The 144179-nt window shown below is 46.3% G+C and overlaps 1 long non-coding RNA gene across 1 annotated transcript; it reads left to right on the top strand.

Annotated features, from left to right (window-relative positions):
• Positions 1 to 35315: 35315 nt before the first annotated feature.
• LOC138515615 (uncharacterized) lies at positions 35316 to 140533 on the top strand. Its single transcript, XR_011282108.1, has 3 exons — positions 35316 to 35774; positions 86664 to 86720; positions 140382 to 140533. It is a non-coding gene; the product is annotated as an uncharacterized lncRNA (long non-coding RNA).
• The last annotated feature ends 3646 nt before the right edge of the window (positions 140534 to 144179 follow it).

Here is a 144179-nt window from a genome sequence, read left to right as displayed (position 1 = left end):
TCACTCATTTCATCAGATTCCATGTCAGGTGTAATTGTCTAGTGCCTGTTTACATTTCTCACGTGGCACATCATGACAATTATGTCATGTGTTGTGCATTTGGTTAGCTGTTTTGCCATTGCATGCCATGGCGTGGTGTGGCGGACGGGGGTCATAGGGTTTGGGAGGGTTTATGTGACATAGCAATATTTTAATGCCCTGTTTTGCAGGGCGGGTGGTGGGATATGCACCTAGCATGTGTTCCTTTTGGTCACACGGGATTGGTTATGTTTAAGTAGCTAGGGATGCACACAATGTAGCACTTCCCTGGACACATTCTCAGGGTGGTAAGATTGTGACAGTTGACTGTCCCTTTGTCATCATCGATTGTCACCTGGTGTGTGCCAGGCCTGTGTGCACTGCATTGGGGTGGGAGTTTAGGTGAAGAATGTGGCCACAAGCTTGGTACGGGCTGCCTCCCCATGTGCCCTTTCCCCTTCCATGCGCAGCGCCTCTGCGTGTGGTTGGGGATGTGGTGGCAACACCATGTCCACTGGTACACCCCGCCGTGTTGCAAAGTTGTGCAGGACACATGCTGCCACAATGATCCTGCACACTACTGGGGGTGCATATAGTAGCTGTACGCCAGAGCGGTCAAGGGAGTGGAAGCGTGACTTGAGCACTCCGAATGTGCACTCCACTATGGCCCTTGTTGCAATATGGGCTGCATTGTATCTTACATGGGGTGGTGTGGTGGGTTCCGCATTGGTGTCATCATGTAGGTGCTCAGAGGGTAGGCACTGTCCCCTGGGGAGGTGATCATTGTTGTCATTAGTTGGGCTCGTGTATTTGTCTGTGTGTGACATGCATGCATGTGCACAGGCATTTGTATTCACCAATGAGCCATGTGTTGCCATGCTTCCCAGCGTCCCTGGATAGTTTGCGTAGACAGAGGTGATGATTCCCTTGGCATTGCATACAACCTGCACGTTTAGGGAATGCCAGTGCTTGCGGTTGCGGGAGATGTTCTCAGTGGCCCTAGGTGGACGTAGGGCCACATGGGTGCAATCTATGGCATCAAGCACTTCTGGGAAGTGTGCCACCCTATAGAAGTCCTGGACCAGGGCCTGCCTTTCTGGGGGTGTTCTGGGCATGTATGTGCCTGCGGACTGAGGGGCGTGCCGTCATGATTGCAAACACCTGGTGTAGGCAGCTTGACTGCGTTGGTTGTGAGATGCCCCCGACTATGGCAGTTATCCACTGAAATGAGCCAGTGGCCAAGAAATGCATGACATTGAGCACCTTTTCCAAGGTGTTCAGTGCTTCCGATCACAAGGTGGGTGATGTGAGGTCATACTCCCACTCAGTGACCAGGTCTAGGATGATATGAGGTGGAAACCTATACCTGCCATAGACCTGGTAATCAGGCATCCCAAAAAGGCTGGTCCTGGGGAAAAAATGCGGGGCCTGGCTATCCTCCCCCTCTTGCGGTGTCCGACGATCACTGCTGCTTGAAATGGGACATTCATCGTAGCTGTAGCTGTTTGTTGTTTGCGCACACTTTTATACTGCACAGGGGCGCTTCAGCCTGCTTTCGTGTGGCGGACGTATTTACGCGTGTGTGTGTCTTTTGACCTGCGCGGGTTTTCCCTATTCAATTCTATGAATACTTGTTGTTCGCCAGCGTGTGTGCGTTTCGTGTATTTCCCAGCGGTTCTTCCCCTGTTACGCTTACATTTTGACGTGTTGTTCCCCATTCTGCGTGTTCCGCCCCCTTTTTAGGTGTGTGCGCTAGGAGTTGTGCACTTTCGATGTGCGTGTCGAGCACAGCATTTGGATAGTCGCAGTGACGTGTAGGGTAAGTGTGGATTAGGCGCAGCTCCCGGGAAAGCCACGCGCAGAGCCTTCCATGAATCGCTGGCGTGCGATTTGCACGCGTGCGCTGGCTTTTTCACACTTGCGCCATACATTTCGGCGCACAATTATTCCATGATTCGCCCTCTTAATGTGATATGTATACCTACATAATACTATCTAATAACGTAATAAATAATATCTTAATGCAATATAAATTATATCTTAACATAGAAAGAAACAAGTCAATGACTTTATGAAGAAATAAACTATACACAGTATCCAAAGTTGTGACATAAATATCACACATCTATTAAAGGCCTAGCTTTACAAGCCACAACAATCTAAGCAAGCCACATACAAATGACACACCAATTGCCAGGGCTTTCTCGTAATGACAATAAACCTCTCAATTTTCACCTTCTGTATAAAATGACATGTTGGTAACAGATGATACAATTAATATTTATATTAAACCATTTACTGTTCAAAACTGTATCAGAGAATGCTCAACAACTATTGAAAACATAAATTGAAGAGTTTGAAATTGAGTACTAAGGAAACTATCAATTAAGAAAACAGCAGGTCATATAGGCTACTGGATTCGTGAAGAATTGGCCCACAGAGTAAAAACATTATTAATAAAGAATAAAGTACAGCAAACACCTGACAACAACTATTACAGTTTTTTAAGCAGGTGAAAGGTCCAAATGAACTTTGTCCATTTGTTTATTTCCACTTTTAAATAATGCTCTTAAGAACCTGGTGAACATGCCCTCTCTGAGAAAGTAATTGGTAAAGAACAGCTCTCGTCTATACCATGACATAACCTATAAATGTACACTCATAGTGCCACTGAAAAGGAAACAATCAAAACTGACTAGATACCTTCAGAGATGATGAGTCTGGTCACCAAAAAGGCATTCAATAGAGTGTAACGGGGAATTTATTGGCCATATCAGAGTCAACACTATTGATAAGTATATTCACAATATATAATCAAAATACTCAATGATTGAAACTTTATAAAAACTGGATTCCTTATAACTGCTCCATTAGCTTTTATTCTAATATGTCTTTCTTGTTTCGTATGGTGAGTCTAGTTTTCGGAACTATTTACTTAAATCTTTTTGTGGAATGTTGAATTATTATATGAAATGGGTATATATCTACTGCATCACCTGTCATTGTAGACAAAATATAGTCCACCACCATAGAAAACACTCTAGCTCACAAAATCACCTCACTACAAGTGATAATCAGCACCATAAAACAACCTATCCTCCAAAACACTTATCATTACTGCACTCAACTCCCTCCCCAAGGACCATACTGCCAGCGTTGCCCCATTCAAATTCAAAACAGTCACTCAAGAGAAAGTGCTTATAGCTATCCTCGCACTAAAACAATTCCACTGCAAAGGGGATGCTTGCCCAGCACACATAGTCAAACTCTGCGCACCCACTTTGTCCCCTTTAATCACACCAATGAAGTTCCACCCAATATCAAGTCAGCATGCATCACCCCACTACTTAAAAAACCTACTCTGGATCCCTCCATCCCAACCAACTATCGGCCAATCACCACAGTTGCCTTTCTCCTCATTATACTGCACTGCATGGCCTACATCCAAGTACAGCAGTTACTAGAGCTTAACCACTTGCTTGGAAGGTGGTAATCAGTCTTCTGTCCAAAGCATAATACAGAAACGGCCTTACTAGATCTGAAAAACCAAATGGACCTCATCAGGGATTCAGGACACCTAAGCATACTCCTACTACTGGACTGCTGCATTTGACCTAGTGGACCACGGCACACTCTGTCAGCATTTTAGCCAGCATTTCCACTTCTCGCCCGTTGCTACTGACTGGATACACTCTTTCTTCAGTGACCGAACCACAAGAGTATTCATTGGTGAAGTTGCTGCTAACCCCATCCTGGCACCACTAGGGGTACCCAAGGGCTCCTGACTCTCACCCACGCTCCACAATACATACACCAAACCCCTCTTTGACGCATTGGATTCATTCTGTGTCATCTACACCAACTTTGCTGATGACACCCAAATACTCATCCCCATTTCAGGCAACTTCTCCCAAGACACCAACACAATAAACTCAGTCTATAGTATCATTCAAAACTGGATGGCCACACAAACCTTTGTTTGAATGAAGAGGAAACTAAGCTACTCATTATTGGCTCTCCCTTTTGCCTAAAGAACTGAGATCCATCATTCTCCTCCATCTGCATAGATGGCACCACCATCCCCGTCCGGAAACAGGTAAAAATCTTGGGAGTACACCTTGAGGCAGATCTACCGATGACAAAACTCATAAACACTCTATCGTCTTTCAGGCCTAACCCTCGCGACTCATCTCACTAAGTAGACAATTCCTGATTCCCATTAATTGCCTCACTCTCGCACGCGCTCTCATCCTATCTAAATTGGATTACTGCAACATGCTACTCAAAGGCACCTCTGGTGCCAACCTAGCCAAACTGCTCTGGGGCTCAAACGTTCTGATCATATCTCTACGATCAGATGAGAGGTACATTGACTGCCAGTAAAAGCAGGCATCAGTTTAAAACTCTATCCCTGGCACACAAATGTATCCACAAAAAATCTCCCACTTACATCAATGACATACTCACACAGAAACCTGCAGGTAGAGTCCTCAGATCCAATGGCAGTATCTCCCTGGTCATCCCAAGCTTCCTGAGTAAAAAATCTAGAGGTTGTAGCTTTTGGGTTACAGCACCCTACCGATGAACATTGGAAATAAGCAATGATACACTGTATTAAAAAAACTTGACAAAACATGGCTATTCAATAAGTACGAATAACAACTAATGCCATATGTGAAACCAATGCTATACCTCTAACAAACACTGTGATACTTGTGTAACCAATGCTATAACTGTAACAAATGCTGTGATACCCAAGGGTTTGGGTGTTATATAAATGCCATGAATAAATAAATAACCAATAAAATAGGTGCTTGTAGCCGTCTATTATTCATGTTTATCGCAGTCAATCAATGTATTGCTCCGGTTGCTATTGTGAAAATGGCATATTGGCTTTCGAAGGGAGTGCATATCTGAACACTAACCAAATTGTTGGCTCCAACATTTTGGGCATCTTTCTTCTTATAATTATTATGGTATTTATTGAGCGAGGACCTAGCTTCGAGAAGCAAAAGAGTGCAGATTCACAACAGAGCGCTTTACAACGGTATCAACAGAACAGATATTCAGCAGGGTAGAATACAGAGGGGCACATAGGAGGAGTACAGCTGTATAGGGTGGCAGGGAGGAGAGGGGCAGACAGCGTCTAGCGAGTCAGGTGACACAAGTGGTGGCGTGATGGCCTAGGTCTTGAGAAGGAAAGACCCCTTTTATTTATTTATTTATATTTATTTATATGTTTATATTGCGCCAAATCTTGCAGGCATCAGGGTGCGACAAACAAAAACATAAAAACATCAAATACAACTAAAATACAAATACAACGTAAATACACTACAATAATAGAAGAACAAAATGGGCAGAAAAGAAAAAATTCAATTGAAAATTCGAAAAGACACACCCTTTTAGTGGGCAAAGTCTACTACCAATTTCCGGTCCGAAGATATTTGAAGAGGTTGGTCTTGGGTTCTTTTCTGAATTGTAGGAGCTTGGGGGCAAGTCTGATGCTGACAGGGAGGAGGTTTCATAGTCTTGAGGTGTAGATAGAGAAAGGCTTGGTTTCTGGTCCTTTCCTGTTATCAGCAGCGGATTTCAAGTCTGCGTGTGTCCTGGCTTCTGGTAGTGCGCTGTCCACCAGAGATACTGAGTTTCTCTTCTAGGTAGCTGGGTGACTTGAGGGTCTTATAGATGATGCAGCAAGACTTGAAGGTGTTTTGTGCATTCATTAGGAGCCAGTGACGGGCGATGAGGACTGGGGTGATGTGGTCATATCTGCGTAGACCCTTGATGAAGCATTCAGCTGCATGTAGGGCAATTCTCATGGGCACAAGGAAGGATGACGGGAGGCCTTCGAGGACATCATTGCTCCATCTATGTGGGATAGGACCAGAGATTGAACAGTGGAAGGGCTTGACTTTCCACAGGAGGGAGAGCTGATACCAAGCTGAGTTTTCTTAGCTATGTGTGTCTTGAAGGAGAGGTGTTTGTCGATGTGGAACCCGAGGGACGTGCCGCAGGAGGTGAGCTCTGGTGTGAACCCATCAGGGTTCATGGTTGATAGTCATGTCTGTATTTCTGGGTGTTCAGTGTTGTTGGTGAGGAGTAGGAATTCGGTCTTGGGGGTTGAACTACAAGCATGCACTGAACATCCAAGACTGGATCAGCTAGAGGCAGCCTTTGAGCCTGTGGATGTCCTTGATGGAGCCGATCTTGAGGTATAGCTGTGTGTCATCAGTGTATTGGTGGATGCGGATGTTGTGTGCGGCTAGGAGGGCTCCCAGCGGCTCCATGTATACATTGAAGATCACTCGTGAGAGGATGAATCCCTGTGGGATTCCACAGGTGACAGGTAGCATTGGCCATTTAGAGGAGTCTATCTGAACAAACTGCTGACGGTTGGCAAGATAGGACTTGAACCAGTGTAGGACAAGATCCTGATTCCCATGCGCCAATGTGGGTTGCCCATGAGTGCGTGGTGGTGTACTGAAAGTGTCCGAGAGGTTGAGTAGAACCTGGAGACAGGAGTGGCTGCGTCAAGGATGTTGAGGGTGGTCATTGACCACCTGTATGGTTGCTGTCACCATGCGACATCTGAGTCTGAACCCAGATTGGTAGGTTTGGAGGAGATTGTTGGTGTCGATGTGTTTCTGCAGTTGTGCGGCTATCGATTTTTTGATGATCTTACGTAGGAAGGGGAAAAGGCTGATGGGGAGATAGTTACCGAGGTTGTGGGGATCGAAAGAGGGTTTCTTTAGTAGAGGGAGGATTTGTCCTGTCTTTACAGTCAATGGGACAGTGCCTTGAGTTGGGGAATTGTTGATGATCACCAGATAGGGAAGGAGAGCGTCTGAGGGGAGGGTCTTGAGGATGCATGCTGGGAGGATATCATCTGTATAAAATGTGGCTTTGAGGGTAGGCAGGGTTTATACCAGGTCCTCTGTTGCGAGTGTCTTGAATGTTGTCCAGGGTGTGGAGATTTTGTGAAGAGGGATGGGAGGTTGATCTGTGGATGCAGAGCCAGTGTCTATGTGCTGGCAAATCTTGCTGAATTTGTTGATGAAAAAGGTTTTGATGGCCGTGGATTTTTCAATTGAGTGTGGTATGGCAGTGCCGGGTAGCGGGTTGACGCAGTGCTTGACTGCTTTGAAGAGGGCTTTGCTTTTGTTGTCAGTTTTTGCTATGGTGTTCTGATAGTAGGAGGCTTTGGCTATGTTGATTAGTTGTCAGCGGGTTGCTTGGAATTCCTTGAGCGCTAGGTCAGATGTGGTCCTGGAGCGTTGCCAGGTTTTCTCTTGTTTCCTGATAATGCTCTTGCTTAGACCAGGTTACTGATAGTTCCGGTTTGCAGGTTCATTGTTTCAGATGCATGTGATGGTCCATGGAGGCTGAGAGGCTCACTTTGATTGCCTCCAGTAGAGAGACACAGTTCGGATGGGGGTGTTTGGTCCATGTGAGGTGGATATTGGCAAGGTCTTCCGTGAGAACTTCCATCGGGACGTTGAAGGTTTGCCTGATGGATTTCTACTGGGAGTGCTTGACTGGGGTGGTGTGCAGGATGTTGAAAGGCATAGCCAGGTGGTCAGACCAGTCAAGCGGGAGAGGCAAGCTGTAGAGGAGGGAAGGCAATGCAGTGATGATTAGATTGATGATGTTACCTTTCTCATGAATTGGGTCTTTTGTGAGCAATGTGAGGTTGTCAAGAAGGCAGGAGAAAGCTTCCTTCATCGGTGTGGTGGCCTTTTTGCCTGGGAGGTTGGATTCGCACTGGGAAAATGATGTTGGCATGCGTGAGGGACATGGTAGTGACCAGGATGCTGAAGTTTCCTATGAAGGTGGTGTTGGGTGGTCTGTAGATGAGATGGAAGTCTTGTTCAGCCAGCCTCTGTGTTGATGCTCTAGCCATCGGGGACAAGGACGTCTAGGATGTGGGTGGAGGTGGATATCATTCAGGTCTCGGTGATGAAGATGGCATCAAGGTTGTGTGTAGTGATGAGGTTGGTGATGTCTGCTGCATGGGTGATAGTTGAACGGATGTTGAAGAGCATCATCTTCTGTGTTGTGGACGGTGAGTGTGTGCGATGGGCTTGAGGCTGATGTCGGTGAGGTTGCTCCATTGTGTACTAGAGGAGGGGAAATGTCATTGATGGTGGCATTGCCTGTTGATGGTGGGGATGGCCTGTAGGGATGGAGGGAGAAAACACATATCAGCGCATGTTTACCTTTTGTCTGAGCAGGGGTTTGGGCATTAGGTCCTCCTGTTCCAAACAGGTTCAAACAGGTATTGCCCTTTTCTTCGTCTGCCCTTCACTTTGGACGCCCGGGCGAGAGACACCCTTGATCTAAGAGTTAAGAGCAGAAAGGAAGAGGCATGGCTAGGAAGGTGGGTGAGGCGTATGCCACGTGACCTCGATCCACTTGCACCTGCTCACCAACTGCAAAGGATAAGAGGCAGGAGGGCTGCTTACATAGGGGAAAAGGGCAGCAAAACACTGTACATTCGTTTTTTCTGAAAATACTGTGTTTACACTCAGACAGCTAATGAGATATTTCTTTGCCTTTTTTTTCTAAAATGTGATAATGTTAACATGTGTATAAGTTTTCAAAATGCATTTTGGGGAAATTATATAATGTTACCACAATACTAGACTTGACTGAAGATTTATATCTATTGAATGTTTACTTTTCAGGCCAGCTGTGAAGGAAATTACATTGACGATACAAGATATGCAGAGGTGAAACGTCAATTTGCGCAGGCATTGTCTGAATTTGAGAATCTGAAAAGAATTGTGGGCGATGCAGTGCTTAAACACCAAGATTCGATGGTAAGAATAAACTTTCTTCTGGGAAATGCAGGCCTCTCCGAAGGTATCGTGCATAAGGCGCAGCCAATGTTTCATGGTATTTTCCACTGCCGTCTACACCACATTAGTAGATTAACAACAACATTGTAATGATATTGGAGTAATATTTCATATTAGCACAGGAGATTTATTTATTTATTTATTTATTTATGTACAGGAGGAACAATGCTCTTTTGATCATAAAAGAGTATACAATAGATAAGAAATCAGATTTGGGAAACACTGAGCTTCTTACAATGGGGTGAGTTTGAGGGAAATTCTGACCAGGTTGTGGAGGTGAGGAAATGGAACAGTCACCGGGGACAATACATAAGTGGACATACATAGATTAAGGAAAACCAACATTGGACATTTTTAAGTGCAGGTAGGCCGTATGGTCAGCTGTGCTCAGGATGTGACCATGATGGGCGAACTGCTAGAGTGGAGGCAGAGGAAGTGTGGGACAGGCAGAGCCATGTTAGAGACAAGGGAAACATTTTATCTAGCAGGCAGATGAGAGTTAGGTTAAGAGGGTAACTCGGAGGCAAGGAGTGAAGCTTTTAGTTTGGTTTTGAACAAATCCATGTGGACTGTTTCTTGGATGTCCGAGAGAATTTCAAGCAAGTGGAGCAAGAAGAGAGAAAGTGCAGAAGCGAGAGGTAGGTGTGGGCAGGCAATGAGTGTGTGTGTGGCAGTGTGTGTGGAGGTCAAGTTGTGTGGTGAATGTGTGTCTGTGGGCAGTTGGTAGCAAGCCGTACATGTGAAGGGGATGTGTGTGGAGGAAGTGGAAGTATGTCTTTGGGAGTGGCAGTGTCTGTGGGGGAGTGGCCATGTGTGTGGGGCAAGTGGTAGTGTGTTGGGACAGATATTGTGCATGTGTGTGAGCAGGCATTGTGTTTATGGGGAAAGTGTGTGTGTGTGTTTGTGGTGGTTCTTTGTAGGCAGTGTGTGTTGGGGAAGGTGTGTGTGGTGGTACTGTGTAGGCATTGTGCCTTGGGGAAATGTGTGAGTGGCAGTGCATGTGGGTGCAGTTCGTGTGTGACAGTGTGTGTTCTTTTGTGCTTGGTGGTTGTTTACAGTGTGTGCACATGTGTGTGTGTGTGTGCAATGTATGTGGGGCAAGTGTGAGACAGTCTGTATTTGTGGGCAGCTGAGTGATTGTGGCAGTGTGTGGTTGAGGGAATTGTGTGTGGGAGGCTGCTTCGTTGGGCAGTGTGTGGGGGCAATACATGTGTGGGTGTATGGGAGCAATGGTTACGTGTGTGAAAGGGTCAGTGTTTGGAGGGCAGTGAATGTGAGGGGCTGTGTGCATGTGGGGGTAGTGTGTTTGAGTGGGTAGAGTGCTTAGAGCAGTGTGTTTTAGGGCAGTGGGAGTGAGTGGCCATTGTGTGTGGCCAGTGTGTGTGGAAAGCATGCGCAGGCAGTGTGTGTGTGTGTGTGTGTGTGTGGAGTGCAGTGCATATGTGGGGAATTGCATTGTGTCTGGCATGCAGTATTGTTGTGTGCATAGGGTAGTGTGTGTGTGCAGTATTTTGGGGCAGTCAGTGTGGATGGGGTTCATGGTTTGAGAAGAGAGTGTGTGTGCGGTGGCAGGGGCTGTGTGGAAGGGGCAGTGTGTGTGTTTGTGTGTATGTGTGATAGAAATCATATCTGCTCATCACTCCTTTATAAATGAGTGCCATCTGGCATAGGTGGAAAAGCCCTAACTGTTTTGATTTTTATTAATAATACAATGATGCGTGTAAGCCATCTCAGAAAGGGTGGTTTGCTAAACATAATGCACCCTTTGCCCTGCTGCATCAGTATCCTGATCTGCATTGCATGCTCTCCAGTGGCACAAAGCAGGTTCAGAGGTCACCGTTGTCCTGACGACAGCGGGGTTAACTGCAATGTCACTTTGGTACAGAGGCAGCATTTACAATATGCACCTACGTAAATATACATATTTAGAATGAACTACCATTGCGGTGGCAGTTTCATCTATAAAAATGAGCCAGATGGGGTATTGTGGCTGGTAATTAACATATTTATTGAAGCCACATCTGATTTGTATCATACATATGCCAAAACTATAAGCTCAGACCAGCCATGGACAGTCAGTGCGTAGTCTCCCCAAACTAGCTGTCTCTGCTGCAAACTGCAGGACAATAGCCAGTGATAGATGGCCCTCTTTTCAGCCTTTGTGAAGTAGGGTAACAACTCTCTCCAGGAGGACAGCCCTTTGCAGGACATGTCCTGATAAACTGGACTTTAAAGGGCACATTCTAAAGAAAAGGACTTGCATCACACCAGGTTGTTTGCTTACTAAAGACTCTTTGATGCTATGGATATGAGAAGGTGGCGTAGTTAGTGTAGTCAGAGGGAGCTCAGCACAGTTGTGAAAGGATTTCATCATCTTGTTTTTCTCTGTACCTCTCCTTCCTTCCTTTACCATTAAGTGCTTTGGGTATGATGCAACAGGGCAAAGACTACTTGCCGCAAGGACAGGGATTATAACTCCTAAAGCAGGCTTGTTTGCATCCAATCGCTTTGAGTCTTTTGCCTATAAAAGAGAGGGGATCCACCTCTCCGTTCATTCACTTCTGGACCATCCAGGACTTCATAAAGAATTAATTTTGACCTCTTTTGGGAGAGTTGATCTGTCTAATGCCCTCAGACATTGAGGTGCAAAAGAGTGCTCCAAGGAAGAAGAAAGCTCTGCTCCCTCCCCATCCAAGGGCACATTGCTGAAGACCAAGTCCTGACACTCTGATGAACAACATTTGAGTAATAATTATTGCATTTGAAACAGAAGGATCCTCCGGTGCTGCCATTGAACTCACGCGAATGCTGAACTGCTGCTGCTGCACCTTCGAAGCGCCTTGCTGCTGCATTGTACCAGGTTGTAAGTGATTTCAACCCGGCACTTCACCTAAGTCAATGCCTAGCATGGGATGCACAATTGAAACCCTTAATTATTTATTTATGTCTATAAATTCTTTTATTTCTGAATGATGTACCCTTATATCAAGCCCCTCTCTTTGAATCCCCCCCGGTCACACTGAACAAGGAAGCAGGTTGTTTTGCAAAGTTAAAAATATTTGTTTTATGTAATACACAATATATATCACACTATTTTAATGGTTATACAATAACCACCAATGGGGTGATGTCACAATAAGTCTCTTTAATCACACGGAGTAATGATAGGAAAAATAATGCAGCATAGAATAATACTTTGGTGTGGGTTCAATCAAAATGCAATATGATTACTCTTTCCCCCTGCACGCTACTCCCCCCAATATGCAATATAAAGAGATGGAAGGAGAGAAAACAGGTTTCAGGAATACAGAATTCAACACAGGAGTATCAATCCCAATTCCCCCCAGCAAACACGGAGAAAAACAGGAATGATTGCAAACTTGTCAAAAATGGTTTAAAGTTGGCTTTGCATGAATGGTAAAAACACTGAAAATGGATTTAATTCACTAAAATGGTTTCAATACTAGTGGGAGCTGCTTTGTATAGTTTCAGACAAATATTAGCAATGATTATTGAGTAACTATCAAGTTGAACACTTAATTCTGAGGTCGGATGCAATGAACAGCTATTTCACACGTGATAGATTTAAGCCCAAACGAAAAATTTGCGGCAAACTTTTCCGTGCACGGTAAGCGCGATTGCAGAAAAACGTTTCTAGCATAAACGGTAAAGAAGCTATGAAGGTTTTTGTGGAGGTTGTTTTTTTCAGAAAGAGTTAACATAGCAAAACAAGAATGCGCTTTTTTAAAATTAATAAACAAGGTTTCTTTACACTAGGGGAGACTATGAAGATGCAAACTACACGACAGCGCAGCCACCAGCCCAGGATATCACGGGTTGGTTTGGCCGGCCATGACGCTCGCCTTTCTTCAGAAAATATATCAGCGCAAAGATGATTTTAACACTACTATTACAAAGGACTATAGGGTAAGAGAAAGAGTTCAGGCAAGACAAAATATTCTAACAATGCAGTTCTGGATGTAAGAGAATGGGTTTGGATAGGGATGACTTATGGATAATACATATGCTAGTGACAATCCTATGCTATGGATACTCACTACCAATGTTTGGAATGGACCCATCAGGGATCTAGTCAGGGATCTTTCTGGACAGGAATTCTGCTAGCACACCGGACTGGACTCAAGGCGCTCTGGTTCTGCAATCAGCAAGGAACTATGGACACCGCACGGTGGGACTGGACTGGATCTAATGGGTTCTGGTTCGCAGCTATCTGGTCACAGCTCGGCTCTAATGGGTTGGATCTTTGGATTCTGGCAAGAATTCTTAGTTAGAAAGCAGCACAGCACAGCCAGGCTGTTCCTTTGTTCCCCTTAGAGGTCTGGGGTAAAATCTGGTTTCTGGGTTTTTAAAGGCCAAGCTGAGAATGGTTCAGCTTTGGAAATGGGCCTTTCTGCTTTCAAAGTTCTGGAGTCTGGAGTATGGATTTCTCTTGCAAAGTGCTCTGCCAGCAATCGGTTGGTGGGTGAATGAGTGTGTATTTCTAGGTCCTAAGATTTCCCTATTTATGTATTTCCTAAAGGGGTGGGTATGCTGAATTGTACTAGGCACACCCCCAGGTATTCTATTGGTTAGGGTCTTTCCTCTCTCTTGATTTGAGAAGAAAACAGAGTGTCATCATGACGATGTGTTTTATGATCTAGGGAAAACCTCCCCTCCGTTTGTGCACATGAAATCTACTTTTCATACAAGACATATTTACAATTTTACAAACTTGATAGCAATAGCATATCTCTATCAATTTTTTGTGGAGCAAGTATTCATCCGAGCCCCGTCGCGCTGAGAGCTTCGGTCTAGATTTGGCAATTTTTCACACTTTTGGTCTGATACCCAATGTCAGATTTGTCCACAATTTTACACATATGCGCGCATGATATCTGGCTATAATCATATGAAGTTCCATGTTTCTGGCATCAATACAATTGCTACAACACCACAATTTCTGCAGTCATGTCCCTGAAAATAGCACAGAGTTCTGATTATTTTTAAAAACATACTTTTCTGTGCTTTAAGAATACACAAAACTGTCTGTTCCTGCCCCCAAAGTTTCTGGTGGCTCAGGAGCAATCCCCGCCTCTTTCCTCTGGCAGGGGCTTCTGTTGACACTTGCATCTGCATATCTTTTCAATCAAGGAAGTCCTTTGTCTCTCCCAGGAGCAGCAGCTCAAATACCCTCCCCTCTTCATTAACACCTGAATGTGAGTTCCTGGGTCAGAGAGCAGAAAGTAGTTGCCTTTTGTTGGGGCAAGCTGTGGAATTTGCTTTGTAGTTCTTTGGCTTGCATTAGGTTACTTTAAAAATCACTTTGTTTAAATTTTTCTTTGATGAAATAAACTTACATTTTCAAAACAGGCAAACAGAACTCTAATTCCAGTCTTTTAAAACATAGAGGTTAAATAGTTGCAACCTATATTATTTTTGATGGCAAGTCACTTAATTCCAACCATTTGATTTTAACTGCACAAGTTTAAGGTTCCAATGTAATTAAATGATAGCTGTCATACAGGCGGCCGGTGGTACGGCGCCCATATTTTGACAGATTTTCACAGACAAGCACACTTTTTAATGTGGATATTCTTATGATGGATTCTGCTTCTCCTGACCTTTTGTGCTTATGTGGATTCCTTAATAAGGTGACGGGTAACACCCAGCAAGGACGTTTGATATTGTCTGATGTTTTGAATCATTATTTTGTAATTTCAGCGACCAAGGCAAAAAGGATTTCAGAGGACTTCTGGGTTTCCTTGCAATAAAACACTGCCTTTCATGTAGTTTCCATTTTCACTCTGTGGGCAGCCCAGTGACAGGTTTCAGCAGTGTGGTCTCCTGTTCCACCACTGACACAGGCAAAGTAGATTGGCAGCCATCTTTTCTGGATTCACTGCGCAATTTCCATAGGTATAGGGCGCGTAGGGCTTTTTGCAGCCATTTTGCTGATTCTGGTGCCACCAGCACACAGTGATGTCGTAGGGCAGAGACTAGTGGGTCAGTACATCGGACAAGGTAGAGCACGTAACCTGTTTGGCTTGAAAAATCATCTTGCCACTGCGGATGACTTCAAACTGCTGCCGCTCAAACATCCCATCGGAATATCAGGGTCACTGCTTTGAACCACCAGATAATGACAAATTGCTGGGGCATTACGTCACTTGTAGGCACAAACCAAGGGTTACCTAGGTTTAACTCTACTCAACCTTAGAACTGATCCCAGTGAGCCATCCAAACTGCATCGCTTAACCACCAATTTAGAACCCCCAACGAGCTACTGCTTCAAACCATCTTGATGCTAGCTCACCTGCTGGACAAACATGACTCACCAAATTCAGACCTGGTTCGACCTGCACCTGCAGCACCCCAGAGACTTGGTCACCACTGTGGACCTGCCTAAACTTAGAATTAGGTACTTTGAAGGTCCCTGTCTCGCTGGCACACTGTGTGGCTCCCTGGAGACTGGCTACGTTCCTTTTGCACCATTTTCCTACAAGACCTATCCTCTTGTCTGTTATGTTCTCTCTGCTAATTATCCAGTGTGCTGCATCATTACATTCTTATTCTTCAGTTCTCTGTCTTCATTTACAGGGGTGGGATTTGTAATGCTTTTGATAGTGAAGTGTACAATTGATTTTTGTATATATGTGAATAAAGTATTTATGGTTGGTCATTCATTTATTTTGCAAGTTTGGTACTATTGCTGTTTGGGTGGCTACTGGCTCAGCCCTTTTGAGAGTACAGCCTTGCTTTAGCCCACAATACCACAAAAGGCAAAGGAAGTATATCTCTTAGTTACCCCTGTTTTACCTTTACAATTGGGATCACTGGTGGTATGCAGGAGTGTGTTTGCTCATCCTTGTACCCATGCAGACCAGAAGTAGTTTCGTCACATCCCATTGACCTTCCACACAGTCCCCAGACATGCTAAAGAAAAAAGCCAAAAAACAAAATGTTTGCACATGACTTCATCTGCCAGTGCAAGCTTCCTGGGATGGGAGGTGATGTACAGGGACCTCACAGAGGAGGTCAATGATTGATCCCTCGTGAGGGCATGCTCCAGTTTCCTGTTTCCCCGAATGTAAATCAGCAGCACCCCACAGGCTTTCAGATAAGCCTGTGAGATGTGAAGCTGATTAACACCATGATAAAATGTGCCTGGCTTGGGCAGAGAGGGGAACGGGTGGGGAGGGAAGCCACATAGGCCTTAGTATGGCCCTGGGCGTTGACTGGGAAGACAAATAACCGAAAAACATCTGCAGGCTGTGTGTCCCTCCTCACATAGGGTCTAGCCCTATGGCAATAGTGCTGGCTTTATATGTGGTTGGCGCCACCTATTGGCCAAAACTGAAGGAATGCATGCCCCATCTCTCTCTAACTCTGTCCCTTTCTGTCTCTTTACCCAGTTCTCTGTATTTTGAATTTCTGTGCCTGTTTTACTGTGGCCGTGTTTCATATTGCATCCCTCGCGCTTTCTATTTCTTTCTTTCTGTTCTTTTTCACACAGAATTTGTGTACCCCTAAATTATCTTTATTTGCAACATCTCTCTGTGCACTCACCTCTCACCTTTTACGCAACTAGTAAAGACAGTTGATCTGTGGGCTGGAGGAGGGAAGATGCTAGAAATGAAGTACTGGCTGGGAGGCGCCAAAGGAATACTTTTTAGTAGCCCAGGCCCAGTACTTGTACAGCCATGGCTCAGCCCCTCAAGAAATTATGTTTGAAGGAGATCGTTTTACTGGGCTTAGTAAACATATTTAACGCATCGCCATCACAAAGGTGAAATCCTTTCCTTTTAAGACAGAAACTTTCTTGAAATCGGGAATGACCCACTCTGGGGGATTTCCTACTTAGTAAACCATGCTGATTTTAAATCTAAGGATATTTGGTCATTATGGGAACATGGTTGTAGGTGATTTTCCCCATGAAATGTATAGAGGATTAACTGCAGCCTGCAGCCTGTGCTACTGGGGCCCAGCTTGGTTCAGACATTTCATGTGTCCGTTTCCTGCAACTTCATGGTGCCTGGCAACTGTAGTGCTTTGCTGGTGGCGAAGCACCAGCAATATGTTGCCAGCAGTGAATTCACTGGATGACAGAAAACAAATATGACTGCCATGTTTGCATCCTCCTCAGAGCAAACGTGATGTGGTATGGCCTTACAGATATTTCTTCGGGAGGTGGCTACAGGAACTGAGGGCTGCGATATACAATACTCCACACTACCCTTGCTTTGTCTCTGCCAGAACTGTGTGCTAGACCATTAGAAAAATGTATCACTCCCATGACTGCTCCTGCTCTCTGAGAGCATGGGCAAAAAATCCCTGAGAGGGGCGCGCAGGGTGGGGGCGGTGTGGCGTGTGGACTACTCCGGTGTGAGGTGAGCGAAGATGGCCAGTGTCTAATTATTTTGCTAATATATTCGAATGGATGCGATGACGGACTCCTTGAAGAATGTGACGCAGGTTTGCGGGCCAGTAGGCACGCTGCACGTGAGCCCTGATCAATGGAAACTAGGTTGGAAAAACAGCGGCCATTTTGAAACATATTTAAATTGAATTGCGAATGGCAGATCTCAGGAAGGATCCGAAAGTGGCTGTCCACCGGGCACTGCTTGAACATTTATATTAGTGGCAGGGGAAAGTGGCAGGATCGTTTATTTTATTGGGCATGCCATTTAAATGACACATCTCCTTCATCCCTCTCCTTATCTTCTACAGAGCTGACAGGGCATGGATGCGTTGCGAGATGAAGTGGGTGTAGAGATATCGCGAGAGTCCCCTACTCTCGCGAGATCTCACGTTGGAGGCTAGGACCGCCCCCGCGCGCTTCGCGCGCATTACGGGAGCACCAGAGGACGCGGCAAGACGCGTCCTGCCGGCTCCTCCGAGATTAGGGCCTAGGGCCAGTATTAGTATTGGACATTTCGTTCTCTCAGTCCAGAAGCAGTCATTAGGCAAGCCTGTCCAGCCTGCAGACCTTGCACTACTTACATGTCGATGGCAGTTTGTGATTTGTGAAATAAAAGCCATCCAGCCTGTCATCACGCCTCCTGTCATCTGTGCAAGAATATACAACATAATTTGGCGACGAGGATCACCACTACAACCCACGTGGGAACATGCAAGGAGCGACGCCGCCACCCCCCTTCCTGCAAACTCCAGGTAAACCTGCCATCCCGTGGCCGCAATGGCAACCCCTGTTCACGACGTATGTAGAGGCACTAGGAGGGGCAGGATTTTCAGCGGCACGGCGCAGGGCTATGTTACTTAATGCCCTGGGAGTGGAAGGACAGCGGGTGTTTGAGAGTCTTACCCCGATCCCGGTGGCAGGCGACAATGATGACGTCTTTAAGGAGGCGGTTAGGAGAATAGTGAAGAGATTTGCCAGTAAAGAGAACACGGTGTTGCATAGAATACGCTTTTACACTCGCAGACAAGAAATATCCGAACCGGTCGACGATTACGTCACCAAGCTGCGAGAACTGGCAGCGCTGTGCAGTTTCGGCAACAATGCTGAGAGCCTCATCTGCGACATGTTGACAGTCCACACCAACAGCAGAAAAGTTCAAGATAAATTCATCATGGAGAAAGAATTACAACTGGAGAAGGCGATCGAAATTGCCAGGGCGGTTGAAGAAACCGCAGGAAGACGAAAAGAACTCACGGGAACCCAGAGTTCTGCTGAAATCCAAGCAGTCACATTTCACTCAAAGAAAGAAAGACATACACCGGACACAAGAGAGGGGAGAGGAGGTAGGAAAGAACCTCTGAAATGCCACAGGTGCACCAGCACGAAACACCTGGCATTCGATAGGGAGTGCCCAGCTAGAGATAAGGAGTGCTCAATCTGCAAACGCATTGGCCATTATTCGTTGGTGTGTCGGTGGAGAAACAAGAAAGTCACCAGTGTAAACACCGATCACAACAGGGAGCAAGAATCGTCCTCAGAAGATGAGGGGAGACCCACAGTCATCATGGTAAACAGCACAAGGGCGAGAAGAGAAAAGCCCCATTGCACAATCAAAATTGACGGGTGCGAAACAAGAGTTATGGCGGACTCTGGATCGGACCTCACCATAATACCTCTACGGACATACAAGGAAATGGTCGGAAAAGAAAAGGTCCAAGTTCTCACCACACGTCACAAACCCACAGTATTTGGAGGGGCGTCAGTTGAACTACTGGGATATATCAAAGGGAAGGTGGAGTTTAAAGGAAGAGAAACCACCACCAGAGTTTATTTCAGCCACGAAGGCCCAGCAGTACTGGGATGGGACGACCAAGACAAGCTCAAAATCAAATTGGACCCCAGCACAGAAGACCAGGTACTGTCTGTCTGCGCGAGGGATGGGCCCATAGTCAAGAGTGACTACCCAAAACTTTTCTCGGAGGAGCCGGGTCACATAAAGGGCTTTGTCCATAGAATAATGCTAAAGAAAAATGCTGTCCCGGTCAAACATCGTGTGCGGCCAGTGCCAGCAACCGCGAGAGACACTCTCAGGGATCAGTTGGACAAAATGAGAGCGGACGGGGTCATTGAAGAAGTTGAAGCGTCAGAGTGGCTGAGCCCAGTAGTGCTGATAAAGAAACCGAACTCGCAAGAGTTAAGGGTGTGTATAGACCTTCGCAGCTTAAACTTAGAAGTCATCACCGACAACTACCCGCTACCGAGCATAAATGAACTCATGTTGTTGATGAAGGAAGCCAAGATTTTCTCAAAACTAGATATGAGAAACGCATACCACCAAATACAATTGCATGAAGAGTCAAAACCCCTCACAGCATTCATAACACCATTTGGCACCTATCAGTTCACCAAGATGCCATTCGGGCTATCGTCGGCAGCATCAGCGTTTCAACGCATGATGGATGTTTTGTTACGAAAGGTCAAAAATGTCGCATATTTCCAGGACGACATCCTTGTGTATGCAGGGGATGAACAAACGCATGACGCCACATTGAAAACGGTCCTGACCAAGTTGCAAGAAGCAGGGGTGAGACTACGCCATGAAAAATGCGCATTTAAAGTGAAAGAGGTCGAATACTTGGGGTACAAAATCTCAGAAAAAGGGATAAGTCCGAAACAAAATCTGATGCATGCAATCATAGAAGCTCCAGAACTGACCAGCAAAGATGAAGTAAGATCATTTTTGGGACTGGCAGAGTATTACGCTAAATTTATTCCCTTGTTCTCTGAAACCTCAGCACCACTCCGTGACATACTCAAAAAGGGTTCGGTATTCTCGTGGCAAGAACCCCAGAAGAAGGCGGTTGAAAGTATAAAACGGCACATCATGGAAGCGCCGTGTTTACAGCCATTTAACCCGGAGTGGGATACAGTCATCACCACGGATGCCAGTGCATACGGACTAGGAGCAGTTCTTACGCAGAAAAAGGGGGACACGGAGCATGTGGTAGCCTTTGCCTCGAAGGCCTTGTCCTCGGCGGAACAAAACTACTCCACCATAGAAAAGGAAATGTTGGCGTGCGCATGGGCAGTGGAACATTTTAGAACATATGTGTGGGGCACGAAATTCAAGTTGGTGACGGACCACAAACCCCTCATCCACATGCTCAGCCCAGGAGGTACCAAAGTGTCCACACCCAGATTGGCACGCATTGCAGCAAAACTGCAGGAGTACACGTTTGAAGTGCAGCACATATCAGGGTGGAAGAATTTGCAGGCTGACTGCATGTCTAGATTGCCAGAAGGTAAAGACAAGGCCACCACGTTTCTAAGAGGAGAATGCATAGTAGCATCGATCACTGACATAAAAGCACCTGAGTATATGGAACTCAGCGAGAAACATTGGCTGGAAGAGGACAAGAAAGACCCGGCCATGGTGAAAATCCGCCAGTGGATCAAGGAAGGGTGGCCAGGGGAAAAAATGGTGCCAGAAGGTATGAGACCCTATTGGAAGGTGGCCGAAGAGATATCGGAAACGGACGGAATAATAATGAAGACGGACCAGATAATCCCACCTATAGGCATGAGGAGCACCATCCTATGCAGAGCCCACGCTGGTCACCTGGGAAACACGATGACCCGGCGCAGAGTCCGGGAGGCCTACTGGTGGCCGTCCATGGTCCAAGAGATTCGCACCATGATAGAGCGTTGTCATGAGTGCCTCAATAGTGACAAAAGACTGAAACTCAGACAGGCACCCCTAATTCCCACAGAAATACCAGAAGCGGTGTGGTCAAAAGTGGGCATAGACTTTATAGGACCTCTGGAAGCGATGGCACCAGAACATCGGTACGGCATAGTGCTGGTGGATTACCTATCCAAGTGGGTCGAGGCAGAGTTCGTCCCGAACATTACCACAGCGACGGTAATTGAAGTCCTCACAGAAATTTTTCAAAGAGAAGGCCTCCCCAAGGAAGTGGGGTACACATAATTGTGCCCATTCGAACCTGTAATCAAACTTTGTACGTTGGGGTCACACTATAGACAACCCAAAGTGAAAGTTATCTACCGTCAACAGGTAATGTTCATTCGAGGAAACGGACTGTGGTAAAAAATCAGTATACTTAAGTATAAATGGTCAAAAGGTCAGTCTAAGTACGCTGCAACCTACAGCACTGCTCTCGCACCACTCCAGACCCACTCCATGTAGCTGTTGCATACGAGTACGTTTGCTCTAATGTGCTGCGTTTACAGAAAATCCTATTATTGGAGAAACGATGTAATGTGCTAATGTGCAATGGCTGCACCACGTGCCGTAAAGGGGCTGACGCCACAGCTCTGAATTGCCACTGCACCGCAGCCTGATCTGAAATTATCACACGTGAGAATGGTCTATAATTATGAAACTGGCGCATGGCACAAGAAGGAGGCCACAAGAACTTTACGTCTTGGCAGACATGTTCTACCAGCATCCATTGCTGGACACAGTTTTATTGCTTGCGACCTCTGCGAGGCAGGCATGTTTATGATTGTGTAACAGTATTCAGCATTGTGGCATAGTTTGTCAGACTGTATACAGCGCTGCCAAAAAGACATCATAACGAGTCCGGCGGTAACCGAGGCGGTAAAACCGTCTGGTCACCGCCGGACTTTTATTACCATTCCGCCTCCGTGACTCCCGGAATTACCAGGGCATTACAGCCACGGTGTCCCGGGAGTCACGAAGGGGGAATGGTGTAAATCCCAATCCCATTGAGTCCCATAGGACTCAATGGGAATGGGAAAGTGGAAACACCGGCACCATCTCGTGATGGTGCTGGTGTTTCCACGTCCACATGCAGGCGGGCGGTGTTCAACACCGCCCGCCTGCAGGAGTCGGGATCGGGCGGTCCGGAATTAACAGTGGCGGCGGGTTTACCGTCACTGTTAATTACGGAACGCCCAACCCGTAATGAGGCCCATGGTTGCCCATTCAGCAATAAATGGCTTGCTTTTTTTGCTTCTTGGGTCTGTCTCTGGCTGCTGCCTTGATTTGTTATTTATATAATGCTTTCACAAAAATGCCGTACATAGCAGTGGCAGCATTTTTTGAGTTGGTGGGACGGAAACTTTCGCCACAAATATGCATGAGTGACCGTGCATAGTGAGAGAGCCTGATTCATCCAAGGGAGTATTGAGGGGCCGGGGGGTGTAGAGGGGGTGCTTCAGGGGATGCCCAACGAGAAATTATTTTAAATGGGTTGAAATGGTGCACTGTACAGCACACTTTCTGTGAAAAATTGGGTAAAAATCCAGATAGTTTGCAATCTGTTTTGTAGGGTAACTCATAAAACATCCAATAGATGCAAGTTACCAACAGTGCACGAAGCATTTCCCAACGCATTTTCCAGATGCCTTTCTCTGCAATAGATGCTAGCATAAAAATATGTTCATGCTGGCTGTGCTCATACATTTCCATGCTGGCTGCTAGGATATATATATTTGCCAGTATTCTCATATGAGAAAATACTCATGTTTGCTTTGCGCATAGTGTCAATAATGATACTTTAAGTAAACACGTCCAAGCTTGCGCTGTCAATATATGCCAGTATCCACATGTAACACCATAAACCTGTTGGTTTTTCCACTAACAATGCAGTGCCTCAATAAGAAAGCATGTTACAACTGACTGCAGCAATGTAGACCTGTCTAGACACGTAATAACAGTTATCATATTTGCTTTATCAGAGATGCCCAGTAAGAACTGCCAGGAGACAGTAAGAAATGGCTAGACTGACTGCACCAAAATTCCATTTTATAACACTTATCATAGATGCCCAGTAAAAAATGTCATGCCACAGTAAGAAAAGGCTAAACTGGCTGTAACACAATTACATTGCCACTGTACATGTTGCACCAACAAGTCTCTTTGGGGCCCACTAGCCATGGGACTTCATCAGTGATAGCATCAATGATGCAGTATGCATGAGGTGAGCCTGCTGTGAAATTAATCATTAATTTGCAAGCAAGCGGGGAAAAAAGAAAGAAAAAAATGCCCTTTCCAGAATATCTTTATTATTTAATGTGTAAGCTGCATATTCTTGCATGCAACACCAAGTGTCAGGAATGCCCCTACTCGCTGCATCACCAAAATATCTTTATTGTGCTTGGAATCTTAATTTGCTCATGGGCACTTCGAGGCCCCCCAAAAATGACTACAGCCTGCCCTTTTCACTTGCAATCTACTACCTGAAGCACTGTGAGCTGCCTCCTAGATGCGGATTGGCAAGGGCTGCTCCCATATACCCATTCAGGGATCTGGCAGGCTTCAGCCAGCCCCCACTCAAAGGCCCACACCGAGGCCCCTCGACCTGCCACAGAGTTCTTCTTTCTGCTACCTTGGCACATGCAGCAGACACAGCCAACCTTTTTCTCTATTATTCTGGCATCTTCAATTAATTCCTGGCTTCTCCTATGTCAGCGGGCATAGTGAGCCTACAGCAGCATGTGGGGAGCCTGCTGTGAAATGACCCATTAATTTGTAAGCAAGCAAGGAAAAAAGAAAGAAAAAAACCTCTTTTTTGGAACGTCTTTATTATTTCATGTGCAGGCTGCATTTTCTTACATGCGACAACCGACGTCGGGTTTCTCCCAGTGAGTGCCCCTTGCTTCCCGCATTACCAAAATATCTTTATTGAGCTTTGAATCATAAATTGCTCATGGGCACCTTGAGGCCCTCCAAACATGGCCACCGCCTGCCCGCTTCACTTGAAATCTACTCCCTGAATCACTGCAAACTGCCTCCTGGATGCAGATTGGCTAGGGGTGCTCCCAAATACCCAATCAGGGCACCGGTAGGATTCAGCCGGCCCCACTCAAAGGCCCACATCTAAGGCCCTGTCTGCACCTGTTCTATCCCAGCCGGGCTTTGGGGGCCGCTCTACTTTTCCACAACCATCAATTTGCATCTTGAGGCTGGGTACCTCATCTAGGCGGCCAGGGGCTATGGGATCTCCCTCTCAGCTATCAGGTGAGTGTGGATGGCTGCTCTATTGCTTGCAGCATCTTCCAGACTCTGCCTGTGCCACTCCTGACAATCTCTCTAATCTATCTCGGAAGACACGTTTTTCTCCAAGCCCCATCCCATAACACTTTTTTTCTTTCCTGGGCTTAAACTTCAACTGCATACACCCCTGTACTGTTGTGCTGCTATGCCTGGTGACCAAAAAAGAAAATCGAATTTAAATGTGCACACATTCTGCATTGGTGTTGCTGCTGTTTCTAAAATCGTTTTTAGGTGTGTTCACATCTTAAAAATCGAATTTAGCTGTGTTCACATCCTGCATTGATTTTGCTGCTCTTTCTAAAATCGAATTTAGCTGTGCTCACATCCTGCATGTTTTTTCTGCTGTTTCTTAAATCGCATTTAGCTGTGCTCACATCATGCATGTTTTAGCTGCTGTTTCTAACATCGCATTTAGTTGTGCTCACATCCTGCATTGGTGTGCTGCTGTTTCTAAAAATCGAATTTAGCTTTGCTCACATCATGCATGTTTTTGCTGCTGTTTCTAAAATCGATTTTAAGGTGTGTTCACATCCTGCATGTTTTTGCTGCTGTTTCTAAAATCGAATTTAGCTGTGCTCACATCCTGCTTGTTTTTCCTGCTGTTTCTAAAATCGCAGTTAGCTGTGCTCACATCCTGCATTGGCGTGCTGCTGTTTCATAAAAATCGAATTTAGCTGTGCTCACATCTTGCATGTTTTTGATGCTTCTCAAAAAATTGAATTAGCTGTGTTCAAATCCTGCATGTTTTTGCTGTTGTTTATAAAATTCTTTTTATGTGTGTTCACACCCTAGAAATTGCATTTAGCTGTGTTCACATCCTGCATCTTTTTGCTGTTGTTTCTGAAATCGTTTTTAAGTGTGTTGACGTCCTAAAAATCGAATTTAGCTGTGTTTACATCCTAAATTGATTTTCTGCTGTTTCTAAAATCGAATTTAACAGTGCACACATCCTGCAGGTTTTTTCTGCTGTTTCTAAAATCACATTTAGCTGTGCTCACATCCTGCATTAGTGTGCTGCTGTTTCTAAAAATCGAATTTAGCTGTGCTCACATCATGCATGTTTTTGATGCGTGTCTAAAAATCGAATATAGCTGTGTGCACATCCTGCATTGGTGTTGCTGCTGTTTCTAAATTCGTTTTTAGGTGTGTTCACATCCTTCATCTCATGGAAATGTGCTGACTGGCTACCTCCTCTGCCCTCTGTTCTGGTCTGTTATCTGTAACCTCACCCTCTTAATTTCCCATTGTTTCTTCCCTATCCTGTTTGTGTCTGCTTGTGCACTTGCTCCCCCCCCTTGACTACCTCCCCCAAAGTACCTCAACTGTGCGCTTTACTATGGTGTATTCTATCTCCCCCATCTTCTCTAACTGCTTCTCCATTTGATATTCTTCACCTCTGACTAGGTTTGGCAGGAAGAAACTGAAGAAGGACATACTGGCCTCTAACCCCTGCCTTCCTATCGCTGACACCTACGTCAAAGCTTCCGCCAGAGAGACTCTCACTGACATCCTCTTTATTGTTCCTTCTTCAGACATATGGACTCTCCATATGGCCGCTCTTCCTCAAACATAAATGGTAGCATCCGCTGGGAGGCCCTTCTGGCCTCCTCTTCCACCTCCAAGACCATCATAAATGTCTATTGAAATGATATCATCCTGGTACAAGAGCCTCAATCTAACCTCTACTTGTTGATAGGCTCCTTCCTCACCTTATCAACTTTCCACTTTCCTCCTCACAGGCTCCCTAGCCACCTACGTCTACGGCTGCCCTGGCTCCCTTGCCAACTATGCTCACCTTTGCTACCTTGCCTCCTACCAACCTCACCACTTCCCTCACAACTCCTCCCTTGTCACTTTCAACTGTACAGGTTCCACTGCTTACTCACACTACACTGACAACCTCATCAGCCTCTTCCATCCTGCTGCCCTGGCCACCCACTGCCACTGCATCTGGAGCTCCCTTGCCTCCTGCGGCCCCTCCCACACTGGCTCCCTTGCCATCTTCCACTATCTGGGATCCCATGCCTGCACACTCCTAACTGATACCATTGTCATCCTTGCCTCCTCTGCCTCCTCTTACCTCTTTCTCTCAGGCACTCTTGCAGCTTACGGGGGGACCTCTGTCCCCTGAACCCTCCCCCCTTAAGTCCTTAAAAAGTGGCAGCCTGCTCCATGTTGCCACACTACACTCTCGCTCTTATATCAAGCACTCCTCCGCCATCTGCCCCCTCTTTGAACTCCTGGACCTTGATGTTCTTGCTCTTACTGAGAAATGCTTTAATGACAGCTCTGTTATGAGTTTTGACACACTTCTCCCTGAAGTCTACAAGATCCTCTGCATGCCCAGGCCCAACAGGCCAGGAGGTGGAGTAGCCTTGATCTTTCCTGAGTGGATCCCTGTTTCTATTATTCCCACTCAAGTCTACCCCTCCTTTGAATGCCTGGTCTGGAGGCTCTCTCTCTCGCCTGTCACCTCACTTACTCTAACCATCTTCTATCGACCGCCTGGCCAGTCCACCCTCTTCCTCTCAGAATGGGCTGACGTGGCCTCTTCTCTCCTCTCCTCCTCTTCCCAACTCCTCCTTCTGGGTGGTCTTAACATCCATCTTGACTCTCTGGACTCTTCAGAACCTTTCCACAATCTGTGTGACTCCCTTTTTCTTTCCATTCTACCCTCTGGTCCAACTCACACTCTGGCCACACCTTGAATGCTCTCATCGCCACAGACATCCCACTCTCTATTCCTCTCACTACCCCACTCTCATGGACTGATCATTCTCTTCTCTCTTCTCACTTGAATCTCCTTTAGCAATGGCACACCCTACACCACCTCCTGCCTTCAAGGTCATCCGACCCATGAAAAGAGTGTCAGTGCTGCCTTTGCCTCCACCTACTCTCCTCGTGTACTCCCGTGACTGACTCCCACCCTAATACAACCCTCTCTAACTTTCACAATTCCATCTCCAACACTCTTGACATTCTTACCCCTGCCACGAGGGTGCGACTGAAGCCTGCCAAAAAGTGCAACTCTTAGTACGACTCCGATCTGTCTGCCCTTAAATGCAAGTGCAGAGCACCGGAACGGAAATGGGGATCTTCAGGTGCACCCTCTGACAAACTGGAATGCCGCCTTCTTCAAAGGCAATACAAACTCTGCATCCCCTGCAAGAAAAGAGTCTACATTCAACCCTGCATCTCCGCAGCATCTAACAAAACAGCCAAACTTTTAAAAGTCGGCAAGGAACTGGCCAACCCTACTGCAGCCGCATCCTCTACTGCACCCACCCAGACACTTTGCTCTGCCCTGGGCGCACATTTAACCACCAAAACACAGGACAATCCTGTCCTCTCTCTCTTCTGCTTCCCCTCCTGCGCCAACATCCCTTGGGCTCCTTTCGGTCCCACTCACTCCTCTGTCTACTCTCTCCTCCCTCACCCCTTTCACACCTGATGAGGTCTCTAAAACAAGTCTGGTCTATGAAAGCCTCTTCCAAACAGGTGCACCTGTGCCCCTCCAAAACCATCAAGGACATTGTGTACCCTCTTCTCAAAAATCCCTCAGCTAAACCTTCTATTCTTCATCACCCCTTTCCTGGGAAAACTCCCTCCACACTGAATCTGTTGGTTGTCTCCATGAAAATCAGTCTGGCTTTAGAGCATCCAGAGGCATGGAAACTGCTCTTCTGAACACCTGTGAAGACCTGCTCTCATATCTTGACTCTAACTCTCCCTCTGTCATCATTCTTCTTGACCTCTCTTCTGCTTTCGATATAGTAAACCACAACCTCCTGATCGCCCATCTCTGTGATACCCTGGGCATCACAGAACAGGCCCTGGTGTGGCTCGCCTTATGTCTCTCTGAACAGCCCTCTCAGATTGAACATGGGTCCTTTCTCTCCCCTTATCACTCTCTCTACTTGTGGTGTCCCCCAGAGACCTAACCGACACACTGTTTCCTCAATATCTACATGGCTCCCTTGGTCCACAGGATCTCTACATTTACCTCTTACTTTCAGTGTTATGTGGATGACACGCAGTTCTCTTTCAGGCTACCCTCAGCCTCCTCCTCCTCCTCACTCATCCCTGACTGTCTATATGCAATTTAGCCTTGATGTGCTGCTAACGATCTCTGCCTGAATGCCAGTAAGACAGAGATCATCCTCATGGGGACCCCTGCTCTTGCTTTCCCACTTTCACACTGGCTGGCCTCCCTTGGCCCTGTGCCCTCACCTACCAATGAGGCAAGACATCTAGTGGTTATCTTCAACTGTACTCTATACGTCTCTTCTCAAATCTCAGACATCACCGAAAAGTCCCAACTGCACCTACTCAGAGGTATTCTACCTTTTCTCACTTTCCCACAGAGGCTCTCCACCTCGAGAGCTCTGGTTCTCTCTAGGCTGGACTACTGAAACAGCCTCTTTCTCAATCTTCCTACGTCTAATCTCCGTCCTCTACAACTCATCCAGAACAGAACCGCAAGACTTATGCTTGGCCTCAAGCCAGGGACCGTATCACTCTCGGGTGCTGAAATCCCTCCACTGGCTTCCAAGTGGCTGCAAGGATCAAGTTCAAAACTCTCTGCATAATTCACAAGGCTTTCTGGGGCAGGGGCCCCCACTATCTACAACGCTCTCTTCCTAAATACTCTCCCTCTAGAGTCCTCCGCTCATCCTCCTCCAACCCTCTGCAGGTGAGCCGCTTTCACAAACAGAGATTTGGGGTAGATCTTTATCCTCTGCAGATGCCTCTCTCTGGATCAGCCTCCCTGCCTCTCTCCGTCTTGAGTCGGAGCACCTTAATTTGTGGAAACTCCTCAAGACCTTCCTCTTCTCTTCCTCCTTCTCCCTCCCTCTCCACTGCTAACCTCTATTTATTTTTATCTTCACCCTTCCTTCTCTCCACTTCTCCCTAACTCTGTTCAATTTTTGCAGTCTGGTTGCCTGGTTCACCTTCAGAGCCTTACAGGTCCCAGGCTCCCCCGCCAGTCTCTTTGACATGCCTCTGGGCCAATGCACTTTGTTCAGCATTACTGCGCTTTCAGTTTATGCTCCATGAGAGGGCCAACCTCTCCGCACTTAAACACAGGAGTTGCTGCTGCACCCTTATGGGACTAGTAGGTACCTAGACCCTACTACCACGTACAATGAGGAAAAAGTAAATCCACATAGGAGAAGCGCTGCTAGTGTAGGAGTTTAAGGGGAAGACTAAGATTAAACCATGTGTAGACAAGGACCAAATTACAGGAGTAGCATCCAAGCAAGAAGTGGAAAACAAGGAAGATTTGAATGTATTGTATCAATTCTGCCAACAAGTGTTTCGACCCTCACCAGGTCTTTCTCAAGGCAAAACTGCATAAATGATATCCAAACAACATATAACATGCACTTCAGGGGAGCAAGAAAACCATAAATAGTTCCACCAAAGTTAAAAGACATGTTGAGAGATATTGGTGACACGAGTAACGGGAATTGTGGCAGGGAGCCCAAATCAAATGGATTAAATACAGATACAGTTATAAAAAGAAAAGAAAACCGTTTTTTTTTAAACAATCAGAAAGGGAGAAACAGGGGTAAAGGACCAGGCAGAAAAAGGGAAACACAATAAGTCAAAATGTTACATGAATGTCACATTCATTGCCGATGTTCATGGATAATATCATGGTGCCCGGAACAGGTTGTTGGGGAATAAGAAATCCAAAAAGAAAGAGTTGCTGATTAGCAATCTGGGGCAACAATTGAAAAAAAAAAACTCAAATGCTGGGACACTACTATAGCGATAACCTTATAGTGCTCACAGAAAACTGTTCTTGGGTTGATAGCTACCGAATATGGTGAAGAGAACCCCTTTATCCCTGATCCGTGTCATACCCGTGAGCAGTGATTCAAACAGTACTTAATGGCAAACTGGACCCAAAAATGTTACAATTTGTTTCTCACAATTTTAATTTTCTTTTGTAATGCGAGTCTTGCACTATTTAACGGAATGTTATTGTCTGTGAACTGATCACACTTTGACATCATGTGATGGCAGTAACCTAAATATCAATTTGCTCCCTGTAGCCACCGTATATATGGTACGCCCAAATATATTGTGTTATATATTTGGCATAATCATGGATCACAGATCACCATATCATACCATACCATGCATCAATACGTTTCTTTGGATACCTCTAGCCGTGGCTGCAGCATCCATATGAAGCTTTAAGGTCACTCTGAGCACAGCAAACAAAGAGAAGAAAACATATGCTGGAGTGGGATCTGTAACAAAATTGAGAAGTCAACAAAAGGAAAACATACTAATTAAGTACTAAGATGATGTTGCAAGACACCCACTAATAGATAAATGTCTTCTTAGTAATACAACAATGACATCGACTCAGATATACATTTTCTCAATGACCTTCCTTTGGGAATGATCCTGTCCCTGATGAAGGCGATTTAACTTTAGCAAGTCACTGAAAACGGTCGACGTGATAAAATAGGGACATCACACTAAGTTCTGAGATGCTCTAAAAGCTAACCTCTTTTTTATTTTAAATAATTCGAAGAGAGATAAAATAACATATTTTCTTTTACTATTCCAGGCTTTTGTACAAATAGGAAGGATGAATACAATGAATACAATAATGAATCAAGGTTTGATTTCAACACTATTGTAGACTAGGGTTAAGGTAATTCTCTCTTCCTATCCACTTTTAAAGGTAAGTGGCTCATAACCGCTTTACTAAGAGTAGTTACCCACATAAAGGGCCAGTTTAGTCTTTGTAGGGGCAGTTTATTTAGGGATGTAACAGAAGAGATTCTTTCATTTGTGTTATTGTGAGGAATTCGACCATCCGTACGGCAAGTGTGCACTCGCCTGGGTTTTTTTTGATATTTTTAAAGAAATGGAATGATGGGAGATCAACCTCAGAAAATGTGCAGGGCTAATCCGCATACATTTTCCTCTGCTCACCGCACGACAAACCCATAGACCTATGTACTCTGGGGGGACACAGCCTACAGACCCAGTCCTCCCTGTCACATTTAGTTGGAATGTGACAGTCGGGAGTATATGAAGGCATCTCAAGAGGAGGAGGGCAACACCTTCCTCTGGCCATGGCCAGCCTTATTAACTATCAAATGCTCCATGAATCTGTCCTGCCCATTGTCAATCTGATGGTGGCAGTGCATACTGATGAGAGTTAATTGAAGCAAGCCTGCGAGAGGGATGGCCTTCGAGCTGACAAAGGGGACAGGAAACCCAACACCTTTTTGATGTACATCTGTGTCAACCTGAAGTCAGCTACCACCCCTTAGTATGAAGGGCAGGGAATGTCATGTCTGGGGCAACTATTTACAGTATGCAACCGCTGCAGGGGGACCTGCTTTCAAAGGGAAGAATTATGTGATTTGATGGAGACAGAAAGTCTGTTCTCACCAACACTTCAAGGGAGACCTGTGCTCTGATTAGGGACCATAGAGAGCTCGATAAACCAGAGAGACCCTTTGATCCACAACAGATAGGAATATGGGGTGGTCTTAGTAGTACACGTTTTGACCCCTTTACCTTTCCCTGTTGTAAAGTACTCTGGTTATGACCTCACGCATAACAGAAGATTGTTTGTGGGCACCCAGGAATGGTTCATTAAGGTAGGCTTAGCCCGCACCAATCACTGGGACCCATTTGACTTTGAAAGAGGGCTGAGCCTCTCTCTTAGAGATCATCTGAAGACTTTGCAAGGAGTAAGACGAAGGACTAATTTGGACCGTGGTTGAAGGTACAGTAAAGGAAAACCAGGATTTCCAAGAGGAAAGCAAGATCCATCCACTGAACAACTACCAGGGAACAGAGGGAGATACAGAATCCAGAGGACCCTCCAGAAGCTCCAGAACTGGTACCCAGCCAGTACACAGCGTGCCCTACTAGGCTCTGCAAGCAAGCTAGGTGGGAAGTGCCAGAGAGTCTCTGAACCAAAAGAAGGACAAGGCTGTTCCCTGCTACACTGTCCTCAGCGTTGGCCGTCCGCCTTAAAGGATGACACAAGCCCAGTGAAGAAGCTGGGAGGAATGGCGCCTCTACCAGTTATTCAGACCTACCAACCAACACTGGGGCAATGATTCCTGACCCTGAGCCACTGTGTAAGCCAGCCTGCAGCTGTCTGTCCAGCCTTGCTCGCCAAACTGCCTGCCCCTTGATTCCCGCAGCTGTCTCCCATCTTGAATTCTGTCGCAGAAGAAGCTGCAAAGCGCCCTGAAACCGACTCAACATTGTCAACCACCAAGAACTTCTACAAGCACAAGGTACATTGTGGTTCTATCCCCCTGGTCCTTCTCTGAAGGCCCCTACTGACATTTTATGACCTATTGTTCCCTTTGTGCTTAAATCAAGTATCCTTGAACTATTGAGATTAGTTACTTTACCAACTACCCTCCTGTCAGATCCAGAGTGCATCCCCTTTCCTTCTTGAAACTGCCTGTCCTCTGCATTCCTTTATAAGGTGGGTTGTATTTTATAGTGTGTTAGGACTGTCTGTTGGGATAATAAAAAGTAGATATTTGTATACAGCCTTGACTGGACAGTCCCTTTTATCACTGGGTAATAATTGTATTTTCGCTGTGTTTCAACTAACCAGCAATCCTTGACCATCCAAAGATAAGCCTGCCGTTCCGTCCACGTTACCAATATTGGACAAGGAGGTTTATAATTTACTTGTTTTTCCAATCTTTTCGGATCCCTTGTGGTGTACTAGAGTTATGGGGCTGATTGACGGTTTAGAAACCGATATTCATCCCTGGACCACTGGTGCCCTGGAATTTGATTCATCACAGTGATACCATTTGCAGGGGAATTAAAAGAATCAACACAATACCCCATTGGCAGATTTTGTGTCATTGTTATTCAGTGGCACAGAGATACTTTACCCCCTATCTAGTAGATAGGATCACTTTAGGTGTAAAAAGTCCTCATTTTTACTTTCTCCTGATTCCCACAGGATTCCCCTGATAATAGCAACAAACTACACATACAGTGGCAATGAACTACCCATGCATGCAGTATTCCCCTGGTATTCTCCCGATAATGCACGAAAAACAAAAACTCTTTCCAGTTCTCACAGGTACTCAACAAGTGTCCCCTCCTCTTTGCATGGCCCCACAACTCCCCTCAGCTGCTTTTTCCTTCCCAGGCCCTCTCAGATTACCCCCTTTCATTATTTGGTTTGTGTGAAACATTTTCTTTTCAGAGCGTGTCTTGAGTTATTGCCGCACATATCTCACTAGATTCCCCTTGTATTTCCACGATAATCTGAACATTTGAGAACTATAACTGGCTTCCAAGACCATCTACAACTTTCCAACTCCACGTGGTATCCTCTTTCCCCCTCCCCACCTCAGCCTGATGCAATAACATCCTCATTCTTCCTCCAAACGGCTTTTTGAGCACTTTTTTTAAGCATTCCCCTGGTATTACTCCAATAATCACCCCCATTGAGCACAAAAATAATGGCAACTTTTCATTTCTGAAAAGGCTCTCTGCTACAAAGCACATTGGAGGATATAGCAATTTCTTTTGGGAGCAGGGGGCACCCCCTCCCCGTCAAATATTTAGAAAATACTGGAGAGATTTATCCAAACCTGTCCCAGAAATATTGTCAGTGCTTCGTGCCCATGTTGTTTCCTATTTGGTATACACTACCAGGCCTCCAGTCATGGCCTTCAGCTGTGTCCACTGTACATGCTCCCCCAATATGTTTCTTTTGGACCCACAAGGTGGCCACGCCTATCCATGTCTTTCAGGCCCACTAACCGGGACTTCGGCCACACCACTAGGTTTGCTTTGGGTACACTAGACATGGCCTTTGGCCTTGACCAGTGGCCACGGCCTTCAGCCATGTCCACTTTCCATAATGCGCCCCTTGACATGTTGGGGCCCACTATCCATGGCCTTCGGCCGTGTCCACTTTCTTTATTGAGCATACGGTTCCTTAAAATAACCCAGTATCCATATCCTTTGGGTACCCTGACTACCCTCCCACCTCACTGTAGCTGTAAAGTTCAACTTTATTTTTAATGAATCTCATTTTTGTGATTCTCGCCTTTTTATAAAATGTTTCTCGCATAACCCAGTTATGGGACCAGTTATATTAGCAATGCACTACAAATGACCCCAGTTATCTGTAAAACGCCTGCAAATAACCTTTCCCAATCCCGTTTTCTACTATAATTATTTATTTATTAAAATGTTTGTTATGCACTACACACCCATGGGCCTTAGAGCGTAAAAACAGGGGAGTAGGAGGGACAGATTCAGAAAGGAAGAGTTAGACCAAATTAAAAAGGAGGGTTTTCACTGATTGCTTAAAGATCATGATAGAATAAGATGCTCTAATATACATCGGGAGTGAGTTCCATTCCCTCGATGCCTGAATTTCAAAAGTTGTACCGGCAAACCTCCAGGGACGTCATTTGGGGGTCGCCAGAGGTCGCAACTGCGACCTCAGGTGATTCCCTTGCGACCTCTGTGATCTTTTTGCGACCTCTGATTAAGGCCTTGCAGCATAATTATTTTTAAAATAATCAACGGTCGCGAAAAGATTGCAGAGGTCATGGAGCTTGCCTTGCGGGTTACCATGCTCCCGAGTCAACCTGCCAGTGCCTTCAACCTCTGATTATTTAAAAAAGAATTAGGAGTCAAGTCACTGGTGGGCTGAATCGCGTGCGCAGTGACTTGCAGGGCAGGCTCCATGATGCCTGCCTGGGGCGGGCGCGGCTCCACTAGGTCTGGAGGCTGGCACTCGAGGTCATGGTTGCCTGGCAACCATGAACTTTGTCCGACCTCGCCTACAAAAAAGCGCTGTGTATGTTAAAACTGTGTGCCCTGTCTGCGAGAGAAATATTTTTCCTTAAAAATGCGCATACACAACGCAACATGTCTTGTTTATTTATTTCCGGGTTCCGGTCCCTACATGTCACTAAACATATTACTAGAAGAGCCGGATTTTGTCCAGAACCGAATTCTTGTGTTGAAAATCGGCCGCGGGAGTTCAGCTCATTAAAGCCGTGGGAGACCTCTTCTCCATGGAGATAACCTTTGTTTCACTTTCATGGCGAGGGCAGCGTGTCAGCTTTCACAGCGAGAAGAGTTGCACTCCGGCACAAGAGGAGTTTATAGCCCTAGTAAAATATCAGCTGAGCTGCAACAAAGGGAACAACTGTGCAAATGGCACAAACGGATGAACATGCCCTGATCAAGCTATACGAGAGCCGGGAGAGCTAGCGCACGGTCCAGGCGCACAGTAAGCAGTTCTGGCTCAGGGCCCAGAGGAGGCATTTCCCGCAGAAGACTCCCACTGTCCTCGCTCAGCCTTCACCCTATGCCACGGAAAGCCGGCTTTCAAGGGCTACAATGCACCCGCCCGCAAGGGAGAAGAGGCATTTTGCAAACCAGGGTAAGACTATTTATATTTGCAATTTCAGCTTGTATTTCGAGTCATAAAAGCATATAGGCGTACAAGAGGGAGTTTGATAAAACATCTGTTAATGTCCATTTATCACATATTCATTCCTATAAGTAATACATGTGTAAATAATTCTACTTTTTAACATAATTGCATTGGAATAAGTTGAAAACTTCAATATATGTTGACACATCATTATCATTTGGTCATGGACGTCTGCTTGCATTCACAGTAATTTGGTAATATGGGCCTATACACACTGATCTTAACGATCCATATGGCGATCCATTCTTCTATGAAATGTACATTACATTATAGTGATATCGTAACCATATTTTTCGTAGTGTACAATGCTATGTGATGCCACTTCCTGTTTTGTCAATGGGTGAAAGGTCGTGTTCCATCGCTTTCCGTGACATCACTTTGGGGGGTGGGGTCAAATGACATCACTTCCTGTGATGTCATCAGGTGTCAAGGGTCGTGTGATGTCACTTCCGCTACCCCTGGCATTTTGGTGAAATGACGTCCCTGCAAACCTCTCCCAACGGTAGCGCAGTTGGTTTCAATGAGAAAGTATAATTGGATCATAATGACCTGATGGGTTGTTAAGCGCATATCCTGTCCAGGAGATATTGGGGGGGGACACTCTATGTATGCATTTGTATGTCAAAGATAAGATCTTGTGTCTAATTCTCTGTTTTGCAAGGAGCAAATGTAGAGTTTTCCTGAATGAGGAGATGTGTCTGTGTTTAGTGATGCATACATAGCCCTCATGGTGCCATTTTGAGAGATCGGCAAGCGCTGCAGTTTGGTCTCAGAAATGCCGGCAAGCAGGCTGTTGAAGTAGTCGAGGTGGGAAATGACTAGCGCTGTTGTCAGCAGTGATCAATTTTCGAAGGAAAGATAGGGGCGAGTGTGATGGATGAGTTTGCTCACATGGACACATGAGGAGCGAACCTGTGAGACATGCTGCTTCATAGAGAGCTTGTAATCCAGGACAACAACCAGTGCTTTATGGACTTACTGACAGGGATTTGAATACCAGATAAAACAAAATGGTCATAGAGGTCATCAAGTTTTTTTATGCGTTGGCTGGAAGCTATGATCAGAAGCTCGTTTTTTCACTATTTAGCGCAAGGGAGTTCTGTGCCATCTTAGATTGAACCTCCCGATAAACTTCCTAAGGGTATCTGGGCGCTTATTCTTAAGAATTGAGTGTATCCCAATGAGTTTAAAAAGTTCCTGGGTGTCATCTGCATAGTTCACGTAATTTACACACAGTCTGCCCAGCAGGTCAAGAAGGGCCCATTGAAGATATTGAAAATAATTGAAGATAAGCAGGAGCCCTGGGGAACTCCACACATGGACAGAATTCACAATGCCTAGGTGTTCTCTACTGCTACTGTAGACGTTCTTCGACCCAAAAAAGATTTGATCCCATGACAAGCCCCATCTGAGCATTTGCCAACGGTTTTAAGCATTTCCTGCAGTAGAATGTGATCAATAAGATCAAAGGCAACAGAGAGGTCCAATAATATTAGAAGGGCTGGATAACCTTACTCTAGAGTCCCTGCAATGTTGGATTTCAGATCATATAAGGCCATCTCAGTTCCATGCTGGGCTCTGAAGCCTGATTGATGGATATTCATTATGTTATTTTCCTCAATTAATTTATTCAGTTGTAGGTACGCTACTCGGTCTATGATCTTCAGTAAGTAGGGGACATCAGTAATAGGTCTGTAGTACTTGGCATTGGCTGGATCGAGTGTAGTTTTCTTTAGGAGGGGGGTAATCCAGACATCCTTCAATGATGCTGGCACATACCCTTTCCTGAAGGATGTGTTGACCATTCTTGTGATTCAAGGAAATAGGAGCTCTAAGGAACCCGTTAGAATTTCAGCAGGGCAGACGCCTTCAAGACAGGAAGTGGATTTGAGTTTTTCGACTATGATGAGGAATTCTTGTTCTGAACAGCTTTGAAATTCAAATCTAGAGGTGTTGATGTCTTTATTATTTATTTATTTATAGTGTTCACAGGGACTTGGGTAGTTTTGGACTAGTTTGCTGTTTAGCAATGGCCATTCTATGACCAGACGTTTTGTATTAAAATTTATTCTGAATGGATTGACACCACGTTGAATCTTTTATCATAGGTGGAAAGGGGAAGTATGATTCTCAAATTCTTTGAGAATTTTGAATAGTTTGTTAGAATTCGACTTGGCACCACTGATCCGGACATTATAGTTTTCCGATTTGGTCTTAACACTGCTTTTCTTGAAGGCGTGAGCGGCTTCCTTATATTTGGCTTATGAAGGTAGACAGGGATTCTTTCTCCACTCATGTTCACCTGCTCTTTTTGTCTTAATAGCTTTAAGCTTTGATTGTCGTGGTTTTTTCGGGTGCAAGTATATCTGAAATTACTTTAATAGCTGAGGAGAGGAGTGTCACTAGGTCAGTAGTCTCCTCAAAATGTTCAGTATTGTTTTGTTTACTGTCTAATAGAGTGGAAAATGTGAAAGGTGAGACATTTTTGAAATTTCTACATTTCCTTTATATCCTAAGGTTAGTATTGAGTTTGTGCGGGACTGCTGGTAGTGCTATAGTGATATTCATCAGGAAATGGTCTGACCATGGATAGGGTGTAATGGTGACTGTCTTACATTCAAGATTGTGTGTCATTATCCAATCTAAGGTGTGAACACCTTGGTGGGTAGGGTTGTTTATAATTTGGGCTCAGCCACTAGTTCTTATGGAGGATAATAATGAGTTCACTTTGTTGTCAGATGAGTCTTCTGCCCATGAGTTGAAGTCACCCAAAATGATGACAAAGGAGTTGGGTTTTGTGATGTTGTTCAGTAAGGTGATGAGCTGTTCTTCAAAAAGGTGTAGGTTCTGGGGAGGTTTACAGAGTGTGAGTATGAATAGTGAGATGTTCGGGTTGATCTTCATTTTCACTAAAGGTTTTCTCATCCCTCCAAGTTGGGTTGATTTATAACATGGCAGTCAAAGGAATCCATAGTGATAGGTGCGCCCCCACCCCCTCATTGTTCAGGTCGATCTGTCCTGTACATTTTGTAACCTAAGGGGACTGATTGATCAACCGCTTGTTGGGCAGCAGCAGGTAACCAGGTTTCTGTAATTGCAAACAGGTCATGCTTATGCATGGCAATGTGGTCAGCGACCTCCATACCATGTAGTACCAGGGACCAAGTATTCAGTAGAGCAATGGAGAGTAGGTTATCCTGTTGAAGATTCAGGTCGTTGTTACTGGGGGTAACTTTGATGAGTGTGGTGGATTTTTTTTTACCTCATTCTCCACATTCATCGGGTCACTGTTAGTTATATTGTTATTTATCGGTATGTTGGGCAGCATTTTGTTCCTATTTCACACAGTCGCATAAAGTGAGGGAGGTTGTTCTGTTGTCTCCACTATTTTTGTTGAATCTATACTGGGCAGCAGTGCAAGAGAGTTATGTCTGGCCATAAGATTCACCATTCTACATTGATGGTAGGTCCTTGGTCCAGGGTGTGTACCATTTGAGTCCATAGTCAATAAATGACAGGACTTACTTTGCACTATGCACAGGGTTTGGTAGCAGTAGTTTGGCAAGTGGGTATGTGGTGAGGAGACTGGATGAGCACCACCTTGAACAAACCGGCACTAACCGGCCTGACAAACGCATCAGCACTAACACCGCACAGATGTTGTTTTAAGGCCGGCTTGTGCTGGGAGGTGTAGTTTTAAATTCCAGAACAGCTGATCAGCTGTAGTTCTGGACTCTGCCTACAGTGCGCGTGGCGTTCACCAAGCACTTGGTCTGCAGAGTCAACTCTAAAGAATACTGCCTGTGCAGGTTTCGAATCTAGATGTTAGCAAAAGGTGGGTTTGCTAATGTGAGGTGAGATCAAATAAGGCTAATGGCTAGCACGATCAACACGACTTGCAGAGCTAATCTAACAGGCTACACTGCAGCTACTTAGCAAAAGCGCAAGGCGCAGAAGGTTGGAATCAAATATTAATGCTAAGTGTGCAAAATGTACACATTTTACAAAGTGAGGGCGTACAGGTCAGAATAGCGTGGATACAAACAATAATCAAGCTTCACACTGCGGTTACCCCCAGTATAACCCTAGTTATGCAAAAACGTTTTGAGCTCTGAATGTAGTCCCCCGCGTCCCCACAACTCCACAATTGCTCATGGTGTCCTCTTCCCCCTCCCCACCTCTAGCCTGATGCAATTTCCTCTTTTTTCTTCTCCTAATTGAATTTTATATTATATTTATAATTTTCGGCTAATACTGGTTATACCCGATATAACCCTGGTTATGTCTTGCATCGAACATAAAAAACAAGGCAGCTTTTTCATTTCTGAAAATGTCTCTGTGCTGCAAAGCACCATAGGCGATATAGCTGTAATTCTGGGAGAAGTGGTCATCCCTTTCTCCATCAAATATTTTAACAACTACTGGATGGATTAACCCCAGACCCCTCCTGAAAATTGAGTCAATGCTTTGTACCCAATTTGTTTTGTATATTTGGCCCAATTCCGTGCAGCGGTTTTTGCTGTACACTGTGCTGAAATTGTGTCTATTTTGCTACAGGGAAATTACAGGAATTAGGCTGAAAAGAGTGTTTTTTTCCTTTCTTAGTAAAAAAAAATTTTAATCAAAAATTTGGGGGAGAAACGTGACACACCTCTTGTTTGCAAAAGTATCAGCCAAATATGTCATGTGAGTCAAAACTTATTAACAATAACATTTTCGTGTTTCCTATAGAACTTGATACTCAACAACTATAGTTCGGCGACCAATGCACTATAATATATATATCCATGGAAGAACAATGCTCTTTTGATCACAATCACAAACATACAATACATAAGAAATCCGATTTGACGAGAAGCCGTGAGCTTCTTGCAATGGGGTGAGTTTGAGTGTCAATCTGACCATTGTAGAGGGGAGTAAATGGAACAGCCACCAGGGACAATACATAAGTGGACATACACAGATTGTAACGCTCACCTGATTCTCGCAGAGGGGCCGGTCTTGACTGGGCGACTAGCGTATCTTCAAAGGTGATGTGTAGCACCCGGTTGGCTCTTTGGGCTGGACCTCTGTGCACTGTATGCCTGACTTCAAGAGTAAGATGTCTGCAGACAGAAAATATGGGATTAATGAACTGGGGTTATTGGGGTGTCCCTATCTCTTCCCTTTTTTGCTCTCCTGTAGACCCCCAAAGGTTAACGCTCTCACCTTAGGTAAGTGAATGCCGAGCTCTCCATCTGCCTCGGGGCAGGGTGCTGTAACCAGATTCTTCACTGGATCGGTAGCGCAGGCCTCTTGACTTCAGAGGACTGCTGTCCGTCGTTTACTGCACGAACGGTAAGTTTCAAGTAATTCTATTGTCTTTAAAGTCTTTAGCAATGATGTCTCTTGTTTTGCAGGTTCCGGCGATGGCGGATGACGGGCTGAAGTGAGTTGAAGATGGAGTCCGTATGATGAATAGAAGCGCTTGGAAGCACGTAAGTAAGCGCTTGTTGCCTGCTTCACGATGCGCTCTAACTGTCTTTTATTTTGCAGGTACGAGTTCGGAGCGGCTGCAGGGTGCCGGAATACCCACTGGGGTTGATGTGGAAAGGAGTAATGGCACGTGAGTATCAAAGTTCCCCAATGTCTTTAAACGCACCTTGTTTTGTCTTTCAGATGCAGGATGCAGCGGCGAAGGCCTCCGGAGCGTGCGAAGAGTCGGTAAGCTTTTGTCTTTCAGATGCCGGAATACAGTGTGAAGACCTCCGGAGCGCACAAAGAGTAGGTAAGCCTTTGTCTTTCGATGCCGGAATGCTAACCTGTTCTTTCTTGTCTTTATAGGTGTTGCTGAAGACTGGATTCAGGATGGTAAGCCTTTTTCCTTAGGCCCAGGATCCGATGCAGAAGACACGATGAGCGTTCTGCTGCAGAGGATGCAGAATAACGCAAAGCAAGATTCATCCACCGGGTGTGGTTTAAATAGCCTCCTGTAGTGCTTAGGTGTCTCCTTCCACAGCCACGCCTAGGTAAGAAAAGAGTTCCTGCTTTCCAGAAGAGTTCCAGTGTTCTGAATCTAGGGAGTGGCTCCTGCCCCACCCAACAGGAAAAGTAGTTCCAAACAGAAGAGGATCAGAGGCTCAGCTGGCAGGCAAGTAAGCAGCATGGTCTGCTGCAGGTAAGTCCACCCAAGCATCATGAGCCCGGCGCTTCCAGCGCTGGGACTGGGCACATTTATGAGCCTGGTGCCACTGGCGCCAGGACTGGGTCCAAAAGGTCCCAATTGGGACTGGTTGGCCCTCGGAACCTGGGTTATGGATCTGCTTCCAAGGGAGTTTGGAAAACCCTGACCTTTTGGAAGCAGAGATCATGACAGTACCTCCCCTCAAGGCCCCTCCCAAACCGGGCTTCTCCGGGGGTTTTGGCTTGTCAGGAAATGTTCGGTGAAATCTTTTGATTAGGCGAGGAGCGTGGACATATTCAGCAGGTTCCCAGGATCTCTCTTGGGGGCCGTAGCCTTTCCAGTCAATTAGGTAAAATAGTTTAGATTTGGAGATCTTGGAGTCCAGAATGCTTTTGACTTCAAACTCGAGTTCTCCATCAACTAAGATGGGTTTTGGAGATTTAGTTAGTCGGGTTTGAGGTTGCACGGGTTTTAATAGAGAGACGTGGAAGACCGGATGTATCTTCATGTGAGGGGGCAAGTCCAACTTGACCGCTACTGGGTTTATTATGGTAGTGATGGAATAGGGACCAAGGTATCTTGGGTTGAATGTGCGTGGCCCTTTTAGAGGTAGATATTTGGTGGATAACCAGACTTGGTCCCCTACTTGATATTGAGGGGCTTCCTTCCGATGTTGATCTGCTCCTTTCTTGTATTGTTCTTTAGCCCTTTGAAGGTGAGAAACAGCTTCCTTAAAGGCTTGGGTGATTGTAGAATGCAGGTAGTCTACTGCTGGTGTTTCAAGATCTTGGAGGGGATCCAACTCCGAGGTTCGAGGGTGACTGCCGTACAAAAGAAAAAAATGGTGTTTTCCCAGTTCCCGAATGGACAGAGTTATTGTAGGCATATTCGGCTATCCAAAGGATGTCTTTCCAAGTTTTTTCAGTTTGTTGCAGCATGCAGCGTAAATACTGTTCCAGAGTTTGATTGGTCCTCTCGGTTTGTCCGTCGGTCTGAGGGTGGTGACTGGTCGATAGTCTCACATCAATTTGAGCCGACCGACAGCAACTTCGCCAAAAATGAGAAATAAATTGACTACCTCGATCCGAAATTAGAACCGAAGGAAAACCGTGTAGTCGGACGATGTTTTCGAGAAATTCTCGGGCCAGAGTTGCTGCTGTTGGCAAGCCTTTGAGCGGAATGAAATGCGCCATCTTGGAGAATAAGTCCACGATTACTAGAATCGTATTGTATCCGGAGCATGGAGGTAGATCGGTGATGAAGTCCATAGAAAGCGTATGCCAAGGGTGAGGTGGGATGTCAATAGGGCGTAAGAGGCCTGCTGGTCTTTCCTTTTGACTCTTGTTTTGGGCGCATACTCCACAAGACATTATAAAGTCTCTAATATCTTTTTTCCAAGACGGCCACCAGAAGTAGCGCTTGATCTTTTCTGAGGTCTTGGCCATACCGGGATGACCTTCCATTAAAGAATCGTGATAACAGGAGATTACTTTTTTCTGTAAATCTGTGCTGGGTAGGTATAATCGTTCTTGGAAATACAATAAGTTGTCCTTTACTGCAAAGTCCTTTCCCTGCAGATGCCAATTCTGTATGTCTGCTGGAGTTACAAGTTGCCTGGCTTTATCCTTAACTTCCTCTATGGATTCTGTGGCGATTACACCCAGAATTCTTTGTTCGGGAATGATTGGTACAGGTTTAGGGTTGATCAAGTGTTCTTCCACTCCCATCCGAGAAAGGGCATCAGCTTTACCGTTCTTTGTACCAGGTCGATAGGTAATTATGAAGTCAAACTCGGCAAAGAATAATGCCCAATGGAGTTGTCTAGAGGATTGGGCTTTTGCGGTTTTCAAATATTGCAGGTTTCGGTGATCCGTAATCACAGTAACGGTGTGTCGGGCCCCCAGCAGATAATGCCGCCAAGCCTTAAAGGCAGACTTGATAGCCAGAAGTTCCTTGTCAGTATCCGTGTAATTGATTTCAGGAGGCGAGAATTTGCGCGACCAAAATGCCACGGGATGCAACTGATTGGTTACCGGGTCCTTTTGTGATAGAACTGCCCCATGGCAAGGCTTGAAGCATCAGTTTCCACGATGTAGGGGAGTTCGGGGCGAGGGTGTTTTAAGATTGGTGCAGAGATAAATTTAGTCTTCAAATCCTGGAAAGCTTGTTCCGCCTCGGTAGACCATTCAAAACGTTTGTTTTTCTTTAACAAGGCAGTGATGGGCTGGACTATTCGAGAGAATTCGGGGATAAACCTGCGGTAAAAGTTAGCGAAGCCTAACATGCTTTGCACACCTTTTACGGAGGATGGTGATGGCCATTTGAGAACTGCATCGACCTTCTTTGAATCCATACGTACTCCGCCAGGTGATAATATGAATCCCAAGAATTCAACTTCAGTCACGTTGAAAACACATTTTTCCAACTTAGCGAAAAGTTTGTGTTGACGCAATCTTTCGAGGACCATTTTCACGTGTTTCCGATGTTCAGATTCCGATGAAGAATAAACGAGGATGTCGTCAATGTAAACAACAACACACACATCTATGAGCTCTCTGAGGACATCGTTCATAAAATATTGAAAGGCGGCCGGGGCATTGCAAAGTCCGAAGGGCATGACCTGATATTCAAATAGCCCATACTTGGTGCGGAAGGCAGTCTTCCATTCATCGCCCTCTTTTACTCGTACCAAGTGGTAAGCTCCTCTAAGATCCAGCTTTGTATATATGCATGCTTTTCTGACTTGGTCCAGGAGTTCAGGGATCAAAGGTAACGGATATCTATTCTTAACGGTGATCTGGTTCAGGGAGCGATAATCGATACAAGTTCTAAGGTCTCCTTCCTTATTTGGAACGAAGAACAAAGCTGAAGAAGCAGGGGACTTGGAAGGACGAATAAACCCATTCGCCAGGTATTGATCCAGGTATTGTCGAAGGTGAAGGTTCTCAGGCTCGGTGAGGGCATAAATTCTACTACAAGGAGGAGTAGATCCAGGTATCAGGTCTATCTGGCAGTCATAAGACCTATGAGGAGGTAGAGTGTTAGCCTGATCCTTCCGGAAAACATCTTGGTATTCAAGGTATTCGGGAGGTAACTGGGGAGTCTCTGAAGAAATTGCTGCCAGTGCAACACCAGGTGGAGGGTGACAAGTAGAGACACATTCTGGAAACTGGACCGTTCTTGCTCGCCAATCGATCAGAGGATTGTGTTTCTCTAACCAAGGTATTCCTAGAATAATCTGAAACTGAGGGGCCTTGATCACATCGAACACGATCTTCTCATGGTGTCCATCTTGACTTACTAGCGTCACCTCTTGAGTGGTATGCGTTACTGGCCCGAAGGCTATCTCCGTACCATCCACTGTAGTAATGACGTCCTTTACAGCCTTGGGACAAAGAGTTAGATTCATCCTCAAAACCATTTCATGATCCACATAATTGCCGATGGCACCGCTGTCGACGTAAGCTTCAATTGCATGTAATCGATCCGGATTATCAGGGCTAATGAGGACCATAGGTATCACGAAATGCGAGGTCACGGAACTGGTTTTCACGCTCGGCAAGAGGACCTCTATTCTTGTCGGGCGAGGTCGTTTCCCTGCTCAGAGTTTGTAACTTTGGTAACTGCAGCTCCTACTGCCTTCTTGGCAGGTTTCACCGGACAGTCTCGAAGAAAGTGCCCTGAGTTTCCGCAATATAGGCATAATTGCAACTGTTTTCTCCTTTCCCGCTCCTTTTGTGTTAGAGGACCTTTCAGACCCCCGATTTGCATGGGTTCCCCGGAGTCTACTCCTTTGGAAGGAGTTGGCGGTTTGGAAAATACTCGAGCATCAAACTTGGAACGGTCGGCCTTCCTGTTCTGCAGTCTATGATCTATTTGAACGACCAAGTCTATATAATCCGAACAGTCTTGTGGGGGATTCACTACTTGGGCTAAAACGTCTTTGAGCTCTCCACGTAGACCTCTGTAAAACAGCGTAATCCTTTTGTCCTCAGGCCATTGAGTTTCCACTATTAGTCTATTGAAAGATGCAATATAAGCCAAAAGGTCTTGATTACCCTGTCGCAACGAAAGAAGCTCATTGTCCAAGGCCTGCCCCTGTGAATGTCTTGCGAACAGTTTTTCCATACTAAGCTGAAAGGCTTGAAAATCATGGAGAACCGGATCATCTTGATTAACTAGAGGGATCGACCAGTCTGCCGCATTGCCACTAAGGTACGAAAGTACAAAAGCTACTTTAGCTTGATCAGTTGGAAAGGCTGCTGGCCGGCATAAGAAGTGCAACCGGCACTGATTGATAAATACTGCAAACCTCTTTGGGTCACCAGAAAATCGTTCGGGCGGAGCCAGAGGTACATTCCCAGGTAGGTTGATCTGCACTGGATTCATAGAGGATGTTGAAGGAAGATTTGCCCCTGATGCGGGTAAAGGGGTTTGTCCGGCTTGTGACTGTAGCAATTGTCTAGCAAGACCGTCTGTTCTCTCCTTGGAAATAATTAGTTCCCTTCTTAGAGCATTTGTTTCCTGACGAGCTGCATGCACTTCTGCCCTTAGTTCCCCAAGTAACCGGGCTAGATGGTCAGTATCCGAGGTTTCCATAGCGCCTGGGCGAGAGTTTTGCGGTAGTCTTTGCGTTCTGTAACGCTCACCTGATTCTCGCAGAGGTGCCGGTCTTGACTGGGCGACTACCGTATCTTCAAAGGTGATGTGTAGCACCCGGTTGGCTCTTTGGGCTGGACCTCTGTGCACTGTATGCCTGACTTCAAGAGTAAGATGTCTGCAGACAGAAAATATGGGATTAATGAACTGGGGTTATTTGGGTGTCCCTATCTCTTCCCTTTTTTGCTCTCATGTAGACCCCCAAAGGTTAACGCTCTCACCTTAGGTAAGTGAATGCCGAGCTCTCCATCTGCCTCGGGGCAGGGTGCTGTAACCAGTTTCTTCACTGGATCGGTAGCGCAGGCCTCTTGACTTCAGAGGACTGCTGTCCGTCGTTTACTGCACGAACGGTAAGTTTCGAGTAATTCTATTGTCTTTAAAGTCTTTAGCAATGATGTCTCTTGTTTTGCAGGTTCCGGCGATGGCGGATGACGGGCTGAAGTGAGCTGAAGATGGAGTCCGTATGATGAATAGAAGCGCTTGGAAGCACGTAAGTAAGCGCTTGTTGCCTGCTTCACGATGCGCTCTAATTGTCTTTTATTTTGCAGGTACGAGTTCGGAGCGGCTGCAGGGTGCCGGAATACCCACTGGGGTTGATATGGAAAGGAGTAATGGCATGTGAGTATCAAAGTTCCCCAATGTCTTTAAACGCACCTTGTTTTGTCTTTCAGATGCAGGATGCAGCGCCGAAGGCCTCCGGAGCGTGCGAAGAGTCGGTAAGCTTTTGTCTTTCAGATGCCGGAATGCAATGTGAAGACCTCCGGAGCGCACGAAGAGTAGGTAAGCCTTTGTCTTTCGATGCCGGAATGCTAACCTGTTCTTTCTTGTCTTTATAGGTGTTGCTGAAGACTGGATTCAGGATGGTAAGCCTTTTTCCTTAGGCACAGGATCCGATGCAGAAGACACGATGAGCGTTCTGCTGCAGAGGATGCAGAATAACGCAAAGCAAGATTCATCCACCGGGTGTGGTTTAAATAGCCTCCTGTAGTGCTTCGGTGTCTCCTTCCACAGCCACGCCTAGGTAAGAAAAGAGTTCCTGCTTTCCAGAAGAGTTCCAGTGTTCTGAATCTAGGGAGTGGCTCCTGCCCCACCCAACAGGAAAAGTAGTTCCAAACAGAAGAGGATCAGAGGCTCAGCTGGCAGGCAAGTAAGCAGCATGGTCTGCTGCAGGTAAGTCCACCCAAGCATCATGAGCCCGGCGCTTCCAGCGCTGGGACTGGGCACATTTATGAGCCTGGTGCCACTGGCGCCAGGACTGGGTCCAAAAGGTCCCAATTGGGACTGGTTGGCCCTCGGAACCTGGGTTATGGATCTGCTTCCAAGGGAGTTGGGAAAACCCTGACCTTTTGGAAGCAGAGATCATGACACAGATTAAGGACAACCAACAATAGAGATTTTGAAGTGCAGGTAGTTGGAACGGCCAGCTGTTTTCAGGATGTTACCATGATGGATGAAGTGCTAGAGTGGAGGCAAAGAAAGTGAAGGACATAGGCAGGTTAGAGGTGAGGGAAACATGTTAGTGACAAGGCAGATGAGAGGTATGTTAAGAGGGTAGCTCGGAGGCAAGGGGTTAGGCATTTTGTACAAATCTGTGTGGGCTGTTTCTCGATGTCTGGGAGAAGATAATTCTATGCAAATGTCGAGTAGGTAGAGCAGAGATTACGAGAAGGCTTGCACATTTGGATAGAGGAGGATAGATACAGTGGTGCCTTATTGTGGATATATGTGTAAACCAGGAGAAGAACTTTTAATCTGGCTCTTTTTTGCATCATCAACCGTCCAGCCTGGTGATGGTATGAGGAAGTAGGGGTGAAATGAGGGAGTTCAAAGAGAGTCCTGGTAGTGATGTTAATGATAGGCAGAGGAATAGATGAGAGAGTATTTTTCAGGGAAGAAGATTCTCTCTGTTTTGGTAGAGTTTAACATCAGAGAGGGCAAAGAGGGCAAAGCGGGCAAAGCCATCCAAAATTTTATAACAGAGAGGCAGTTGGAGATTTTGATAGAGAGATCAGAGGAGAGTTCACGAAAAGAGAAGAAGATTTGGGTGTTGTCTGCGAAGAGTTGGTCCAAGAACTGAAATGAGGAAATTAATGTCCCAGAGCAGAGGTGAAGAGTGTTAAGAGGAGAGAACCTAAGACAGGGCATTGCGGAACACCAACAGTTAGAGGATTGAGTTGAGAGGTGTTGTTGCTCCGGGAGACAGATAATTGGCAATGAGATGCCAGGCAGGATTCAATCTGACAATGGATTGATTTGCCAGATCCCAAGAAGAAAGAGCGTATTAAGTGCTCAACAGTATCAAAGACAGCAGACAGGCCAAGGAGAATTAGGATAGAGGATAGGTTAGAGTGTTTAGCAGAGGCGATGAAGTTGGACGTTGGAAGTTGGAGAGAAGTGTAAATCTGCTTGTAGGGAGTCTCAAATGTTGTGGATGTCTAAGAAATTGGTAAGAAGCTTGAACACAACCCTTTTGAGCACTTTAAAGTACTATGGAACTAGAGACACACAGTGAAAGTTAGCCGGTAGGTATGGGTCAGCCCCTTGCCTTTTTGACATGACACAGTCACAAATGGTGTGACTGGCTGCACTAAAATACTCTAATAATCTGTCTTGGGAGCATAGCTCAGGGGCAAAGTGCTCGCATTGGAAGCAAGACGACACGGAGCAACACAGGTTCGATCCCCAGGTCCGCGCTTATCATAACTTATCATATCATATCATAATACTTATCATGCTTGCTTTATCATAGATGCCAAGTAAAGGAAAATGCTGTAGACCCTTCACCCCATCCCGCCTCACCCGTCAAAATCAGTGCCCCAACCCAACAATTACAAACAGACACACACATATTCATGTATTCACTCGCCCATTCACACACAGCATTCACTCACATATCCACATGTACACACATTCATGGCCATTCATTACAGTAGCAGCCAAGCACCCATACACCCCTCACATATACGTATTCAAACATTCACTCTGATAAAAAAGAAAGCGAAAATTCACTTTCATACATTCCAAATGCCTACATTTTCATATTAACCAGAATTCATTACCTCCATGTCCCCATTCGGTGGGTGACCTCACGTAAGTACTGTGAGGAGGAAAAGTATCAGTAATGAAGATTACCAGTAAGTAACCCATGTGTTCATTTGCCACATTCACCATTCATACACTCAAACGCAATCAGCAGCATTAATTCACTCATTCACTCATACATATGTCACAAATTCATACATTCATGCAATCAGCAGCATTAATTCACTCATACACTTGGACACCTCCCCATTCATACACTCACCCAATCAGCAGCAGAATTTATTCACTCACACATTTCCCATTCATACTCACACAATCAGCAACATTCATTCATTAATTCGCTCTGATAATCAGCAATCACTTGCATTCACTCACATACAGATTCATGCATTACACCCGCACTCAAACATATACACAGCCACTCACATTCATGCACTCATGAAGGCACGCGTACATGCACACTTTAAAAAAATGCGTACCTGTTCCACAGCTCGTCGCTAGGCTCCAGTTGAGCTGCTCTGGAAGACCATCCTTGCTAGCTCTCCAGGCAGGAAACAGGGAGAGGTGTCAATCAAACATCAGTCCCTGATTCTTAGTGTTGAAGAGTGAAGGATGCCGTGACAGGACCTCCTAATGCAGGGGAGGTGCAGAAGTGCCCAGTAGACATTTTGAGGGTGCAGTACCACAGCCAGCATAGTCAGTGGGCCCTGCGAGGCTGGGGAAGGAAAACGCCCCAGATTTGAATGGCTCATTGCCCATGCATAGCTGTGTTACTGCACCCAAGGTGCAACTTTGTTTCCCCCCAACACAGGCCAACCCAGGAGCACACCCTGGGCTCTAGCTTCAGCACCCCCATGATAGAGGTGGGTCAGCACCTCATCAACCAATCTGGAGTAACTGCATCAAGTACATAGAACATTTTACATGCAGTTATCACCCAACCGAGGTTTGTACTAATTTATGGGCCTTGGAAGGATTAAAGGATGAGTTGGCCTTTCTTGGATTTGCACAGGCAACCTGCAGATCACGACCAAATTGCAGCAGTGAGCGGTCAACCCACTAAGCTATTTTACTAGCCCTACAGTGTGGTGATGTAAAGGATGGCTTGGCTTCAATTGGGGTGGAATGGAAATCGTAGGGAATAAAGACCCTTTAGATGAATTTCCTAAAATAACCTGTTTAAAATGAAAATATATGTATTCATTCTCATGTGTATGCCTGTGATTAAACGTCCACACGTGCTATAGACTCCATACAATATGTTCAGAATACAGTAATCATTTAATTTTACAAATGTTCAAAAGTTTATGTTGAATTTCATATTATCTTAATCATAACAGACAGTGGTTTACCAGCTGGTGCTTTTCCTAGTCTTCATTGTTTACATCATACCAGGATAATAACTGGGGTGTCAATATTCTGTCATAGCGCTCTTTTTCACTCTAATGCCATTACCCCTCCTAAATCGTATGCCAATCTTATCATGCTTTGACCTATGTCTTTGGCCCCAAAGTGCTCCAAAAGGAGCGATTTTATAATGCATTTCTAAAAATGTCCTTATAAAGTACTTCAACCATATCACATTTCTCTTTTTAATTCAATCATGTTAACAGCCCTCGCTATTTGTCCAATGCACATTTAAATGTAGCATTCTGCAGTATTTCTTTTCAAAGTGTCTTGCGTGACATGTCCAAACCTTCCTATTATGTAGTCCTGTAATTTTCGCACATATTGTCAGCTCTACTTGTCCAGGGTACTATAAAATGCACCATTTAGCATTATTTTTCCCAAACATTGCTTCGGGTGGTGCCCCCAAAACCATGTGAAGAGATATTTGAAAGCCTACCTGTTCTACAAATGTTACTCATGTAATATGTTTTTAAAAGATCACATTAGCAATACTGCTGTGAATAATTCTTATCAGGACTGGAAGCAAGAGAAACAGTTGGTGTGGCGGGGATGTCTGCGCCTCCTTTAAAGAGCTCTAGAATCCTTCCATATGTTCCTAGTGTTGTGGGCTTAATGCACTTTGTTAACTCCTGAAACTCTACAATTCTAAAACAACAAATGATGTGTTGGGCCAAACTTTGTCATTGAAACTGAGAAATTCTTCCTTTTTAGATTGGGCCATTAGGTGGTGCTTAAACGCTACGTTTAAGCCGAAACTATTGCCATTAAAATAAGAGCTTTAACATAAGAGCTTCAAATATGGGCTTTGAATGAGGGTCTGTAATGCTTTTCAATGGATATGACATTTGAGGGGGGATACCCAGTGTATTTGGTTTTGTTTTGTTATGGATCCCCTCACATTCTCTAGCCATGCTAACCCCTATGTCTAATCCCACCCATTCCTGCCCATCCCAGAACTCTTTGAGCTGTGAGCTCTTCCATGGAGGCAGCCATCTTGGATGACTGTTTCAAAAGAAGTTCTCTGGAAACAAGCCAAAACTAGTGGCCATCTTTGCATGGGGAAGATACCATGCATCATCCAAATAAAATCATACATTGTTTAAAATAGCTAGCAAACTTCGCCTCTTTCCCTTTTCTATGAAGCAGATACTCCATTTAATCACAGCTCCTTGTTGCAGATAAGCTGATGAGGGTGGCTTGCTCAGTCTCCTTCATGTGTGTTCTAATATACAGCCATTCCGAGAATATTTTAGAATATTTCAGGATGCAGGCAGGTCACGTAAAGCATGACTTCACACCATAGTATGGCAAGCAACCATGATTTTGTGGGCCGTTTCTTCAAAAATAGTACTCTCAAAAAATCTAACTTGGTTACTCTCCACGCATGTTCACAGAGAGTGTGCATGCTCACTTACCAAGTATCTTCTCTTCCCGTAATTCGCATGACTTCTGAGTAAACAAAACTGAAAGAGGCCCAATGCCCGAAGGCCTGCACTGCTGAATGAAGCGCACACATCGCCATGCATCTGTAATCGAAAGAGCTTGGACGAGTACCTGCCCGATTCATGTCTTTCTGTGCTCTACTCCTGGACCCGAAGAAGATGGTTTACACAGCGTATACACTCGCGGATAACAACCGAGATAACAATGCAAGAATAGGTGACCATGCACAGCCTCTCGGCAACTGTTCCCTCCTTTAAAGACTGCCTTGTGGCTTTATTTTTTGTTTTTCTGTATATGATCAACATATACTCTGGCAAGGCAGCTCTCTGGCCGGCCTCTCTTGGCCCTCTTCCTGATCCCACCTGCTAGGCAAAAAACCTCAGGGTCATCTTCGACTCCACACTCTCCTCTCCTCACATCTCTGACGTCTCTAAGAAGTCACACTACCAGCTGCACCTCCTCAGAGGTATTCTTCCTTTCCTCTCCTTCCCCAGACGCTCACTGTCTCCAGAGCCCTGGTTCTCTGTAGGCTGGACTATTTTAACAGCCTCTATCTAACTCTGCCTGCCTCTACTCTCTGCCCGCTGAAACTTATCCAGAACAGGACTGCGAGACTTGTCCTTGGCCTCAAGCCCAGGGATAGTATCTCTCCAGGACTAAAATCTCTGCACTTGCTCCCAGTGGCTGCGAGGATTAAGTTCAAAATCCTCTGCATTGTTCACAAAGCCTTCTGGGGCCGGGGGCCACAATACCTTCAACTCTCTCTTCCTAAATATCTTCCTTCTCAACCTCTTTGCTCATCCGCCTCCAACTCCCTCAGGGTCAGTCGCTTCTCCAAGTAACGAGTTGGTGGTAGATCTCTCTCTTCGGCAGGGGCCTCCCTCTGGAACAGCATTCCTGCCTCCCTGAAACTTGAGGAGAACCATCTCCGGTTCCGGAAGCACCTCAAAACCTTCCTCTTTGCTTCTGCTTTCTCTCCCCCTCTCCCCTGCTGAATTCCTGACAGAAATTGCTCTGGTTACCTGGCCACCCTTTCTGTTCTCTGGCCCAGGCTTCTGCTTTCTCTCCCCCTCTCCCCTGCTGAATTCCTAACAGAAACTGCTCTGGTTACCTGGCCACCATTTCTGTTCTCTTGCCCAGGCCCCACCAGTTTCCCACTTTGTGGGATGTTTTTACCCATGCATACAAGCCCTACCATAAAACTGTGCAGTACTGGCATGGAAAACATCATGATGGCCAGAACTCCCCAGAGAGTGCACAGGGAAAACATGAAGAATAGGCTGCCACCCATTTTTGCCTATGTTGTGAGCACAGGAGGGCACTGCCTAAAACCACCATTGGGCTACACACACAGTAGCCTGAAACCATTAGGAATGGCAATGCTGATTGCAAAAAGGCAATTCAGAACTGTGGGGAATTCATTTTCTTAATCCCAAAAATGGTTGCATTACCAGTACTCACCACTACCAGAAAGCTGGCGTTTTAAAACCACCAGACTTTTGTGTAAAACTGAACAAATGAAACAAAACCAGACCAAGGAAAGACTTGCTAAGAGGTGGATATAATGTAAAACTATATTCTGAAATGACTTGAAGGAAGTAATTATTTAATGTATATGTAAAAATTGTAAGTGATTTAAACTGGGAACAAAAAGTGTCATTTAGCTGAAACCTGGCTTAATGAAACTGGATTCTGCCTGACAACTACTCCGACAGGAGTTGAAACCTGCTCAGCCACTCTTCCCCTTGCCAAAAGGAGTTGTCACCTCTCTGAATAGATTAGGGGTGGAGCAGCTGGGGACTACAGGGAGTTGAACAAAGCCTGTCCTGGACTCAGGCAAATGTTATATTGGGGGCGTCGTAAAATAGTCTCCTCTTGGGAGAAACTGGGGGGCAGCTGTGCCTCTGTGAACAAGCTGGCTTGGGGGAAGTGGATAATCCAGTTATTCCACCCTGTGATGGGGAAGCCACAACCCTTTTTGACCTTGGCATAATTTTAAAAAGATAGATAACTCATAGTGCGGACTTGTCAGAATTATATAAGTAATATCATTATTTTTGTGATTTTTGTGTGAACATTTTGAGAGGCGTTAGGACCCTGTGGTGTATTCTGGGGGGTTGCTAGCAGAAAATAGGGTCTCACTCCAAATGTATGCATGTTAAAAATCTGACACTTTATCATCTGTAACCCATATCCCTGGTGCACATTTGTGTAAAATCTGGAAAGGTTTAGAAGTCGTTATCTGGATGAAAAGGGGAGAATTCTGTCATCAGTGGACACGACATCGTACAAAGACAGGGATCAGATGGTTTGGTGCTACAGAAAATATGTTAACTGGACCTATAATATTAGAAAAATGGTGCACAGATAAATATGTATTTGGGTCAGAAATAGATTTGTGTGCAATGTGACAAGGGAGGTTCCTCTGACCATAAAACCGACAGCATCACTCTGACTCACATTTCCTTCCCCCAATGAAGGGAGAGAGGAGGAATTGGCCAATGATTAGTGAGAGGGGCAGGTTTAGTTATGACCAACGCACACACCCACTTTCCAAAACACATAAAAAGAGACTGCTGGGACAGGTAGAGACATTCAATTCCATTTGCTGCGGAGCATGCTGACCGACGACTTCACATCCAGAGATCCAGACTTCAAATCCATCAATCTCCAGAACCTGTAGCAGAAATTAACTCCAGAATCTGTAGCAGAGAGGCCTGAATCCACCAGCTGAATCCTCTTCAGCAGGCCTCAAAACTAACCAAACTATTCAACAGCCGGGCGAGCTGTTTGAAGTTTTGCCGAGAATTTTTGCAAGAACCTGTAGCAGTACCCAGAAAGCAGTGTTACATCCAGAATCCAGAGAGGCTAGACCAGCAGAGCAGAGCTGACCCAGATCGCTGTGAGCAGAACCGGTGCCTGATTGACCCGCCAAGCAGACAGAACCGCAGCCGGACGTGTTGACCAGATCCGTGACGAGGCCTAGTTCAAATTTATATTGTGAGTACATAGCAGAACTGTGCAGAACCAATCTCTTAGTTAAAATAATCTAATCCAAACTATTTTAACCTAAGTAGAACTGCCTCCTAGAAATCGTGTCATCTGTCATTTGTAAAGCTGCACAACTTTCACCTGTCAACTCTGAAGCTGTAAGCTGTCACCTGTCATTTTGAGTTTTACTTTAAATCCGAAAATCTAGCTTTATTAAATCGTCCGTATCTCTGGAACCGTTTGGGCTAAGAACGAAATTTAACTTTCATCTGAATCTAAGATTTCCAACAAACCAACTTCCTACTCCTTATACTTTTTCCGCAATCACGATTTACGCACTCACGAAATTGACCGCGTTTTTGCGATTTTGGCTCAATTTCTCCACTTGTCAAAATAGCAGCTCCATTCTTTCTTTTGTTAAAATCTGTTTGCAACTTGGTAATAACTCATAGAGCATTGCTAAAGTGAGCCTGAACTAATACCAACACGCATCTCCCACTCACCCTGAATCTCTAGAGGGAATTAAAATCAGTTGGCACATTTTCCCATCCATTGCCATCACAATTAAAAAGCATTTTGGGCCTGTGTTTCAAACTCCTACCTGTTTCCTCTAAGCTGGCTGGGGGGGAACTGAATTTCGTATTGTATTTGATTGCATTCCTGAGAACTGTGTGCTCCTCTTTCCATCTCCTTCCATTTCTTACATTGCATAGGGGAGGGGGGTGAATTGTCAGAGAAAAAGTGATTATCTTATCTTTTGCTAAAATCATATCAAGTATTTCTGTACTGCATTTTGTTCCTCATTGCTTTTCCCTTGAAACCATAAAAGTATTTTTGCTACTTTATCCATCCTATACTAACTCCTCATTGATTGTAAAGAAGTGTGCTAGTGCCAGATTACCCATTGTTGATCAATATCATATGTCTAAGTGTACTATCAGATATTAATTTATTATAAAGTGTGATATATATATATTGTTTAATTTTTCAAATAAACCTTTTCATTTGCAAAACAAACCTACTTCAGGGGGATTCTAAGAGGGGGGTGTTATACAAGGGTTGTCATCCAGAATACTGAACTGGACATAAAAATACATCATTAAGGGTTTTCCTCAGCATCCCAGACTAGGCATTGACTTAGCTGTAGTGTTGATTGAATATCGCTTACAAAAGTGGGGGCTCTGAGCCGGGATATTCCGGGTTAGATTTACCACTTGTGCAGATTAATACAGTGTGCCAACTGACCAGATACACATATCCGGTTAGATCACCACGCTGTTTTACACTGTGAAAGCATCCCTCAAAGGAACGCTCTAAGGAAACAGTCTGTTTTGCAAAATAAAATACAAACTTCTGTAAGTCAGGAAGGAACTCAAATTCTAGAATGACGACCTTGGTAGACATGAAAATAGCCAGAGAGCACTTCTTACATAAGCTATTTGTGAGAGGTGAGTGGACTCATCAGGACCAAACGGTCTGGTTGCAGGCAATGCTGTACCTCTTGGTCACCTATTAGACCACATTTACCATTGTGTTGTGCTCCTTGGTCGCCTATCCGACCTCATTTACAGTCGTTGTGCCTTGGTCACTCGGCCGCCCACAGACTACGTTGCCTGTTATGATGCCATGCATAGCTACTCCGCAATCAATTTATGCTGTGCCTCTATTCGCTAATAGACCACCCCCGTCACCTTGTGTACCAGTAACACCTTAAACATCATGTATTGGTACCTATCAACGCTCATACACCTACTGTACACTTACAGTAGTTATTGGTCTAGCCAGCCTGACCTACACTCTAAACAATACACTTCCACTAGATTAGGCATGGCACCCACCACTTCCTCCCTGAGGCCTAGCACCATGACACCCGCAAATCTATACTTGGATGATCCAGCACTCTGGATACGACACTTTGCCTCCAAACCAACACCCAACCAACCCTGTACTATCACCATCAGAAATTCTAGACTGAACTCCAGAACTAGACCACCCACCTACCCAGGCTCGTTCCACCCTAGCTCACTGAAGAGAAATACTAGTCTGAACATCCGAACCAGTCCACCTACCTCCCCGTACTCTCACCACCTAGTATCTTAAGCAGGAACTCCAGACTTAGAGCCCGTACCATAAAACACTCGCATCTTGCCCATAATCATGCTGCTCCCCCCTTTGACATCAACAATCTAGCCCACAATCCACTGCCAACATCTGAAAAAAACTTCAAAAAAGATAAACTCATCAAAGCAGCACTAGTGAATGCCAGGTCTCTTCCTGCCCATGCTCTCGACATTGCTGACTTTATAACCTATGAAAACCTTGATGTCCTCGCAGTCACTGAAACCTGGCTCAATGCCGCATCCGGCCCATCTCTGGCCCTCGCAATACCTAATGATTATGCCATTATAAGATCTGACAGAAACACCACTCAAACAAAGGGAGGCGGACTTGCCTTCATATACAGAAATACCTTCGACATCAAAATCATCCAAGATGCGCAAATCCCGTCTGCCGAATCCTTGTCAATTAAGCTACCCCTCTCACCCAACCACACGGCCACCGTGCACCTCATTTATCGACCACCAGGACCCATCGCCTCTTTCACAGAGGACATTGCATCACTTATATCCATAAACACCAAACCTAACTCGCAAACCATCTTACTTGGGGACTTTAACCTCGGTCTCAACGATCCTAAAGACTCCAATGCCCTTGACTTAGCCAATACATTATCTGATTTGGGTCACACGCACATCATCCACGAATCTACCCATATCAAAGGTAGAACTCTAGACTGGCTTTCACACATCAATTGCTCTATTGACCTCCTATCTAATGACCCATGCATCTGGTCAGACCACCACAAACTAACCTTTACTATCAAAGCTAACATTACTCACTTAGCGCCTACCATCGCCCCTGCCATCTGCACGAGAAACAAGAAAGACATTACTCCCGACAAACTCCTACCTATTCTACTCCCCATATTGAATAATATTGATTCAGATGCAGACCCTACAGCTCTAGTGGACACCTACAACCAGGCTATACTTAAATCTCTGGACTCCATTGCCCCGCTAAAACTGCGGAAACCGAAACCACAGCGTCACCTCAACACATGGTTCACGCCACAGTTAAGAGAACTACGTAAAGCCAAAAGAACCGCTGAGGCACTCTGGAAAAAACATCCCACAGTTCCGAACAAATCTGAACTAACCTTAGTATCCTCTAGCTACAAAGAAGCCATACTCCTAGCCAAAAAAGACTCCTATAACAAAAGGATTACACAAGTGGAATCCATTACTAAAGAACTCTTCAAAATACTCAAAGAATTAGAATCCCCTATTGCCCCGACTGACAAAGGTATTACTGACGCACTATGGTGTAGCAACATCCAGAAAGCTTCATTAGATAAAATAGCTTGTCTACAATCCAAAATTAACGCAAAAAAATCTGTGCTATCTGCAGACCCTAACCACAAACAACTGCCTAACATACCTCCAACCTTCCAAACGACTTGCAAACCTTTCAGCTTCTCACCCCTTTCAACGTGGGAAGTAGAAAACATCATCAGGAAACTGAAACCTTCAAATTGCCAAGGCGATGCCTGCCCTGCCCCGATTGTTAAAGCAGCTGCACACGATCTGGCGCCATTCATTACCACTCTCATCAATGCCTCTTTCAAATCTGGAATAGTTCCTGACAATCTTAAAGACGCATGGGTCATTCCACTCCTTAAAAAACCTACGCTTGACCCAGCTAACCCGTCTAATTACAGACCAATAACGACGGTACCTTTCCTATTAAAAATACTGGACAGAGCAGCCTACCTACAAATACAGGCTTATCTAGAAGCCAACAATCTCCTAGGGCTCAGGCAATCAGGCTTCCGACCAAGACACGGTACGGAAACTGCACTTATTGACCTTACCACTCAGATCCAAACCTTGAAAGACCATGGCAAACTTGCACTCCTTTTATTGCTTGACCTGTCAGCAGCGTTTGATTTGGTTAACCATCAAACACTTTGCCAACACCTGAAATCTGCAGCCCACTTTTCAGATGCAGCCACGGCATGGATCAGCTCCTTCCTGGCGAACAGAACTATGAGGGTCTTCTCTCCCACAGATTCCGCCGAGCCGGCCCAAGTACCTTGTGGTGTCCCGCAAGGCTCATGCGTGTCCCCGACACTTTATAATATATTCACGAAACCCCTTTTCGATATCCTAGACTATCTGGGTGTCACGTATACCAACTACGCGGACGACACCCAGATACTCTTTCCTATCACGGGTGACTACGAAATAGACAGCACGACCCTCAATGAAATCTACTCCGTTATACAAGCATGGATGGCACACCATGGCTTGTGTCTTAATGACGATAAAACCGAGCTGATTATCTTGGGCACTCATGCCAAACTTAAAAATCTCAATCCTTCATTCAAAGCATTTACCATAGATGGCAATCTCATCTCAGTCTCTAATAACACTAAAACTCTTGGTATTTACATCGATGCTACCTTATCCCTCTCTAAACAAACTAACGCAGTAGCGTCATCAGCTGCCTACACCTGCAAGCTTATCACTGCATGCAGACCATTCATCTCCGCACCTAACTGTATCACTCTAGCGAGAGCTCTAGTCCTCTCCAAAATAGACTACTGCAACGCCCTTTACTTGGGCACCAGCCATAAAAATATGAATAAACTACAAGTAGTCCAAAACAATGCAATCAGAGCTGCCCTGAACATCCCCAAAAAAGCACACATATCTGAGACCAGACGTAACCTACGCTGGCTCCCTGTCAAGCACAGAATATCACTGAAAACGCTTGCCCTCACACACAAAGTCAGGGCTAACCTTGCTCCAGCATACCTCACTAACCACTTCACACCACACTCCGCCTTGAGACCTCTTAGAGCAGCCCAAACTAACACCTTGACCATACCAAGATTTAAACTCCTCAACTCGGGTGGAGCTAGCTTCCCAGTACAAGCTTCCAAACTATGGAACACCATCCCCCCACATCTACGCGCAGAACCTTCATTCAACCGGTTCAAACATAGCACGAAGTGTTGGCTCCATAACACGGACTCCTGACAGCTTAACTTCTGCACATGCACTTGCTTATTATGCCAGTTCCTACCTGTAACCATTTTGGAACCTGGCCGACCGTATTGTTTTGATTGCACACTTATGTAACTGTAACCTTCCTGTAACTGTAACGTAACTCTGTTTAACTGCTCACCTGTAACCAGCTCTACCTTACGCGCCCATATGCCCCAGGGCCTGGCTGCGCTTTATAAATAAACTAAATACAAATACAAATACAATCGCGCAACAGGTCACTGAAACAGGGTCAGATATATGGGGAGATTAGGGTCCCCTACATGTGGCCCTGAGTGAACTATATATGGCCCCTAAAGCCAAAGATGAACATAATAAGATTGCCAGGATAGCGGCATATTTGTATCTATATATGGGAGCCATGCAGGACAAATGTGCTGAAGGCCAAGATCTGGCAAATAGGCAACAGATGGCGTTAGAGAAGGCCCAATCTGATCTGGACTCTTCTGAGCAGAGGCTGCTCAGGAGCCAGGAGTCAGAAAATGACAGCAGACAGTACATCACTAAAATAAAGGAGGATATGGATGTGCTGTAACAGGAAAAGGCGGACCAGGATACCAGATTTCTGGCCTTGCAGAAGGAGTACCAAGAAGGTTTGGACTCCCTACTGCAGAGCCAGAAAAAGCTGGAGCAACAATTAGATTTCAATAGGGCATGTGCCGAGCAGGTAGTCACCCTGCAAAGCCACCTAGATAGGGAGAAGGCAGAGAGCAATAAACTGATTTTGAAAGACCTGGATACCCAGGCAGAGTTTGACCAGGAGCGCCAGAAAGCTGGTGCCTTCCAAAGGCAAAGGGACGACCTGGCGGCACAGATGCAGGCTCTTAGTCAGGAAAGGGATACCTTAGGCCAGGAAGTCTGCCACTTAAAAAGGAAAATGGAAGAAAATCACCTGGCCCTCCAGGGACTGGGTGACCTCCAAAAAGAACACCAGAACTTGTTAGAGCACACCAGGAGGGTGGAGGATACTCTGGAAAGAAAGGAGCAGGCCAGTAGGGATGGGACTGAGGAGGTAACCCTCCTGCAGCAGAGACTGGCCCAGTACTCCAGGACCAATCAGGAGGCACCGAGAGAAAATGAGGCTCTCTGTCAGCACAATGATAGGCTCCAGCAACAGGTAGCCATGCAGGAGAGACTGATAGTCTAGGAAGGCCTTAACTGAGGAACTGAAAGCACAGGCTCTTGCATTGCAACAGGAAGCAGGGGCGGATAGAGATGAGGTTCACTGGGAAAGAGAAACTCCTGAGCATAACCTCAGGAGCCCTAGTACCAGAGGCCTTTATCTCTCCCAGTCCCTGGACTCTGCCACCCCCATGTCCCCTCGCGCACATGAGCCCAGGGCCACAGGGATGGCAGATTACTATCCAGCTAGAAGTATGGGGCTCATAGGCCAGTACCTCCCAGGAATGGATGGGCGGGCATCCGGGTATGGGCACCCAAGCACAGTGCAATTTATTGGGGAACCCCAGGAGAGTAGGCCCACTAAGGGCATCCTGAAAACCTCTGCCCAGTTAGGTCAGTGGGGGGGATACCCAGCAAATCCTGGTAGCAAGGAGGGATCTGAAGACTCCTCTGAGCGTCACAGGACACAGGAGACCAGGTCCCCACATTCTGCCAGCCATTCCCAGGCTCGCAGAATCCCGGAAAACCTGGAAGATCAGACGGGCACCTCTGGGAGTAGCGCTTCTGAGTAGGAGGATGAATGGACCAGGGTTACCTGAACCAAAAGGGCCAATAAGGCAAAAAGGGCCTTGCTTAAGGACCCATTGAAACAAATAAAGGCAATAAGGAATGTCATCACGCCTTATCATAAGAACGCCAAGTATTCTGTTTGGGAACACTTGGAGCTCTATGAGCAAATGATGGAGACTTTCCATTTGAACGACAGCCAAAGCTATATTCAATATGTAAAGTGGACCTTCTCACCAGAATACTCCAGTTTCTTTGCAGGGCTGGAGGATCAAAACCATTCAAGGTGGTCCACATACGGGGCGGCCATCTTGAAACATTTTTCTGTGCACAGAAATCCTCAAGAGGCTCGCAAGGCAGCCTACAATTTGCAATGTGGGGAGGATCAGGCCCCACAAGAGTTTGTGCAAGAATTAAAGCGTGCTTTTGCGCAGACCACCAGAAGGGTGCGCACGGATAGCAGAGAATTTATCAATACGTTTTTCCATGCCTTACCCAAATACATAATGACCCAGCTCGTGAGAGATTTTCATGAGAAAAGATCTTTATACTGGGTCATTGAACAGGCTACCCGGATCTATGAGGTGCAGAAGCCCATCGAAAATAAAAATAATGCGCCGAAAAACCCCAAAACCAACAGCACCCCTGCTGCTGCCAAGGTGGCAGAGGTAAAGGTTGCCCCCGTTTTAGATTTGGAGATGGGGGTGCCTAAAAACCTGCCTGCACCAAATAATTCACAGCCCAGAAGGCCCTCGGGCCAGTCACAGACAGGGAGTCGAGGAGGTAGTCCCACAAATGGGGTCCCCCGCCCCCCTGCCTATGTAAGTCCCCGCTACAAGGGAAACCGACCAATCCTGGGTTATGTTTGGACTCCTCCAGCCCAATGGGGGGAACCAGCCAAGCACCTGACCTGGGGAACTTCCCTCCTAACTTCCCCCAGGAGGGCAGAAATTCACCAAATCCTGGGCAGAACTTTTTCCCCAGGTATCCACCCAATTTCCAGCCCCAAAATCATCCATCCTTCTTTCCCCAATTCCCTGAGCCCAGACAACCTAATCCGGGAGAGGGGAGGCCAAGGGTGGAGGGGTACCAAAATCTTCCCAACCAGGGTTACTATACAGAGAAGGGATAGCTCCCGTTCCCGGGATCAGCCCAGGGGAGAAAATAGAGCCCCGTATCAGCCTGAGCGGGTTTCACAACTTGAGCGCCAGGTCCAAAATATGGCACGAGATCTGGGTCACATACTGAGGGCTCAACAGAACCCTCAGATGAGCATGCCACCGCAGAATGCCCCAAACTCTGGACCTGGTGCTCCAGAACAATGACGGGGGCAGCACCCCGATAACCCACCGGTTCCCAGGGAGGAGGCACAAGGGGAAGGGGGGTGTAAAGCCTTGGAGGAAGCTTCCTTCCCAACTTGTAAACAGCCCCTGGAACACCAGGAACCGGAAACAAAATCTCCTGCCCCTGAAAGCCTGCCTCCCAAGGAGCAGATGGGGGTAGGAGAAACAAAGGACCCAAAGAGACCCACTTTGTGGAGGAGGTACAGGTCTTCCAATTTGAGGGAGAGGGATCCTCAGAAGATCCTGGGAAAAGGATCTTCTCCTTCAGAGATGGGGGAACTCCTCCCAAAGAAAAATGGGTCCCAAGGGATTCCAATCCAGACTGGGGAGATGTGGAGACTGAGCTACCGCCGCCCATCATCTCATCCCAGAACCGACAATACCGAAATCCCAAGGGTCAAACCCATCCTGATGACTGCCTCCAAAAAGGGCGGGGTGGCCCAGAACCGGAACCAGGGGAACCCACAATGGATCTGATCTCCAGTTGCCAACTTTTTATTTCAGATTCCCAAGGCTCTCCACAGAATTCTGCCCAAATCTCTTCGCTAGCGATGTCCAAAACCAGAAAGTTAGCCCACCAGTTGTCCAAAAATGTACATTATCTGTGCCCCCTTGAGGAGAAGGAGGGAAGATACTATGCCCCGGTACAAGTACAGGGGCAGGGTACAATTTTGGCACTGGTGGACACTGGATCCCAAGCTACCCTTCTGTATAAAAGGGCCTTTGAGGAACTAAATGCAGGAAGGGGGAGAATTACCGAATTCCTCTCACCTCTCTTCCTGGACAACTGCAGAACTTTGACGGGAAGGAAATTCCTGTCGAGGGGACTGCAGATTTGGACATCAAAATTGGGCGACACAAGGTCAAACACCCGGTCATAGTAGTGACTCCAGAGGGCACTCCTTTTTTACTAGGGAATGACCTCCTGAGAAGGTTGTCACCCCTAATAGATTGCGTAAACAAGGTCCTCTGGACCCAGACTAGCCGACTAATAAAATTAAAACAGAGTGTCAACCATGTTAGTTTAAACGGCACCTGCCACATGGTTGAACAAAAATCTGACCAAGTAGAATTTCACTTCCAGAACAACCAGATTCCAGACGTGACAGTAATAGCAGTAGGACAACAGACTGGTGATGGGGGGTCCTCTCTATTTCTGAAAATGAACCTTCCTTCCAGTTTAAGGTGGTATTCCACACTGGAAGGAAACACCCTGAAATTCTTTACTAATACACTATCAGAAACTCCCACTCCTATAGTCCAGAAATATATGAAATCAGCTCAGAGCCTGGCTGAGATTCAGCAAATTGGAGAGCAGTTGTTCATCCCTGTTCAGTTAAATGATGGGAAGGACTCTGTTCTCGCTCGAGTGTGTGTGAACAACGGTAAGAGCTTCATCAGCGAAGCCATTTTCCGCCAACTCCCAAAAGATCCAGCCATTCCCACATTCAAACTGATAGACAAATGGGAAATGGACCTGGAAGCACCTAATTCCAAACATCTCCTGCCAAGCAGGTGTATGCTCAAAATCTCCATTGGCAACAAGAGCATAGTCCATAATTGTTGGGTCGCGCGAGACGTCACTGCCGCCTTTTACTTAGGCAGTGACATTCTCAATCGCTTTGCCATTAGTTTGGACCTAATAAACTTCAAAGCTTGGTCCCGATTAGCGGATAATCCCATGGGCTTTGATGATTTAGAAAAAGCATTTAGGTCAGCTCAATTGCTACCTTATGCAGTTGAAATTCGGATTAAAGAGAAAGTCACCATCCCAGAAAGGACCCGACAATTCTCCCTGGGAGTGAAAGTTAAAAGAGGACAAAAATTGAAAAACCCTGATGCTTATATTTATCTAAATGCTTCTCTCCAACAGCAAGGGTTGGGGGTAAACCCAACTCCATTAGTCAACATAGAACATGACACCATTCCAATAGAGGTGGATAACAGCGACTTAAAGAGTATTACTCTAGCCGCAGGCACCATTATTGGAATGGCAGTTGATGGCCGACATTTCTCCATTGATTTAGGAAATGAACTGTTAGGACCGATCCCCAAGGACTGTTTTGACAGTGACAGTGAGGACAATACAACACCAGACAGGATTTTCACCCGGCATGGGGGGAACTTCCTGGTGTACACTTCTTGCCCTTATGGTAAGGAAGATGTGACTTGTGACTTCAGGAGGGATGAGGTGATTTTCCAGGTCTGTGAGGGCTGCGTTTCCCACCTGAAGCCTCCAGTCCAAATCAGCACTCTGACCAGGGACTTCTCCACCCAGCTGGAGGAGGCCGCTGAGATAGCCAAACCAGAAGTCTTTCCCGGCTTCAGGCAGATGGTGGAAGAGAGGGTCAACCTAGCTGACGCCTGCGTGACTCTGGAACGGAAGCAAAAGTTGACACACGTTTTCTTGGATTTCCAAGATCTCTTTGCGGTAGACTCATATGACTGTGGTCGCACCGACATCCACACCACAACAATTCCCACGGACCCTGGAATAACTCCAGTGTTTGTGAAGCAATATCGTTTGCCTCTCGCATCCATGGAGTCCCTTACTGAAATAATTAAGAACCTTGAGTCCCGGGGAATAATCCGTCCAGTACACAGCACCTTCAATAATCCGGTACTGGGAATATTGAAGCCAAACGGCCAGTGGAGACTCTGCGCGGACCCTTGGGGAGCTCAACAAACGGGACCATACTTCCTGATGGCCACTGCCCTACATTGACCAAGGGCTGGCCCAGATTCAGGGGTCACAGGTATTCACAGCAATAGACCTGACCAATGGATACTGGGCCGTGCCTGTCAGTAGGGAGGACCAATACAAACTGGCTTTTACCTTTGGGGGCCAGCAGTACACATGGACCCGGACTCCCTTCGGATACCTCAACTCCGGCAATGAATTCAACATTTTCCTACATAAGGCCATGCTGGACCTGGGTCCGAGGGGTAACCTGGCTTATGTAGATGATGTCCTCATCAAAAGTTCATCTGTGGAGGAACACATAGCGGAGATCCGTTATGTTCTGACACAGTTGAGGGCCGCTGGAGCAAAACTTTCCTTCCAGAAAGCACAGTGGTGTAGAACCCGTGTTAATTTCTTGATGCATGAGATTACTCCTCAGGGTCTCTGTCCCCAGGAAAAGAAAGTGGAAGCACTTCAGAAACTGAAAGACCCCAGAACTCTGCGGGAACTGAGGAGCCTCCTTGGACTGACTAATTACAGCAGAAAGTTCATTGAAGGCTACGCAGAGATCACTAGACCCCTGATTCATCTCTTGAAGGGGGGGGGTCAAGTGGGAATGGGGTCCAGAACAATCCGAGGCAGTAAGACAACTCAAAAGAAGCCTCTCACAAGCGCCTTGCCTAGCTTACCCTGTCAGAAACAAGGAGTTCTTCCTGGAGACAAGGTTCTCTAATATGTGCTTGACAGCAGTATTATACCAAAAGCATGACAAGGTCAATAAAGTAATCTCCTATTCGAGCAAAACTTTATCCTCTGTGGAGGAAAAATTCAACGATTGTGAGAAGGCACTCCTGGCAACGGTGTGGGCATTGAAGAATTACCGCCCGTTCATCCAGGGTGAACACATCATAGTGGAGACTCCACACCAGCCTCTGCAATATCTCCAAAGTGACAGAATCCGGGCCGGAAATGTGAGTAATTCCCGAATTACTTCCTGGATTCTGTCAATGCAAGGCTTTCCTGTGGAGGTCAGATATGGCCAAAACAAGAAGAGTCCCCTCGCGCAAGGTCTGGCTGACTTGCATGATTGTGCCAAAGAAAACTGTCTCGAGGACATGGAGGCATACCTTAATTCCCCCCACAAAGTCTTTGAAGAAGACAAGTGTGAGGGAATGCCCACTGTCTATGTGGATGGATGCTCTTACCATGTTGACAACAACGGGGAGAAAGAACTGCTGGCCGGCATGGGGAATGCATGGGTGAAGGAATTTCCAGAACCCTCCGCTGGATACAAAATTGGTCCCCGAAGTAGTCAGGTGGCAGAATTGATGGCTGTGCATCAGGCCATCCTCACTGCTGTCCAACATCAACTCCACAAACTGGTCATAATCACAGATTCGGATTATGTACGGAACGGGTTCGTGGAGCACCTGGTTAACTGGAAAACCAGAGGCATGTTATGTGCTAATAACAAACCCTTGAAACATGGGAAGTTAATTCAAAACATTGATGATCTGGTCACATCGAATGGGATGACCATCTACTGGAAAAACATCAAGGGTCATTCCAAAGTAGAGGGACCAGACAAAACTGGAAATTACTTAGCTGATCAGCTGGCCAAAACCGGGGACATGCAAGGGGATCTAATAGAAATAGAGTCCCTGTTGGGGGACATCCAGGTCACTGCTATCACTAGGTCCCAGACAAATGCTCACAATGATCTTTCAACTGCACAATGGAGTAAGGAGACCCCTGATGCTGATTTAATTACAGCTCAGAAGGGGGATCCAATTATTGGTAAGTTTTACCAACACCTTGAAGACCCTGAGAACTTTCCCCTGATGGATACCGATTACATTGGGAAAGAGGACATAAGAGTGTTGATGAAATGTCCAAAAATGTTCTGAATCCAAGACGGTTTGTTGGTAAGGAAATCCCAAGCTGGCCATGATCAGTGGGTGGTTCCTACCTCATTCCGAAGCCTGATGTTAAGTCACGCCCATGATGCGGCCACCGCCGGTCATAGGGGGTTTCACACAACACTGGAAATCTTAAGAGAGGTTGCATATTGGCCACACATGGGGCAGGACCTCGACCAATACTTGAAGGGGTGTCTTGTGTGTGCACACAATTTCAGCCATCATCCCTCACACACCGTGCGCCTCTCCAAAAGAGGGGGATGACACTGCCATGGTCAGATTTGCAAATCGACTTTGAAGGCCCTGTAGTCCGCTCGTCTAGAGGAAACAAGTACATGTTGACCGTTACATGCTTCTTTACCAAGTGGGTGGAATGTCTCCCGGCCCCAAACTGCAAGGCAGAAACAGCAGCTGCTCTGATGATTAACCACATCTTTTCCCGTTTTGGTCTACCTCAAAGGATTGAGTCAGACAGAGGTAGCCACTTCACCAGTGAAGTAATGACAAAGATGTGGGAGATACTGGGGGTCAAAAGAAAGCTACATATTGCTTACCGGCCAGCTTCCTCTGGGGCAGTAGAGAGATACAACCGAACCATTGTGAGCATCTTAAAAAAGTTTGTGGCAGATTCTGGGCCAAGTTGGTATATCCGATTACCTCTGGTCCTAATGGCCATCAGATCTACCCCGTCATCTGCAACCAAAATGTCACCATTTGAGTTGATGACTGGACGCAAGATGGTGCTTCCCCAGCATTTGCTCTACAGAACCCAAGAGCAAACGTTGATAAATGCCTCCACAACTCATGAGTATGTGGAGAATGTAAGGATACACCTTCAGCATGCTTTTGCCTATGCTCAGCGGAATCTAGAAAGATCAGCCGAGAGCATGAGAACCCACTATGATACTATTTATCTCTTTTATACCCTATCTTTCAAAATACCCGTGGTAAAATCAGTGTAGCTATTATAAATAGACAATCAGTAATTTTTATGCCGTTTGGTTAATTTTTACATTAAGGCAAGGCTTTGAAAGCATCTTTTTACAAAAAACAGAAGTAATGTTTTCCCTGTTTCGATTTAGTTTCATTTATCAAGTTCTCTTCCCTCTTTCTCTCTTTTTCTTACTCCGATTAGGAGCAATTCAAACAGGACCAATCATAACTAATTCAACCAGTACAAATCAGAATTGTCCTTATGAATAAGTATGCAAATAAAAAACCCCTGATGATCCGTCGAAAACCAGACGGTGAAACACATGTCGGGTAGCTGACCAACAAGGCACAGTCTCGCCACAAGTGTATTTTCATAAACAATGGCACGAAACTGAGTGAAGTTAAACTCAAAGGCACGAAACTGACCTAAGTAATAACTTAAAACTGTGAAACAACAGTGATTAAGAGGGCACAGACCTATAACAATTACCTTTGTGCATCCAAGGTACTTAACAAATGGAATCCTAAACTGTGAAGTAACAATGATTAAGAGGACAGCATTTTATAACAAACTGGAATTCATTAAGCTAATGTGAATCTCTCTGTGATGTAACAGGATTCATGTTAACAGTGTTAATTTTAGAACAACAAATTGGAACCAAATGTACCAGAACCGTAAACATGCAATTTGCTCTTTAACCTGCATAATTACCTGAATGCACCCTATTGTCATTTTCTATTAAAGTATTCAGATTGGGAAAAATTACAAACTGTGACGTAATAGTCTCTTTATTTTCATGAATGTAAGACTTCAAATCTAAGTCAGGCTAAGATACCGATGGACTCATCTCTTAAAGCACAATTGATACAGACACCAACATGCACGAGTAATTCAGTTTTTCGTGTTGATGGACCATTTGGATACCTTGAATGCAAAGCGCGAAACACTCTCAGGTCTAATTAGTTAATATTTTCAGTACTGATTCCCTTTACAGTCTAAGGGTAATAGACCTTTGTTACGTGGCTTTGCATCTACTTTATTCGAATATTGTGAGGAGCGCCGGAATCAGCCCAAGACTGTTCATTTTTTGCGTACGTAATTCTAAGCTGTACCGTGCAAGCAAACTCAAATACAAGACATTGCTCACAGACCTACAAGTGTGCACTCCAGCACCCAAGCAGTACTTCATTCACAGCACCAGCAATATGTTGAAATGTTTCTCAGATAGAAACAAGGAGGCAGACTCTCTTTTTTCAAATTAACAACAACCGTCCACTTCAGATCAGAAAACGAATTCTAAATCTTTGAGAACTCTGTTTATACAACAAGAAAAATTATTAAAATCGGAATTATCTAGGTGGTGGGAAATAAGAACACTTGAACAATACCTCAAAGTAGGTCGCATTCCGAGAGGGCTCAGAATCTGCATATTTCCACCGTTCGATGAAGAAGACATTGCCAGTCTACAAGACTAGGAGGAACTACTTATTAACACCTCAAGACAAATGATTGAAAAGTTGATTGCTAATGCAAAAATACAACACGAGCAAACAATCAAAGATATTGAGACAATCAAGGAGAACATAGAATTATTGAACATTCCGGAAAAAACATTCAAAAACTATGAAATATTAGATGACATCATTGAAAAATTTGAACAAGAAATTAAAATTAAAAAACAACGTCAATTTCTTCGAGACGAGTTAGACTACAAGTTCAAAAGGGTTTACACCTTCAACAAACCAGCAGGGAGACAATCCAGACCTCCTACTCCACAAAAAGCAAAGAAAAAACCAGCACTCACTTCTACCCCGCCATCTTCAGAATCCGAATCATTGAGCGAATTAGAACAAACACCGTCAGAGTCCTTCCAGGAAGAAGGACAGGAAGTGGAGGAAACACTGAATCCAACTGCACCATACTCTTTTTTAGAGGAATTCAGACATTTCAAGAAAACACGTTCAAATACAAAACAAAACCTAAAATGGGGTTTTACGCCGACAGTCGACACCACAAAACAAAGAGGGGTCGCAGAGGACAAGGTAGCCAACAAAGAAAACGAATCAGACAAAAACAATGGCGTTCAAACAAGATCAAAGAACCAACCAAAGAGGAAAACCTAGTATTCAACATGACAGATTCAACTCTACCACAAGATCTGATTTCTACACTTAACAAAGGTCTTACTTTTTGTCCCACCAATACCTATGATTACTTTGGAACCATTACAGACCATTTTCGATTTTGCAGAAAGCTCAAGTTGAAAAAACATTTTTTACACAATATGGGTCATAAGAAAGTGAAGTCTGCACCCCAGGTCTCTGAACTCTCATTACAACATGTGGAAAACACTGTCAACCTCTTAAACCTATCTGAAGAAGAAGATACACATACGGTGGCATCATTTGCCCAAGATCAGGATATTACTTTGGGACTAGCCAAACATACTAGACTCAAATCCAACTCACGATTCACTCCAATTCTACCACCGGATAATGTCATTGATATCTTCCAAAAAACAGTACAAAATGAGTTAAGACAACTATACCTGGACAACCACAAGATCAAACTCAATTATAATCTTAATCGATCACAAATACAAGCTATCAAGACATTGAAAGAAAATCATGATATTACAGTGAGGACAGCAGACAAGGGAGGCAATAGTGTTCTTTTGAAAACTGAAGACTATATTCAAATAGCCAGAAATCATCTGCAAGCCATTGACTGTTACCAACCACTTCCAACCAACCCTATCAAGGAATTAGTAGCAGACTGGAAGCTAATGAGCTCAGTATGGCATAATAATAACCTACTATCAGATGAGGAATACGAATATTTGAATATTACACATCCAGTACTCTCAACAATCTACTTTATGCCTAAAATACACAAACCATTTTCTGTTTTACCACAATGCAGACCCATCATCAATAGTGTTGGATCCATTACAGAAAGAATTTCCGAATACATTGACCATTACTTACAACCATTAGCTTCCAGTTTAAGCTCTTTTATCAAAGATACCACGCATGCAATTAACCAATTGGAAAACATATTCTGGGAGGAAAACTATTGGTTTGTAACACTGGATGTGTCGGCATTATACACTAGTATTATTCACCAAAAAGGGATCTCAACAACTGAATTTTTCTTGAAAACTCGATCCGTCTCACTTCAAGACCAAAATATGATGATTTTGGAAATGATTCATTTCACTCTCAACAATAATATATTTTGCTTTGGAGATCAAATCTATAGACAAATACAGGGCACCGCAATGGGCACCAAATTTGCCCCAGCCTATGCGAATCTCTATATGGGTCATTTTGAAACTCAATTTGCTTGGCAGCACCCCGATTTCACAACCAACAACAGAATTGCTTTTTGGGGGCGATACATCGACGATATCATCATCATTTGGAATGGTACAGAACAGCAACTGCTTGACTACTATGATTTCCTCAACAACAACGACTATAACCTGAAATTTACAATCAATTACAGCCGAGAAGTCATCAATTCTTTGGATCTCCATCTGTATTTACAAAATGGCACAGTTCACAGTACATTGTACACCAAAGAAACAGCCGTGAATTGTCTTTTACATGCTTCGAGCAATCATCCTCGCCACATTATCCAAAACATCCCATTTGGTGAACTGCTTCGCATTAAACGTAACTGCACATCTGAATTAGAATGTAATAAACACCAATCAGTCACCATTCAAAAATTAAAAAATCGTGGTTACAGCTCTCAACATCTCAATAACATGCTTCGAAAAACCCAAGAAAGATCCAGATCAAGTTTACTCAAACAAAAAATAAAGAAACCAGTGTCCTTGGAAACACCAAGGTTTGTCACCACCTACAGGACAAATAATCACAGTATCAAGAAAATTTTACAAAGAAATTGGAACATCTTGAGAACAAACACAGACTTGAGCATGCTTCTAGACAAGAAACCTAATGTTACGTTTCAAAACTGCATCAACCTCAAAAAAATCATCAGTCCATCCTACTTTGACAACAAACAATAGGAAAAGTTCAAAAAAGAGCCCCTACCAGATAAGTAATCCTGGCTACCAGCACCAGTGCGAGGAAATTATAAATGCAACAACTGCCAGATCTGTCCATATATGCTTAATGCGAAAAAGAAATTTGTTCAACCAAATGGCAATCAAACTCAAATAAAACAACTCATAAACTGCAATAGGAACTTTGTTATATACACCATCATCTGTGCTTGCAATAAACCCTACATAGGAAGTACTATAAGGAAACTCAAAACCAGAGTTGGAGAACATATGAGAGCTATAAAAAATAAAGACTTGACATCCCCCCTAGCATTTCACTTCCAACAGCAACATCAAGAAACAGATCTAGCCAAAATCCAATGCTATGGGATTGAGAAATTATCACCATTGAAAAGAGGAGGCAATTTGGGATTAAGCCTCCGCAAAAGAGAAGCCTATTGGATTTGGTCTATGCACTCAATCCATAATGGGCTCAACGTGGACCCAGAATTACACCACTTTCTATTGTAAATGCATATGTTTTTTTGTGTGTTTGTGAGCCGCATAATGGGCTCATTGTACCTATGGGAATCATAACATGCTCATGTTACATTGTATGTTCTCCATATTGTAATATTTTGGATTTTTTTTCTTTTTTTACTGGTTTGGTACAGGTGGCAGTCTTTGCCAAATACAGCTAAACAATGTGCTAACTCTGTTGCAGTAACATGCCGAAGTATAGCGCCGTGCATTGAGCACGTGCCACATACTATTCAACCAGTCCATTAGTCTACCTCCATAGTTACAATCTTTATTGACCATTTTACATTGGTACACTTAGTTTTTATATCTTGTTATTTGCCAACAGGTGCTTTCTTCGTGGGTCTACAGCCTAAATAGCAATGAAACTACATTTTTGCTTTAAATAACCACTCCCCTTGTAAAAGTAGGCTTTCTTCCCACATTTTAGCGAGCCAGGAATGACATATTTTGCCGGTATATCAACCAATACCACGGATACTGACACCATATGGTATGTATCATCAAACAAATACTTACGATTATGCCCTGAGAATATAATCGTTTCTCCGCGTTAGCGGCATTATCTTTCTCATAACACTTTACGCATGAAAGCGCTCACGTGACTTTCACGTTCTATCGCGCAAGAGGCAGTGCTTACCCTTCCGGGTTAAAACAAGAAGCACTCACACTCAATAGTACACGGCAATCGGACCGTACGAGGCGCGCACCTATGCATCTCTTTCTTTTTCTGCCTGAGACCAAGGTAAGAACTAACATTTAACCGTTTTCATGGATCAATTAGCTTTGCCTAGAGCTCGCATTAAGCTACATGCTATGCGAAGTGATATCAAGTGCGAGGCACCACCTCAAATGTAAATATGCTCTTGCATTTTTGTGTCTTTCTACCACTGTAGATCTTCCCTAGAGAGCAGCCACAGAAAACCTTGACATTTTTTACGAATTGGAACTCGTTCCTTTCATTACAACATTTCAAAAGGGCTGCCCAAGTAAGTGCTTACAGTCATTTAACAAACCAAGTTATTTACTATTTATCTCTTTTCTACCCTATTTTTCAAAATACCCGTGGTAAAATCAGTGTAGCTATTATAAATAGACAATCAGTAATTTTTATGCCGTTTGGTTAATTTTTACATTAAGACAAGGCTTTGAAAGCATCTTTTTACAAAAAACAGAAGTAATGTTTTCCCTGTTTCGATTTAGTTTCATTCAAATTTATCACTTTCTCTTCCCTCTTTTTCTCTTTTTCTTACTCCGATTAGGAACAATTCAAACAGGACCAATCATAACTAATTCAACCAGTACAAATCAGAATTGTCCTTATGAATAAGTATTCAAATAAAAAACCCCTGATGATCCGTCGAAAACTAGACGGTGAAACACGTGTCGGGTAGCAGACCAACAAGGCACAGTCTCACCACAAGTGTATTTTCATAAACACGAAACTGAGTGAAGTTAAACTCAAAGGCACGAAACTGAGCTAAGTAATAACTTAAAACTGTGAAACAACAGTGATTAAGAGGGCACAGACCTATAACAATTACCTTTGTGCATCCAAGGTACTTAACAAATGGAATCCTAAACTGTGAAGTAACAGTGATTAAGAGGACAGCATTTTATAATGATATGATATGATATGATATGGCATTTGTAACGCGCCCATACACAGGTGTTTCAAGGCGCGACGAGGCAGGGAGGGGAGGAACAAGGGGAGACAGACAACGATCCTACTAGGGCAGGTGTCATTCAGATCGCGCAAGTGCAGGGGTGGGGGAGGGGGAAAAGTGCAAGGGGAGGGGGGGAAGTGCAGTACAAGGTAAGTGGCGTAAAGTAATAAATAAATAGGGCCAGCTGGTGGCAAGTGCAAGGTAAGTGCAGAACAAGTGCTGGAAAAGGGGGGGGGGGCTGTAGGGATACAGAGACAGTCCCGCAGTGCAGAGGGGTTCCAGGGCATCAGTGCAAGTGGAGAGTGGCTGGGCCCAGGACCGAGGCCGTTAAGAGTGGTCCAGTTGCAGAATCAGTGCAGTTTCAGTGAAGAATATTAGCTGTTCAGCAGGGGAGAGGGAGAGAGAAAGCAGAAGCAAAGAGGAAGGTTTTGAGGTGCTTCCGGAACCGGAGATGGTTCTCCTCAAGTTTCAGGGAGGCAGGAATGCTGTTCCAGAGGGAGGCCCCTGCCACGGAGAGAGATCTACCCCCAGCTCGTTGCTTCGAGAAGCGGCTGACCCTGAGGGAGTTGGAGGCGGATGAGCGAAGGGCTCGGGAAGGAAGATATTTGGGAAGAGAGAGTTGAAGGTATTTAGGACCAAGGCCCCAGAAGGCCTTGTGGGCAATGCAGAGGGTTTTGAACTTTATCCTCACAGCCACTGGGAGCCAGTGTAGAGATTTCAGTCCTGGAGAGATACGGTCCCTGGGCTTGAGGCCAAGGACAAGTCTCGCAGTTCTGTTCTGGATGAGTTGCAGAGGGCGGAGAGTGGAGGCAGGCAGATTAAGATAGAGGCTGTTACAGTAATCCAGCTTCGAGAGAACCAGGGCTCGGGAGACAGTGAGCTTCTGGGGGAAGGAGAGGAAGGGAAGAATACCTCTGAGGAGGTGCAGCTGGTAGTGTGACTTCTTAGCGACGTCAGAAATATGAGGAGAGAAGGAGAGTGTGGAGTCGAAGATGACCCCAAGGTTTTTTGCATTGCAGGTAGGAGCAGGGAGGGGGCCAAGGGAGGCAGGCCAGAGAGCTGCAGGGAAGGAGGGAGTGGGTGTACCGATGAGTAGAATCTCAGTCTTACTGGCATTAAGGCAGAGGTCATTGGCGGCACACCATTCCTGGATAGCAGACAGACAGTCAGAGATGAGGGAAGGAGAGGGGGAGGCTGAGGGTAGCCTGAAAATGAGCTGGGTATCATCCGCATAGCACTGGAAATTAGGGCAGACAAACTAGAATTCATTAAGCTAATGTGAATCTCTCTGTGATGTAACAGGATTCATGTTAACAGTGTTAATTTTAGAACAACAAATTGGAACCAAATGTACCAGAACCGTAAACATGCAATTTGCTCTTTAACCTGCATAATTACCTGAATGCACACTATTGTCATTTTTTATTAAAGTATTCAGATTGGGAAAAATTACAAACTGTGACGTAATAGTCTCTTTATTTTCATGAATGTAAGACTTCAAATCTAAGTTAGGCTAAGATACCGATGGACTCATCTCTTAAAGCACAATTGATACAGACACCTACATGCACGAGTAATTCAGTTTTTCGTGTTGATGGACCATTTGGATACCTTGAATGCAAAGCGCGAAACACTCTCAGGTCTAATTAGTTGATATTTTCACCACTATGATAACTACCCGGAAGGAATATAAGGTGGGTGATCGGGTCTATCTATACAATTTCCAAAGGAACCACGCCAAACAGCGAAAATTCTTGCCTACATGGAAGGGACTGTTTGAAATTATAGACAAGATCTCCTCTGTGGCCTACAAGATCCGCATCCCCAAAGGCAGTCTGGCGGAAGGGGAAGACAAGTGGGTACATATAAATCAGCTAAAGTGTTGCCATCCCAGGCACACTCTGCAACAACAGGAGGAATCGACTGGAATCCCAGAGGGGGGCGCTCCAGAGTAATTCAGTTCCAACCCTAAAATATTCCACATATAGCATATAAAATTCTGTGATCCTTGTATATATATATATATGTTCTTGTCTCCTAATTTAAAAAAGAAAATGTATATGTTCATATCTTCTGATTCATAAAATGTATATGTTCGCCACACCATTAATAGTGGTGAAGAAATGTCTACGAATAGGTATTGACGCTTTGCTTTATCATCCTAGGAGAGATGAAACCATGGAGAATGACCAAGGAGGACGACCGGGGACCGGGAGCAGAGACCCGAGGGGCCCGGGGTACCACCCAATCCTCCCATCAGGACCAGCAAGGAGAACTGATTGATCGACTGGAGGGAGGAAAAGATAATGAACTGTGCCATCCATGGAATTGGAAGAAGAGGAGGCGAACATCCCAGATCTTGCGAGTTCCATCAGCGAAAGGACGGAATGGCCATCGCAAGAGGGGGGGCTTGTGGGATGTTTTTACCCATGCATAAAAGCCCTACCATAAAACTGTGCAGTACTGGCATGGAAAACATCATGATGACCAGAACTTCCCAGAGAATGCACAGGGAAAACATGAAGAATAGGCTGCCACCCATTTTTGCTTATGTTGTGAGCACAGGAGGGCACTGCCTAAAACCACCATTCGGCTACACACACAGTAGCCTGAAACCATTGGGAATGGCAATGCTGATTGCGAAAAGGCAATTCAGAACTGTGGGGAATTCATTTTCTTAATCCCAAAGATGGTTGCAATACCAGTACTCACCACTACCAGAAAGCTGGCGTTTTAAAACCACCAGACTTTTGTGTAAAACTGAACAAATGAAACAAAACCAGACCAAGGAAAGACTTGCTAAGAGGTGGATATAATGTAAAACTATATTCTGAAATGACTTGAAGGAAGTAATTATTTAATGTATATGTAAAAATTGTAAGTGATTTAAACTGGGAACAAAAAGTGACAGTTAGCTGAAACCTGGCTTAATGAAACTGGATTCTGCCTGACAACTACCCCGACAGGAGTTGAAACCTGCTCAGCCACTCTTCCCCTTGCCAAAAGGAGTTGTCACCTCTCTGAATAGATTAGGGGTGGAGCAGCTGGGGACTACAGGGAGTTGAACAAAGGCCTGTCCTGGACTCAGGAAAATGTTATATTGGGGGTGTCGTAAAATAGTTTCCTCTTGGGAGAAACTGGGGGGCAGCTGTGCCTCTGTGAACAAGCTGGCTTGGGGGAAGTGGATAAACCAGTTATTCCACCCTGTGATGGGGAAGCCACACCCCTTTTTGACCAGGGCATAATTTTAAAAAGATAGATAACTCTTAGTGCGGACTTGTCAGAATTATATAAGTAATATCATTATTTTTGTGATTTTTCTGTGAACATTTTGAGAGGCGTTAGGACCCTGTGGTGTATTCTGGGGGGTTGCTAGCGGAAAATAGGGTCTCACTCCAAATGTATGCATGTTAAAAATCTGACACTTTATCATCTGTAACCCATATCCCTGGTGCACATTTGTGTAAAATCTGGAAAGGTTTAAAGGTCGTTATCTGGATGAAAAGGGGAGAATTCTGTCATCAGTGGACACGACATCGTACAAAGACAGGGATCGGATGGTTTGGTGCTATAGAAAATATGTTAACTGGACCTATAATATTAGAAAAATGGTGCATAGATAAATATGTATTTGGGTCAGAAATAGATTTGTGTGCAATCTGACAAGGGGAGGTTCCTCTGACCATAAAACCGACAGCATCACTCTGACTCACATTTCCTTCCCCCAATCAAGGGAGAGAGGAGGAATTGGCCAATGATAAGTGAGAGGGGCAGGTTTAGTTATGACCAACGCACCCACCCACTTTCCAAAACACATAAAAAGAGACTGCTGGGACAGGTAGAGACATTCAATTCCATTTGCTGCGGAGCATGCTGACCGACGACTTCACACCCAGAAATCCAGACTTCAAATCCATCAATCTCCAGAACCTGTAGCAGAAATTAACTCCAGAATTTGTAGCAGAGAGGCCTGAATCCACCAGCTGAATCCTCTTCAGCAGGCCTCAAAACTAACCAAAATATTCAACAGCCGGGCGAGCTCTTTGAAGTTTTGCCGAGAATTTTTGCAAGAACCTGTAGCAGTACCCAGAAAGCAGTGCTGCATCCAGAATCCAGAGAGGCTAGACCAGCAGAGCAGAGCTGACCCAGATCGCTGTGAGCAGAACCGGTGCCTGATTGACCCGCCGAGCAGACAGAACCGCCGCCGGACGTGTTGACCAGATCCGTGACAAGGCCTAGTTCAAATTTATATTGTGAGTACATAGCAGAACTGTGCAGAACCAATCTCTTAGTTAAAATAATCTAATCCAAACTATTTTAACCTAAGTAGAACTGCCTCCTAGAAATCGTGTCATCTGTCATTTGTAAAGCTGCACAACTGTCACCTGTCAATTCTGAAGCTGTAAGCTGTCACCTGTCATTTTGAGTTGTACTTTAAATCCGAAAATCTACCTTTATTAAATCGTCCGTATCTCTGGAACCGTTTGGGCTAGGAACGAAATTTAACTTTCATCTGAATCTAAGCTTTCCAACAAACCGACTTCCTACTCCTTATACTTTTTCTGCAATCACGATTTACGCACTCGCGAAATTTACCGCGATTTGCGATTTTGGCTCCATTTCTCAACTTGTCAAAATAGCAGCTGCATTCTTTCTTTTGTTAAAATCCGTTTGCAACTTGGTAATAACTCATAGAGCATTGCTAAAGTGAGCCTGAACTAATACCAACACGCATCTCCCACTCACCCTGAATCTCTAGAGGGAATTAAAATCAGTTGGCACATTTTCCCATCCATTGCCATCACAATTAAAAAGCCTTTTGGGCCTGTGTTTCAAACTCCTACCTGTTTCCTCTAAGCTGGCTGGGGGGGAACTGAATTTCGTATTGTATTTGATTGCATTCATGAGAACTGTGTGCTCCTCTTTCCATCTCCTTCCATTTCTTACATTGCATAGGGGAGGGGGGTGAATTGCCAGAGAAAAAGTGATTAGCTTATCTTTTGCTAAAATCATATCAAGTATTTCTGTACTGCATTTTGTTCCTCATTGCTTTTCCCTTGAAACCATACAAGTATTTTTGCTACTTTATCCATCCTATACTAACTCCTCATTGTTTGTAAAGAAGTGTGCTAGTGCCAGATTACCCATTGTTGATCAACATCATATGTCTAAGTGTACTATCAGATATTAATTTATTATAAAGTGTGATATATATATATATATTGTTTAATTTTTCAAATAAACCTTTTAATTTGCAAAACAAACCTGCTTCTTGGCTCAGTGGGGTCAGGGGGATTCTAAGAGGGGGGTGTTATACAAGGGTTGTCATCCAGAATACTGAACTGGACATAAAAGTACATCATTAAGGGTTTTCCTCAGCATCCCAGACTAGGCATTGACTTAGCTGTAGTGTTGATTGAATATCACTTACAACTTGCACTGTCTCCCTGGCAATCCCTGCACCTGGGGACTGTTTTCTGTATCCCTACAGTCCCCCTACCAGCACTTATGTCTGCACTTACCTTGCACTTGCCACCAACTGGCCGTTTCATTATCTTATTTATTCTACTATCCTATGTACTGCACTTCCCCTCTCCTTTCCCCCAAGCACTTTTCCCTTTCCCCCTTCCCATGCACTTGCGCGATCTGAATGACACCTGGCCTAGTAGGATCGCTGTCTGTCTTCCCTTGTTCCCCCTCCCTTGCCTCATCGAACCTTGAAACACTTGTGTATAGGCGCGTTATTAATGCCATATCATATCATAAGGCAGCAGATGTCGGCGGGTGGTGGGAAGGGCACAGGGTTGGTAGCAAGTAAAGAATGGGATCGGAAATGCAAGGAAGAACGCAAGAAAAGGGGGAGGAGCGTATAATTGTTTAAAGGTCAGACCATTAACAGCTCTGCACACGTGAACAGTAGAAACTGTATCTGGCTGAATGAGCTGTGTCTCATCCATCCACTTAGCTATGTTTATATTTTTAAGCCTTTGAAATGCGCCTGTCATGAACAAATAACTATGTTTGCGCTGTTTTTGTTTTCGGTCTATTCAAACATTCCCAGAATACTGGAAACAAAGTCGAAACAGTGCATGTTCTTTCACATGAATGAAATAGCCTTGGCTTTTAAACAGATCACAAATTCATAGCATATAGTCATTGAACTGACTGCACTTTACCGTCCCTCAGTCTGAGGAGGCATGAAGGTAGGCCACCCTGTGCAGAAAGTAAGGAAGTACGCCTTGCTCTGCTAATGGTCGGGGCGGGTGGTCACTCGGTTCCTGTAGGACAATGAATATCTCATAAACAATGGCTGCCTTATACACAATTGGCATAGGAACAGTTTCTCATTTGAGGCACTGTAGAGACGGCCCCCCAGTGAGGGACAGCCCGTGAGGGGGACGAAGCGCCTCGCAGCAAGAAGACAGCGGAGCTCTCATGTAACACGTCTTTATTCGGTCTTCCCTCAACACGTACTGCCTAGGCCTTCCCTCTGCCTGTCACTTCCCTCCCCGCCTCCCGCCCGCCACGTGCCCCGACATACAACTGTCAACATGACATGCGCAATAATGATGCGCCTTCAAGAAAATACTTTCCCAGATACAAAATACAATAATTTCTCCACACTTCAGGCCTCATTACGACCCAGGCTCTGGACCATGGTGCCATTAGCACCATGGTCCATGCCAGTCTCCGGCATGGTGGATGGCGGAATTACCGCCCCTATCACAAGGTTGGCGGGGGCGGTAATTCCCCATTCACCATTTGCCCTTCCCCATTCCCATTTTGCCCCATAGGGCATAATGGGGATGGGGAAGGCGCTAATTACGGCACTGTAAATTACGGTTGCCATAATTAGCTCCAAGGTTCCTTAGCGGATTGGATTTTAACGGCTGCAAAAAGCAGGCGTTAAAGCCTCCAACCCGCTAAGGGACCTTGTAATAAGGCGCTAATGGTTTAACGGCGCCGACGCTCTTTACGGCGCCGTTAAACCATTAGCGCCAGGGTCGTTCGTCTGCGGTTGCCATAGTCTTCATAAGTCAAGCAGAGAGCTATTGCCATTAGCACTTGCCCCCTCAAAGCGGCAGGTGCTGACTCCAGAATTAATTTAACAAATGAACCTGCAAATCCCCTGTAATCCCTTGATAGTTAACCCCCAGGACTAAGAGATTATTAGCGCACATCCTCATGGTGCCTGCTGAGCTGTTTCATCGCTCGGCTAAGGCTCGTGGGATGTGGCCACCAAACACTGAGCGCTCAAAGGCACGCAGGTACGGGAAGGACACTCAGGACCTGTTATGAAAGTGAAGCCTCCAGGTATGTGCCAGAGCTTGCGAGAAGAACAGTGGATGAGACCAAAGCCAAAACCCCATGCCGGAATGCGCAAACGCGCAAATGAACACTTCCCTCCACAACTCGATCGCAGCAGTTAATAAATCCTGTTAAATTTAAGAACGAGACTTTTGAGACACTTTCATAAAATATTTAATTCCTAATATTTGTCTTTATTGGTTCTTAACATGGGAAAGTATTGTTTTTAGTTTGGTTAATAGGTGGCACTTTAGCGTTACCTATAAACCGAAACTATTGCATTAGAGTACAGATAGGGAGAAATGGCATATGATCAGGGACACAAAACTTGTAGGTGTTGTTTGGTTATTTGCCCACCCATTTCCTGCACGTGGCCATGCTAATCCCTATGGCCATTCCCACCCAGTGCCTGCCCCTCCCTGCCCAAAACACCACCTCATTGGAGCTCTTTGCGCTCGATTTAATCAAGTCTTGGCATCAAACTTAGCACTCAAAGTGCCTGCCACTGTTTTTTCAAGCAGTCTTCTGAGAGTTAATGATTTAATTGGAGTTGTAAACACACTACTGGTGTAATATGAATGTCTTAACCAGGTCTGGCTTCAGCCACTCTCTTTATAAGCACTAGCTTCTCCTTCACTGACGTTTTGTTAAAATGAAGCATTGGCCAAGCCAACAGTTTTGGCTTGTGTATAAGTATTAGGCATTTGCCAGGCACTGCTATCATATATCCATGCACTCTCACAATTTTGCACCTACTACCATCAATAGCCAGCTAATACCACAATGGTAGTTTCTGGGAAGTGCCTTTCACATGCCTACACAAAAGCCTAAACTCTTGCCATTGCCAATGGTTGTTTTAGAAGTGGTCAACAGTCAAACACCAAACTAAACATTTTGCCCCCGACCCACTTGAGTGTCTGCTATTTAGGATTTGCAATAATGGCAGTGCCAGTAGTTTGTTTGTTTGTTTATTTATTTGTAGGGTGCACCAAACCATTGGGTAGCTGGGCGCACAACATAATAAGAATACTTAGAGCTTAGTTACAGGTATACACAGGTACAGGTACATTAACAGTGAGTAATCGCAGTTATAGTTCAAGTGCTGACAGGTACAGGTACATTAACAGTGAGTAATCGCAGTTATAGTTCAAGTGCTGACAGGTACAGGTACATTAACAGTGAGTAATCGCAGTTACAGTTCAGGTGCTGACAGGTGCAGGTAGAAGGTAGGACGTGAAAACATAAACTGTAGTCATTGGTCTAGTGGTCGTTAAGGTGTACCCAGGCACGAGTGTTCTGTCTGAAGCTGTAGTAAAACTGATCCCTTCTGAGCTTCAGTAGTGATATACAAACCTTTAAGGTATAGTGTAGGGATGATGTGGTGTTGAAGGTTTACTTGCTCCAAATTGCAAATGCATATAAAACGAGGAACATGTTAAGCTGTGGTGGTAATGACACTAAAGTGACTTGTTTACTGCCTCTCAAAAACATTTTTATTTTTCTATTTAACGTTTTACAGCCAAAATGGACTTTTCACATGTCCAAATCAACGTTTTACACAACAGCATAAACACATTTCATCATATCTAAAGCTTAAACATGCTTTGCATTAAATGTCTTTCCCACCAATCCTCGGATTTACATTATTGCCCCTGCTCCCATTAGGTAGCAAGGCTCAGAATTCTTAGTACTCTCAGGGCTTCTATTGACAAGGCAGTCCGAGGAAAGTTTCTGCAGAATTCTTCTGTATCCAGCCACTCTTCACTGTGTACAAAACCAGCAAAAGAGCACCTCATCAAGTCTCTAACCCCCAAACATTCCATGAAGATGGGAGCTAAAATCTGTTTTAGAGGGCGCCCACATGTTGCGCAGATGTCATTTGGATCTTTTCCCCCCATCAACATTAGGTTCAAACAGAATCTTAGTGTATCTCGCCCACCTATATCAGGGAACTTCACTAAGTAGGCCGGGATAGTTCCTTTAGTTTTATCTAGGAAAGAGTGACTTCTGTGGAGCTTCAACCCACAGACCTCGTTTATGGTCTTAACCCAATCAGATTCCATAATGGATCCTCCATTAGGTTTTCATTGCTCGTGAGGTCCCTGCCAATATGCCCTTAGTGGTCTTTGACAAAGTCTTCAAATAGTTTTTTGGATGGTTCAGTTCGTCCCTAATATCTCTTCCAACAGTGCACTTTTCAGTGGGAATGTAATACTTCCATATAGCTGCAATAATCTCCAATGCACTTGGGCCTTTAATGAATTCAAGCCCCGTTTGTACCGGGGAGCCGCCATCAGAAGTGATGGCATAAGGTTTAACACCTTTTTACGCATTCTACCCTCTATCCGTTCCCTGTTCATTACCCAGGCCTGTGGCTCAATGTCCATGCCATATAACAACAGCGTATCACTTTGCCTTTGCAATTTTTAATCAGGGGTAAGATCGAGAATTTACAATACAAGCTCTTAATCATTTTCATTTGCAATAAGGCTTGATCGGCTTTTGCTTTTGGACCTTCTTCCACCCATTTCTTGTTTGGGCTGGCCGAAATACGGAAACCAAGGCAGGTGCAATCCTTACTCCATTCACCAACCAACTGCGAATAGCCTTTTCTTTGGTTTGATTAGAACATTTAATTATCAGGGTTTTCCCGGTGTTGATGAGTAATTCATTACCCTCTGCATAGGAGCGTATGGCCGACAACAGTCACTGTATTCCTCTAGGAGTGAAATCCAGTAAGATGATGTCGTCTGCATATGCCAACCACAGATGGCCTCTCAAAAATGATGTGCTTGAAGTATCACTTTTTGAAAAAGATTTCCTCAAAAACGTCTCTATTCACTAAAACATGAGTGAATTGCAAAAAGGGGTATGATGCTGGTTCGACAGCATTTCCATGACAGTAAACATACATAACATCCCTGCATAGTCCAGACACGTACCAAACCAACGGGATAGAAATTAATAAACTAACACAATGAAATCCAAACGAACTATTCAAAAGCAAAACTTTTCAAAAGCAATGCCCAAAATACAGATATACAATTATTCAGAAAGAAATTGAGAAATAATTGAGGATGCTGTTCCTATAAAGGAAATCACATGTGTGTTTACTAGGGAAATACCGCCACCAGGTGCTCGGGCTCGTCGGCGTGTATCCGGCCAGGCCTGTATCACTGTTATGACACTTTTTGAGGAATGTCTGCCAGCAGTTCATTAATTCAGCAAATATTAATCATGATGTCATAACATTTTGTTCTGTATCGCGCCAAGTATAGGACAAGACAACTGGGCCATAGGGCGGTGCCCGAACACCCGGCCGTACATATTAGTGTGGATGAATTATTTTGGCCAAAAACAACTACTTTGATGTGTCATTGCTATGTGGGGCTGGTATTTTTGACCAATGAAACTAATCAGAATGCACTCACTGCAACCAATGTTACCTAAAATGCTCACTTAGCCACTCAGTTTCTCATTGAAAGGAGACATTTGCCATTGATTGTGGGAACTTTTTACTTGGTGACTAGCCTATCTAACCTATCAGACCGACCCCAACTATTACGCGCTTCACTTTCTCACATACAAACCCATATAAAAACTCACCCAGCGCATCATGTGTCTCTCCTTCAACCTAAAGGGCTTTCTTTCAGCTCTGTGGATTGGGCAAGCAGAATCACAGACAATGCTCGGCCAAGTGGCTGTGACACTGTTCATTTGGATTGGTGCATTACAGATGACCTCTGAACACCAATGCAGGTTGAATATTTGCAAATATGTTTGTCACACATCCTCAAGATAATGAGGCTAAATGATGATGCTGAACCTTCTTATGTTCAATGTATTCTTACTCTCTAAGTGATAAAGCTGCAACTTTGTTTCTGTTCTGTTTGTTTTTAGTCTGGTGTATCTGTGAGAAGGCAGAGTGAAAGAGAGCTGTTTCCAGACGCCCTGAGGGTAATATACAAGGTTCAGATGTAAACATAAGAAAAGAACTCAGTGTGACTGGTATATTGTTCTGCATGCCGTGTACAGGCCTTGTTTCTCTTTGTATCTTGCCCTCTCTTTGCGAAAGTATTGTAGTCTAAGTGAACACAAGCTAAGGGGCCAGTGGCGTAACACAAAATGTGGGGCGCCCCTGGCAAGCCCTACTGAGGGCCCGCCACAGGCCCCCTGCTGGGCATGGGCAGCATAGGGCCCCCCAAAATGCGGGTGCTGCGGGGCCCCGTTACAATGTAAGGGGGGACCAATTGGGCCCCTGCCCAATAAGCCACATCTCGGGCAGTGTGGCTTATTGGGCAGCGATGGATATCGAGCAGTGTGGCTTATTGGGCAGCGATGGATCTCGGGCAGTGTGGCTTATTGGGCAGCGATGGACATCGAGCAGTGTGGCTTATTGGGCAGCAATGGATATTGAGTAGTAGTTCATTCTTTCACCTGCTTGTTCTCGCTGATTTTAGGTGGGTGCACAAATTAACTTGGAATGGCACAGGCCTGCATGATTTGTTTGACGTGCCAAAGCAATGAAAGGGTATTTTCCTTTTTCTGAAAAAAAGGAGAACCTTATAAAATGATGGGGCCCCCCTCGAAATAAGGCAGTTAGGAATCTGTGCTATGCATCCACATACTTTGTAAGTGCGTCCCCTCATAGCCTCCTCACCGCCTCCTCACCTTTCCAGGCACCTTTGCCAGGTTCAGCTACTCTTCCTTTCCTGCCCCTTGCACTGCCAGGGCCTTATCCCACCGTGAAGCGGCAGTCCCAGATTCAACGCAGAGCCACACAGGTTCGAATCCTGATCCCGTGCTTAGTGGCTGGTGTCTGGTATTAAGCGTGATATAAAAGATGAATTAAGCATCATTTCTCTCGGCCATGAGTGTTTTTCTTTCTGACCCCCTTAACGGGAGATGGCCTCGTCAACCCGGTCCTTCCCAGCAGAAATGGGCTTACCTCTTCACCCCCTTAAGTATTGCAGCTCTTAGTGGCCCCAGAATGTGCACGTGATGCCTCTTTAATGTCTATCCTAGCCACTTTGCTCCCTCACCAAACTCCTCCTGCAATTGTCCGTGGTAGTGTGCAGGTTCATTGGTACGAACAACCGCACGCCCGCCCATGTGCTGCAGCAAACCGCTGGCTGTTCAGCGGTTGCTCAGATCCTGCTTTTCTCTGTTCTCCATCGCTGCGTCTTCTTTGTCAAAGTGGGATGCTGGTGATTTGCTGCTGTCTCGGGGGTTTCCAGTCTCTGGTACTCAAACAGGGTGGTCATCGGGCACTCGCTGGTCCCAGGAAAAGACTGACGAGTGTCTTTAACTGGATGCATGGTGTGAGACAGCGCTATACTGCTCAGAAACAAACTGCCACAAGGGGAAGGGGTAAGAACTGGATCTTTCACCTCTGGCTGGTTGAGGTTCCACACACCCTTTGAGAAGGCCAAGGGACTGGCCATGCCATATCACATGGTAATGTTTGGGACAATAGCCAAGAATGGCATGCCCAACGCATTGTAAAGCGCGTTGCTGCTATTGTGCTAAGTTCATGCAATAAACAAACAAAAAAGAAATAATAAAGCTCTGTCCATTTGGATAGATAGTCTACTAGGTCTGGTCCCATGTCCTCAATTAGAGCTATACATTGTAATCCATCCTTTTTGTTAGGCAGAATCCTGTGCAGTTCCCTTGGGGACCACTGCAAAAAGATTAAGACTACAGGAGTAAGCAGTAAACCCAATTGGTAGCAGTCTGTGCCACCCAGATTTACCTGGTAGCTGTGGCTGAGCAGTCAGACGTCTCTCAAGAAGAGTAAGGCAGTATATAGAGTATACACAATAGGGCTAAAAACACAATGGAACAAGCAAACACTGACCAGAGCTTTGTATCAAAAGTATATAATTATTTATTTAACACCCACTTTAGAAAATACACTAGCACTATAAGTCAAAGCAAGTTCAAAACACTATCAGAAAAGTATTTACACCTCCCCTAGCAATTACTAGACAAGTCTAAATTAAAACACTACTTTTTGTCAAAACAGAGGTGAGCACGTAACTTAGATGGCACTCCAATAATTAGGTTAAAGTGGGAGAAAAAGGCACAGCATAAAAATAAAACAGTTCCCAACACTTTTCTAAGTCCAAAGCAAGTCAGCGAAGGCAGTATACACTGTAGAGCCAAAGTTCATAGGCCAGGCCCACTTTAAATGGAGCAAGGCGAAATGTGCCCAGGATCAATCACATGGTTTAAAATGCACTAAAATTCTTTGCAGAGTGTTCAAAAGAGGATGGGGTGGTTCAAGAAGTAAATTTAGAAGGTCTGGAGCCAACCCAGTTGGGAAGCCAAGGATTTAAGGGTCACCTTTAGCAATCCGAAGAAAGGAAGGCCAGGTGGAACACAGTACCTAAAGGAGAGAGGAAGCACCAGCGGCGGCAGTTGTTCCTGGCAGTGGATGCAAGTCGTGGATTCAACCAGGGGAAGAGAAGATCTCTTCGAGGAGGAACCTTGTAGTTGTTGCACTGCCCAGGGAAAAGACCAGCCGCGGAGTTCGTCGGTAAAAGGTGCGTTCATTTTATTTGCGGTCAAAGTGGTGAACTTGGCTATCCGGTCGCCGGGGTGCTTGGCATGGGCGAGTCAACCAAGAGACATCTTTGGAAGGTGAAGTGGCAAACTGGTTGATCCCACCAGCTCAGAGGGAGAAGACTCTTCCAGCAGAAGATCTCCTCTTGTCGTCGGGAAAGTGGTGAGGTCATTGCAGCAGGGCTCCACCGGCGGTGTCGTCGTTGCAGATGGCTCAGCTTCTTCCCTCTTCGGATTTCTTAGGTCCTGTGGTGACTTCTGAAGTTCCAGTCCCAAAAGCCCTGCTTTTATGCAGAAAACCCCCCATTCAACAGCCTAGCTGTCACTCAAACATGCTAAGTGGTGAGCCGGGCGGCTCACCACTGGGCCAATCAGAATAGAGTGCGACTTAAGTTGCTAAGGCAACGTAGTCCAGGGTGCCAATGCCCCTCCCCACACATCCTGTGGAACCCAGACAAAGTGGCACCATTTGGAGGGCTTCTGTGGAGAAGCCCGCCAAAAAGTGGAACAAAGGTCTCGACCTTGATCAGAGTTACAGAGACGGACACGAACGCCATTTTAGAAAAGAGTTCTGGCAAAAAGACCTAACCGTGAATTTAATATTAAATAAATAAACCGGCGGTATCTTTAACATTGCACCAAAAAGTGGTGCGTTTAAAATCAATGGGAAAGTCCCACAGGAAATATTCTGGTGGAATATTTTGCGTGATAACCACTGCCACCAGCCAGAAACTCGACAAGGAGGGACTGGACAGTGCCCCCTTGAAAACAGATCCAGGGGCAATATAATGAACCCCTTTCAGTACTTCCTCAATATGATGGTTTGTACTGGTTCTGTTCACAATTTAGGACTAGTAAAGTCAATGGTGACTTTACATGCCCTGGGAGTAAGTAGTCAGTCCCAGAGTATGGAGTTTATGTTTGGAGGTCACTATGACACCCCTGTGTTACTGCACTGAGGGTGCTGTGTAACACATACACAAAAAATAGATGATACCCTATGGAGTAAGAAGAAAACCCCATAGCCCATAAGCACATATCAAGTCAGAGATATACCTCAAATCATGCCTAAGAGTGGGAGTAAAAGAGTCTCACTTTTAGCTGGAGAAAAAAACAAACCCCAAAAATCCAGCAAAGCTGCTGGGGGACTCACTAGGTTTGGGAAATTAGCCTTATAAGAGATTTCTCCCTAACACTTTTCCACAATGCCTCAAGGCGTTTCTAGATTTTGTAATACAGCTTGGCAAGTCCTACATCATTTGCCACTCAGGTTACACTCATGGCATTGCTCAATCGTCTTCCCTATGTTGGTGACTGTTCTAGGCCACCTGCATGCTTCTGTGAACTTTCTTTAGCTTACAGTGACGTCTAGATGACCTTCATGTGCCTTTTCTATGATGGAGGACTTGAAATATTCGATATGGATAGTTCTGCTAGTATTTTGTCTGTAGGGTTGTGATGCTGTTGGTAAATTCCTCTCTTCAGGCCAACCATTGTCAATGTAGCATTTAACAAAGTTGGGGTCTTTGCCTTTTTCCATGGCTATAATGTTCCACTTGCTTTGAGTAAGGGCATGGGGACCTTCAACACATACGTAGGAGAAAGTGCTGACCACATATTCATCTTGAAGGAATGTACAGGCAGCTCACTGGTTCTGAAGAAGCCTGGACAGGCAAGCTGGATTATGTTGAATACGGAATGTACATTCTTGTAGGTTTGCAGCTAGCTAGTCGAAACTATTGTTAGAGAGATTAGTACCTACCTCATGGACTCAGGCATGTGAACCAGGGGCTTGTGATTGTTGAGAAAATGGAAAGTGTTACCCAAAATGTAAGTCCAGAAATATTCCGTTGCCCACACACATGACATTATTTAATTATCAATCGCGGAGTAGTTTGTGCCTGTATGGGACAAGGCTTTACAAGCAAAGAAGACAATGTTCTGAGCATCATGCTTCCTCTGGGTAATGGTGCCAGTGTCCATTGTGATGAAGGGTTCCAGTTGGGTCAAAAGACTTTCTGCTGTGGTTCTACACACCTTTCTTTGTGGGCTCTCTCGGTGCTCCCATTATTTCTGAGAATGATGATATGAATTTTGCATAGTGCTCAGCCAGCCCTAAGAAGGAGTTGTGTTGTGTCGAGGTGGGGGCGTCAGAGTATCCACAGTGGCACTAAGCAAGTTCAGCTTTCTGCCAGCAACGTGGAACCAGAGTATTCCACTGAATCTTCTCCTTCTTCAGCCATCGTCCCGCTGGCACAGGCCCCATAGCACGGTCTTGAGGGCGCTTTTATGACTAGTTTTGGATTGTCCATGAATTAGGATGTCTTCTTGAAAGTCTGCTACATTGCGTTCATCCTGGAGCAAGGAGTCTCTGCGTGGTCTGACAACCTCATGAATGATGACTGTAGCATGCAAGAGGGACAAAGTAGTAGGATCAATGTCAACATATGACTGCAATAATGTAAATAATGCTATGATCCTCACAAGGGAAGACAACTCATGACTGAGCTCAGATGGAAATCTGAGGAGTCGTATAAACATGCTTTACCCTGTAGGTATGATATTATATGATAGGCTATTTATAACGTGCTTAATACCCAGAGTTTTCTAAGCACGGACCCGGGGATTGAACCTGTGGTGCTCTGTGTCATCTTATTTCCATGTCGAGCACGTTGCCCTTGAGCTGTCCTCCCGAGAACTTGCTCTGATATATCCCTTAAAAGGGGTACACATCTTCTTAGTATACTGGTGTAAACTGGTGCAAATAGCTTTTATACAGGCTAGTGTTTTTCTAGGAAGACCCTGTTTTGTGCCAAGTAGATTGGTAACCCTCTAGTATTAAATATTTACCCAGGCAGGAATTCCTGTTGCCGTCATTTTGGGATGTGAGCAGTCATGATCATGAAATAAGAAGTCAAGAAATTTCTGTAATATTCAAATGCGTACATATATGTTCTCTTCTTTTTAGTGGCGGCTTGTGAAATTCTTAATTTGAGGGATATAAATACTTGCCACAAATATGCTAAGCGACTGAGCATAGTGAGAGACCCCAAACCAACCAAGGTGGGGGTTAGGGTGGTTTTCCCCCTGAGAAAATCTTTTGAATAATGGGTTAAACTGATAAATTATACAGCAGATTGTGGAGACATCGCGAGAGCCCGCGCTCTCGCGAGATCCCGCTGAAGGCTCAAGCTCCGCCCCCGTGCGCTCCGCGCGCATTACGGGACGAGTGGAGGACGCGATAAGGTGCGTCCTGCTTAGCCCTTCTGCTACGGGGCCCGCTCCTTACACATCTTGGCGAGAGACTCCAGTGCGACATCCTCCCAGCCACCTTAGGCCCGTTGGCCCTTATCTTTAAGGCACGCACGTTGTGTGCATACTGCATAAATTTTGTGAGGGAATAAATACAACGTCACAAGATCAGAGGCTCCTGTCTTTATTGAAAGCATTATACTACATAAATTGGCGACGAGGATCACCACCAGAACCCACAGAGGAACATGCAAGGAGCAACGCCACCGCCACCATTTCTCCAAACTCCAGGAAGCCTGCCATTCCATGGCCACAATGGCAGCCCCTATTCACGACATATGTGGAGGCCCTAGGTGGGGCGGGGTTTTCAGCGGCGAGGCGCAGGGCCATGCTACTAAATGCCCTGGGAGTGGAAGGACAGAGAATATTCGAGAGTCTCACCCCGATACCGGTGGATGGCGATAATGACGATGTTTTCAAGGAGGCTGTCAGGAGAATCATAAAAAGGTTTGCCAGTAAAGAGAACACCGTGCTCCACCGGATACGGTTTTACACGCGAAGACAAGAAATATCTGAACCAGTTGACGATTACGTCACCAAGCTGAGGGAATTAGTGAAGGAGACGCAGAGTGCGCTGTGTAATTTCGGCAACAATGCGGAGAGTCTCATATGTGACATGTTGGTCGTCCACACTAACAGCCGGAAAGTCCAAGATAAGTTTATTGTCAAAAAGGAACTGTAGTTGGAGAAAGCGATTGAGATCGCCAGGGCAGTCGAGGAAACGGCGGGAAGACGAAAGGAGCTTACTGGGCCCCAGAGTTCGGCAGAAATACAAGCAGTGGGTTTCCATGCAAGAAAAGAGAGGCCGGCAGCTGACACGAAAGAAGGGAGAGGGAACAGAAAAGAACCCCTAAAGTGTCACAGGTGCACCAGCACGAAACACCTGGCGTTTGACAGGGAGTGCCCAGCCAGAGACAAGGAGTGCTCCATTTGCAAACGTATTGGCCATTTCTCCATTGTGTGTCGGTGGAGGAACAAGAAAGTCTCCAGCCTCAATGCAGATCGCAATACGGAGAAAGAGTCATCCTCAGAAGATGAAGGTAGACCCACTGTCATCATGGTTAACAGCACAAGAGCGAGGAGAGAGAAGCCTCACTGCATGATCAAGATTGACGGCATGGAAACTAGGGTCATGGCAGATTCAGGGTCCGATCTAACGATCAGTCCCCTTCGCACGTATAAGGACATGGTGGGAAAGGAAAAGGTGCAAGTGCTAATAACGAAGCACAAACCCACGGTGTTTGGAGGGGCGTCAGTTGAACTGTTAGGATATATCAAAGCCAGAGTTGAATTCAAAGGAAGAGAAACCACGGCCAGGGTCTATTTCAGTCACGAAGGCCCAGCAGTGCTAGGGTGGGACGACCAAGACAAGCTGAAAATCAGACTGGATCCCAGCACCGAAGAACAAGTCCTGTCGGTCAGGGTGACGAGCGGACCTGTTGTCAAAAGCGACTACCCAACACTTTTCTCCGAGGAGCCGGGGCACATCAAGGGTTTTCTGCACAAAATAATACTCAAAAGGAATGCGGTCCCTGTAAAGCACCGAGTGAGACTGGTACCAGCCACGGCAAGGGACATCCTTAGAAGTCAGTTGGAAAAGATGAAAATGGAGGGCGTCATAGAAGAAATCGAAGCATCTGAATGGCTGAGCCCTGTCGTGCTCATAAAGAAACCCCAATCACAGGAACTCAGGGTATGCATAGACCTACGCAGCTTAAACTTGGAAGTCATCACAGATAATTACCCTCTTCCAAGCATAAATGAACTCATTCTGTTAATGAAAGAAGCCAGGATATTTTCAAAACTGGACATGAGGAATGCATATCACCAAATACAGCTACATGATGAGTCGAAACCCCTCACGGCATTCATCACTCCATTTGGCACATACCAATTCACCAAAATGCCATTCGGGTTGTCATCAGCAGCGTCGGCGTTCCAACGCATGATGGACGTCTTGCTAAAGAAAGTTAAAAACGTAGTATACTTCCAGGATGACATCCTCGTGTATGCGGAGGATGAACAAACGCACAACGCCACGTTAAGAATTGTCCTAAACAAGCTACAAGAAGCAGGGGTGCGGTTACGCTATGAGAAATGCCAGTTGAGAGTGAAAGAAGTTGAATACTTAGGATATAAGATTTCAGAAAAAGGGATCAGTCCCAAACAGAATCTCATGCAAGCAATCATTAAAGCACCGGAACCAATCAGCAAAGAGGAAGTAAGGTCATTTCTGGGGTTGGCCGAGTACTATGCGAAGTTCATACCGAAGTTTTCCGAGACCTAGGCACCCCTTCGCGATGTACTCAAAAAGGGCTCGGAATTTGTATGGCAAGAACCCCAAAAGACAGCTATGGCGAAGGTAAAACAGCATATCATAGATGCACCATGCCTGCAACCGTTTAATCCGGCGTGGGTAACAGTCGTCACCACCGACGCCAGTGCTTATGGACTGGGAGCAGTGCTAACACAAAAGAAAGGTGACACTGAACACGTTGTGGCCTTTGCATCGAAGGCATTATCGGAGGCGGAACGGAACTATTCCACCATTGAAAAAGAAATGTTGGCCTGCGCATGGGCGGTGGAACATTTCAGGACATATGTATGGGGCACCAAATTCAAGTTGGTGACTGATCATAAGCCCCTTATCCATATGCTCAGCCCGGGAGGCACAAAAGTTTCCACGCCCAGATTGGCACGCATTGCAGCCAAGCTGCAAGAGTACACGTTTGAGATCCAGCATATCTCAGGCTGGAAAAAATTCACAAGCTGACTGCATGTCGAGACTGCCGGAGGGTAAGGATAAAGCCACCACGTTCCTCCATGGAGAATGCATAGTTGCATCCATTTTGGACTTGAGAGCGCCAGATTACCTGGAACTCAGTGAGAGACACTGGGAAGAGGAAGATGGGAAAGACCCCACCATGGCCATGATCCGCAAATGGACCAAGGAAGGTTGGCCTAGTGAAAAGGCGTTACCCGAGGGCATGAGACCCTACTGGAAGGCGTCGGATGAACTATCGGAAACGGAGGGGATAATCATGAAGTCAGACCAGATTATTCCTCCCACAGGAATGAGAAGAATCATCCTAGGTAGAGCCCACGCGGGCCACGTGGGAAACACCATGACCCGTCGCAGAGTGAGAGAGGCCTACTGGTGGCCATCCATGGACCAGGAAATTCGATCCATGATAGAACGTTGCCATGAATGCCTCAACAGCGACAAGAGACTTAAAGTCCGCCAAGCACCCCTAATACCCACGGAAATTCCAGAAGCTGTGTGGTCAAAGGTCGGCATTGACTTCATAGGGCCTTTGGAAGCAATGGCACCCGAACACCGGTACGGCATAGTACTGGTCGATTACCTATCCAAGTGGGTGGAGGCCGCGTTCGTCCCGAACATAACCACGGCAACCGTTATAGAAGTACTTACAGAAATTTTTCAGAGGGATGGCCTCCCCAAGGAGGTAGTCACAGACAACGGGGTGCAACTAGTCTCAAAAGACATGGAGGAATTCTTAAAAAGGAATCACATAAAACAAAAGAAAGTGGCCCTGTATCACCCCCAAGCAAATGGGCGTGTTGAGAGGGCCAACAGGTTTATAAAAGGCGCCATCCAATTGGCAACAGCATCGGGCATGGACCCGCTCAAAACCAACAAGGAGGCCATAGCAGCCCACAGACTCACACCAAATGGGATCACCCAAATATCCCGGTTCAAAATGTTGAGAGGGAGGAGTGCGGCATCCACGCTGATCCCACCATGGTTGTCGAAAATACGAGAAGATGAAGCGGTGGACATGGCAGAAGTAGTCTGGAGAATCGAAAGCGATAAGGCACGCATGAAATCATGGAGTGATCGGAGAAGAAGAACCAAGCAGACGTATGACATAGGAAAAGGAGACTTGGTTAAAATCCAGTTACCGAAGAAAGATCAAAGCACAGGGTCTCGGTTTAGCCGACCCATCAAAGTGATTCACAAAGGAGCAAATCATGTTCGCACGGAAGACGGGCGAGCGTGGAATCTTGAAAGAGTGGCACTGTACCAGAAGAATCGAGGAAGAGTGAAGACCCCGGAGAGATCACAAACGGAAACCGAAAGAGACTATGGAGCAGGCGAAGAAAGAGAACCAGAAGGAGACGACAGAGAGAGGGTTGAAACCGAGGTTGAACCGGAAGCGCTGGGTGCAGATCCCGATCAGGAGCAACAAGAGAATTGCACCAGAACTGATGATCGTCCCAGAAGGGAACACAGAAGACCGGTGAGATACAATGACTATGTTTTACAATGATTTTGGTGTGCGTTGAAAAAGGGAGATGTGTAGAGACATCGCGAGAGCCCGCGCTCTCGCGAGATCTCGCTGAAGGCTCAAGCTCCGCCCCCGCGCGCTCCGCGCGCATTACGGGACGAGCGGAGGACGCAATAAGGTGCGTTCTACTTAGCCCTTCTGCTACGGGGCCCGCTCCTTACACATCTTGTCGAGAGACTCCAGTGCGACATCCTCCCAGCCACCTTAGGCCCGTTGGCCCTTATCTTTAAGGCACGCACGTTGTGTGCATACTGCATAAATCTTGTGAGGGAATAAATACAACGTCACAAGATCAGAGGCTCCTGTCTTTATTGAAAGCATTATACTACACAGATGTTCTGTGAAAAATTGGGTAAAAATCCAAACAGTTTGCAATTGGTTTTGTAGGGTTGCACATGGAAAATCCAATAGATGTAAGTCACCAACAGTACACAGGAGCACTTACCAACTCATTTTCCTGATGCCTGTCCCCACAATATGTACCAGCATAAAAAAAATTGTCATGCTGTCTGTGCCCACTGCGCGTATGTTTCCATTCTGGGTGCATCTATACATGCCAGTATTCCCACATAAGAAGATACTCATGTTTGCTTTTTACATAATACCAGTATTGATACTGTAAGATGTGCACAAATGACAATGATCATAGGTAACCCATGATGGTGGCAGGATAATCTCTCAAATATAGCTATTCCTGAGTTTAGGCATAGTGCATGGTACTACTTATGATCATGACCACCACGTCCTAATTGATATTGCACATGTGTCAGCTCCTGTGAGTTAGCACTGCTGTGGCAGGTGATGTGTATTTTTGTCAGCCAGGTGTAGCCCGCCAAATGGCAGAACAGGAACCTGGAGGACTGAGCCTCCTCTTTGATCTCTTTGTGAGGGCAGGTAACACCCTCTGCCTGAGACAGCCGCACATCAGGCAACTGTCTTGGGCCCAGTCATCAAAGGAGCACACCCATTCAAAAGGAGTAGCCTCAGGTTGCTGCATCTCTAAAGGCCTTTGTTCCCAGTGAGAAGGGGTGGGCAGGCATATGATAGGCAGGAGGACTCTGGTCAATAGAAGGAGACTTCTGACATGTTGTTACTCACTGGCCCTCTCTTTCCTCTCCCCCTCCACTGCCTCTGGAGGAAGGGACTTTGTGTTTGACATCAGAAGGGCAAAGTCTACTCCATTCAAGAGCAGGGTCTGGACCCCTAAAGCATGCTAGCTCTAGTTCAGTCACCTGGGGACTTGTGTGTTTAAAATAAGGGGTCTCCCACCTCTTCTGCAGATTATCTAAGATCTATTTAGATACTTTAAGGTCACAGATTTGCTCTGAAGAGTTCACTGGAAATCCTTTGTGAAAGTTGTACTTTCCAAAGCCCTCAGCCTGAGGTGACGAATGAATCATCCAAGAAAGAAGGAAGGTCTGTTCCCTACACACTCCCAGGGCACATCGGGAGTGACCTCTGCGGTGGATCAGGACCTAAACCTGCATTGGAATCTCCTGAGCCGTGAGAGCAGACCCTGAATGGAACCATCCTATCTTACAGTCCCCTGAGTGGGGCTCACAGCAACAAGCAGGCCACACCAGCCTAAACACCATGTTCTACCACAGTAAAACTGTCACTGCGTGTACTCACACATGGAACAAGAGGGAAGTCCCAGACGATGGTGGCTGTGCTCCTCTACCCTTCAAACTTGCTTGTACTTTCAACCAGCTCGATGATGCATTGTGTCCTATCTAAAGCGCGTAACCTTCTTGGCTCAAAGTGACTGTTCGATGCCGGAACCCGAACCGAATCACTGGAGATTCACATGCTGACCCTAACCGGGGGTTACAACCACAGGTTGACCCAGCTAGCTCTTGAACTGCTGCCTCATTGATCGCACACAGACACACACAAGATCACCACTTTGATGACCGTCGTCCTCTGACTCAAACCTCTGGAGTGTCAACCATTGACACCTTACAGTGGCTAAAGCCTGACTTGGCCTGGCCAACTGCGAAGTGTTCTTGGGACCACCTGACCTGCATCCTTGAGAGCCGCCCTTCTACTGCACCGAGCGACTGTATACTCCCCTACTTGATGCCCCCTTGCTGCTTGGTCCCACACAATCCAACGTTCCCTAATTGAGTTTGATCTACACCCATCTATGTTCAACACCGGATCTGACTTTGACAGCCCACTAACAACTGAATCCAGGTAGTGTTTACTCAGAACTGCCCCTTCAGTCCAGTTGGACCTTAGAGACTGGTTATGTCACGATTGCTCTGGTTTATATCCAAGATATCATTTTTGTAGCTAGTCATTTACCTACCACCCCTGGAACTAATCTGAGAGTGCTACTTTCTCCAGTCTGTTACATCTACTCTGTTCTTCATTTGGGGTGGGTTCTTGTACATTATTCTCTATTCGTTCTATGTGCAAATGTTTTGTTTGATTAAAGTATATATATTTTTATAGAACCTTGGTTGGACATTCCTGTTATTTTGGGTTGTGATACTGTGTTGTTTGGGTCACTATTGGTTCACCTTCACACCCCTCTAGCCATCCCTCGGCCCACGTTATCACAAAAGGCGTAGAAGGTATAACTCTTATCATCAGGCTTTGCATTCAAAGTGCTTGACAGTGTTTGTTGAAAGCAGTCTTCTGAGAGTTAATGACTTAATTGGAGTTGTACCCCCGCTACTGATGCAATAAACATGTCTCACCAGGCCTTCCTTAAGCCACTTGATGTATAAGCACTCTGCGTCTCCTTCACTGAAGTCCTGTTAAAAATAAGCATTGGCAAAGTCACTGAAGTACTGTTTAAAACAAGCATTGACAAAGCGAACATCTTTGGCTTGTGCCTAGGTTTTAAGCTTTTGCAATACTCTGCTGTTTGGGATCTATGTGATTTGTCTGCGGGTAAATTACCTGCAACGGAAAAGTTTGCACGGGCAATGTATGCAATATAAAATGTTCGTACATTTCCCATGTGAACATTTCCATTACAAATCACACAGATTCAAGCACACACCCTCACTCACACCCCCAACACACCCCCACACTCCTATTTACCTTTCCTTCAGACGCACTGTGTCCCTGCAGCGCTGGCTCCCTTTCACTTCCATGATCGGGAACCGGTGCTGTAGGGTTCTTTTCTTTTCTTTTTTTTAATGTTTTACTTTTGCTCGTGTGAGCTGTGGGGGTGTCACCCTCCAACCCCCGCCCACTATATTGTATAGTATAGTAAGGGGGGAGTTGCGGGGGACATCCCGCAGCCCCCAGATTTTTTTTGTTTTTCTTATTTAATTTTTTTTTGCTCGGGTGAGCTGCGGCCGTGTCCCTCGCAACACTCCGCTCACTATACAGTATTAAGACCTTTCATTCAACACCTAAACACGTACCACGAAAAGTTCGAACTTTTGGTGTAAGAACTTTTCGTGGTGTGTGTTTTAGGTATTTTGGTGAGATCGGTAATTTTTATTCTGACATTTCGTCCTATTCTGCTATTTGGACTGTGATACTGTGTTGTTTGGGTCACTATTGGTTCACCTTCACACCCTTCTAGCCATCCCTCGGCCCATGTTATCACAAAAGGCGTAGGAGGTATATCCCTTAACTGTCCCTGTTTTACCTTGATGATTGCTCAGGGTTTTGGTTTGTAGAAGTGTGAGGGCTGAGTAGGCCATTTTAGCCCTACTTATCCTTGTACTGCCCCTGCTGCTGTTTAATGAAAGGCCTTTAAGCTGTTTCTTTCTGACAGCACAATATGGAATTAACTACTAAGATCCGTGTGACAGTACAATAGAATTTACCACCAGAGGGAGTCATTGCTTATCAAATGCAGGCGCTTAGTTGCATTGGTATAGTAACATGGTCTGCTATCTTTCATTTTCAAGTCATCATCATACGCATTTTTGAGGAAATTAAATTGCCAAAGTAAATGCATGCGTTTATTTGCCAAACGCATTTATGCAGTTGCTAACCAGGCCTTTACTTTGTTATATTGTGTATTTATTTGTGATATGTAAGGTCTGTTAATAGAACTCCAGTCTTCACTGGAACACAGGAATACTGAGCACTCAGTCCTTGCCTCTTAACAGGGATCTCTCTCTCATATATCTTTCTTGGAGGCTGTGTTTGTAATAGAAAGCGTGGACATTATGTGAACATTAGAAATGTTGGGATTACGTATAACTGCGGAAGTGGGTGGAGCCTACAATGAGTCCCTGTGGGAACTGAGGACGAACATACTCGCCCCTTAGCAGTTAGCACTCAGAGAAGCAGCTAAGCCCCACCAGTACCCCAGTGCCATCACCCAGATATTTGGGGTTTCTTGTGGGTCAAGTTCTGTTACGCTTATGAGAAATGTTTCAAAGTCTTGGACATTTTGAAATACTCCAGGAAAACCTCTTAGTACAGCGTGATGTTCTTTCTTCAGATTATAAATGGATGACATTTTCCTCTATCACTATTAAATGGGGTGATTACCTGGATTGCTAGTCCTGAGGGATTCCTCCAATGCGCTCATTGTCTAAATATCTTGTGTAACACGTTTCAAAATGATCACTTTCAAGATGTTTGGGTACTATAGGCATTGTAGGATGACCAGACGTCTGGGTTTTCCCGGGACAGTCCCGGTTAATCACACGCTGTCCGAGGGTCCCGGGAGTTTTTTCTTTTATAAACCCTGTCCGGGGTTTTGGATATGTTGGGGCCTGCCTTGTATCACCGGGCAGGCCCCTGCGTGTGTCGGGAGCACCAGACATAGAATCTCAGTGCGGCGCTCATGCCGCAGACAAAGGAGTGGGGATCACCCCACTCGCTCCGGATCACCGGAGCAACCTATGTGGCCAGCAAACTGCAGCCAGGGCTCTGGGGCACCCAGGCCGGGGTTGCACCGGTAGCCATGTTCAAACGGCCACAGTATCCACAAGGGACGGTGTTGCCCATCAGGGGCACCGTCCTAGTGCTGGGCCCCGTCCTTGAGCCCACAGCACGTGGTGTTGCACCAGCATGGTGCCTGACAAAGACGACACCGGAGTCAGGGTTGGATCGACTCCCAAGCCGGAAATGGCTCGTTTTTTTATTAACTCGGTCACATGGGGAGATACCATGTCTCTTAACAGGGGTGACATGCAACACTCCTCCTTTTTCATAACGACAAAATAAATGAAACACCATAACATAAAACACACACTACCACTACAAACCATAACTCCCACACACATGCACCGTTTATTAACCTGGGTGAGTGGGTCTCATGTCACTGAACGGCACCAATGAGGGACCCTGGCACCACATAAAGCATTCCCGATATCTGGGCATTCACCACTTTACATTGTCCACTGACTGGGCCATTTTAAGCAAGAGTCCAAGTCTGCCGGCTTCCAGCCTTCATGGGGATGTCTCAGGTGTTCACCTGGGGGGTAGCAGGAAACCAGTTTGCCTCCTCACGAATGTTCATTTAGGACAGTCACACCACAGTCAGAGAGGCCAGCAAAGACGCACCTGGGGAGGCCCAGGGGCCTCATTGGCAAAATGTACCGCCTGGGGGGGGTACCTGTGATGGAGCACTGGCACCCTGGCGGTAGGCCACTTATTACACTTCCTCTCCCTCATGGGGCGGGTGGCAGGAAAACCACCGGTGGCAGGGTGCCTGAGCTGCAGGGCTGGGAGGGCACAAAAAACACCAACAAAAGCTGCTGCCCATCCCTTTCCCTTCTCTTTGCACTGTGGGCTGTCGGCAAGATGACCCTGGTGCAGTGCCATCGACCTGGCCTTCTTTCTTCATGGTACTTCCTGCTTGTCCTCGCCACATGTTCATTTAGATGCCTCCCCACACCACTTGATGTTGGCCTTACTCTGTAATGAAGGCGGATGGGGAAGATGCTGGAGGCCTTAATGCTCTCCTAACCCACCCCCCCACGACAAATGCGGGCTGGGTACCTGCAGTATTCCTGTGAGGCCGGGTGACCGTCATGGCCCTTTTCTTTGTTGCTTGGGGCTGCATCCCACCATTGTCCACGTGTTTTTTTTCCCCTTGCGGGCCCAGTTGGAGTTGAGCCCGCCTCAGCTGTTCGCCGGCCCCTGTCCTTCAATGGTGTGGCCGACGCCGTTTGTCAAGGGGCCGCCTCAGCTGACCCATCTCCTTTTTGTTCTTGCGGCAAACATCGCTGCTCTTCAATTCCGCGGCTTGCGGGTGGGGGAGGGGCAGTGCCTCTACATTGCATTGCGGCGCAACTGTTCCATATCCTCATGGGTGGGGTGCCAGGGGGGGTGCCACGTCCACCTCCTTCACGCGGCGGATGCCGCTGTTCTATCATTTGCGGCCGAGGCCGCAGGAAGTCCTCTCGGTTCTTTGGGAGGGGGGCAGGAGGGGCCCACCTCCACAATTGCTTTGTTCACTTTGAGGGGCACGGGCCTCCCACTGTTACTTACCGCTCCGTATGCTGATTGGAGCATAGGTAAGACGACCTCGCGGAGGGAGGTAGGGTTTAGTAGGTTCGAGTTCAGCCTCCTGGATTCTAGCTCCCTGAATTCTGTGAATCAGGCTTCCTCTAAGGAGGGGCTCTTTTCTACGATGCACCTCTCTGCTATTTGGGTAAAAACCAGCAGTGATGTCTATCGCCTAAAAGATCGGGGAAAACGCACACCGCCAATAACCAATGCTGCAAAGAAAATACAGTATGATTAGAAGCAATAAGGCAATATGGAATTAAACCAGACAATCAGATAATTATTTAAATACCTAGACAGTGGTTGAGGTGTTGTTGGTAATTAAATGATGAACCTACAAGAAAACCCAAGACTATGAGTATGCCCAAGTGGTAAATATAACTTCACTATTGTCAATCTGGAAAAGTGGATACGCTTCATTTGGTTGATGGACGTATCTTGATGGCCGAAGGCCAACCGTTTTATGCACAGAATTATAGAAATACAGACTGCTATGCTTGACCAGCAAGCGGCCATTTTAAACGTAGCAAGAATCGCCATTTTGCTTGTTAACCATTGCTCATTGCTTTCTGTCTAAACTGCTTTGCAGCTTGCAATTCTTGCGAATTCTGTTTACTCTGCTCAATTGTTAACATTGTTGTCTGAATATGAAAGGGCAAGGTTGCGGGACTGAGGAGTTCGTTGAAACTCTTCATGAGTAGCCCAGAAAGGAATGCCCACGCTCCCTCTCTGTAGCCTTGAGGGAGAGCTGCAGGGCATTTAGTCATTTCACAGCTGCCAGCCAGTCATGTACTATGGTAGAATCTGTTAGAATAAAGCAGCTAAAGGCTTGAATTATGCTCTTCTTACGGCCCCCCTTCACAAAACCCTTTAGAGCGTGTCGGCTCCCAGGACACAAATAGCACCTCATAGATAGCAAAGCATGGAATGTGGCTCTTCCCCCGTGTGCAGCTTGCTTCCAAGAACAGAACCACCGTGTTCTGTTCAACAACTAGAAGATGCCTCCGCACTTTCTAAATTGCATATTGTTACTAGAATAGACATTGAAAGTATCATAATTGTCATGCTCGTCGGAAATGTCCATCATCATCCCGAGTTCAAAGAAACTCAATAAAAGGGGGGTGTTAAACATGACATTGCTGATTGTATGATATGCATTTTGTATATATGTATCTGATGTACGTAATACGCTCTCTTGCATCCCTCGAGGTCTAGAAAATACATGTTGCGGGGCGTGAGACCATAATTGGCCAATTGGGACTATTTTGCTTGCAATAAACCCTAGAAATTGGGAATTTGAACCTCGTGTCTGGCGCATCTTTTCGTGTATGGTTATTGTCTTGTTTCCATATCGCGAGGGACCCCTAGGGGCCCCTTTCCCCTTTCTCTATGACTGGTACAACACCCAACAGACCTGATAAGTGGAATTCCTAAGGATAAATTGACTACCAGTTGAAAAGGAGTACAACGGCAGGTACAAAACAACAAATGGGAAGGTTAGTAAAGGAAGTGTATACCCGGGGTGCACGAGGGTCACACTAGTGACGAGTTGGGGCATACACTGGAAAGTGTCACTTCTATGCACTCGGTTAGGGTAGAGCAGGCAGTTAATTTAATGAGATTGTTCCAGGAATACACACATATGAGAGGAGAAGGCCTGATGCAAATTCAGGTAATGAACAATAAAGTAGAATTGAGACGACCTTACACTTGTCTTCAACACACAATACTGCCACAGGTTGAATGAAGGAGAGAGAAGCAATCTTTGGCCCGCTGTGACAGCCGCTAAGAATTGCCGAACGCAGACGTGCACAACCACGGGCCAAGTTGGCGGGGCACTCTGTAAGGTGCAGCTTGGTAATCCGCGTTGGAAAGGTAACTCAAATTGTGTAGGGAGGCAAGATAGATTAACCAAACCAGACAAGCAGAAGGCCCGATAGAAATCCAAGGACAGTCCGAAGTCGGCAAAAGAGTTCACAGATCAGGCTGGAGGAAAAGGCAATTGCAATCCAAGGACAGTCCAAAGTCGGCAACAGAGTTCACAGATCAGGCTGGAGGAAAAGGCAGTGACTGTCTGAGGAGACAAAAGGTGGGTCGAAGCGCCAGGAAGTCAAGTAATCAGAAGGAAAAGGAAAGAAGCACCGGAGTGGAATGGAACTGAAGGAACGTAACGCCACAGTTAGCAGCAATAAGCCGCTGAGTTGCTTCGGCTTTTACGGTGCAGGCGGGCAGGGCCTCCTTACGCGTTCTCTGTGCACGGGACGTCTCAGCTGAATCAAGTTTGTTGAAACTGGAGACAGAGACAGTGTAAGTACTGTTCGATAGTGGCATTAACTCTTTCAGGTTGCCCATCTGTTTGCGGATGGCAAGATAAGGAGTATTGATCATCAATGCCAAGGGAAACCGTAACAGCTTTCCAGAAGCGTGAAGTAAACTGCGTTCCCCTGTCGAAAACAATGACAGATGGTAACCCAAAATAGCAAAACACATTAGACATGAACAACCCGGCCAGTTCGGGTGCTGAAGGCAACCAGGAGCAAGGGACAAATATAGCATACTTTGTAAAGCCGTCCACTATCACCCAAATCGTGTTGTGTCCTTGATTTTCGGGTAGTTCGACAATGAGATCCATCGACACCATCTGCCAGAGTTTATATGGGACCGGTAAGAGATGTAACAAACCTACTGGTTTGGTCCTGGAAGTTTTGCATTGAGTACACTCGTTGTGATGTAGTCTTGTACATCGCGTGTTATGGAAGACCACCAAGCCCAACATTGTAATGCTTCCAAAGTTTTTGGGTTACCTGGATGCGCAGCAACAAGTGAATCGCGAGACCACTGGAGGGCTAAAGTGCGAACTTGGCTAGGCGGACTGAAAACACGTCCCTGAATGAATGGTAAACCTTGTACTAGATCCATGCTCAGTTCTGCGATTTCATTTGGATGAGCAGAGGCCCAATCTGTAATAACGGATCGCAAGGAGGGTTGAACAAAACATCCACATACAACCTTGTTCGGTAGAAGTGACTTATGTTCAGTCTGTATGAGCCGTTCACCCGCACAAGAGCGAGAGATAGCGTCAGCTGATACCTGAGCCTTGGCAGGACGATAGGTAATAACAAATTTGTATTGTGAGAAAAACAAATGCCAACGTGCCTGCCTGGCAGTGAGACATTTCATGGATTTGAAGGCCAACAAACTCCTATGATCTGAATAAACGGTTACAGGGTGTCGAGCACCAAGAAGATGGTGCCTCCATTCCAAGAAGGCATCCCGGATGGCCAGAAGTTCACGTTCTGTGATTGAGTAGTTTCTCTCATATGGTGTCAGTTTGCTAGAGAAGTAGGCGATGGGATGTATGTCACTCAAATGAGAGCACTGTTGTGACAAAACAGCCCCAACTGAATATCCTGAGGCATCTGCTTCAACAAAGGACGGGAGATCCGGGTCTGGGTGCATAAGAACAGGAGCAGTAATGAATGCAGATTTCAATTGCTCAAATGCCTTCTGTGCCTCCGGTGACCATACATATGAGACTTTGGCACTAGTCAGGGATGTAAGAGGAGCTGACAGATCAGAAAAGCCATTCACAAAACGCCTATAAAAATTTGTGAAACCCAAGAATGACTGTAGGGCCTTAACTGACGTGGGTATAGGCCAGTCTAGGATAGCCTTCAATTTGGATTGACTCATCTGAACCCCATGGTTCGTTAAATCGTACCCCAAGATGTCCACTTCGTAGGCATGAAAGATGCACTTTTCTGCTTTTATGAATAATTTATGGTCTCGTAGGGGTTGAAGCACAGTTTTGACATGTTGGACATGTTCAGAGTGATTCTGTGAGTAGATTAGAATGTCGTCTAAATACACCACGACGTACTGATCCAAAACATCGTGGAAAATGTCATTCATGAAGGCCTGAAAAGTGGCCAGGGCATTGCAAAGCCCGAAGGGCATCACCAAGTATTCGTATAGACCGTAACGTGTTTTAAATTCGGTCTTCCATTCGTCCCCCTCTCTCATGCGTACCAAGTTGTACGCTCCTCTAAGGTCTAGTTTCGTAAAGATCTGCGATGAGCCCAACTGATCGAGGAGAGCAGAGATCAACGGAAGGGGATATTGGTTCTTTATTGTTACCGCATTCAAGGCACAATAATCAATACAGGGACGCAGGTCTCCTTCTTTTTTAAGAACAAAGAAGAGAGGAGCATCAACTGGGGATTTTGAAGAGTGTATAAACCCCATAGCAAGCGCCTATTCTATGTACTCCTTGAGTACGGCATCTTCTTTGAGAGTGAGGGAGCACACTCTCCCAGCTGGTAACCTTCCCCCTGGTACAAGATCTATTGGACAATCATAGACCCAATGTGGGTGTAGTGTTTCTGCCATTCCTTTGTCAAATACGTCCATATATTCTACATATTGAGTGGTACCGCAGGTGTGGAAGAATTTGCAATCGCCCCAATATCATGGAAGGAGAACCTAGCGCTCTAGCTGGACCGTCTTGAGTTATCTCGAGCAATGAAGTGCATTGGGTATTACAAATGGTAGACGGGAATTGGATCTGGTGTGTTGACCAGTCAATGGCAGGGTTGTGGAATTGCAGCCACGGAATACCAAGAATGACTTTATATGCTGGAGCCTTGAAAATGTCAAAGGATATTTCTTCTGTATGTCCTGTCACAACACAACTTAATGGAAGGGAAGAGAGATCGACACTCTCCCCCGAACCACGGAAGCCGAATGAATTCAACCCTCCCACCGTGGTTGGCACTGGCACCTGATTCAGATAACAGGTCGCCATGTGGCAGCCAATTGGGGGAAGAGGGGTTAGGAAGAGGTTGTGGATAGGGTGGGGAATTTAGGAACACCGGAACCTGTCTAGACATGGAACATAACAAGATTACCCTGGGTAGAGTAGAAGTACACTTAATGACAACACATGCACTTGAGATTAACTGTACACCAGAATCCTCTGATGAACTGCCTTATACCTGAGCAGCACACCTTACTACGTGTGCTCAATCATGATGAACCATAACAGAAAACATGTAGCAAGCAACGAAATGGAAAAGATACACATGGGACTTAGCCCAAACTGATAAACAATAACACACGGCCCCTTGGGCAGGGAAAAGCAACACACAACACATAGATAATTCCTCTCCTAGTTTGCAGCACTAAGAGCACTTAGTTTCAGGTCACTGAACCGTATGAACGGCATTTCTCTGACTTCTAATGTTTAAAGTGGGAAAACGTATTTCACAAGTGACACCAATCCTTGTCCATAACTTCATACATGTTTTTTCCCCCAGTACTTAACTGTTTTCTGGGAGCCCCTCAGGACTACCCAGACGTGGAGAGCACTGCAATAATCAACCCAGCAGCCTCGTAACACATATACATTTCCTTGTTTGTCCCCGGAATTTATCTGAAGTCTGGGAGCCCCTCGGGACTTCCCAGACGAAGAATGTAGGGCCGTAAATCAGTCATCTGCCATCCTGACTTTCCCGTGTGACAAAGTCCTTGATCAGTAATTACGGGCGCAGTCAGTCTTCCATGTCCGCCCGCCGCCAACCGCTTCACTCCCTGGAATCAGAATAAGCCACACCTGCAGCACACCGTTGCCTGCTAATAAGCTGTTCTCAATTGGAGACAGCTGGCAACGCACGCGCGTGCTGGACTACCCGGTACCCAGAGGATGCTGGGTACTGTAGTGCCAAGTCCTTCCAGCGCTCTATAGCCTCAATATGCAAACCGTAGCACTCCCCTTCGGTGCCAGGCCTTATTCCTGACATGTCCATCCTCAGTACTCATTATTAAAGGAACCGTCTGATGGGTGACCAGGCCTGAAGCAAGAATAGACCTGTCTATGACATTGACAGTTTCAGGATGTTTTTTGCGGAGTAAAGGTATTCCTGACGCAGAGATATAACCTTGATCAATATAATTGCCTGTTGCACCGGAATCTATAATCGCTGTAGCTTTTAATGACACTCCCTGGGCCGAGGAAAATCAACAGGGAGATGAAACAGCTGAACAGGATCCTGCAAAGGCGAGTCCGGAGTGAAACATCCCAACGTAGGGACACCATCTACTGTCAGGAATTGGTGTTTCCCGCCTTACGTTTGGGTTTTTTAGGACACTCCGGAAGCAAATGGTCTGAGGCTCCGCAGTACATACACAAGTTGTGTGACCTTCGATATTCCTGTTGAGCAGGCGTCAGTAGACCCCTAACCGCTCCTATCTGCATGGGTTCAGGGGCAGGTAGGGTTGTAGATGTGGTTTCAGCTGCTGCCGGGGCGAAAAGGGTTGTTCTCTTTGCCCCACATGTTTCGCCTTGCTGGCATCAATTTGGAGGACTAAATCAAGTAATTCTCCAAATGCAGTGGGAACGACTGGAACAGCGGACAAAATGTCCTTCAGTTCGTCAGATAGACCTTGATAGAAGAGTGCCGATTTCTTCTATTCAGGCCAGTCGGTTTCGGCAGCCAACTGATTAAAGCGGGTTAAATAAACCCGTAGGGAGTTATTCCCCTGTCTGTGTTTCAGTAACTCCAGGTCGGTGGCTTGAGTGGTATATCTCGTATCGAATACTTTATTCATCATGGTGAGAAGGGCATCACAATTATAAAGCACATGACTGTTAGATTCCAACAATGGATTTGGCCATGCGGCTGCAGTACCACCTAGGAGTGATAACACGAATGCGGCCTTAGTGGTGGAAGAAGGAAAAGAGGCCGGGCGACAGAGGAAGTGCAATTTGCACTGATTGACAAAAGTTCTGTATTGCTTGGGATCACCCAGAAAATGTTCTGATGGGGCCAGAGGAAACTGAGTGGTAAGCATTACAGGAGCTGGTTCCTGACTGGGAGCTGGAAACCCTGACCCTGAAGCCGCAGCTCCAGTGCCACTGGATTGTGAGGCTGGAGTATCCACCAAAGATTGAATAGCGTCCACCCGTTGACGCAATGCCTCTTGTGCGTTGGTGAAATCAGTATGTAGATCCATGACCATTTGCACTATCTGATTCAAGGCATCGGTTGTCTCTGTAGACATTATGTAGGCTGCTAATTCTGTTACTTACCTCTCTGTATGCTGATTGGAGCGTAGGTAAGATGACCTCGCTGTAAAGACCGGAGGGGGGGTCTGCACTTCCGCTCTCTATATGGTAGAGGGGAGGCACAGAGACCCCTGCCAAGATTCTCTATTAAGGTAGCAATGGACGAGCAATCAAGGCCTAGCTTCTCGGGAGGTGATGCAAGCTGGTTCTTAAGTACAGTGTAGTCCCCAAGCCCCCACGAAGGAATGTCCACACACTGTATCAGTTAAAACACAGTGTTTATATAATTAATATTCAAAGTCATATACACGATCACGATAAACCACTTTGTACTCCGAAAATCAACAATGGTAAATATGTACAATTCTAAAGTGGTACCACTAACGTTATTAGATCTTATTAAAGTGCATACGGTCAGAATGACACACAGATCAAAATAACGAGAAAACCAGCAGTCGAGAGAGGAATGAAAGCAAGATGGTTGAGCAATAGGCAGAATACTGGTAACTACCGTTAAACACAGCTCTGTGTGGAGATCCCCCCACCTGAGCAACCTGTAGAAGAAAGATACAAGCCCAGTCCATATATTGTTCACCCTTAGATTTCCCAATAGTTCTACAACCCCAAAGTACCTTGGTGTTGTGTTGTAGCGTTCCGCGTCGGGGAAATCGACAACCCTTCTTGAGTGTCATCGAACGTCCAACGGAGAACAGGTCGAGCTACGACGGTGAAGTGGCCGCGTCGTTCATAGCGGTGCTCATTGACAGGGAAACTTAAATGTCCTGCAAGGAAGAGGCATGCGGGGCACCTCGGTGTCGATAGTTCTGGACCGCAAAGAGTTGAAGAACTGTGGCCCAGCAAGGGCGTCGAGTTGTCGGTGTCTCTGTGGTCTTTGAGAGTTGAAGAACTGTGGCCCAGCAAGGGCGTCGAGTTGTCGGCGTCTCTGTGGTCTTTGGGTGGCGGGAAACCCACCGGGGGATGCTCCTCGGCGTGTCGACGGTCAGGCCTTCTCCAGCAGGATACAGCGGCGACGATGAGGATGAGAGCGTCCTTGGATCAATGAAGTTTCTTAGGAAATGGGAGCACGGCGGCTCCAGTCGGCGACGACGGTCAACAGTCCGGGCGCTTCTCCTTGGAGTTCCGCAGCAGTCCCCGTATCGGGTCAAAGGTCTGTCGAAGGTCTGTCTACCAGGGAGCTTAGGCAAAGATCAGCTGTGCACGATGCTCCCTCGTAGCTCGGGAAGAGGGCGCCTTACCAGGTCCTCTCTGGGTCAGTTCTTGAAGCACAGCAGCTTTCAGATTGCGAAGGAGAGCAACAGCAATTCTTCTCGTCCAGCAGGGCTCAAGGTTAAGCTTCACTCCAGTTACTCATCGTAGTGGACTTCAGCTTCTGAACACGATTCCTAGCAATGAGAGGTCCCCAGATATACTGTTGATCTCGCATTAATTCCGCTGGGTCGCACTCAAGCATCCAATCACAACTACGGGCATTCATGCAGGCAGTCAACAAATCATGGACACGAGGTATTCAGGCCATTCACTTCTCTCCAGACACTCACACAAAGTTATGTGTATTGGGGCAAGTACCGAGCCATTCAACACTCCAAGCTGCATTCATACCGGTTTCAGGCAGGGCTGTCTCAACCATTGTGTCAAACACCAGATACTAGACAGTCACAACATAGAATGCATATTTGTCACACACTCCATTCACCCAGGTCCCACCCACAGGCGTACCCACAACATATGGTCATTGAGAAGGCTCCAGCCAGTCTGGTTGGCACTTCCCCATACTACCATATATGGAACTTCCACCCAACAGTCAGTCAGGGGGAAGGGACAGAGGCAGGGCTTCCCGGGACTTCGGGAAGATCAGGGTGACAGGTGATGGAAGGCAAGAGGCCATGGGGGCCATTTTGTCTCCATCAGGAATCTACTGATTCCAATGACACGGCCTGGGCATCCCAAAATGGAGGACGCTTCAGGGCACCAGTCATTTCAGCACGGAGCTGCCACCAGCCCGTACCCAGCTCTGTGGGTCAGACACTAGGGGCACAGGGTTGTACCCCTACCCATGGGTGCCATAAGGGTATCCCAGGGGTCTGTTCACCAAACCAAAAGAGAGAGAGCTTCACCGCCAGGAGTCCCACATGAACTCCTGCGCGGAAAACACGACAGAACACACAATAAAAAGCAGTAAAGGACAAGGATGCAGATGCCCTCTGTGATGCCGGAAATGCATCTGAGGGACAGGGCCTCTGAATCCTTGTCCTTTTTCTGTTTTTACCGTGTGTTCTGTCATGTTTTCTGCCCAGGAGTCCATGAGGGACTCCTGGCAGTGCAGCTCTCTTTTGGTTTGGTGAACAGACCCATGGGATACCCTTATGGCACCCATGGGTAGGGGTACAACCCTGTGCCCCTAGTGTATGTTTTTGGGCACCTGTGGGTGGCCCACAGAGCAGGGTATGGGCTGGTGGCAGCTCCATGCTGAATTTGACAGGTGCTCTGGGTGTCCTCCATTTTGGGATACCCAGGCCCTGCCATTGGAATCAGTTGATTCCTGATAGGAAACAAGATGGCCCCTGTGGCCTCTTGCTTTCTATTGCCTGTTATCTTGTTTTTCCCAAAGTCCTGGGAAGCCCTGACTCTGTCCCTTCCCCCTGACTGGCTGTTGGGTGGAAGTTCCATATATGGTGTTGTTGTGAAGGCCCAGCTAGACTGACTGGAGCCTTCCCAGTGACTGTATGTTGTGGGTACCTCCTGTGGGTGGGACCTGGGTGAATGGAGTGTGTGACCAATATACACTCCTTGTTGTGGTTGTCTGGTTTCTGGCATGAGAGACAAAGACTGAGACAGCCCTGCCCGAAACTGGCCTGAATGCAGTGTGTAGTGTTGAATGGCTGGGTACTTGTCCCAATCCACATTCCTTGTTGTGAGTGTCTGAAAGGGAGGAGTGTGGCCTGAATGCACTGTGTGCCTGATTGGCTGACTGACTGCATGAATGCCCTTCTGTGTGATTGGCTGCTGTGTGTGTGCCAGCAGTGTGGATGAGAGACAGAATAGTATATCTGGGGACCTCTCACCACTGGAAATTGTTCAGAAGCATTCAGAAGCTGAGTCTCCACTCAAGAGTAACTGGATTTGCTGATCCTCGACGTCCAGCTGGAAGAAGAAGACTTGCTGTGGCATTTGCTTCGACGGAACTGAAGGTTGTCGAAATCGTCGAGGACTGACCCGAGAGAGGACCTGGTAAGGCGCCCTCTTCCCGTGCTCCGAGGGACCATCGAGCACCGCTGAATCTTCGCCGAAGCGCCCTGGAAGTCAGACCCTCGAAAGGCTGCCGACCCGAGACGGGACCGCCGAGGAGATCGAAGTGAAGCACCCGGACATCGACGCCGTCGAAGTCCATTGCCGTCGACCAGGGTTCGCAGGTCTGTGTAACCGCCGGAGGCCCGTCGAAGTTGTGTGCCCAGCCGTGGGAACCACTTGACGCCGTGCCGCCGACGATCGGAGCCGTCCGCTCCATTGCCTAAGAACATTCAATCGAAGGACTCTCTCGACCGCATCGTCGACCGCTTATCCTGCCGGAGAAAGTCGAGGACGACCAACGCGCCGAGGAGAAACCTGCCGGTGGGTTTCCCGCCACCCGACGACCCCAAAGACTCGGACGACTCGACGCCCTTGCTGGGCTCCCGTCTCTACAATCTTTGCGGTCCAGAACTATTGTCATCGAGGTGCCCCGCACACCTCCGCCTTGCAGGACGCCGACGCCCCGACGCCGACGAGCACCGCTCGGACGGAGCTGCCGCCTCTTCGACAACGTTCGGCCTCGTTTGTCGACGGACGTTCGACGCCCCGTGCCTCCCGCCTGAAAAGGAAGGCATTCAAGAAGGGCCGTCGATTCCCCGTCGCCGAACAGCGAGTCCCTCGACGCTTGTCGACGCCTTTTCGAGGAACTCGACTCCACCAGGTACATTGGGGGGGTAAAAACCTTATAGGAGAGAAATAGACTATTGAACAATATCTGGACTGGGCTGGTGTTATATCTCTTTATTTTGCAGGTTGCCCAGGTGGGGGGATCTCCACACAGAACTGTGTCCAGTAGCAAGGGCCAGTATTCTGCCTATTGTTTCAACCCTCTGTTATCTCTCCTCTCTCTATTGCTGGTTTCCTTCTTATTGATCTGTGTGCCATTTCTACAGTATTGTGAATGCACTTTAATGAGGTCTAATATTAGTGGTACCACTTTAGAATTGTAGATATTTACCATTGCTGATTTTCCTGAGCACAAAGTGCGTTATTGTGATAAGTGTACATAACCCTTGAATATTAATTATATAAAGACTGTGTTTTCAGTAATACAGTGTGTGGACATTCCTTTGTGGGGGCTTGGGGATACACTGTACTTAAGAACCAGCCTGCATCACCTCCTGAGAAGCTAGGCCTTGATTGCTCGCCCATCGCTACCGTATTAGAGAATCTTGGCTGGGGTCCTCTGTGCCTCCCCTCTACCATATAGAGAGCAGAAGTACAGACCCCCCCACCGGTCTTCTTTACAAAGCTGGTGGCAGCGGTGGGATGCTTATGGTTTTAAGACTCAGTGTATAACCGTGCCACTTACAAAATATCCGCACTTTATTAGATTAAGGTTTGGGTGTGTACCAAATAACTGCATTACAGGCAATGGAGCCCATTGCAAATGGTAAATTGACTCGGATGAGCTTAGAGGCTCTCCAGAGTGCTTGTGAAGCCAGGGAGTTGGACTTTGTGGATAAGTCTAGGGCTGAGCTGATAGCTGCCCTGGTGGACTACCAGACTGATGGTGAAACCCTTGATGAAGGGGGGGATGCAACCAGTGAGGACTCTGCCCCTGGGGTTGTCGCTGAATCTGTTTCTGGGAATGCCACCATTCCTGCTGCCTCTGTTCCAAACCCCAGCAATTCCATGGAACTTGAGTTATTAAGGATGAAATTGGCCTTTGAATATCGCAAGTTGGAAATAGAAGCTGAGCTTAAGAAAGAGGAGCTGGCACAGCAAGTGGAACTCAAGAATAGGGATCTTGCGCTCAAAGAAAAGGACACTGAATGTCAGAGAATCCAGTTAGAGAAAGCTCGAGTGGAGACTTCAGCTAGACCAATTGAGAGTGGCAGGTCCCCAGCCACCAAGTTTATGAAAGATTTGGTTGGTGTGTTTGTGGAGGGTTCAGATATCCTCCAATGGATTGAAGCGTTTGAAATGGCTTGTGCAATTCATGATGTAGATAAAAGAGATTGGGCTAAGTGTTTGTTAAGCAGAGTGCCTCAAACTGGATATGACTGTATTCTGAAGCTGAGTGTGGAAGAAAGGGGTCAGTATGAGTGTATGAAGTCTGCTTTGATTGCCAAGTTTGGCAAGACACCTGCCCAATACCTTAAAAGGTTCAGGGAATTTAAGAAAAGAGAGAATGTGTCTTGGGTTGACTGGGTGAGTACTGCGCACATGAACATGATGGGGTGGATTGATGGTTACAAGGTGAAAACTTTTGTTGAGTTGTCCCACCTCTTGTTTTTTGAGCATTTTTCTGAAGCCTGTTCACCAGAGCTGCGTCAGTATGTGGCTGACCAGAACATTTTGGACCCCTTTAAGCTGGCTAGGTTGGCTGACAAGTGGGTCTCCCACCGGGTGTCCCCTAAGGACTCCAGTGGGAAGGACAAGGACAAAGAAAAGGGGGCCTCTCAGAAAGCTGAGGAGTCCCAAAAGCAGTCACAGTCGGGTAAACCAAAACCTTCCTCTCCTAAGACCCAAAAATCTAGTGGGGATAAGTCCTCTGTGGGTGGGAATAAGAGTAGTGGTCCACCTGCTGCAAAGCAGGTTCCCAGTGGTTCCAGTACCGTACCCCGCACTCCTGGCACTTGTTGGGATTGTGGGGCTCTGGATCACAAAAGGGGTGACCCCAAGTGTAAAGGTAAGGCACTTGGAGTACAGGCTGTCAGCCTGACCTACCCTTACCCCGTGGCTGAGGTGGAGGCCACTGTCCTCCCCTCCTCTACAGGAATCACATTTGGTGCTCCGGTAGAGATTTCCTTAGTGTCCCTTGGGGCCTGGGACCAGTACGCAGAAGTACTGGCAACTATCCCGCAGAACACCCGTAGGTTTTTGAGAAGTGTCCTCTTGAATGGCCAGCCTTCTACTGGTTTGAGAGACACTGGGGCAAGCATGACAGTGGTGGACAGGACCCTGCTCAAGCCAGAGGACTATGTAGGTGCTCCTCTGAGAACCACCAGGTTAGCTGGTGGGCCTCCCAAATTATCGCCTGTAGCCCTAGTCACACTCATGATTGGAGACAAGACAGCAAAGCTTCCTGTCCTGGTTCAGGACAATGTCCCTGCTAACATTCTGTTAGGAAATGATCTAGTAGAGTTGGGGTTGATCTCGGATGGTCTTCCCATGACTGCTGCTGCAGTCACTAGGTCACAGGTGACACCGGGTCTGGCTGTGAGTCAGGTATCCGAGCCAAAGGCGAGGCCTAAGGCAAGAAGAAGGAAGACCAAGAAGGCCACCTCTGTGGAGGGAACACCTTCTCTTCCTGCTGTTCCGACAGCACCCAATGGGATCCATGCTCCGGACGGGCTGGGTCCAGCGGAAAACCCAAACTCAACTCCTGTGGGAGAAGAGACAGAAGACTCTCCTGTGGGAGAGGTTCTCAACCCGGAGGATCATCCCGACCTTCAATGCTTGTTAGCTGAAGGGGGACCCTCCCGGGCAGACTTCTGTAAGGGACAGAGAGAGTGCCACTCTCTCGAGGGCCTGAGGAAACAGGCCCTGTCCCAGGCACAAGGTGAAGTGCCTAGGACATTCAAGATTTATTGGGAGGGTGAGCTCCTTGTTAGTGAGCCCACTAAGCCCGAACCTGGTGCCCGCAAGAGGTTGGTGGTACCCCAGGTTTACAGGCCCTTCCTACTGCAGTTGGCGCATGAGGTGCCCTTGGCTGGTCATCTTGGGACCAAGAAGACTAAGCAGAGGCTCTCTGCCCATTTCTACTGGCCACGGATGGGAGTAGAGGTGGAGTCCCACTGCAGGACCTGCCCAACTTGTCAGTTGTCTGGCAAGACTGGAGGCAGGGTCATTGCCCCACTGCAGCCATTACCAGTGGTTGGCACACCATTTGAGAGGGTGGGCATCGACATCGTCGGTCCCCTTGACCCTCCCACTTCAGGTGGACATCGGTTCATCCTGGTCTTGGTAGATCATGCCACCAGGTACCCTGAGGCAATACCCCTTCGGACTGTTACTGCCAAGGTGGTTGCCAGGGCTCTCCTGGGCATTTTCACCCGTGTTGGATTCCCCAAGGAGGTTGTCTCTGACCGAGGATCCAACTTCATGTCTAGTTACATGAAAACCATGTGGAAAGAGTGCGGGGTAACCTACAAGTTCTCCACCTCTTACCACCCCCAGACCAATGGTCTGGTTGAGAGATTTAACAAAACTCTCAAGGGCATGCTAGGTGCTTTGGAAGAGCCCCTAAGGAGGAAATGGGATCTCCTCCTGCCATGCCTGCTGTTTGCTTACAGAGAGGTACCTCAAGAGGGTGTTGGTTTCAGCCCCTTTGAGTTACTCTTTGGACATCCCGTGAGGGGGCCCCTCGCCTTGATCCGAGAAGGCTTGGAAGCCACCCCTCCAGGTCCCGCCAAGCAAGTGGGGGACTATGTGTTAGGCCTCAGGCGGAGGATGACACAAATGATGGGTCAGGCAACAGCAAATCTCAAGGCCAGCCAGGAATTGAATAAGTACTGGCATGACCTGAAAGCTTCGCAAGTGGATTGGACTCCGGGACAGGAAATCCTTGTGATGGAGCCTACCAAGCCTAGAGCTTTGGCAGACAAGTGGACTGGACCCTTCAGGATCATCTCCAAGATGGGCGAAGTCAATTATCTGGTGGACATGGGAGCCTCTGGGGTAGCCCCCCAGGTATTCCATGTCAACAGGCTCAAGCCTTTCCACAGGCGAGCAGAGGTCTCATGTCTCTTGCTAGCTTCAGGGCAAGAAGAGGATGAGAGTGAGCCCCTTCCTGATTTGCTGCATAGCAACCCTCAGGATGGCTCAGTGGAGGGAGTACAACTCTCTCCCGATTTGACAACAGAGCAGCAGAGGGCCTGCCGGGCTTTGCTCCAGCAGTATGCCCCTCTGTTTTCACTGACACCGGGCCTTACACCGTGGTGTAAGCACGAAATTGACACTGGTGACAGTGTGCCTGTCAAAAGCAGGAGCTATCGTATGTCAGATACCGTCAAAAACCACATCCAGGCTGAGGTCGCCAAGATGTTGGATCTGGGTGTTATTGAACCCTCCACCAGTCCCTGGTCCAGTCCAGTGGTCCTTGTCCCCAAGGCAAGTTCCCCGGCGGGTACCAAGGATTGGAGGTTCTGTGTGGACTACCGAGGAGTCAATGCCGTCACCAAAACTGACGCGCACCCATTGCCCAGGGCTGATGAGCTCGTGGACACTATAGGTGCTGCCAAATTTGTGAGCACCTTTGACCTTACCTCAGGCTATTGGCAAATAGCTCTGACGGACCATGCCAAGGAAAAGACGGCATTCTCCACACCTGAGGGACTCTACCAGTTTAGGGTCATGCCCTTTGGGTTGAAGAATGCCCCTGCCACCTTCCAGAGATTGGTCAACCATGCGCTCAGTGGGCTGGAAGCCTTTTGTGTGGCTTACTTAGACGACATTGCCGTCTACAGTTCCACCTGGGAAGAGCATTTGACACATCTGGATAAGGTGTTGCAGGCCTTGAAAAGGGCTAACCTCACTATCAAGGCCACCAAGTGCCAGATAGCTCAGGGGAAAGTTACCTATCTTGGTCATGAGGTAGGAGGGGGTCAAATCCAACCTCTCTCCAGTAAAGTACAGGACGTACAGAACTGGGAGACTCCCACTACTCAAACCCAGGTGAGAGCCTTTTTGGGCCTCACTGGGTACTATCGCAATTTCATGGCAGACTATGGAACCATAGCTGCACCCCTGACAGCTCTAACTTCACCCAAACAGCCTAGGAAGGTTAATTGGACTGAAGACTGTCAGAGGGCCTTTGATGGCTTGAAAGAAAGTCTGTGTAGGGCACCTGTGTTGAGTGCGCCTGACTACAGCCGACCCTTTATCGTCCAGACGGATGCCTGCGACACCGGAATTGGAGCTGTCTTGTCCCAGTTAGATGACAAAGGGAGAGAACATCCTATCATATTCATCAGTAGACAACTCAAGGGTAGAGAACTTAGGTGGGCTACTGTTGAAAAGGAATGTTTTAGTATAGTTTGGAGCCTTAGGCGTTTTAGGCCCTACCTTACGGGGTCCACCTTCAAGGTCCAAACAGATCATAAGCCCCTGAAGTGGCTTATGCAGATGAAGGGTGAGAATCCGAAATTGCTCAGGTGGTCGATTAGCCTACAAGGGCTAGACTTCACCATAGAGCACAGACCAGGGAAGAGTCACGATAATGCAGATGGCCTTTCCAGAAGGTATGTTGACCGTCTGGATGAGGGTGTCTATCCCGTGGGAGATTAGGCACCCTCCACCTCAGTCTGGGGGGGGCGACTGTGATGCCGGAAATGCATCTGAGGGACAGGGCCTCTGAATCCTTGTCCTTTTTCTGTTTTTACCGTGTGTTCTGTCATGTTTTCTGCCCAGGAGTCCATGAGGGACTCCTGGCAGTGCAGCTCTCTTTTGGTTTGGTGAACAGACCCATGGGATACCCTTATGGCACCCATGGGTAGGGGTACAACCCTGTGCCCCTAGTGTATGTTTTTGGGCACCTGTGGGTGGCCCACAGAGCAGGGTATGGGCTGGTGGCAGCTCCATGCTGAATTTGACAGGTGCTCTGGGTGTCCTCCATTTTGGGATACCCAGGCCCTGCCATTGGAATCAGTTGATTCCTGATAGGAAACAAGATGGCCCCTGTGGCCTCTTGCTTTCTATTGCCTGTTATCTTGTTTTTCCCAAAGTCCTGGGAAGCCCTGACTCTGTCCCTTCCCCCTGACTGGCTGTTGGGTGGAAGTTCCATATATGGTGTTGTTGTGAAGGCCCAGCTAGACTGACTGGAGCCTTCCCAGTGACTGTATGTTGTGGGTACCTCCTGTGGGTGGGACCTGGGTGAATGGAGTGTGTGACCAATATACACTCCTTGTTGTGGTTGTCTGGTTTCTGGCATGAGAGACAAAGACTGAGACAGCCCTGCCCGAAACTGGCCTGAATGCAGTGTGTAGTGTTGAATGGCTGGGTACTTGTCCCAATCCACATTCCTTGTTGTGAGTGTCTGAAAGGGAGGAGTGTGGCCTGAATGCACTGTGTGCCTGATTGGCTGACTGACTGCATGAATGCCCTTCTGTGTGATTGGCTGCTGTGTGTGTGCCAGCAGTGTGGATGAGAGACAGAATAGTATATCTGGGGACCTCTCACCACTGGAAATTGTTCAGAAGCATTCAGAAGCTGAGTCTCCACTCAAGAGTAACTGGATTTGCTGATCCTCGACGTCCAGCTGGAAGAAGAAGACTTGCTGTGGCATTTGCTTCGACGGAACTGAAGGTTGTCGAAATCGTCGAGGACTGACCCGAGAGAGGACCTGGTAAGGCGCCCTCTTCCCGTGCTCCGAGGGACCATCGAGCACCGCTGAATCTTCGCCGAAGCGCCCTGGAAGTCAGACCCTCGAAAGGCTGCCGACCCGAGACGGGACCGCCGAGGAGATCGAAGTGAAGCACCCGGACATCGACGCCGTCGAAGTCCATTGCCGTCGACCAGGGTTCGCAGGTCTGTGTAACCGCCGGAGGCCCGTCGAAGTTGTGTGCCCAGCCGTGGGAACCACTTGACGCCGTGCCGCCGACGATCGGAGCCGTCCGCTCCATTGCCTAAGAACATTCAATCGAAGGACTCTCTCGACCGCATCGTCGACCGCTTATCCTGCCGGAGAAAGTCGAGGACGACCAACGCGCCGAGGAGAAACCTGCCGGTGGGTTTCCCGCCACCCGACGACCCCAAAGACTCGGACGACTCGACGCCCTTGCTGGGCTCCCGTCTCTACAATCTTTGCGGTCCAGAACTATTGTCATCGAGGTGCCCCGCACACCTCCGCCTTGCAGGACGCCGACGCCCCGACGCCGACGAGCACCGCTCGGACGGAGCTGCCGCCTCTTCGACAACGTTCGGCCTCGTTTGTCGACGGACGTTCGACGCCCCGTGCCTCCCGCCTGAAAAGGAAGGCATTCAAGAAGGGCCGTCGATTCCCCGTCGCCGAACAGCGAGTCCCTCGACGCTTGTCGACGCCTTTTCGAGGAACTCGACTCCACCAGGTACATTGGGGGGGTAAAAACCTTATAGGAGAGAAATAGACTATTGAACAATATCTGGACTGGGCTGGTGTTATATCTCTTTATTTTGCAGGTTGCCCAGGTGGGGGGATCTCCACACAGAACTGTGTCCAGTAGCAAGGGCCAGTATTCTGCCTATTGTTTCAACCCTCTGTTATCTCTCCTCTCTCTATTGCTGGTTTCCTTCTTATTGATCTGTGTGCCATTTCTACAGTATTGTGAATGCACTTTAATGAGGTCTAATATTAGTGGTACCACTTTAGAATTGTAGATATTTACCATTGCTGATTTTCCTGAGCACAAAGTGCGTTATTGTGATAAGTGTACATAACCCTTGAATATTAATTATATAAAGACTGTGTTTTCAGTAATACAGTGTGTGGACATTCCTTTGTGGGGGCTTGGGGATACACTGTACTTAAGAACCAGCCTGCATCACCTCCTGAGAAGCTAGGCCTTGATTGCTCGCCCATCGCTACCGTATTAGAGAATCTTGGCTGGGGTCCTCTGTGCCTCCCCTCTACCATATAGAGAGCAGAAGTACAGACCCCCCCACCGGTCTTCTTTACACCCTCTCCCTCCGATGCATTTCCAGCATCACACTCGCGGAGGGAGGTAGGGTTTAGTAGGTTTGAGTTCAGCCTCCTAGATTCCAGCTCCCCTGAATTCTGTGATTCAGGCTTCCTCTAAAGAGGGGCTCTTTTCTACGATGTACCTGTCTGTCGTTTGGGTAAAAACCAGCAGAGATGTCTATCGCCTAAAAGAGCGGGGAAAACGCGCATCGTCAATAACCAATGCTACAAAGAAAATACAGTATGATTAGACGCAATAAGGGAATATGGAATTAAACCAGACAATGAGATAATTCTTTAAATACCTAGACAGTGGTTGAGGTGGTGTTGGTAATTAAATGATGAACCTACAAGAAAACCCAAGACTATGAGTATGCCCAAGTGGTAAATATAACTTCACTATGACTGGTACAACACCCAACAGACCTGATAAGTGGCATTCCTAAGGATAAATGGACTACCAGTTGAAAAGGAGTACAACAGCAGGTACAAAACAACAAATGGGAAGGTTAGTAAAGGAAGTGTATACCCGTGCGGCACGAGGGTCGCACTAGTGACGGGTTGGTGCATACACTGGAAAGTGTCAGTTCTATGCACTTGGTTAGGGTAGAGCAGGCAGTTAATTTAATGAGATTGTTCCAGCAATCCACACGTATGAGAGGAGAAGGACTGATGCAAATTCAGGTAATGAACAATAAAGTAGAATTGAGACGACCTTACCCTTGTCTTCAACACACAATACTGCCACGGGTTGAATGAAGGAGAGAGAAGCAATCTGTGGGCCGCTGTGACATCCGCTAAGAATTGCCGAACGCAGACGTGCACAACCACAGACCAAGTTGGCGGGGCACTCTGTAAGGAGCAGCGTGGCAATCCACGTTGGAAAGGTAACTCAAATTGCATAGGGAGGCAAGATGGATTAACTAAACCAGACAGGGAGAAGGCACGATAGAAATCCAAGAACAGTCTGAAGTCAGCAATAGAGTTCACAGATCAGGCTGGAGGAAAAGGCAATTGCAATCCAAGGACAGTCCGAAGTCGGCAACAGAGTTCACAGATCAGGCTGGAGGAAAAGGCAGTGACAGTCCGAGAAGACAAAAGGTGGGTCGAAGCACCAGGAAGTCAAGTAATCAGGAGGAAAAGGAAATAAGCACCGGAGCGGAATAGAACCGAAGGAACGTAAGGCCACAATTAGCAGCAACAAGCCACTGAGTTGCTTCAGCTTTTACGGTGCAGGTGGCGGGGCCTCCTTATGCGTTCTCTGCGCACAGGATTCCTCAGCTGATGCGGCGTCCTCTGCTGCACGGCAAGGCGCCATGGCAACCGATACCTAAGCCACAACGACGAAGTTCTGGAACGTGCTTTCCCCCGTATATAGCTACCAGAAAAGGGAGGCACTGCAGGTCTGGGCTGAAATGTAACACCCGCTCTTGTTTTATTTTTCCCCATCTGCGGCCCAGGATCTTTCGTTTGCTCCACCGGAGCCTTAGTCATTTCACCGGGGGGGAGGGCAGAGCACCTTGCCGCACGGCTCCTGCTGCCTTCTTCGCGGCACAGCCCGTGGTGCTGGCGGGCCTGTGTGGGGGCAGCTCCCCTCTCCTTCATGCCGTTGCGGCCGAGGCTGCAGGGCAATTTTCCTCCTCCGGGGGAGGGCAGGCATCTCCTTTCTTCCTCGGGTGACAACCCGCGTCCTCACTGATGCGGCGGAGGCTGCAGACAGTCCCCCATATCTTGGGGTGGGGGAAGGGGCAGCTCGCCTCTTCACGGACGGTGAGGCTCCATGTTCCGGGGTTGATGCTGCCTCACATCTCGTTGCGGCGCGGGCCGCAAGCATTCTCCTTCTTACTGGGCCGACGCCGAGAGTGATCGGGCAACCACAGCTGCTCCTTTTTGATCACTAGCTGCAGCAGGTCTCCATCGACCGGCGGCGGCCGACTCCACCACCTCCTTCCTTTCTTCTTGCGGCCACTGCCGCGCACCTTCCCACGGGCACCAGGCGGCCCATGCCACCAGCGGACACGGGGCCCTGGGCCACCCGCCGAGCAGCCGACATCGCACCATGCCCGCAAGACACACCTCCAAGGGTCCGCACACACACAGGGTCGAGACGTCCTCGCCGTCATTGTTGGGGGCCTGGCTCGTATCACCGGGCAGGCCCCTGCATGTGTTGTGAGCACCAGACACAGACCTTCAGCGCTGCGCTCACACCGCAGACAAAGTAGTGGAGATCACCCCATTCGCTCCGGATCACCGGAGCAACCCACGTGGCTAGGGGCACCCAGCACACTGTGGCCCCGGCTCTGGGGGCACCCAGGCCGGGGTCACACCGGTAGCCATGTTCACACAGCCACAGTATCCACAAGGGACGATGTTGCCCAGCAGGGGCACCGTCCTTGTGCTGGGCCCCGTCCTTGGGCCCACAGCACGCGGTGTTGCACCAGCATGGTGCCTGACAAAGACGACACCGGAGTCAGGGTTGGATCGACTCCCGAGCCGGAAACGGCTCGTTCTTTTTATTCCCCAATGTGACCAAGACAACACACTGGGAGATACCAAGTAGAGATTTCTGTTTATAGAGATCCCTATGGCTAAGCCCTGAGGAGACAAGGGCGAGGAGCAGCTGTTTGGGCTGTAATATTGAGAGATCCCTATGTCTGGCCGCCTATATACATGCGTTGCCCATTTTAGTCTACTCTGATTAGGTGTGATGCGGATGCAGGGGTGCATAATGGCTATCAAATTTATGAGATAATGCCCATAATCCTTTGCAGGATAGTTTCGAGTAGCGTTAAACTGGGATTACATTCATGAACTGGTAAATGTATTGTTCCAAATACAGGGGGTTTACATACAAAGCGGAAACTAGGGACGCACATGGTCGTGCCTTGCATACTTGCAGACAGAGAGAATAGTTTATGCTAGAGAAGTGCTCGCAGGCAGCCATCTATTATATATTGCCATCTACAGATATTTACAGCTGCTGTTTACAGAAGGCTTGCAATATGGCATTAAGCACCCGTTCCAAGGGCTGGAACGGGGAATAATGGCCCGAGTCGGGCCTATAACTAGGGCATCGGGAGGTTACCCTCCGTTCCATCCTTTGGAATGGTTGTTTAACGCCATTAGCACCTGTCCCATGGCCTGGGATGGGGCTAACTGAACGTATTTTTGTTCCGTGAATGGGACGACTCGCGGCGTCCTATTCACAGAACGAAAAGACTGTTAAAAAATGGCTGCCATGGAAAATAAAGGGGGGCACTTGCCACCGCCGAAATGACGTAAGTGGCGGTTGGGGGGGTGAGGGGGGTAGGAATCTAAAAGAAAAAAGGGGACAGGGGGTTGGGGGAAGATGGTAGCCAGGAGAACCAACCATTTGGCGGCTTGGAACGCAGGCTGAGATAGCCGGTTTCAGCCTGCGTTCCTAGCCACCTGATTGGCTGGCTCCCCCCATCAGGGTGCTAATGTAATTTGCATTTGACATCTACAGCTAGTGTGTATTTTCCGCCATTTGCATCTGCCATCTACAGATTTTATGCATTGCTAGTAGGGGTGGGTACAGTTTCATGGAGGGAAAGGATTACCGAAAGGGTGTTGACATCATAAAGGACAGTAGCCTGAAGCTGGAAGAGGGGAGATGGGTATCTGATGTGCCAGAATGATAGAGGTTTATTGAAGATGTGTGATGCGAGCTGACAGAATGCCACATCAGTGGCACATTTGAGAAAATAAGTCTCTTCAGCTGGAGCAGCACATTTTTCCCTTGTGACTCGCTACCATGCACTGAATTGTGATTTAGTCCATGTTCTCATAATGTAGCAGGTGGCGATAGCTCAGTAGACTAATGCATCCTTGCCACACATGTGTATAACCTGAAGGTCACAAGTTTCAATCCTGGTATATCCACTCTGCCCACTTTTTTCAGGGGTCGAAAAATCAGTTTCATTCAGTCATCAGCACCTCCTAACGCGTGTTCTATATGAGTTCGCTTATTGTGGTACCATGGCATTCTTTTTGCAGTGTCCCTTTCGCAGGAATTTATAAACAAGCATTGGCAATGCCAACAGTTTTGAATGTTTGTAGGCATGGGAAGGGCACTTGCCAAGTGTACCTGTAGTGGTATTTACCTACTTATTGTTGGTAGCAGGTACAACATTGTGCGAGTACCTGGGCATGTAATAGCAGCGCATGGCAAAAGCTTAAAACCCAGGCACAAGCCAAACATGTTGGCTTTGCCAATGCTTGTTTTAAGCAGGACTTCAGTGACTTTGCCAATGCTTATTTTTAACAGGACTTCAGTGAAGTAGACGCAGAGTGGTTATAAATCGAGTGGCTGAAGGCAGGCTGGTAAGACATCTTCATTGCACCAGTAGCGTGGATACAAATCCAATTAAGTCATTACTCGCATAAGACTGCTTTGAACAAACACTGGCAGGCACTTTGAATGCAAAGCCTGATGGTAAGGCTTGAGTAAAGCGAGCTCAAAGAGTTCCAATGAAGAGCTGTTTTGGGTTGGGAGAGCAGTGCTTAATTTGTAAAAATATAAGTGCCAGGGCCAAAAATATTTCTTATGCTGTTTCTGCCGAATTCCGAATCCCCCCCTCCCACCAGAAACAAAATCATACATTAAGAACTGTAGTGCAGGGGAAGGTACCGTATTTCTTTAGAGACCACAACTGGGAGGAACGTGTACTACTTTAACCAAACTTTGAACCACATTTCTTATTGTGAACGTCCAAAAAAGGTCATCATGCCATCAGAGATGTCAACAGAACGTTCATACAAATGTTCCTCCTCAGCCCCTGCTTAGATTGCAGATGAATACTCCCTACTCAGCTAGTTCTGCAAGTGAAGGGATGCCCTCCCTAATAAGGCGTGTCCGATTATCACTGTGCAAAGGCACAGGAGTGGCTATGATGGCCGCTAAAGCTTTGGAATGACTTTGCTGCAGAAAGTGACTGTGGCTGGATAAACAGCATGCGGATGGTATGTGAACACATAGGTCCACGCACCCTCCACTTCCCACCCTGCCTCAGACTCGGACATCTGCTCCCCGCTGTCTCCCCCCTGGTTTCTTGTAGAACCCTTGGTGCAATTGCCCCCCTCACACTCCTGTTACCTCCCTGCTCCCTTTTTCTCTGCTCCTCTCCCTGCCTTCTTCCCTCAATGATTGTAAAGCGCTCCAATGTGTTTCAAAGCTAGGTCCATGCTCAATAAATACCCTTATAATAAAAATGAAAGGGTAGCACAGAGGCTTGCTGGTGCAGCAGCTTGGGCAAAAGCTTTGTCAGTTTCACCAACGTATTGGGCCTCATTACAAGACCGGCGGTAGCTGTGTCGGTAAAAACTGGCAGGCTGCCGCCGGACTTGTGAATTTTTCCAGCCCCTGGCTTCACGGATAAACTATGGGATTACGACCCCGGTGTTCCTGGAAGTCAGGCAACGGAATATCATTAATCCCCATTCACATTTGAGTACCAGAGGATTCAATGGGGATGGGGATGACGGAAGCACCAGCACTGTTAATAACGGTGCCGATGCTTCCTTGAAAGCATGCGGGCGGCTGCCATTCCGCCCGCTAGGTCAGACCTGGTGGGCGGGACGGCAGCCGGGCCGAAGACTCGGAGTGTGCCGGTCCGGTACCAATGGATCCGACCAGATGGGGACGGTGTCCAGGTGGCTTGCGAGTTGGTTGTTCCCACCAAACTCAAGGGAAGTAGTTAACCTTGAAGGACTTCTCTGTCGATGGAGTTTCAGGAAATTCGGGCCTGCAGCAGGGCTTCACCGGTCGTCCAGGAGTTGCAGCAGGCGTCTTCCTTCAGCTCGTCTTCAGTTCTTTCGTTCCTGTGGTCGACTCTGCTTTCCAAGTCCCAGAGACCTGCTTTTAAACAGTTTTCCCCCATTCATTCCAGCCTGGCTGTCAATCACACAGCAGGGTGGCTGTCCTTGCCAGACAGCCAGCCGGCCAATCACACCAAAGTGCATTCAGGTCTCCTAGGAGACTAAGCACAGGGAGTTTCGGACACCTTCCTCACATCCTGTGCACCCCAGACACCCAAGCACCAGAGGAGGGCTTCAGCACTGAAGCCTGCCAAAGGCCAACGAACAAAGGGAACAAACCTGGTTTGGCGCGCAGAGTTAAACACAAGAAGGACCTTTCCAAAAAGAAATAGTGAAAAAAGTTGACCGGAGTCTGTTTTTACAGATAGGTATTGGGCGCCATATTGAAACACATGGCTGACCCGATTATTAGCTACCGTTGTTCGCGGTCGGGAAAAATCATGGTAGTTTGATCTAAACCACTGCCACCGGTCATTTCAAGTAGGAAAGGGTAACATTTGACTGCTACATGAGTGTTTTGACTCAGGGGATGCTAGGCAGCCCCTCCAGCACGCTATTAGAAGATAATGTGTGCTGGGTCTGTAAATTTAAAGATAATAGTAAAGTCAATTTAACTTTACATGCTCTGGGAGACAGTAGTCAGTCCCAGATAAGGTATTTAAACATTGGGAAGTCTGAAAGACATTCCTGTGCCACTGCACTGAAGGTGCTGTGTGACACACAGAAAAAGATGATTCCTATGGAGTTGTTTTAAAACTCCATATCCAAAGAACACAAAAGTACAACACACATCAAAATACATAGGGAAAAAAGGCTCACACACTTCCCAGGTAGAAAAATCAAATCCTAGAAATCCAGCAAACTTGCTGGGGGTCTCAAAAGGTAAGGGAAATTAGCACATTCTTGTGAATTCTCCCTAACACTCGTTCCCCCCCCCCCAGACTAAGGGACAGGAGAATTTAATCCCCTTACTCCAGTTGGTCAAACATCCTGGAGAGACCACCATCATTTTGGTGGTGACACCCAGACCTGTGTTCAATGGTAAAATCAAACCCTTGCAGGATGATTGACAGTCCCAGTAGTTTAGGGTTTTCACCTTTCATTTGCATCAACCATCTCAAGGGTTGGTGGTCAGTCTGAATCACAAAAGTAGATCCATACAAGTATGGTCTAAACTTCTTCAGTGACCACACAATAGCAAAACATTCTCTTTCAATGTTTGCCCACCTTGTCTCAGGTTCCTTCAGCTTCCTGCTGATGAAGCAAATGGGGTGCTCCCTACCTTTCTCATCCAGCTGACTCAGAACTGCACCTATACCTGTATTTGAAGTATCTGTCTGCACAATGAAGGTTTGTTTGTAGTCAGGAGCTCTTAGGGCTGGAGCTTCACAAAGGGCTTTCTTTAGGCCTTCAAATGCTTGAGTGCACTCCTCATTCCGCCTGACCTTTTTAGGGAATTTGGGAGAAAGGGACCACATCAAGGGAGAAGCTATGGTCCCATAGTTCTCTATGATGTTCCTATAGTAACCAGTGAGGCCTAGGAAGGCTTTCACTTGCGTTTGAGTAGTAGGGGTGGCCAGTTTTGTACAGCTTGTACTTTGCTAGGCAATGGCTTGATTTCACCTCCTCCTACCTCATGTCAAAGGTAGACCACTTTACTGTGACCAAATTGACATTTACAGATGGGCCTGCTCAAGAGACTGAAAAACATATCCTAAGTGGTCAAAATGGTCTTTCCAAGTAGGGCTGAACCCTGCAATGTCATACAAGTATGCCATGCAGAAGTCCTCCATCCCATTCAGAACCTGGTTAACCATCCTTTGGAATGTAGCAGGTGCATTCTTTAAAACAAAAGGCATTACCTTAAACTGGTAGAGGTCTGCTGGGGTTGAGAATGCAGTTTTCTCCTTGGCATGGTCTGTCAGTGCTATTTGCCAATAGCCTGAAGTGAGATCAAATATACTGAGGTACTTGGCTGAACCAAGTCTGTCCACCAGTTCATCTGTCCTGGGTAAAGTGTGGGCATCAGTCTTGGTAACTGCATTACGAGCTCTATAGTCCACACAGAATCTCAACTCCTTGGATCCTGCCTTTGGTACTAGAACAACTGGACTAGACCATGGACTGGTAGAGGGCTCTATTACCCCGAGATCAAGCATCTTGTTGACATCTTCCTTTATGTGGGATCTTACATGATGTGACATCCTGTAACCTCTGCTTTTAACAGGTAAACAGTCACCAGAGATAATATCATGCTGGCCCCAAGGGGTCAAGCCTGGTGATAGTGAAAACAGGGAGACAAACTGATTAAAAAGAAACTTGCACTCCTCCTGTTGTTCAGGGGTCAAATTAGAAGAGAGATTAACTCCTTCTATTTTCTCATCTAAACGCTGACCTCTGAGTAGGTCAGGTCGAGGTTCACTCTCCTCCTCCTCTTGAGCTGAAGCTAGAAGCAAAGCTCCCACTTCTGGTCTTGAAACATAAGCTTTTAGACGGTTGGTGTGAAAGACTCTGGGAGCCTCCTTAGGATTGCCTAAGTCCACCAGATAGTTGACCTCTCCAAAATTACCCACAACCTAGAAGGATCCTATCCATTTGTCCTGTAAGGCCCACTGCCTTGTAGGTACCATAACTAGAACTAGCTGGTCTTGAGTAAACTGAACCATGATGGTCTTCTGGTCATGCCAATGCTTCACCAGAGCCTGACCTTCTTTCAAGTTATCTGATGCTTTTGCGATCATGTGTGACATTCTCCTCCGGAGACCTATCACATAGTCAGTGACTCTCACTGGCTAAGGGGAAGGAGCACTCTCCAACCCCTCCTTAATCAGGGCCAAGGGTCCTCTAACTCGATGGCCATAGAGAAGTTCAAAGGGACTAAATACAACTCCCTCCTGAGGGACCTGTCTATAAGCAATTAGAAGGCATGGCAGTAGAAGGTCCCACTTTCTTCTAAGGGGTTCCGCTAAAGCACCTATCATGCTCTTCATGCTACGGTTGAACCTCTCTACCAATCCATTTATCTGAGGAGGGTAGGCAGTTGAGAACTTGTAAGTTACTCCACAGTTTTTCCACATGGCCTACATGTAGTGGAACATGCAATTGGATCCCCTGTCAGAGATAACTTCCTTAGGAAAACCTACCCTGGTAAAAATACCATGTAGGGCCTTAACTACAGCCTGAGCTATAACAGTTCTCATAGGTATGGCTTCAGGATACCTAGTAGCATGGTCTACTACAACCAGGATAAACCTGTTTCCTGAAAATGTTGGAGGGTCTAAGGGTCTAAGGGACCAACAATGTCCATTCCTACCCCTTCAAAAGGGACTCCCACTACTGGGAGAGGCACCAAGGGTGCCAATTCTCAGCTCCACCCTTGCCAGAGGTTTGGCAAGTGTTACAGAACCTACAGAACTTATCTACATCAGACCCCAACTTAGGCCTGTAGAAATACAAAGGGAGTTTTTCCTTGGTCTTCTTGAAACTCAAGTGACCAGCCAAAGGTATCTCATGGGCAAACTGTAGGAACTGGAGTCTGCTTTCAAGAGGCACTACACATCTTCTGTAGTCCCCTGGGATAGACTCAGTCGGTTCACTGTAGAAGAGGCCATCTTCCCAGTACAACCTATGCTTCACTGGCTCTTGCCCATCCAGCTGGAAGCTGCCTGTTGGCGAACACCTTGAAGAATAGGACACTCTCTTTGACCTCTGCTGAAGTCTGCCCTACAGGGTCCACCTTCTGCCAGTAAAGACTGCAGCTCAGGACGGTCTGTGGAATCCAGATCTCCAACAGGAGCAAGGTCCTCTTCCAGCTCTGATTCCTCAGCAGCAGATTCAACCACACAAGGTTGTTCCACACACTCAGCCTAAGCTGGTGGAGGTGTCACAGGTGTGACTTTGGACAGTCCTCTCGGGGGTGTCTATGTTGGTAGCACAGGAGGACTGGCTGGTTTCTTCCTGGAGGTTTTAGGTTTCCCCTTTCCTCCTTTTTCCTTGAAATTGCAGTCAGTAAGTCCTGTGGACTGGGAGTTATAGTTTCTTATATAATCTCCTCTTGAGAGCCCCTGAAGGTACTCTCTCTGGCCTTCCTAGTCTGCTCCTGTTTCCTTTTTCTGGGAGGCCTGGGGGAGCTTGATACAACTCCAAGAGTTTTTAGGTCATTCCCCAACAGCACTCTCCCAGGTACTTCACTCAGCACACTTACAGGTATCTTGACAGTCATTGCACTGGATGAGAGCTGGTAACTGTGGAAGCATTTGGACAGGGCCTCCAGCAAGCTTAGTTAGGTACTTAGGTGCCTTAGCAACATCCTCTATCTTGAAAAATGATTAATCATCTACAGTAATGCTGGCCCCAGTGTCTCTGATGACAAGGGTCTCCTGCCCATTCACAAGAACACTGTCTTTGTAATACTCTTTAGTATTGTCTGGAATGGAATTATAGACATCTAAATTCTGCTGTTCCCACAGACCAAGGGATACTAAAGAAACACAGGCTGAGACTTTCATGGGTTCCTCAGCCAGTAAGTGAAAGTTCCCACTTGCCATTGGTAATTCATCCTCTGGGGAGAAGGCTAAGGAAAGAGTGTGGATCCCTGAAGGTTTGCCTTTCCGTCCGGGATCCCCTTTCATATGCTCAGTTGACCCACAAGCATAACATTTTCCAAATGTCTTTATGAATAGGGTTTGTTCTGACCTCCTTCTGGTTTGGCACCAGGAGGTACACTAACCTGATTCGGTTTCCTTTGTGGTTTACCCTTGTTATGTTTGGGGCCCTCTTTTGGAATGGAGGTATTGGAATTCTCTTTGGTAGCTTTCTTGTGCTGATTTCCCTCATCCTTCTTCTGAGTGACCCCAGAATCCTTGTGAGTAGCCCTGTTGGCAACCCACAAGTCAGCAGCCCTTGCTAACTTCTTTGGATCAATTTCCTTAGAGTCAGCCAAGTGCTGTCTCAGCTCAGGAGAGCAGGCATCATAAATAGATTCCAACATAAACAGATGTCTCATACCTTCATAAGTGTTAACTCTGTAACCCTCAACCCATCCCCCTAAGTTTTTCAAACATTCAGTCACCCAGGTAGCCTCTTAAGATTCTGGGAAGGGGTCTTCCCAAACCTAGCTATTAAAGGTAGTTTCAGAGTTTCATACTCCTTTCTGTCTATATCCCCCAAATCCATTACCACATCAGTTGCAACAGGGGGTAGCCTAGAAAAAAGCCAAGGAATCAGCTGATTCCCTGTAATGTATTGAATCCCATGGTTATATTCAAAAGCAGCCAACCAATCCAAAATATCAAGCTTAACTTCTTACATACTTACTGCATCTTTGGGCATGCGAGGCCTCTTAGGACTGGAAGACATAGAAGACTCTGGGAGAGAACCAGTTTCAAGAGACAACTTTTTAATTTCAAGTGCATAATTCAACTCCATTTCTCTGGGCTTAAGTTCTTGATTCTTGCTTTCAGTTTGGGCTTGGATTCTTTTGAATTCTAACTCAAGTGTCATTCTTTCCAAAGAGACGAATTCATGACTTAGTGTTGGACCTGGTGGGTCCCTGTGGTCAAAGGTTGAGGCCCATGAGAAGGTAGAGGGAAACAGGGCCTACATTGTGAGACTCTTCTGCCTCATCTAACTCATCCATAACATTTGAGCTGGGCTCTGACATATTATCATCCTCATCAACATTTTCCACATTTGCTGCAGGGGTAGGTGTTCCAGACCCACTCCTCAGACTTTGGTATTCCAACAACTCTTCCATCAATTCAACCTTTTTGCTTTTTATAGTGAGGGTCCTAGCTTTACACATATCTCTCAATTGATCAACAGTTAAAGTCACGGGTCTCCTGTCTGTAGCTTTCCATATCAGGCATGATAAAACAATTGCTTCTCTAGTGTTGCTTAGCCTTGTGAGGATTATTTGAACAAAGGTAAGAGTAGCACTCTAAATGTAACAAGTATACTTTATCCTCACCTCTGTACCCCAGTGTTAGGCAGACTCACATGCAGTACCCTTGGGGAACACTACATGCAATTAGGACTACAAGTGTCAGTACAATTTCACCTTTGGCACAAGCCTGTACTACACAGTAATGTGGAAGCAGTGGCTGAGCAGCCACACTTATCTCAAGAGTAAAGTGAGCCGTAGAACAAGTTACGCAAAGGATAAACAAATACAGTGATTCAAACAAACACTTACTCAAGGTTTCTTGGTAAAAGAATATACATTTATTTACACAGTCAGTTTGAAAACATTACAGTAGCAAGAGCAGCTCAATATCATATACTAATATACTACAAATACACAACCAATAAGTTTTGCATTTGCATTTTTTTTGTTTTAAAGCGCTCACACAGCCCGCAGGCATCGAGACACTTTTACAGGAATTGTTTGTTTTTTAGTTCGTATTTGTTTTTTTTTTCCTCTTAGTTGCGTATTTATAACGCGCTTAAACACCCAGAGGTTTCTAAGCGCGGACCCGGGGATCGAACCTGTGTTGCTCCGTGTCGTCTTGTTTCCAAGGCACGCACGTTGCGGCTGAGCTATCCTCCCGGGAAAGTTACTGAACAAGTTCAGCTCCCCTGAAGTGGGAGCAAAATGGCACTTCAGTTACTTTAAAAAGGGGTATAAAGACAAGGTTATAAGAATCAACAGCACAAATACTTTCATAGGCAGGGCAAAGGGTTTCAGTTAACTACATCCAGCAATTCAGTTCATAGGCCTGGGCCAAAGTCAATGGTACACAGTCTTTGTATAGGATAGCAGAGTTCTGGTAGTAAACAGTTACGTCTTTGCCACAGATCTTAGAAGAATGTGGTCAGACGAAAAGTTAGATGCTGGTTTAGGGAAGGACAAGCCTTTCGAAGTCAGGAAAGTTTCACAAACTTTCACCGTGGCCGAAAAGATTTCCGGACCGCGTTTGCACAGTACCTTTAAAGTGAAGAAGAGCTATAGCTGAGGCAGTTTTTCCTGGCAGTTCGAGCAGATCTCCCTGTTCCTGAGCTTCAGTTGTGGGGACAAGAAGGAGGACGTCGGGAGGTTCCTGCACTGCCTAGGTAAGAGGCCACAAGCTTGGCAAAACATTGGTTTAAGGTGTGAGTGCCTTGAGGTCCACAAACTGGTTTCCTTCCCACTGGCTATCTGGTTTTCAACAGCACTCTGAAGAAAATTCGACCAGAATGGGGATGGTGTCCAGGTGGCTTGCGAGTTGGTTGTTCCCACCAAACTCAAGGGAAGAAGTTCACTTTGAAGGGCCTATCTATTGATGGAGTTTCAGGCAATTTGGACCTGCACCAGGGCTTCACCGGTCCTCCAGGAGCTGCAGCAGTCATGTACCTTCAGCTCGTCTTCGGTTCTTTCTTTCCAGTAGTCGACTCTGCCTTCCAAGTCCCTGAGACCTGCTTTTAAACAGTTTTCTCCCATTCATTCCAGCCTGGCTGTCAATCACACAGCAGGGTGGCTGTCCTTGCCGGACAGCCAATTCGGCCAATCACGCCAGAGTGCATTCAGGTCTCCTAGGAGACTAAGCAAAGGGAGTTTCGGGCACCTTCCTCACATCCTGTGCACCCCAGACACTCAAGCACCAGAGGAGGGCTTCAGCACTGAAGCCCGCCAAAGACCAAAGAACAAAGGAACCAAACCTGGTTTGGCGCGCAGAGTTAAACACAAGAAGGACCTTTCCAAAAAGAAATGGCGAAAAAAGTTGACTGGAGTCTGTTTTTACAGAAAGGTATTGGGCGCCATATTGAAACACATGGCTGACCGGATTTTTAGCTACCGTTGTTCGCGGTCGGGAAAAATCATGGTAGTTTGATCTAAACCACTGCCACCAGTCATTTCAAGTCGGAAAGGGTAACATTTGACTGCTACATGAGTGTTTTGACTCAGGAGATGCAAGGCAACCCCTCCAGCACTCTATTGGAAGATAATGTCTGCTGGGTCTGTAAATTTAAAGATACTAGTAAAGACAATTTAACTTTACATGCCCAGAGAAGGTATTTAAACATTGGGAAGTCTGAAAGACATCCCTGTGCCACTGCACTGAAGGTGCTGTGTGACACACAGAAAAAGATGATGCCTATGGAGTTGTTTTAAAACTCCATATCCAAAGAACACAAAAGTAAAACACACATCAAAATACATGGGAAAAAAGGCTCACACACTTCCCAGGTAGAAAAATCAAATCCTAGAAATCCAGCAAACTTGCTGGGTGTCTCAAAAGGTAAGGGAAATTAGCACATTCTTGAGAATTCTCCCTTGGGAAGGCAGAAGGGAGAAAGCCAGCTGTCCCCCATATTCAATAGCGGACTACGTCGGCCTGCCTTTTCTGAATGAGTAAGCTTTTTAGTAGCCTTAGCGTCACCATGTCTCAGGGCATCCCACTGTTCTCAACTCCTTGGTTGGTGCATGGATGGGTGGGTTTATGGGTAGGACTAGGTAGACTGCAGGGATCATGGTTTCATCTACAGTTCACAATCTTCCCCACTGATCTAGGTGCATATGGGGCATGTAGCCATGCGGGATATGTCAACTGAGAGAGGCAGAGTGAATTAAATTAACATGGAATGTGTGTTTGGTTGTGTGCCTTTATGTGGCTGAAAGTGGAATAGTTTGGTAGCTCGGGACTGGAAAGTTAGTATAATTTCCACCAATAAGCATTTATCAATACGATCTGTAATTTGGAAGGCTGAAGTTTAAAAGAAATCCACATCTCCCACAATCCACTATACTGGTCTACTGTGCGACCTGAAGCCATAATGTGTACTTTTCACCACAGCAGCTCTCTACACCCATAATCCACCGTGGTGGTCTAAAGGAAGACCCGGAGCTGTGATTTGTAATTTTCAGCACTACATCCGCCAAATTGTCTTGGTCTAGTGGAATACCTGGAACAGGAGTATGCACTTCCAGCACTACATTCAGCGCAATTAATAGTACTCCTTTTTTAAGGAATCTGCACTATCACTTCTTTCAGCAAAAAGCTCCATAATCCATATGACAGAGGCCGACTGTGATGCCTGCAACCTAATGTGAGCCTTTCAGCCTCATTGCAAGGGAACATCTACAGCACATTTGTAAAACATCTCACAGTAAAGAGCCTTGATATTTTTAGGGAGCTTTAAAGATATTCGGGAGGTGTAATGTTGTGGAGGGTCCACTCACTGGCCTGGCCTGGATAGTTAGAGGACATTCTCGCACATCTGCCAGTTTATGGTGGGGTCTTTCCTTTCGCTTTGGTTTCTTCCACGTGCAGACTTATCGCTGCATCCAACACTCAATATTACTAGGACACTGCAATCAGTCCAAAAAGAAACACGCACCCTCAGCTCACCCCTCCTCCCGGCAGCACTACAGACATGTTTTCTCATGCAAAATCAGACACACGGAAATATATTTGTGTGATCAAATACCTACACTTTCAGGAGATTTGCTAGGAACATTACAGTCATTTTCAAGCTTTAGTTCTTGCAAATTGGGACATGGAATGCGGGTTGCCATCTGTACTCATTTTATTCTGGAACATGCAGTGCTATTTGGGGCCGCCCACACTGTTATGCCGAATGGATCCTGTGACATGTAGTCCTTCCTAAGTCAGGGGCTTTTTGTGGTATGCAGTTCTGCTAGAATATCTGGTGAAGGGAGATAGAATGTTTTCCAGGCCTCTGCAACCTATGGCTCTCCAGATGTTTTGTACAATAACTTTCAGCCCTCACCGTGGACTATGCTGGCTAGAGCTGATGGTAGTTGTAGTACAAAACATCTGGAGAGCCAAATGTTGCATACCCCTGGGGTATTCTAATATGTGTGGTCTGGCATGAGCTTCTTTATGTAACAAGACACAGTGGCCCTCATTACGACCTTGGCGGAGAACCATGGTGCAATTTGCACCATGGTCCATGGCGCTAAGCTGCCAACTCCGCCATGGTGGTTGGCGGACTTACCGCCCCATTCCGACCTTGGCGGGGCGGTAAGTCCCCAATCCCCATTTACCCTTCCCCATTCCCATTTTTGCCCCATAGGGTATAATGGGAGTGGGGAAGGCGTTAATTACGCCACCGTAAATTACGGTGGCGTAATTAACAACAAGGTCCCTTAGCGCCATCGATTTTAACGCCTGCTAAAAGCAGGCGTTAAAATCACCATGGCGCTAAGGGAAGTCGTACTCAGGCGGAAAGGGGCGCCAGGGTCGTAATGAGGGCCAGTGTCTTCTGGGGCATGTAGTCACTTGTTAAGTGCATTTGGGCAGGGTTCTGAAATTGAGTGTGACTGTATTTTTGGACATGCCGTTTCATGGGCGATCTGTGCTTATGATAGAAAGCAAATATTGGAGCCTGTGGACCCCTGGAAGCATCTGAATAGAGGTGAAATGCATTCATAGGAATGTAGTTCTATGAGCCTATTCTATACAGAATGGAGCAGTGTGCATTCCTTGATGTGTAGACCTGCCTGTGTGTTGGGGAAGTCTTCTGAATTAAGTGAAACAGAGATCCTCTTGTGACAGTTAATCCTATTGCAACATCTGTATTGAGGGAGACTGGTTGGTTGATGAAACCCATAGTCTTCTGAAGGCATAAGATACTTAGTGAGCTGCAGTGCACTATGGGCGCCCGCTACCTTTGTAACACTATGGGATTCATATTCATGCTCTGCGACTGTAACAAATCAACTTCCGGGCCACCAGTGGTCCACGGATGAATATAGGTTTCTAAACCATCAATCAGCCCCACACATCTAGTACACCAGAAGGGATGCGAACAGATTGGAAATACAAGTAAATTATAAACCTCCTTGTCCAATTTTGTTACCGCAGGCAGAACGGAAGGCTTATCGACGCAAGGTCGTGGATCGTTGGTTAGTTGCAATACAGCGATCGTAGTCCGGCAATTGATTGATTTGACTGGTAAACCAACAGGTCACTGTCCATCCAATACATTGTAACAATGAATTTCCACATCTAATGAGTACTATAGGTTTCTTGTGGTTCACAATTGATTCATGATTAATTAACCCATGGAGGGACCCCAAAAAAAAACACTCGTATTTTACTTCTTAATAATTACACCACACTGATTGAACTCATTTTTTGTTCCCTCTTCCCTCCAATGTTTGTCTCCTCTTCCCTATTTATGACACAATTGAACTACAATGATTTTGTGTTTTGATAATGCTATGCATTCAATAATGGTTATTTGTGTATGTACACATTCTATTTATACTTACAGATTTGATTTATCTCGAAACTAAGGTTGTAATTTATGAATCCTGCCTTGAAAAAGACCATGCTGGTCGAAACACGTGTTGGCAAACTGACATAGTGTAGCAACCGTTATTTGTGATCTGTACATCTGCCAATTGGGATCTGTTTGAGACAATAGTAAGAATATATACACCAACTAAAACTAATCAACCAATGGTGTTTCTCTTTGATGATAATGATATCAATAAATATTAGCAAGTCATACTTTGGTCCAGGCACATAGATACTGGCACACAGTGCTTCATATGATAGGCCTAGTATGTGAGGCTGTACCTAGCATACAAGGCAGTGTTTGTTTAGTGAGCTGCAGCTGGACATATATGATGACTGTACATTGCTGGGCCTGACCATATGATGACTGCAGGTGGGCGCATGTGGCTGCACCTAGCAACTTGTTGCTACACGCAAAATGTGAGAGCTGTCTGAGGCTACATTAATCACACGATGGCAGGACCCGTGCCTGCAAGTTGTGCCTGGGCATAAGATGGCTACCTCCGGGCATCTGAGAATGCAATTGATATGCAATGGAGCAAGAACTATTGGCCTTGCCACGGTTTGTTTTTTACATTGTGAACACTCTCCTTTCCTCCTTCAGCACATGTTGGCCGTGAATGTTCAAGGCATGCTTTCTGAAGCGTTTTTCATGTATGCATGTTTTTTGTTTGTTTGTTTCTTTCTTTATTTGTTGCACGCGCCAGACCCGAGGGCATCAGGGTGCGAGAGCAAGAATACTTTAGGCTTACAAGTTACAGGGTTACACATAAATACAGATCAATGCGAGTACAGCAAGTAAAACATATGCATTACAAGTATGGAGTCAAGATAGATCAATGTTAATGATCCTCTTGGAAATGGTCAAGCTGGAGCCCTCTGTTAGCAACTCTGGTGCTGCATTTCTGATGCTCGTCCTTCTGTCCCGCTTTTCAGGCCAAGCTCGCCTGCCTCATCCAGAAATGCCAGGACAGGCACAGTTTCATCATCCAGCTGGTGAGAGAGCTGCACAGACTCTTGGACTGCCAGCTCACTGAAGAGGCAATAGCTCTGGTGAATGCCGCGGCGCCGACGCAGCATGGTGGCAGAATCCTGTCTCCATGGGCACAAGGGGTAACTATGCCTAGAGTCACGCGCAGTGCATTGCAAAGTGAAGCAGGCATGACTTCATGGTGTGCACACACACCAGCATCTTCTGGAAAAGAATGAGGGTCCCTTCAGATATCTGATTGGTATTCGTGTGGTTGAAAATAAGTATAAAGGGGAGGGGGGTGGGCTCAAGGGCTCAAGCTGAAGTTGGATGATATAGGTGAAGCTGATGGAGGATCGTGCAATTCCACGGCATTTCTTTTGTTGCTTTGGACACATGCTTGCATTTGCAGAGGAATGGTATCTTCTGTTGAGGTGGAGTATTTGTATTTAGCACCCTACGTAGAACAACAAGTAAGTGGCTCCAATCACATGTCGTTGTGCCTTTAGAACGTTACTGACATATGTGGGTCATGATAGACTGGGTGAAGGATGTTTAGGATATGGAGACATGGAAATGGGGCAGCTGGCAATAGAATGGCGAACATAAACTATGGCAATAAGTCCGTAATTACATCATTACATATTTCCATCAGGTCTGGACAGGGCTACATGTAATGGGAGTAGAAGCCAGGGTTGGAAGGGTTTTCTGTCTAGCAGGTGGAAGTTGAGTGTGCTCTTGAACATCTTCAACAACTCGACTGACTTGAAGTCCAGCAGATAAACATTCCATTGGGGGGCAGGGGGTGTGCGCAAAGTACAGGAGCCGGAACTAGAGAAAGCAGAGAGGGGATTTGGGACAGGGAGTAGAGAGAAATGGATTCTGCTAGGTTGAGGGGGATAGGCAGTGGACTGATTTGAAAACAATGGGCAGTAACTTGAAAAGGAGGCGATTCTGCCTAGATAACCGCTCCACGTGGAAACAATCCTAGGTAGGTTTTAAATGGTGCGTGTGGCAATTTTGTGGGTATTTCATTGATAAAGCAAAAGAGTAGACTGGGATAACCTTGATTATGAAGAGTTTAGGATCATACAATGCAGTGCCATCAAATGCTGGATGGCAGAGAGACAGTAGGTGATGGTCTCAAAGAGGTCAGGGTGAAGCTGGGGCAGCTCATTCATAAGGGGCGATGGGGTGCCAAAATGCCACCATTGCCCATCATGGATGAGCCAAAGGCAGACCAGTGAATTCGCTCCCACACACTCCTTGGCTACTTTTAACTTCAAAGAAAAACGTGATTTCCCTTTAACAGTATAAGTCCCCAGAGCGCATGCCCAATAGGCAAGGCAAGGGCAGGGATGTTTTGCTTTGCCAGCCAGGCACGGCCCATTCGGGATGCATGCCGGGGAATTGCAGGCCTCAGTGTAATTAGTGGGTGCTCCTACAGCTCCACACACATTTAGGTCTCCCTGGGTGGTGCTCCAGAAACCCTGTGCATGCACGTAGGAACCAGGACGATCTCTGAGCTTCCTAAGTCCCATTCCCGCTGTGTGGTAGTCTGTGTGCCATCATCGAAGACGTCTTCCGGACCTGGACTGCAGGTAAATAAAGTAATGTATGTATGTATTTATGTATGTAACTACATATGCGTGTATGAGTGCAAGCAAGTGTTTGTATCTGTAAGTATGTGTGAGGGAATGAGAGAGCACCTGTTGTATGTGTGTAAATGCAAGAAATAAATAGATGTATGAATGCATGTGAGAATGAGAGAAATGAAAGAAGGTATAAATGAGTGATTGTGTGCTGGGGAGCGAACCTCTGATTGTGCGCTGGAGGGAATTTGTGCAGCGCCATCCAGGGCATGGTACATTTACTTGCGATCAAAGGTAAAGCAAATATGGTAAGTGTTATTCCATGGCAAAACTGGCCTCTATTGGCAGGCCAGTCTGGATTAATTGTATTATTGCAACATGACATATTTTAATATTAATCAACAGAAAAGAAAACATGATCAGTGTTATTACGTGGCAAGTCTGGGTTACTTTGCTGGCCCCTTCTGGATATATTTTCTTATTGTGACATACCATATTTTAATGGCCTTCAAGAGTAAAGCAAACCTGATAAGTATTATTACATGGCATAACTGGCCTATGTTGGTGGTGCCAGGCTGGAACCATTTTCTTACTATGGCATGGCATGTTATGTTTTAATAGCCATCAAAAGTAAACCAAACATGATAAGTGTGATAATGTGGCTAGACTGGTCTACTTTGGTGCAGCCAGTCTGTATACATTTGCTGGCGTGGCATTTCATTTTTCACTGGCATCAGGGCTAAAGCCAGTATGATGAGTGTTCTCACATGGGTAGACTGGCCTAGGTTGGTGCAGCCAATCTTGACATGTTCTCTTATTGTGGCATGGCATTTCTAATGGCAAATCCAGCAGATGTATGTTTTTATGTGGCATTACTGGCACATTTTGGCAGAGCTAGCATAGACATATGTTCCGATAGTATTGTTACTGGCATTATGCATAAAGCAAACATGAGTATGTTCTGATATGGGAATACTGGCATATATTGCTGCAGCCAGCATGGAACTGAATGGTCACAGCCAGCATGAATATGTTTTTTATTCTAGCAAAACAGAACAGGTGATGGTTGGAAGGTTTAGAATTAATCTTAACGTCTGGCATTGCCCTGGGCAACCCTCCAGACCATCGATCTTTGCCTGCTAAGCCATTACAGAAGGGGAAAGACCATATGCAAATCAGGCTTTGTCCCATCCCAAAAGAGGCAGTCCAGCCCAAACTGCTATATCATATGCCTTCTGCACGAGACTACAAGCATCCCCAGACCTCCTTCGGCCTTGTTGGGACTCATTGGTGAGGAGTTGCTTGGGTCTCTACACCCAGCAGGCAGAGGACCCAAATCTAGGCAAACTTGTCCTGCTTTAGGTGACTATAGCAAAACACGAGAGGTGATGGCTGTAAGGTTTAGAATTAATCTTAACCTCTGTTATTGCTCTGGGCAACCCTGCAGACCATCGTTCCTCGCCTGCCAAGCTATTACAGAAAGGGTAAGACCATGTGCAAAGGCTTGGTCCTACCCCAAAAGCAGCCCACATGCTAGGTCAACTCCCTTCTGCATGAGACCATAAGCATCTCCAGACATGTTTCACCCTTGTTGGGCCTCATCGGCGAGGAGTAGCTTGAGTCTCTAGGCGCAGCAGGCATGGTATCCATGTCTGGGCATACTCGTCCTACTCAGGGTGACTAAAGCAAAACACTATAGGTAATAGCTATAGCTGAAACGTTTAGAATTAATCTTGCCATATATATATTTTATATTTCGACTTCTGACAATCTTGCAATCAGGCCAACAGTCCCCAAAGAAAAGAAAATCCTGTCTAGTCCATCAGAAATGTCTCTCTTTCTCCAACTCCTGCTGTGGCGTAGAACTGGCTGGCCTTCCTGCAGCCATACCCAACCCAGAAAGGAAACAGACCTAGCTGGTTCTTTATACAATATAGTAGTGTAGTTTTCTGCCTAAAGGAACTCACCCATATACACCCAGGAAGGCCTGAATCCAACCTCACTATGATGGTATCGACCGAATACTTGTACATTGCCTGAATCCATGCACGGGGATCCTAATCTTGACTTAACTTGCAAGATAAATTCAATGTCACAATTCTTCTGCTGGCTCCCTCCGATTCACCGGAATCTGGTGATTGAGCTTGAAGGGATTTGTGCGGGAGAGGGAGT

Source organism: Ambystoma mexicanum, chromosome 6q (assembly GCF_040938575.1).
Source record: "Ambystoma mexicanum isolate Mex_15411 chromosome 6q, UKY_AmexF1_1, whole genome shotgun sequence".
In the NCBI taxonomy this organism is placed as follows: Eukaryota; Metazoa; Chordata; class Amphibia; order Caudata; family Ambystomatidae; genus Ambystoma; species Ambystoma mexicanum.
The sequence above is the reverse complement of the archived record's forward strand: the minus strand, read 5'-3'. Positions and strand labels throughout refer to the sequence as shown.